Here is a 143,800-nt window from a genome sequence, read left to right on the forward strand (position 1 = left end):
TGCGCCCTAACGTCAGCCTCGTCTTTATTCCACAGATCTACTATATAACTATATTGTAGCGTTAACAAAGTACAAGGATAGACGTGGGTTTGGTAAACGGTTCTTTATTAAACAAAACAAACTTCCAAGCCTGTGGCGGCGTGGACTTCCAGACAGACCGGGCGTGCGTAATGGCCATGTCCGAGCCCCGCGCACCGTTCGCGGACAGCCACTCGGCCGAGCGCCAGCCCCCGACTCAGTAGAGTAGGACCGGGCGTGCGTAAAAGCCATAATAGTTTTTCAAACCTTCTATGTCACTCCAAATCCTTAATTCCTTCAAACTCTTTGTCCTCCATGTCACTTAGAAATGATCACCGCTAATGATGCCGGTAGTCCTTATGTGGGCACGTTTGTATGTAAATAACCGCCGCGCCGCGCTACTGACGTCACTTGAAATAGTAATTCATTGGTACATCACGATTCTCCAAACTTTCTTTCCACTGCTCGATTACTGTTTTCAGCTGCATATTGTACAACTTGAAGTTTGTAACCTGCAAAATATGAGTTTCTTTTTGGTGCCATTTTTCTTAAGCCCACCCAGTTGATGAGTCACGGCCAGCGGTGAAATTTAGAGCGCCCTCATCCAGTTTCGTCTGAAAATATATTTTTTTTGGGTTGTTTTATCAAAGTCAAAGTCTGCTTTATCGTCGATTTTTTTTCATATACTAAGACACACAAAGAGATTGAAATTACGTTCCCACTATCCCTTGGTGAGATAGTACACATATGCATACAAGCAAAACAAAAAAAACCAAGAAGGCACAAACAATGAATAAATAAGAGTGTTGAATAAATGATAAATAAACAAATAATAATAAATAATAATAATCAATATAAGAGGAGCAAAAATGGAGCAAGTGTACATACAGCAGACAGTGGACTTGGATATGGTGCTTTAAAGTGTTAATTGCTTTATTTGATGTTTTCTCTATTTTTTATGTTTTTAATATATTCAAGATAAAGATATGAAAGCATGTGAAGTGATCAACTATACTAAAAATAACATGGGAAGTGGTCAATTATACTTATAAGTGATGTCTTAATGATCAAGTAAAAATTTGTGAAAAAAAAAACATATATAAGCCGCTCCTGAGTATAAGTCGCCCCCCCACCCAAACTATGAAAAAAAACGCAACTTATAGTCCGGAAATTATGGTAAATTTGCAGATGCGTGGGGACTATGGCAGAAAGACTCACTGCAAAAATTCCAGAAATAATGTCCAAAAGGTGTATAAATTTGAACGGAAGGATGGCTATTGTTTACAAAAAAGTCCCTCTTGCATCGTGGCTGAAATATCTGCACAATAACCAGAATATAATTAACATTTTACTGAACTTCCAGGCACACGTTCGCACAGCACACTTTCGGTATTGCTTGTTGCTTTCTCTACTTTTACACAAAGCGTGCAGCCGAAAACAACATAAAACACAGGCATCAGCACTAAGCGCATTCCTCTGGAAATTATCCATCCATCCATCCATCCATCCATCCATCCATCCATCCATCCATCCATCCATCCATCCATCCATCCATCCATCCATCCATTTCCTATACCGCTTGTCAGTAGGCCAAGCCAATCCCAGGGCACACAGAGACAAAGAACCATCCGCACTTGCGCTCACTCACTCACTCACTCACTCACTCACTCACTCACTCACTCACTCACTCACTCACTCACTCACTCACTCACTCACTCACTCACTCACATCTAGGGTCAATTTGGAGTAGGCGGGGGACACCCTGAACTGTTTACTGTTTGCCAGCCAATCGCAGGGTACACAGAGACGAACAACCATTGGCACTCACACCTGGGGACAATTTGGAGTGCTCAATCAACCCAGCAAGCATGTTTTTGAGATGTAGAAGGAAACCGGATTGCCCGCAAAAAACCCACGCGGGCATGGAGAGAACATGCAAGCCCCACACAGAGAGGGCCGGAGGTGGAAACAAACCCACACCTCCTAGCTGTGAGCCGAACGAGCTAGCCAGTGCATCACCAAGCCGCCTCTGGAAATTGTATACTGCATCTGAAACATTAATATAAGATGCAAGTATACCTCATCTCCTCCACCTTCAAGCGAACAACCTGACACTCCAGATAACATGTAACAAATTAAGATGCACTGTCTCAAATTACCATATTTTCAGGACTATAAGCCTCTACTTTGTGCACAAGCTTCGGACCCTTTGGCCTGTAGTCCAGTGCGGCATATCTATGGATTGTTCGTGATTTGTATGATATCTAACAAACTCATACACTTGTTTGTAAAAAGGTTGTGGACCGCTGTTGTGCGACATCGCTTTGCTTGGCGGAAGTACTAGACACAGGGTCACTGGGGAGAACACTGATGTGCTGATCCCATGTTTGTCCGCTAGGCAAATAGTGCCGCACAATTGACACGAAGAAGAGACAGAATGAGATCAAAACGGACATTACTGGGGAAAGGAAGCTACACAAATGCTAATTATGAGAGACAAAAGAAATCCATATGATGCCGCTTTACGTTAAAGGCAGTCGTTTTGGCTCTTGACAAAATGAAAATGGAAATGGAGCTGCTGCATTTACTGTAGAGGTTTCCTCCGGCCACTAGAGGACACTGGGCTATTGCTGATGACATCTTGTTACGGCACCCTTTTCAATACTTTTTTTCTGGGTCATGTCTCCTCCGGAGCTTTACGTGTAGCTCGTATCACATTGCCAACTTCACCCCTGTAAGTGGTCCCATTTTATTTATTATTGTGTGTTGCTAGTGTTCTCAGCACATTAAGTTTATAACGGTCATCACTGAGATTTATGCATGTTTGTGTGTTTGTAGAACTCCTCCATCTCTGTCAATAAACGCTATGTCAATAAAAGATATGTATCCCCAAAGAAACATCTCTTTCTTGAAAATCCTCTTTGAGTATATTTTCTTACAAATTACAATTAAACATAAAACACCTGTGGCGTATACGTATATGCACAAAACAAGATTTCTCCCTAATTTTAGCTGGTGCGGCTCATAGTCCCGAAAGTATGGTAAGTACACATTACTGTCAACCTGAAATCGTTGTACAAAGTCCTTAAGGTGAACCAGTGGACATCTCTCCCAGGTTGAACGTCTCTTTTCTGGCTCATGAGGCAAGTCTTTGACACTCGGACTGTTTAGAGAGGGTGGTGGTAACGCCGCAACCTCTTCTGGGTCGTTGGGCTCTGGTGCTGAAACATCAACATCAGGGGCCTTGTCTGAAAACAATGTAAAGCTTGGTTCTTTCTTTCAGTCTTCACCCATGAGTATTTGTTGGTAAGCGTGACTCATGTCCAATATGGAGAACTGTTTTCTACTGGTAAGTGCTGAAAATAGGTGATCTACTCGAGGTATTGAATATTTTAAGGAGGACACTTTCTTAAGGTCAGTTCCCTATGCCATAAGAGATAAAAAGCCTTTATTGTCATTCTGTGATGAGATACAATAAAGTTGGGGAATTTATTATCTTATCTCTCATGGCATAAGGAACTGACCCAGAATGAAAGAAATATGGCTTGGCATTTTCCTTCCAAGCCAAGTGGATGAGGAAATTGACAGATTAATAAAAGAGGAAATCATCACACCTGTGAAATATTTTTAATGGGCTGGTCCGGTTGTACCGATCCTGAAACCAACCAGTCTGTCTGTCTGTCTGTCTGTCTGTCTGTCTGTGATTTTAACCAGGCATCTTGGTGGCGAACTTGTTAGAACGTCTGCCTCACAGTTGGGAGGGTGTGGGTTTGCTTCCACCTCCGGCACTTCCTGTATGGAGTTTGCATGTTCTCCCCGTGCCCGCGTGGGTCTTCCCTGGGCACTCAGGTTCCCTCCCATCACTTCATATAGGCCGATTGAGCACTCCAAATTGTACCCTGTGTGCGAGTGCAGATGGTTGTTCATCTTTGTGTACCCTGTGATTGGCTGTCAACCAGTTCAGGGTGTCCCCCGCCTCCTGCCCAATGACGGCTGGGATTGGCTCCAGCACGCTCGCGACCTCCGGGACAAGCGGTTCAGATGATGGATGGCTGGACGGACGGACGGACGGATGGATGGATGGACATAGGCACAGAACATTCAGGAGATAATAGAACAGATGTTTTACTTAGAACAGAGGTCTCCAAACTTTTTGCAAAGCAGGCCAGATTTGGTTGGATGAAAATGTATAGGGGCCGATCATTCGCACCGACATTCCTCGTACCATTGTACCATTGTAAATGAATTTGTAAATATGTAACTATCGTCTTTGCTGTCTGCAGATAGATTGATATTGCATATGAGAATCTGTTGTTAATTGCACTACTGGAAAAGTTGTTTGATTGATTGATTGATTGATTGATTGATTGATTGATTGATTGGTTGATTGGTTGGTTGACTGATTGATTGATTGATTGATTGATTGATTGATTGATTGATTGATTGGTTGATCGATTGCTTGATTGATTGATTGATTGATTGATTGATTGATTGATTGATTGATTGATTGATTGATTGATTGAAACTTTATTGATCCGGGGGAGAGGAAATTTAAAGATTAAAATAAAATAAACTAAATACAAATGAACAATTTTATGAAAGTTGAATGTTTTTTTATTAGATGTATTAAGTTTGTTTTATTATTGTTAATGTTGTATTAATAAGAAGGGTGATATTGGTGACTGTGACTGCAGTAAATATGACAGGTTGTATCATGAGATTTTTAATCCAAATTAAATCATTCTCCATTTTATCTTTTTGATTTAAACTTCATACGCAACAAATTACTTCATAATCACAAAATATTAATCCATAGTCTTTTTGTTGTTTGCGATCATTGTGAGTCGGCGGCGTGGACGCGTAGAAACGTGTGTTTAGTTTCTCACCAGTTGTCTGTTTTTTTTTTGGTTTTTTTTTTGCAGCGTCAATTACAAGGTCTCTGTTTTTAGCGTCGCCGTAGTCCTTGGTGTGTGGACACTTGAATGAGGAAGAGTCTGTGTCACTGATTATCTTGCAAACGGACAATTGTGTGCGTGTGAACTGGGAAGGGATGGAGGAGACACACTCGCAACCGATCATGAGTGCTGGCTCATGTGTGCGTTCCCATTAGGATGAGTTTCATTTCTATGGCTCGCTCAGATATGGTTTTCCTAAAACAAACAGACATGATCTAAGACAAGCCCCTTGTCAAAACACCTTCTGTTAGGGTAGTGCACCTCGCTGGACCTGTAACACGTGCATACGCCCTCTAGGGGTAAACTCCGAAAAGGACATAAAACACAGGCCTCAGCACTGAGCACATTCCTCTGGAAATCATAGACATCGGAAACATTTACATAAGATGCGAGTATACCATCCATCCATCCATCCATCCATCCATCCATCCATCCATCCATCCATCCATCCATCCATCCATTCATCCAGCCATCCAGCCATCCATTCATCCATCTTCTTCCGCTTATACGGGGTTGGGCCGCGAGGGCAGCAGCTTTAGGAGAGACTCCCAGACTTCCCTCTCCCGAGCCACTTCATCCAGCTCATCCCAGGGGATCCCAAGATGTTCCCAGGCCAGCTGAGAGACATAGTCTCTCCAGTACGTCCTGGGTCGTCTACGGGGTCTCCTACCGATGGGACATGCCCGGAACACCTCCCCAGGGATGAAATGCCCGAGCCACATCATCTGGCTCCTCTCAACGTGGAAGAACAGGGGCTCTACTCCGAATCTCTCCCGGATGACTGAGCTTCTCACCTTATCGCTGAGGGAGAGCCCGGACACCCTGCGGAGGAAACTCATTTCGGCCGCTTGTATCTTGGATCTCATTCTTTCGGTGACGACCCATAGCTCGTGACCATAGGTGAGGATAGGAGCATAGATAAATTGAGAGCTTTGCCTTTTGGCTCAGCTCTCTCTTCATCACGACAGACCGGTACAGAGTCAGCATTACTGCCGACACTGCACCGATTCGCCTGTCAATCTCACGCTCCATCCTGCCTTCACTCGTGAACAAGACCCCAAGATACTTGAACTCCACTTGGGGCAGGATCTCATCCCTGATCCGGAAAGGGCATTCCACCCTTTTCCGACCGAGGACCGTGGACTCAGATTTCGAGGTGCTGACCCTCATCCCAACCGCTTCACACTCGGCTGCAAACCGCTCCAATGAGAGCTGGAGATCACGGCTTGAAGAAGCCAACAGCACCACGTCGTCTGCAAAAAGCAGAGACGCAATGCTAAGGTCCCCAAACCGGACACCCTCAACGCCTCGGCTGAAATTCTGTCCATAAATGTTCTGAACAGAATCGGTGACAAAGAGTGGCCTTGGCGGAGTCCAACCCTCACTGGGAACGAATCCGACTTACTGCCGGAAATGCGGACCAAACTCTGACATCGGTGATACAGGGACTGAACTGCACTTATCAGTTGGCTCGGCACCCCATACTCCCGAAGCACCCTCCACAGAACTTTCCGAGGGACACGGTCGAACGCCTTCTCCAAGTCCACAAAACACATGTGGACTGGTTGAGTGAACTCCCTTGCCCCCTCGAGGATCATGCCGAGGGTGTAGAGCTGTTCCACTTTCAGGACGAAAGCCACACTGCTCCTCCTGAATCCGAGGTTCGCCCTCCCGACAAACCCTCCCCTCCAGCACCCCTGAATAGACATTACCAGGGAGGCTGAGGTGTGTGATTCCTCTGTCGTTGGAACACACCCTCCCGTCCCTTTTCTTAAAGAGGGACACCACCACCCCAGTCTGCCAATCCAGACACACCGTCCCCGATGTCCACGCAATGTTGTAGAGGCGTGTCAGCCATGACAGCCCCACAACATCCAGAGCCTTTAAGAACTCCGGGCGGATCTCATCCACCCCCGGGGCCTTGCCACCGAGGAGTTTTTTAACTACCTCAGTGACTTCGACCCCAGAGATTGGAGAATCCGCCTCAGAGTCTCCAGGCCCTGCTTCCTCAATGGAAGGCGTGTAGATGGAATTGAGGAGGTCTTCGAAGTATTCTCCCCACTGACTCACGACGTCCCGAGTTGAGGTCAGCAGCACGCCATCCCCACTGTAAACAGTGTTGACGTTGCACTGAGATGCCGGATGGTGGACCAGAATGGCACTGACGCACATCATCATGAAGTGCTTTGAGCGGCTTGTCATGGAGCACATCAAATGCCTTCTCCCCCCCCACCACTGACCCTTTCCAGTTTGCGTACCGTGCCGAACGGTCCTCTGAGGATGCCATCTGCTCTGCCCTCCACTCGGCCCTCACCCACCTGGAGAGAAAGGACTCGTATGTGAGATTGCTGTTTGTGGACTTCAGCTCTGCCTTCAACACCATTGTGCCGCAGCGACTCATCTGCAAACTCGACGAGCTGGGCCTCAGTACCTCCCTCTGCAACTGGCTACTGGACTTCCTCTGGCAGAGGCCTCAGGTGGTGCGTGTTGGCGACAAAATCTCCGCCAACATCACGCTGAGCACGGGGGCCCCCCAGGGCTACGTGCTCAGTCCATTGCGCTTCACCCTGCTGACGCATAACTGCACTGCGACCTACAGCGACAACCGCATAGTGAAGTTTGCTGACGACACGACTCTGGTGGGTCTCATCACGAAGGGCGACGAGACTCGGTACAGGTCGGAAGTTGACCTTCTGACCACGTGGTGCATGGACAACAACCTCCTGCTGAACGTAAACAAGACCAAGGAAATCGTTGTTGACTTCCGGAAGGGTCACACAAACCACCTACCGCTGATCATCGACGGTGCTGTGGTGGAGAGGGTGAGCTGCACCAAGTTCCTGGGGGTGCACATCAGTGAGGACCTCTCCTGGTCCGCAAACACCGCGTCACTGGCAAAGAAAGCTCAGGCGTGCACGTGCTCCTCAGGCAGTCCTGTCTACATTCTACCGTGGCACAATTGAGGGGGTCCTCACCAGTTGCATCGCTGTCTGGGGTGGTAGCTGCACTGAACAGAACTTGAAGGCCCTGCAGCGCATAGTGAATACGGCTGGTAAGGTTATTGGTGCTTCGCTCCCCTCCCTGAAGGACATTTACACCTCCAATCTCGCCCGCAAGGCAACCACAATTGCGAGTGATGTGAGTCACCCAGCTCACTCTTTGTTTGACCTTCTGCCCTCTGGGAAGAGGTACAGGAGCCTGCGCTCCCGCACCACCAGACTCGCCAACAGCTTCTTTCTACAGGCTGTTAGGACCCTGAACTCGCTACCCCCTTCTGCGTAGCGTGCGGCACTGTTGCGCTATTTTCTGGAATGTCTGCTGTACGCTCACTTGCTCCTTTTTGCTCCTCTTATTTATTTGTTGTGTTATTTATTCATTATTTATTCAGCACGCTGTTGTTTACTTGTTTACTTGATTGTCTATTGTGGGCCATGTCTTGTCACCGTGGGATAGCGGGGAACGAAATTTCGGTTTCTTTGTGTGTCTTTGGCATGTGGAGAAATTGACAATAAAGCTGACTTTGACTTTGACAAAGCCGATCATCGAACTGTGGCCTAGGGTGTCCTTCTGCCAATTGCACACATGGACACCCTAATGTTTGAACATGGTGTTCATTATTGACAATCCGTGTCGAGCACAGAAGTCCAATAATAAAACACCACTCGGGTTCAGATCGGGGGGGCTGTTCCTCCCAATCAGGTCTCACTGTCATTGCCCACGTGAGCATTGAAGTCACCCAGTAGAACGATAGGGTCCCCAGAAGGAGCGCTCTCCAGCACTTCTTCTAAGGACCCCAAAACGGGTGGGTACTCTGAGTTGCTGTTCGGTGCATAGGCACAAACAACAGTCAGGACCCGTCCCCACATTCGAAGGCGGATGGAGGCTACCCTCTCGTTCACCGGGGTGAACCCCAATGTGCAGGCGCCCAGCCGGGGGGCAATAAGTTTGCCCACACCTGCTCGACGCCTCTCACTGTGGGCAACTCACTTGTTGGCAGTCAGTCATGGAATAAAGACTTGTTCCTCACTTCTGTCACAGTAGTACATGGGGTAAGAATGTAAATTGCCTGCAGTAATTGGCTTTGAAGAAAAACTCCTTCCCATGTCAATAACTATATGATTTTGTTAACTAAAACAAAATATTTCCTCCATAAAAAAAGAACTAATATATATTTTTTGCGATGGTCTTCCTGCGACTCCTTTCCTATGTAATTATTAATTAAAATGTAAACAAATAAACAATATTATTATAGAAAATATGAAAATAGTAATATAAAAAGGAATAAATATCAATGTAATAAAAAATGTAATTTGTACATGCAACAATGTTCTTTTTTTAATGTTATGGTCAATGCTTACATTGTAAGGCAAAGCAGTGCTCAATACAAGTCTGTGGATGGCGGTAATGTACAAAATCACTATGCAAACAGCTGTTTAGCAAAGAAGAAGAAGAACTTCCGACGAGGTTTTACTTCCGTACCCATCTCAACACGTACCCTCCGCTAAATATTTTTTATTCTAGTTCTTAACTGACGGAATCCTCTACGCTGCACTTCTGTACGTATAAAAACAACTAAAACATCATTTATTAATATTGTCGTTCGGAACCTCAGCCAAGCTTGTTTTAGCAGAGTTATAAAAGAGACATCAAAGAGACCCTAAACAACGATCGAAAGTGAACGTATTAGGATTTTCGCCTAGAAATGTGTGCAAGAACGACAGCAATATATATAGGGAAACGTCCAGGGCCAAAAGAGGAGAACGAGCGACAAAGTTATCAACTCCACGACATTGTTTGGAAGCAGCTTCGAGTTGTGTTATGCAGAGCAGGTTTGTACTATTACAGGAGCGTCCTGACACGTGCCAGTTTGAAACATGAAGCTTCACATAAATTGAATTTGACGTGTGCGTATACATTTTCTTTAGTGTGGCATTCCATTTGTGCTTAAAATATGTCCTCTGAGTTTTGTCACATCTGTGACAGGTCTCTCTCGCGCGTGACACTAGACATGACAGTTGAACGTGTCTTCCTTCATACGTGTGTCCGCGTGTTCCACCTTTAGGTTGAGCTTTGAACGTTTCAAGAGACCAAATGTATTGCAACTCCTGTTGTTAAAATTAACTTACGATGAATAACATTTAATATTTGCTGGCATATACTCGCAGCAACTGCATCAAGCTATTCACTTCTTTTGAGTTGGTTTGGCATTTTCTATATGATCTGTTCATTCAGGAAAAATAATGCAATAAGTAATGCCTTCAGAAACCCCCACTTTTAATGAGCAATAGGGCCAAGCCCCCTCCATTCTCTTCACATCTTGGTGGGAGTCACTTGAGGGAACAAGCACAGTTTATCCATTGGAAATTATTGTACAGACATAGCTTGTGATGTCAAAATAACAGGGCTTAACCAGCGTCAAAATGTATGTGGACTTTCTTAGGCTAGCTTTAACCTCTGAAAACCTCAAAGATTCGCTTTTCCCTGGCTGACTTATAAAAAGGAATTAATGAGCAGCTAAAGTGCAGTTTCTGTCCCTCTGCTTATTTTTGCTCATAAGTGACCAAGCTACAAAAACAAGGCGTCCTGAGAGGCTTTTTGAAAGTTCAGTTGTTTATAACTGATTATATAGTCAATTGGAACTGGTAAGGGTTCATTTGACTTGCATTTTCCCTGCAGTAAACTTATGGGGTACCACAAAGAAGGTGCTTTAAACAACCACACTCAGTTGAATTGTCGGCCTCCTCGCTTGAAGTCTGGTGGTCCCAATATTTCCAACAAAACGACCACCCGGAGTTGTCGAAGTTATCCGAAAATTGTATGTAAGTCTCCTCGCTGTGTGGCCGGCTTTCGATACCAAATGATGGCTGGGATAAGAAGCTGAAACATGAAGCCCCTGCGCCTCTCTGCCGACGGTGTGAGGAGGGCGCTTGCCGCTATTGACACCCGTAAGGCGGCGGGGCCTGACAACATCCCGGGTCGAGCGCTGAAGGACTGCGCTGGGGAGCTGTCGGGTGTCTTCACGGACATCTTTAACGTTTCCCTGCAGCAGGCCATCGTCCCCTCGTGTTTCAAGGCTGCCACCATCGTTCCTGTGCCGAAGAAACCTGCACCGTCCTGCTTCAATGACTACAGCCCCGTGGCACTGACGCCCATCATCATGAAGTGCTTTGAGCGGCTTGTTATGGAGCACATCAAATCCGTTCTCCCCCCCACCATTGACCCTTTCCAGTTTGTGTACCGTGCCAAGCGGTCCTCTGAGGATGCCATCTGCTCTGCCCTCCACTCGGCCCTCACCCACCTGGAGAGTAAGGACTCATGTGAGGTTGCTGTTTGTGGACTTCAGCTCTGCCTTCAACACCATTGTGCCGCAGCGACTCATCTGCAAACTCGACGAGCTGGGCCTCAGTACCTCCCTCTGCAACTGGCTACTGGACTTCCTCTGTCAGAGGCCTCAGGTGGTGCGTGTTGGCGACAAAATCTCCGCCAGCATCACGCTGAGCACGGGGGCCCCCAGGGCTGCGTGCTCAGTCCATTGCTCTTCACCCTGCTGACGCATGACTGCACTGGGACCTACAGCGACAACCGCATAGTGAAGTTTGCAGACGACACGACTGGTGGGTCTCATCACGAAGGGCGACAAGACTCGGTACAGGTCGGAAGTTAACCTTCTGACCACGTGGTGCAGGGAAAACAACCTGCTGAACGTCAACAAGACCAAGGAAATCGTTGTTGACTTCCGGAAGGGTCACACAAAACACCTGCCGCTGATCATCGACGGTGCTGTGGTGGAGAGGGTGAGCTGCACCAAGTTCCTGGGGGTGCACATCAGTGAGGACCTCTCCTGGTCCGCGAACACCTTGTCACTGGCAAAGAAAGCTCAGCGCCGCCTGTACTTCCTGCGGAAGCTCAGGCGTGCATGTGCTCCTCAGGCAGTCCTGTCTACATTCTACCGTGGCACCATTGAGAGCGTCCTCACCAGTTGCATCGCTGTCGGGGATGGTAACTGCACTGAACAGAACTTGAAGGCCCTTCAGCGCATAGTGAATACGGCTGGTAAGATTATTGGTGCTTCGCTCCCCTCCCTGAAGTACATTTACACCTCCCATCTCGTCCGCAAGGCAACCTCGATTGCGAGTGATGTGAGTCACCCGGCTCACTCTTTGTTTGACCTTCTGCCCTCTGGGAAGAGGTACAGGAGCCTGCGCTCCCGCACCACCAGACTCGCCAACAGCTTCTTTCTACAGGCTGTTAGGACCCTGAACTCGCTACCCCCTTCTGCGTAGCGTGCGGCACTGTTGCGCTATTTTCTGGAATATCTGCTGTACGCTCACTTGCTCCTTTTTGCTCCTCTTATTTATTTGTTGTGGTATTTATTCATTATTTATTCAGCACACTGTTGTTATACTTGTTTACTTGTTTGTCTGTTGTGGGCCGTGTCTTGTCACCGTGGGATAGGGGGGAACGAAATGTCCGCTTCTTTGTGTGTCTTTGGCATGTGGAGAAATTGACAATAAAGCTGACTTTGACTTTGAAATCGAGCTGCGCTTAGATAAACTGAGAAATAAGAAAAATAGAAGATGCAAGCTCCATAAATAGATGGACCAGTTTGACACAAATCTCATCCCCAATAAAGCCATTAAATCATTACGGATTCTTTAACAGTGATGAATTTTAGATCTGACATTTTTATATATAGACCTATCATACCTATCAATGTTCAGACTGCTTTAATGTCCCTTCCCCTAACCAAATTGTTTGTCGTATGTCCTGCAGACGTAAGTGAAAAATATCTTCGTCATGAACAACGGGAGCCAGAGTACCCTCACATTAAAAAGGAGAATGAAGAGCCACCCCGGATCAAAGAGGAAGAAGACAGTGATACTGCCAATTTGTCCTCGGAGTTTGTGTCTTTCAAGAGCGAAGAAGACAAAGTTCAAACTGAGGAGAGCCAAAAGGTGCAGCCTCCAAGCAGCGGCTCAAGTCATCACATGACAACAGAAGGTGATGGAGTCGAGTCCACTGTGGAAGATCACCAGCAGATAGAGACACGATGATGTCACGCTGTCCTGATTATGATGATCTTATGACATTTCCCAATGAGAGTAAAGTCTTGCTATGTTCTGAGTGTGGAAAGACGTTTTTTAAACGGGCATTTGATCAGATAATGGATGCATGAACGCATTTATAATTTCAGTGACAAACTTGGTCATGCAGCAAATTAAAGTCAGAGTACCACTATGCGAATGATGCACATCAAAGTCACAGTATGAAAAATGTTAACCTTACGAAATAATTTTGTCTTCTGTCCTGCAGATGTCAGTAAAAAAAAATCTTAGTCTTGAGCAACAGGAGCCAAAGTGCCCTCTCATTAAAAAGGAGTATGAAGAGCCGCTCTGCATCAAAGACGAAGAAATGTTCTCCAATGAAGAAGACAATGTTCAAAGTGAGCAGAGGGACAGTGCGTCCAAGCAGCGGGACAAGTCCACACGTGACATCAGAATGGGATCGAGACAACTTTGGAAGGTCACCAACAGATTGTGACATCACGTCACACTTAGATAATGATCTTATGACGTTTCCCAATGACAGTAAATTCTGGGGTTGTTCTGATTGCGGTAAGAAATTTAGTTCAAAGGGCCAATTGAACGTTCACTTCCGAATACATACTGAAGAGAAATCTATTACCTGTTTGGTTTGTGGTAAATGTTTCTCTAAAAAGTCAAGTTTAACAAAGCACAGAAGAAAACACGCTGGAGAGAAACTTTTTGCCTGCTCAGTTACACACACTGGGGTGAAATGTTTTGAGGATGATGAAGATGACTGAAGAATCACAAGTTGATAGTGACAGTAGTTTGTCACATTTCCCAGAGGAAGAGGAGGAGCTGGAAGAAGAGGGTGAAGAGTTGGAGGAGAAACCCTCCAAAGATATGGGAGGTCACCCAGGCTACAAATGCTGGAAATGTTCTCAGTGTGGGAATACGTTTGCTTCAAAGAGGAATTTAAAAGTTGACACAAGAACACATACTTGTGTAAAACGGGTCGCCTACTCAGTTTGTGGTGAAGGAGTCTCTCAAAATATGTTTGAAAAGGCACACTGAAGAAGAACCTGATGCCTACTCAATCTGCGGTGAAATATTCTCTCAAAAGCCCGATGTAAGAGCACACAAAAGAAACCACTCGATGGACAAAGATTTTGTCTGCTGTATTTGTGGAAAAATAGTATCTTCAAAGGCATGTTTAATAAGACATACATTATTACACGCTGGAGAAAAGCTTCATGCCTGCTCAGTTTGTGGTAAAAGATTTTCTCGAAAGTTGCATGTGATGAGACACGAAATAATTCACACTGGAGAGAAATTGTTTGCCTGCTCAGAGTGTGGTCGAAAATTTTTGATGAAGTCCCATTTAAAAGAACACCATAAAACCCACCCTGGGGAGCAACCTTTTGCCTGCTTAATTGGTGGAAGAAGATTCGCCGCAAAAGGCAATTTGACAGTACACATGAGAACACACACTGGAGAGACACCATTTGAATGCTCACTTTGTGGGCTGAGATTCGGTGAAAAGAAGCAATTATCTACACACGTTAGAAAACATGGTCAAAAACCTTTTGCATGCTCAGTTTGTGGTGCAAAATTCCATTTAAAGGAAAATTTAATACGGCGCGCAAGAACACACACAGGTGGGAAACCATTCAGTTGCAGTGTTTGCTGTAAAAGCTTCACATTTCAGCACCAGATTAAGAGCCACAAGTGTGTAGGTAATGAAGCTTCAGCATAAACAGAAACAAACTGAGACTGGCTTGGAATCATTGACTTATTCCCTGCTTCAAATACCAGGAAATTGGATCGCATCACACGTGTCCTCAAATCATTACACTGGCTTCCAGTAAGTCAAACATTAGATTTTAAAAATCTTGCTGCTGGTTGGTAAATCTCTAAACCAGTGGTTCTTAACCTGTGTTTGATCAAACCCAAGGGGTTCGGTGAGTCAGTCTCAGGGGTTCGGCAGAATCTCCACTGCGGAGGGCCGAACACCTGAATGTCGTGCAAATTCGTGGTAACGCATATCTGAACTGGTCTCGTAAAGGCACCAGCAGAAGTCACACTGATTTGCTGGTATGTTATTTGTTGAGTTCATGTATAGTGTTGGTTTTATTCTTTATACAAGGTGATGTTCATGCACTGCGCATTTTGTGCACCAGGAAAAAACATCAATGTCTTGAATTTGAAAAAAATAAGTGTATTTTTCACTAGCGAGGGGTACGGTGAATGCGCATATGAAACTGGTGGGGTTCGGTACCTCCAACAAGGTTAAGAACCACTGCTCTAAACCCTCCTGTACCAACATAAATGCAGAATTTCCTAGTAGCCCACCCTATGAAGCATTCAGACCTCTGGTTGTCTAGGACAGGTCCATTATGTGTCCCCAGAAGCAAACAAAGTGAAGCAACATTTAGTTGTTGCTCAAACCGTCAGTTAATCGAAAAGTGTTATTTACTGAGACATTCTTGTGAGTAATTCCTTTAGTCTTCATGTCTCGTTTCCCTGTTTTTTATCTAGTTCTATAATCACACTGTTATTTTACATGAATTTTCTGTCTTCGAATTTTGTTTCTCTTTCTGTAATGCTTCAAATGTTTTATGTTAAGCACTTTGAATGTCTTGTACATGAATTGTGTTATAAGAATAAACTTGCCTTGTCCTTCCCTAAGTGAAGACATTGGTTTTAGTGAACTGATTTTGGTCTCCCTTATGTTTATCAACAGCGGTGTTACATGTGTTTTGTTTGTTTCCCATCGCACACGCAGCATCTAAAGCTTTCACAACTGGCCCTACGTTATATTAAAACAATTAATTAGCTTTTCTTTAACTAGTTTTTTGTATTTAAATACGGATGGCAACTTCTAGTACAGTCGTCGGCAGTCCCATTGTTTTTTTTTTTAACGAAAAACTAAACTTGAACAATATCTCAATTTCCACCTCATCCATTTGCACTGGTGCAGCTCAGTGGTTACGTCGACAAGTTACAATTCTACTATAAAATTAAATAAATACCATAAAATTCGTCTCTTCTCAGACCCTGCTCGTGTTCGAACAACGGGTGATGTGCAATATAATTTGAACTTTATTTTTTGTTTCATTAGTTTAATTTTTTGGGGGCAGGGTAGCGTTGTAACGAAGAACTAGACATGAATAACAAGCGACTTTCAGGGCACGTCCCTCGCACTGGTTTAGCTCAGTGGTTACTTCGATAAGCGACCGATCTCTGACAGAATCCTCTTCTCCAGCCCTACACGGGTTCGAACCACGGGCGATGTCCAGTGCATTTTGAAGGCTATTTTTCCCCCCTCCTCTAGGCAAACATTTAGGTATGCTTCATAACAATATTCTTGATTTTATGAGTGAGTTGATTTGAGAGACATGTTAGTGCTCTGCCCCTAGGTGATATGATTGCTAGTGTTGTCAATATGTTATAAAAGTTCTTCGGTCGTCCCGTTGTGAGCAGTCACCCCTCCTGTTTTTTTTTCCATTTTGGGTGGCGACTTCTTGTGTTGCCGATAAATGCCAAACCTTTGAACGCACCATCATATTTCAGTCTTTTTTTTTTTCATTATCATACCGATGCCATTATGATTACCTTATCAATTAATTGTTAGACTATAAAAGTTGGCTAATAATATTATGCTTTTCTAGCATTTCTGACAGAAAGAAGTGCGAGGCATGTAAATTAAATTCTGCTGGGACTATCTATAGTTATACTGTAGATAGAATGTTCTGCTTTCAGTTGTATTTAAAAATGTACCGTCGATACAGAGTGCATGTAGTACACATTAATAATCATTATACGATAGCTACACGACGAATTTACGGGACTAAAATAATACCAAGACCATTCACTTAAAGGACTCAACAGCGACTCTTATTGGTTGTTCTAATAGTGTATCTATGTCGACTTTCACTTTTTCTGTGGCAAACAGACTAAAGTCAAAATGATCTCCCTACAATAAAAATGCAAAACATAAATTTATTTCTTCTATATTATTATTATTATTACTATTTAATATTGTGTTTTCTTTCTGTCCTTTTCCTTTTTTCCCTTATGGGATAAATAAAGTATATTTAATTGAATTTGCAATTCATCTACAGTACGTATTGGTGTGTCTTGTATACCTGCATGAACCCACATTGTACAATACAACTCACAACGTACATTGATGGCTTGCATTGAATGGCATCAGCCAAGGCAGCGTAGTCCGGACAGTAGGATAGTGCAGGAAATGGGGTCAAAATACAAAAAGTCCTGCCTAGCTACAAAAACAGATATGCTCAAACCTCATTGAATAAAGTACATAAGTTGTTGTTTTCATAACTAAAAAACCGTTGCAGCACAAACGAAAATTTTCACGGCACAAACCAGCACAAACGAAGCACAAACGAAACAAACTATTTTCCTTAAATTTTGCGTGGGGTGGAGGGCCAGTTTCACGCAGGTGCAATGCTCCCGAGCGTTCGACCTCCACTCGTCACCGGTAAAGGCTAATCCAGTAATCGGCAAACTACGGCCCACGGGCCACATCCGGCCCACGGGGCCGTATAATCCGGCCTGCCAAACCTGAATAAATTGTAGTATTGAAAATGTTTTGGATCATTTTTGCTGCAATGACTGCATTACTCCAGTAGATGGGGAAACGGCCGCCCGCGCATTTAATCCCGGAAGCCGTGTCAGAAAGCTCGGAGCACGCTCACAAGTGCATGTACGTTCACATGTATGAACATGTACGTTCAAGTGTGTATATTCTATATAAAAGTCCCACATCTAATTAAAACAATTATTAGTATTCCACTAACTCTGCGTGGCATTGTACAACAATTAGATGAGGAGTCAATATGTTGGAGTGTTCTCGTAATGCAGGGGTGTCAAACTCATTTTTTTTGCGGGCCGCATTTGAGTCATAGCTTCTTTCGGAGGGCCATTATGACTGTCAACCCAAATAAATGTATGAGCACCTCATATTATATACAGTAAAAGCTACAAAACAAACTGACAAATAACTCATTTTCAAATCAGACAAGTAAAAACTGGTCAAATATTTTAAAAATATATATGATTAAAAGTGCAGACAATTTGCAATTCTAGTAATGACACACGAATTTGATTCACAATTTGTCTTCGCGGACCACACAAAATGATGTGTCAGGCCCCCATGCCATGAGTTTGACACCTGTGATTTAAACCCATGTTTGAAACCCTAACTCGAGCTTTAAACCCTACTTTGAAACACTAACTCTAGTACAAAACCCTTCTTTGAAACCCTAACCCTAGCTTTAAACCAGGTATGGGCAAACTACGGCCCGCGGGCCACATCCGGCCAACGGGACCGTTTAATCCGGCCCGCCAACCCTGAATAAATTTTATTATTAAACATTTTTTTGGGTCGTTTTGCCTGCAATGTCTGCGTTTCCCCAGTGCTTTCCCCGTTTCCCTCCCGCTTTACAGTGGAGAGCACACGGAACATTCGCACACACAGCACAGAGCAGGCGATAAAAAGTGCAGTGGGACACCATGGAAAAATATTGAACAGGGGTGAAAAGAACGGCGGAGAGAGATGGAGATAAGAGAATTGAGAGTCACACGAAAGCTAAGGCAAGGAAATAAGACGAAGCGTACGTAGCGCTCCACTTCAGTGTGACTACGATGGGAGACGAGGAAAGACCAGTGTGTTTACTGTGCCTTACGATGTTGGCAGCGGACAGTAAGAAGCCAAATAAATCAAGGCGGCACTAATGAAGTCATTGCACCCCAATCACGCTGATAAGATGCTTGAGGTTTTTCAGCGAAAACGGGCTGAATATTGACAACAATCATCCCACTTTGTGAATGCTACTTCAGTCAATCAGCAAGCACTGTAAGCATCATATAAAGCAGCGTACCATATTGCTCAGTGCAAAAAAAAAAAAAAAACACCATTGCAGAAGAGCTGATACTACCTGCAGCCGTGGAATGCTGCCTCATTTTGATTAAAAAACAGCACAAATTGTTTTATTTATTTTTGTTTTGTAGGTTAAATTTTTGTATATATTGTGCTCCTGAGTTAATGTTGCTTTGTGGAGCCTCACCAGAGTGGGCGTTGAGACGAACTTAGCGCAGGCATACATCACAACAGGACGTTCTCGTTGGGTCAAGCACTGGAGCTGGAGGTGATTATGGTTCCTCGGTAGGGCAGAAATGACAAAAAATCAGCCTCGTGCACACACCGTGCAGAGCTCCCCGCTAGTTGCAGCCGATGAAAAGCTCCCCTTCCAACTTGGAAAATGCACAAAGTCCGACCGATGAAGCCGAAAAAAGTCAAGCCAAATGCGTGGAGGTGCGGTCGGGCGTTGCGCTCCGGTTCCCCGGTCGGGCAGAAAAGACGGAAAATCAGTCTCGTGCATACGGAGTTCCACTCAAATTTTGAAATATTTTCTTAGTGTCTGTGACGGCGCTGTCACAATAATGCGTTCGGCGCGCTGTGGTTGCGCGGTGGGATGGAAATGACGAAAAATCGGCCTCTCCAGCCTGGAGATCAACTCAAATTTTGGAATTATTTCTACAAGTGTCTGCGACGGCGCTATGACAATGAGTCCGGCGCGCTACAGTTGCGTGGTCGGATCGGAACGGCCGCACGCAACGACCGCGCGCAATGGCCGATGCAACGGCCGCACGCAATGGCCGATCGTAACGGCCGCTCCAAAGCCGCACAGTTCCTCTCGGTTCAAATTGCACAAAGTGCGAAGGCCCATTCATTTACTTTTGAGCTTTGGCCGGAGGGTGATATTCCCACAACCGCGTGCAATGGCCGATCGGAACGGCCGCGCGCAATGGCCGATCGGAACGGCCGATATGGTACCCCGGTCGGGCAGAAAAGACGAGAAATTAGCCTCGTGCACACTCCGTGCACAGCTCCCCGCTTGCTGCTGCCGCTGAAAACCTCCCCTTCCCTCCTCTTTGAAAATGCACAAAGTCCGACTGCCGAAAAAAGTCAAGCCGAACGCGTGGGGGTGCACTCGGGCGTCGCGCTGTGGTTCCCCGGTCGGGCAGAATTGACGTTAGATTGGCTACCCTTTATGCCAATCAAATGGCAAATGCCATAGTGACGATGGATTCCCTATTTTCACCTATTGTCATGCGATCGACCCACACTTCCTTCGAGATCGACCAGTTGATCGCGATTGACCAGTAGATCGCGATCAACGTATTGGGTTTGTGTACACTGTACAAAAGTGTCTTTTAGCATTCAGACGATTCCCGTTTTTATTGATTGTTTTGACGTAGCCGTCAACTGAAAATTCACATTTTCAAAACAGTGTCAGGAATGAGTTGAGGCAGGGCGACCAAATGCAGCTTGGACCAGGATTTATTGAAGGGAAAGGGAGTTGGAAAGGAGGCAGGTGGGGAAGCGACGACACAGACGGGAGAGAGACTCATGGCCAGCAAACAGACAAACTGACATAAAGTCCACTTGGACAGGGTTAAAATTCTGACCGTGAGCCTCCAAACCAGGGGTCTCAAAGTCCAGTCCTCGGGCGCCGCATTCCTAAATGTTTTCCAAGTTTCCCTCGTTAAACACACCTGATTCAATTATCAGGCTGCTGCAGAACGTGAGGATGAACTGATCATTTGAATCAGGTGTGTTTAACAAGGGAAACTTGCAAAACATGTAGGAATGCGGCCCCCGAGGACTGGACTTTGAGACCCCTGCTCCAGACAGACCGAGTGAAAAACCAGACGACAAGAACAGGAACACTGGGCACAAACAGGAATGGACACAACAGTAGACACCGAAAGGGAGAAACACACGGGTAGGGCTTAAATACACAGTGAAACAAGAGGAAGCAGGTGACAGACATCACGGTAAAGAAAGGGGTGTGGCAGAGGGAAGTGCAGGCCGAGCGTGCTCTGGCACGGGCGTGACAGTACCCCCCCCCCCCCCCCCCCCCACAGGGACGGCTCCCGACATCCCAAAAAAGAAAAAAATCCAAGACTGTCCAATAAGGGACGGGAGGGAATGGGGAGGCAGCCGCACGTCATACACTGCCGAAGGCCGACTGGGTGACGGCTGCTGGATCCGCGCCATCGGAACTGGGTCAGGGGGCGGCCGTACGTCTTGCGCCGCTGAAAGCCGACTGGGTGACGGCCGCTGGATCCACGTCACCGGAACTGGTGGCGGCTGCAGCATCCGCGCCGTTGGAACCGGGTCAGGTGGCGGCCACACGTCACACGCTGTCGAAGACCAACTGGGTGACGGCCGCTGGATCCACGCCGCCGGAACTGGTGGTGGCCGCAACATCCACGCCGTCGGGACTGGGTCTGGGGGCAGCTGTGTGTCATGCGCCGTTGAAGGCCCACAGTGACGGACGCTGGATCCGCGCCGCCGGAACTGGTGGTGGCCGCAGCATCCGCGCCGTTGGATCTGAGTTGGGGGGGCAACCGTGCATCTTGCGTCGCTGGAACTCAGCTCCTTGGCGACCATGCAGCAGTTGCGGGAGCCGGCAACGGTTTGTCCAAGCGCTGGTCGCTGTGATGGTCGGCTCGTTCTGTCAGGGAGTGGGATGGAGCAGGGCGACCAGATGCACCTTGGACCAGGGTTTATTTAGGGAAAAGGGAATTGGAATAGAGCACGAAGGGAAACAGACAGGAACAGGCAAAATTTATAACATGACTGACTGACCGACAGGTATGGCAAACAGAAAACAACCGAGGGGAAAACAGAAAGACGTGAAGACATTAAACGTGACAACATCAAGACAGTATGACAACAATGATCCGACGGGGAGTGAGGGGCTGACAGGACTTAAGTACATGACAGGTAACAAGAGGTAGGTGACTGATTACATTGATTGTGAGGTAACACAGGAGAGGAGGGGCGAGCACACAGGCACACGGACAGAAACTATGACAATATGCACATAAAACAACCGGGGACGAGACGTGACAAACAGTTAACACAGAGGCCCAAACAGTGCCGCAGTGGGCAAAATGACACATTATGTTTGCAAAAAGCTTGACCTGTGCCAAAATATTTCAAACATGGAGCAAAAGCAAATTTTGCCTTCAAACAGCTCACCTTTGACACAAGTGTGAGCACCTCCAATCAATGGGCAACAAAATACAGCACCCGTGTCAATCAGTGCACCATTGCTTGTCGTTGCAGCTTATGATTGTACGTAGTTTACATGCCAGTGCCGTTTGTCGTCAAATTTGCCCACTTGCAAAAAATGCAACTGTGGTTTGATCTAAATTTTATTAATTACATTCTTTTTTCCAGACTTTGGCTGACAAATGAAATATTCCAACAGAGAATACAAGGGACTGAAAATAAAATCCATTGCCGTGTGATAAATAAGGAAAATTAAAAAAAACAGTCCTTTACAGTGAAGAACAAAAATCTATAGTTGGCCTATACTCAAAGACACAAGTGTCAAACTCAAGGCCCGGGGGCCAGATACGGCCCGCCACATCATTTTATGTGGCCCGCGAAGACAAATTGTGCATCAAATTCGTGTGTCATTACTAGAATTGCAAATTGTCTTCACTTTTAATAATATATATATATGTTTAATATTTGACCACTTTTTACTCATCTGATTTGAAATTGAGTTATTTGTCAGTTTGTTTTGTAGCTTTTACTGTATATGCAGTGCTCATACATTTATTCGGGTTGACAGTCATAATGGCCCTCCGAAAGAAGCTATGACTACAATGCAGCCCGAGAAAAAAGAGTTTGACACCCCTGCTCTGAGAGTATAAGAGCTAGCCACAAGTGATACTCTTCTGTCTTTTCTTCTGAGCCCTTCCAGCTATACCGCCCCAGACTCCTCTTCCTCTGACACCTCTACCTCTTACTCTCACTATACCTCTCATCTGACTTAGACCTCCTCAATCCATGCTTGCAAAGAACAACACAGGTCTGAAGACTGATTGCAAATTTAACTATTTTGTGAAGAGGTGTCAGACAGGTGCTTTTCGTGATTGCATGCTGATCAGGGTGTTTCTGAGCTCGGAGCATATGGTTTTGTTTCTGTAAGCACAGCTAAAACAATAGAGTTTGGACTTCTTGAATGACATCTCTGTTAACTGTTTTGCAAAATGGCGGGAAAATTGTGAATCCTATGAGAATGGGTTAACACATTAGCATGAGGTGTCTTCTGCTCTGTTGAGATGGTTTCTTCAAACAGGTCAAAGCAATCAATAAACACTCAAAATATGGGTGGCGAGCTCTAGTGTTGTTAGAAGTGGCAGACCTCTTACGTATGTATGAGTGGTCATATCTCGTAGTCGCTGAGTACACTAATCGGCAGTCCCGTTGTTGTTGTTTCTTTATTTTATGGGGGGGGGGGGGTAAATGGCATGCAACAACAAACTGAACTTAAATAATACCCCATTTCCATCAAATGCATTTGCACTGGTGTAGCTCAGTTGTTACTTCATCAAATTATAATTCTAACGCAGAATTTGTCTCATCTCAAACCCTACCCTGGATCGAACCGTGGGCAATGTCCAGTATGTTTAACTGTATGGGAATGCACCAAAGCAATAACCCATTTCCACTTTATGCATTTGCACTGGTGTAGCTCAGTGGTGACTTCATCAAGTTATAATTTTACTGTAAAACTGGTCTCTTCTCAAACCCTACCTGGGATCGAACCATGGGCAAAGTCCAGTGTGTTATTTTTACTTTTTGGTTGGGGGGGGTGGGGATATGCTCCAAATAACTAAATTTGAATAATAACCCGTTTTCATGTGCTGCTTTGCCATTGATGTAGCTCAGTGGTTACTTCGTCAAATTACAATTCTGCTGCAGGATTTGTCTCTTCGCAAACCCTATCTGGGATCGTACTACGAGCGATGTCTAGTGTGTTTTTTAACTTTATTTTTTCAGCATGCAACAAAAAACTAAACTTGAATAATAACCTATTTCCACTTGATTGTTTTGCGCTGGTGTAGCTCAGAGTTTACGTCATCAAGTTGCAATTCTACTGCAAAATTCGTCTCTTCTCAAACCCTACCCGGTCTTGAACCACGGGTGATGTCCAGTGTGTTTTTAACTTTATTTTTAGCATGCAACAAAGAATTAAACTTTAATAATACCCAACTTCCTCTTTATGCATTTGCACTGGTGTATTGATTTTATTTGGGGAGCTAAATGCTAAACAATTCTGCTGCAGAATTCGTCTCTTCTCAAATCCTATCTGGGATTGAACTACGAGCAATGTCTAGTGTGTTTTTTAACAGGTTTTTCATGCAACAAAGAACTAAACTTGAATAATAACCCATTTCCACTTGATTTGTTTGCACTGGTGTAGCTCAGTGTAAACTCCATCCAGCTACAATTCTACTGCAGAGTTCGTCTCTTCTCAAACCCTACCCAGGCTCGTACCATGGGTGATGGTTTTTAACTTAATTTTCAGCGTGCAACAGAGAATTAAACATTAATAATACCCAATTTCCTCTTTATGCATTTGCACTGGTGTATAATTATTTTTTTGGGGGGAAGGGGGGGGGGGCTAAATGGCTTGCAACAAAGAATCAAACTTGAATAAAAACCCACTATACACTCAGCGCAGTGGTTGCCTCGTCAAATTACAATTCCACTGCAGAATCCGTCTCTTCTCAAACCCTCCCTGGCTTCAAACCACGGGCGATGTCCATCGTGTTCTTTTAACTTTATGTTTTCCCCTCATTGAGGTAAACATATGTATGGGTGGCGACCTCTAGTGTTGGCTATAAGAGCCAGCCCTCCGTTGTGTGTATGAGTCGTCAAATCTCGTAGTCGCCGAGTACATTAATCGGCAGTCCCATTGTTGACGTTTCTTTATTTTATTTGGGAAGCTGAAATCCAACCAAGAATCAGACGAATAAAAACCAATTTTCCTCATTCAAAGTTTCCGCTGGTTCAGCTCAGTGGTTACTTCGTCAAGTTACAATTCTACTGCAGATTTCGTCTCTTCTCAAACCCTCCCCGGGTTCAAACCACCGGCGATGTCCAGTGCGTTTTATTTTTTAAACGTCATGGTTTCCCCTCATTGAGGTAAACTTATATGTATGCTTTAATACAGTAGTTTTGGGCGCTAAATGGCATGCAACGAAGAATTTGACGAATAAAAACCCATTTTCCACATTGTGCATCTGCATTGGTGTAGCTCAGCGGTTACTTCGTCAAGTTACAATTCTTCTGCAGTATTCGTCTCTTCTCACCCCCCCTGGGTTCAAACCAGGGGCGGTGTCCAGTGTGTTCTTTTAACTTCATGTTTTCCCCTCATTAAGGTAAACATATGTATGGGTGGCGACCTCTAGTGTTGGCTATAAGAGCCATCCCTCCGTTGTGTGTATGAGTCGTCAAATCTCGTAGTCGCCGAGTACATTAATCGGCACTCCCATTGTTGACGTTTCTTTATTTTATTTGGGAAGCTAACATGCAGCCAAGAATCAGACGAATAAAAACCAATTTTCCTCATACAGCATTTGCGCTGGTTTAGCTCAGTGGTTACTTCGTCAAGTTACAATTCTACTGCAGAATTCGTCTCTTCTCAAACCCTCCCCGGGTTCAAACCATGGGCGATGTCCAGTGCGTTTTACTTTTTAAACGTCATGGTTTCCCCTCATTGAGGTAAACGTATATGTATGCTTTAATACAGTAGTTTGGGACGCTAAATGGCATGCAACGAAGAATTTGACGAATAAAAACCCATTTTCCACATGTTTTCCCCTCATTGAAGTAATCGTACGTATATGTATGCTTTAATACAATAGTTTTGATTTTTTTCTGTCACCGTGAGCTAATTTGAGAGCCTTACATGTTAATGCTAGGTGTTGTGTTGACAGTTAGTTCCAGAACGCAAGTATCGAGTTCATTCAGTCGTCAAGTCGTGAGCGCTCCCCCCCCCCTTTTTTTTTAAATTTTGGGTGGCGATTTGTGTTACCTTTGAACGCACCGTCATATTACAGTGGTTACTTACAGAAATTTGCCGTAATCAGATATCCCCCTGCTCACTCCCAACCCAAAATCCAAACTCGATTGCTGTCCAACGTTGTCTTTTCTTATGTTTTTCATTATGATACTGAAATATAGTCAATTATTAGACTATAATTGTTGGTACCTGTTGTTTAGCTCTCGCTTCTATTCTCGATATTTACGGCAATTGAAATTTGAATAATGTACTATATCCAGATATTTTGTCAAAATGTCACACTAGTGTAGCTCAGTGGTTAGTTGTTCTCATAAAAGACAGGCTTTTGATGAGCCTGGCATACAATGGACGAGCCGTCGACGTCCGTTCTTCTACTGAAAGTGCCAAAACAAATGAATAAATACACCAAGAAATATTTTATTAAAAATGTCATGTAATGTCATTTATTAATAAATATGGAATTAAATAAATCAAAAATAAATGCACCATTCCGAAAATAAATGCACCACTAAGTAGATGTATTATTACTTAAATGTTTCATGTATTAATTAAATAATGGTCAGTAAATGGTGTGTTTCTTTGTTCAATTTTGCACTTACTGTCCTCCATCGAATTTACTTCACCATTTAAAGGAAATGATAAAGGAAACTCAAATTCAATATATTAGTTATAAGGTGTCTATTACACCTAATAATTTTATGCTTTTCTTGCATTTCTGAAAGAAAGAGGTGCGAGAAATGCAAATCAATTTCAGCTTGGACTATCTATACACATACTGTAGATAGAATGTTCTGTTTTCAGTTGTATTTAAAAATGTACCGTTGTCAGAGTGCATGTAGTATACATTAATAATGATTACATAATAACTCCACGACTAATTTACTGGAGTAAAATAAGATCAAGACCGTTCACATAAGTGACTCAACAGCGACTCTTATTGGTTGTTCTAATAGTGTATCTACGTAAACTTTCACTTTTTGTGTGGAGTGGCCAGACTGGACACATTCTTAGGCTACCGTACATTACTTACGAAACGTTACAATTTTAATTTGCACGTAAAGTTAATTCGTCACCATTTCTTCTTCCAATGTTATATAAAGGTGTTCTTTGAAACCACTCGTACTTTTTTTTTTTTACATAAGCATTTGCCAAATAAGGATAAGAGCTGCATAAAATGGATGGATCAAGATTATATCCTGTACATTCATGTGATACGCGGGCAAAAAAAGGTAAACAGTGACGACTAATGACGGAATTTCCTGTTGCGCATGCGCGAAGTCGACATAAATGCTGTTGACAAATGTTGTGGGAGGGTCTAAACCTCGGCGTAAGTAGATCTTTGTTCGTCACAGTCAAATATACTTACCAAATTGTAGCTCCCTGAGCATAGCGTATTGTTTTAGAGCTAACTTTAGGTTGTTGGTATTAATCACTGGAACATGCATCTATTTAATGTCCATTAGATAAAGCGCTTTTTTAAACATCTGCAAAGAACCGCTGGGGCCGAACATTGTAGACAACAGGAAGGATATCGTCCAGCTAGCTAAAAGCGCAACTTCAGGTTGGGATCCAATAAAGTATTTACATTATTTGACCTAACCGTTGAAATTATTCAAATAAAATCCGAAATGTACAAAATAATACCATTACCATACCATAAATACCATTGCTAAATTGTCTTATATTTTACTGCGACTGTATTTTTTGTTAAATTACCTGCTGTAATTTTGAGCGCAGAAACTATCCGCTACCGACAATCGTAAAATTGTTCAGCTGAAAATACAGTGTAGCTGTGGAAGCTACCAAAGTCGCTTTAGAACACATTTCACACGCGCACACACGTACTCTCGCATTGGTTCTCAATCTTTTTTAAGCAATGTATTCCCTGCCATTTATTTCCCAGTCATGTACCCTAACTCATGTAGTATAAGTATTTTTTTTTGCATAGGGGGGAACAGTGCTCTGTTATCAGTGTCTGATTTATTAAAGTTGGGAACTTCATTTGTTTTGGTCTCTGGAACTCTTTGGAGATAAACGGGTGTATCTGAAAAAATAATAAACTTCATTGTAAATAAATGTTTATGGACATCACAATAATTGTCAAAATAAAGTGTTTGCCTTTGGGATCATAGAATACAACTATTCTCATATTAATAAAAAGAAAAGCATCCATCCATCTATTATCTGAACCGCTTATCACGAGGGTCGCGGATGCAATATAGCCTATCCCAGTTCAATTTGGGCACTAGCCAGGGGACACCCTGAACAGCAGAAGCTGCAAAAAATAAAAATCGTGAACAAATACAGACTGACATTACTGAGTGTCAACACTGAATATTGCATCGTTGCACTGAACTGAGTGTTAGTGCTGTGTGGCAGCGAGGCAGCAGATGTGATTGAGCTCTTTTTTTTTTTTTTTTGCATGGATGCTACTTTTAAAATGCATTGTATTTTAAAATCTCACATACCCCCATTTGAGATCCACTGTCGTAACACATGCACTGCCAGCTTGTTTCTTGAAGTTGTATTAGAAGTCAGCTCTGGCATTTCTGTCAAACTCATGAATGCGCTCTCCACAGTGTGGCTGTTGGAGCAAGTGAAGGCAGTCTCCTTGTCCAGGACTGTCGCCAGAAATGAAGAGGTGAGTGAGACCAAAAACAACAATAAAAAAAAAAAAAAAAAGACTGTTGTGTGTGTTTAATTCAGTTAAAGGCAAGTATATGCATTCTTTTCCAGCCAACAAAAAAGCCCTGATACAGATGGGAGTACTACTGTTAACGAAGAAGGTGAGGCGGACACATTTTGAAGTATAAATACCTAAATTTTAATGATTATAGAGCTGGCTAATAGCTGGCTAATTCTTGTCATATCTTGGAATGTGTCAATTGCCGATTCAGTCATTCATCTTCCAAACCGGGGGTTGCAGGCAGGCTGTAACCAATCCCATCAGTTGTTGGGCGGTCGCCAGTCATTCGCAGGGCATCAATTGTCCATATTGTTTTTAAACTCATTTGCTGCCAGCACAGTTAAAATGGATATATGACGTCTATAGCCATCAATGGCAGTAAATGAGTTCATTAGACCCTACCACAATATAAGATTATTTGGGTATGGGGCATTGTGTGTTTAAATAATGTTCTGATTTTCATTTACAAAACTTGTGTATAATAACAGTTGTGCTTGTGGTTATGTGCTCCCGCAGGCTCAGTGGCCACTGCAGAAGATCCAGCTGCTATTGCAGCCATTCAGTCTGCCTCCACATTCACGGATCAACCCATCAAATACTTATTCAAGACAGAAGGAGGTGTTGGACAAGTAAGAAGGAGTCTTGACTTAAACTTTCTTGGCAACCCGTCAGAATCAATGTTTGTTGTAATGTCTTGCAGTCTTGTTTTATATGTAAAGGTTAAGGTCCGCACATCTGCCTCACAGTTTTCTGGTTCAAGGTTTGAAGCACAGCTCTGGCCTTCCCGAGTAGAATTTGAATGTCTTGCCTGTGTGTGTGTGTTTTTTTTAAAAAAAAAATTATTGGATCGTTCAGCTTTCTCCCACATTAAAAAAGTGTGTTCAGTAAATTAGTTTAAATTGCCTCTTGGTGTGAATAGGAGTGTACTCGGGGAGGCATGATGCAACCCTGCCATGACCCTTGATTGGATCAATTTTTGTAAATGTGGCAGTAAGATTTTTGGTCATTTTAGCCCTGAGAAGAAGAAAATATTTTGAAAACCTTGTGCTATAGTTGGCATATTCCAGTACTGCTGTAAACGCATACTGTACCTATGTTGCTGCTGACGTCGCAATGATTACGTGGCACATAACAAAAATCCCTCAAAATGTCTCACAAGCCTGGACTTGTCATGTTAAGCCTTTTTAAGTCTGTAGAATTCTGCTATTAAGTTATTTAAAAAAAAAAAAAGTCAACGCCCTTACGCGCAACGATAAATGCACGACTTTGGGTAGATATAGTGACTGACTGCCACCGTGGTTTTGTCGTCTTTTCGCTGATGTGTTTGTGAACTAGACATCTTATATCTTTGTTTCAAAATATTTAGTGTACTTACCAGTCTAATAGAAACATGTTTAAATGGAATCTCTTTTTTTGTGCTTTGCAATCAAATAGGTTCCTTGCAAACGTAATCAAAAGTGATGAATACTTAATATTGGAATCAACTTCTACCAAACTGTTAAAATCCGAGTTACAAAGTTTAGTAGGTATCTTCTGAGGAAGCATTCCCTACTGTATTGAGACACGTGTAAACATTTTTAAAAATATTTATTCGCAGTGTTTGCACTGTCAACAAGGGGATTCTCTATACCAGTTGTCCCCAACCTTTTTTGCGCCATGGACTGGTTACTTGTCAGAAATATTTTCGCGGACCGGCCTTTATATGAATAAATAATACAGTTATATAAATAAATAATAAATTTATAATAAATATATAAATACGATGAAATAAAATGACACGACTGGCATAAAAACAAGTATAAATGACATAAAAATAAAACTCACCATTACGTTGAATTAGTTTAATTAATTTTATTAATTTTCTCAGAAATGAGCTGGTCTCATCTAGGCGTAATTGGAGACAATGACACCCGAAGTGGTTAAGGTTTGTCTTTTAATGCAGGATCAAGGCTTCATTGCCTCGTTAGCTAGCCTGTCGCCACATATTATGCAGAGTGGGCTTGGCGCGTCAGAGTCACCTGTGGCAATAAATCCATATTTTATAAGTAGGACTCCAGAAATTTTCTTTTAAATGCAGCTTTCCTTTTCTTAGAAGTCGTAGCCTCTTCTTCTTTCGTCTCCTCATTGGGCTTTTTTCCTTTTCCAAAGAAGCTTTCCAAACATCTTTGTTTCTTGCTTCTCGGGCTCGACTGAGGTGACATGTCACGTGATCGAGACGAGCGTCTTGACCTGAACCGACGGAATTAATTGAGAGAGAATCGCCAATTTTTTTAAAAATATTTTTCAAAATAAACTCTTACTCATTTTTGCTAGCTTTGCGGGCTCGACTGGGGAAACATGTCACGTGACCGGGACGAGCGTCTTGATCTGAATTAATTGATCGTCGATAAAAAAAAATACATATATTTTTTTCTGTGCGGCTTGGCCGCCTGGTACCAAGTGAGCCACGGACTGGTACCGGTCCGCGGACCGGTGGTTGGGGCCCCCTGCTCTATACAGTTTACATGCTTTTTCACTTTACGGTACTTCATTGTCATACTTTAGACTGGTCTTAGTGTAGCTTAGACCCACTTACTGATAACTAAATATCAGAGATGCATTGTCTATGCGCCTCTTGTTTCCGTGTGTTGTTTGTTTAGGGTTAATGCCACACTTGCCAATAATGTTTTTTCTAGGTGACCTACAGAGTGATCCAGGTGTCCGACGGCCAGTTAGAGGGTCAAACAGATGGAGGGGCAGCAGTGAGTCTCGTCACCGGTTTCCCTGCAACCACACAGGCAGTCACACAGGTGAGCAAGCTCCATCCTATTCTTTGAAAAACATGCTTGACTAATATTGCTTGTGGCAGTGAACAGGTGGAATCCAGTTGACGAATATAAACGTCCACAGCAATGAATGAATTGATTTGCATTACTTAATTTTTTTCCTTTTTTAAATTATTACCTTTTGAAACCGCAATGGTTAGCTTTGGTGGCTTCACTTTCTTTTCACAGATTAATTAGAAGCAGATCATGTTACATCAAACCACTGAGTACAGTCACTTTGTTTGTTCTGGAATTCAGTTCAATGCAGGTGATTTGACAGTTAGTGGGACAATTTCTTTGTGTTGTAATCAGTATTTCTTGGACACCAGGCTGTGTTCTCCCAGTCTGAAGGCCTTGAGGGAGATAGCACCACTGAGACACAGTACACGTATTACCCTGCCACCATTGCTGACGCCACAGCAGGGACCATGGTGACAACAGTGCAAGCATCTGACACTCTTCTCAGCCAGACTACACCTACAGGTAACAAAATGCTGTGTCAAAATGAATTAACAGTTTCCATGTGTTACAAAATATAAAAGATTTGCAAAATGCAAAAATCAACCTGGTCGGTTGTTCTTTGATTCTTATGATTTTTGTTACAGGGCAGCTCTATGTGATGATGTCACCCCAGGAGGTTTTGACAGGATCCAGTCAAAGGACAATCGCACCTCGCACCCAACCATACATAGCGTACTTACATTATTATTTAGTACAATTTAAGTATAATTACCCATTATCTTACCATATAGCATGTTTTCTAGAAAACAAGAAGCTCCACGGGGTTCCAGGGATGAAAAACGGCGTGCACAGCACAACGAAGGTTATTAGAGGTTTTAACTGACAATTCATACAAAAAAAGAAATCAGAGACAACACGCTTGCATCTCTCACCACAGTTGAGCGCAGACGTCGGGACAAAATCAATAACTGGATTGTGCAGCTGTCGAAGACGATACCAGACTGCAACATTGACTATACCAAGACGGGACAGGTGAACTGGGCTTTGTTACATTCAGATATTTTAGCACTCTACTTTCAGTTTAGGTATCATGATTTCATGTTAAATCGTCATTCCTCCCATTTTGTTTAGAGCAAAGGGGGAATTTTGTCCAAAGCCTGTGATTACATCAAGGAACTCCGACAGAGCAATCTGAAGTTGGGGGAAGATCTCAGCGCACTTGATCGACTTAGGATTGACAATCAGCTTCTCCGACAAGAGGTATGTTGGTGTGAAAGCAAGACAGTCGAACACTTTAAAATCTAAACTTTTTCTGGAAAAATAGGACTCGAAACTTGAAGGCACCATGTGAAAAGGCACGCCAGCATTTCTAGTGTGATGTGAGTCTGCTATATATTAGAGATGCACCGATCCGGCTTTTTCAGTTTTGATACCGATGCCGTGGCTTTGCGTATCGGTCGATACCCGATACCGATCCGATATTATGGTTGATTTAACAAGCTACATACCTCTACATGTGGAAAAATAAAATATAGCATCGGGACAAGAGAATAAACAAGTGACTTGGTCAAATACAATAATCAAGGAATGTAAACATGTGTTCGCACACTTTCTCATACATTTCTGACAGTGCGGTCTCAGAAAAATACCGTATTTGCCGGTGTATTGGTCGACCTCTTTCGATCCAAAATCGACCGAAAAAAATCGACCTCGACTTATACACCGAGTCATAAAATTTAACTTCGTATTCATCGCTTCAAATGTGATGGTAACCAAGGCCGTTTCTCATGCATCTCATTGTGCGTTGCACTTAGAAAATTTGAACCGGGCGGCGTGCGCGAGTGCGCGGCCCGCTGGAAGTCGAATGAGGCTCCACGATCTCCTCCGCGGTGCTTATAAACAGCCGATCCGCTCGGCGGGGGCTATTTTCGGCCACTTGGCGCGTGCGCACGGCCTCCCGGATGTGCCGGGCGGGTGCGCGAGCTCGCCGGCAGCTGGAAGTCGAATGAGGCTCCGCGATCTCCTCCGCGGTGCTTATAAACAGCCGATCCGCTCGGCAGGGGCTATTTTCGGCCACTTGGCGCGTGCGCACGGCCTCCCGGATGTGCCGGGCGGGTGCGCGAGCTCGCCGGCCGCTGGAAGTCGAATGAGGCTCCGCGATCTCCTCCGCGGTGCTTATAAACAGCCAATCCGCTCGGCGGGGGCTATTTTCGGCCACTTGGTGCGTGCGCACGGCCTCCCGGATGTGCCGGGCGGGTGCGCGAGCTCGCCGGCCGCTGGAAGTCGAATGAGGCTCCGCGATCTCCTCCGCGGTGCTTATAAAGTGCCGATCCGCTCGGCTTGGAGCTATTTCCGGCCTCCCGTTGGTGCCGGGCGGCGTGCGCGAGCTCGCCGGCCGCTGGAAGTCGAATGAGGCTCCGCGATCTCCTCCGCGGTGCTTATAAACAGCCGCATGCGCACGGCCTCCCGGAATTTGAACACATTTCGTCAATAAATTTCGCATATTGAATTTTGAAGTTTAATATAATGCAACAATTGAGCTCGACTTATACACTTAAGGATATATCATAAAATCGTACATTTCCGTCAAATTTAAGGGGTCGACTTATACACCGAGTCGACCTATACACCGGCAAATACGGTACTTGCGCGATGGCAAATTGTGCCGTGGCTCCAGGTGCTCAAGTAAACGTCGGAAGCCCTCGTTTTCAACAACACTCATCGGTTGTCCATCCAAAACCATGAATTCCAGCACTTTCTCAGTAATTCTCATAGCTTTTGCGCTATTGCCTGGGAATTTCTCCCGTCTTTGCAGTGCATCTGCTAACGTTAACTGCCGTGTAGGTCCACCTCCCGCTCCCTTAGATCTGCTCAACTGCTGGAACTTCTGGTGCTCCGTTGCATGGTGTTTCAAAGTCAAAGTCAGCTTTATTGTCAATTTCTCCACATGCCAAAGACACAAAGAAACCGAAATTTCGTTCCCCCCTATCCCACGGTGACAAGACATGGCTCACAACAGACAAACAAGTAAACAAGTATAACAAAAGCGTGCTGAATAAATAATGAATAAATAACACAACAAGTAAATAAATAAATAAGAGGAGCAAAAAAAAAAAAAAAAAAAAAAAAAGGAGCAAGTGCGCGTACAGCAGACATTCCCGAAAATAGCGCAACAGTGCCGCACGCTACGCAGAAGGGGGTAGCGAGTTCAGGGCCTTAACAGCCTGGAGAAAGAAGCTGTTTGCGAGTCTGGTGGTGCGGGAGCGCAGGCTCCTGTACCTCTTCCCAGAGGGCAGAAGGTCAAACAAAGAGTGAGCCGGGTGACTCACATCTCTGGCAATCGAGGTTGCCTTGCGGGCGAGATGGGAGGTGTAAATGTCCTTCAGGGAGGGGAGCGAAGCACCAATAATCTTACCAGCCGTATTCACTATGCGCTGCAGGGCCTTCAAGTTCTGTTCAGTGCAGTTACCACCCCAGACAGCGATGCAACTGGTGAGGACGCTCTCAATGGGGCCAGTGACGAGGTGTTTGCGGACCAAACAATGCATCTGGAGATGCTTACCGTATTTTCCGGACTATAAGTCGCTCCGGAGTATAAGTCGCACCAGCCATAAAATGCCCCAAAAAGTGAAAAAAAACATATAAGTCGCTCCGGAGTATAAGTCGCATTTTGGGGGCAATTTATTCGACAAAATCCCACACCAAAAATAGTCATGAACGAGCAACAACAGGCTAAACGATAGCAACAACAGGCTAAACGATAGGTATGCTAACGTGACAAACACAAAGAGCTGAGAACGGGCCTGACGTAACATATAGAGTGATTAAGGACAACTATTACATGAATAACATGTTTATAAACATGTTTATAAACTCCACTCCAATTCATTAAATAGCAACAACAGGCTAAACGATAGGTATGCTAACGTGACATACACAAACAAAGAGCTGAGAACAGGCCTGACATAACATATAGAGTGATTAAGGACAACTATTACATGAATAACGTTTCTAAAACCATCGGTGTCACTCCAATTCATTAAATAGCAACAACAGGCTAAACGATAGGTATGCTAACATGACAAACACAAACAAAGAGCTGAGAACGGGCCTGACGTAACATATAGAGTGATTAAGGACAACTATTACATGAATAACATGTTTATAAAACCATCGGTGTCACTCCAATTCATTAAATAGCAACAACAGGCTCAACGATAGGTATGCTAACGTGACAAACACAAACAAAGAGCTGAGAACGGGCCTGACGTAACATATAGAGTGATTAAGGACAACTATTACATGAATAACATGTTTATAAAACCATCGGTCTCACTCCAATTCATTAAATCCATCGATCGTTCTTTGTCAACAATGGGTGCGCGCGGCTGAGGGCGCTTGCACTTCAAAATATTCCACAGGCTCATATAACGATAGATAAACTATATTTCAAATAACTATAATATAAGCCAATAATATTATCAAACCATCCGTGCACTTTGAATCCATCGATCAAATTCCTCGTCCTTTGTCAACATCGCCGCGCGTGCGCCCTGACGTCAGCCTCGTCTTTATTCCACAGATCTAGTATATAACTATATTGTAGCGTTAAAGTACAAGGATAGACGTGGGTTTGGTAAACGGCTCTTTATTAAACAAAACAAACTTCCAAGCGTGTGGCGGCGTGGACTTCCAGACACGAGAGCTCCATGGCATAGGACCGGGCGTGTGTAATGGCCATGTCCGAGCCCCATGCACCGTTCGCGGACAGCCACTCGGCCGAGCGCCGGCCCCTGACTCAGTAGAGTAGGACCGGGCGTGCGTAAAAGCCATAATAGTTTTTCAAACCTTCTATGTCACTCCAAATCCTTAATTCGTGCAAACTCTTTGTCCTCCGTGTCACTTAGAAATGATCACCGCTAATGATGCCGGTAGTCCTTACGTGGCTACGTTTGTCCATTATGTAAACAACCGCCGCGCCGCGCCGTGCTACTGACGTCACTTGAAATAGTAATCCATTGGTACATCACGGTTCTCCAAACTTTCTTTCTGCTGCTCGATTACTGTTTTCAGCTGCATATTTTACAACTTGAAGTTTGTAACCTGCAAAATATGAGTTTCTTTTCTTTTCTTCCATTTTTCTTAAGCCCACCCAGTTGATGAGTCACGGCCAACGGTGAAATTTAGAGCGCCCTCATCCAGTTTCGTCTGAAAATATAATTTTTTTTCAGATGTAGTTTTTTGTTTTGTTTATTTGGTTGTTTTATCAAAGTCTGCTTTGTCGTCGATTTTTTTTCATATACCAAGACACACAAAGAGATTGAAATTACGTTCCCACTATCCCTCGGTGAGATAGTACACATATGCATACAAGCAACACAAAAAACCCAAGAAGGCACAAACAATGAATAAATAAGAGTGTTGAATAAATGATAAACAAATAATAATAAATAATAATAATAAATACAAGAGGAGCAAAAATGGAGCAAGTGTACATACAGCAGACGGTGGACTTGGATATGGTGCTTTAAAGTGTTAATTGCTTTATTTGATGTTTTCTCTATTTTTTATGTTTTGAATATGTTCAAGATAAAGATATAAAAGCATGTGAAGTTATCAAGTATACTAAAAATAACATGGGAAGTGGTCAACTATACTTGTAAGTAAGTGATGTCTTAATGATCAAGTAAAAATTTGTGAAAAAAAACATATATAAGTCGCTCCTGAGTATAAGTCGCCCCCCCACCCAAACTATGAAAAAACCCGCGACTTATAGTCCAGAAATTACGGTAATTAAATTGGTAGTACTATAACTGGCAGTACTACCACCACCCCTGGCAACTTTAGCTTTGCAGACATTACAAACTGCCGTCGAACTAGTTGGCGTGTTCAGTTTAAAGTACCTCCACACAGCTGACTCTTTCGTTCGCTCCATGTTTGCGTTTGTTTAGAAAACTCTCGTGGCATGCGGCACACGTGCTGCTGACATATGACGTAGCCCACGTCCCAATAGATTAAGGAAAGGATCGGCTCACAGATCGGCTGCATTTTCCGATACCCGATCCATCTATTTTGATGATATCGGGGCCGATATCCGATCCAGATATCGGATCGGTGCATCTCTACTATATATGTAACACAGCTCATGTTAAAAAATGGCACCACATTAAAGTCTTGAGTGTGCCCTATTAATCCAAACATTTTTCTTCTGTTCAATTCATATAAAGAGACAAATCCGCCAAGTGGAGCCTGGTTTGCTATTGACATGCTATTTTTTTCTCAGGTAGAAGACTGGAAATCCAAGAATCAGATCCTAAGGAATGTGCTACGTCAGCATGGCATTGTGGGATCATCCAGTGCGGACCCGCAATAAAAAGCCTTTGAGGAGCAGCTTTTGAAGACAACTCGCACACGGGCCAAAACAGTACTTGAAATGCTTTGACTGAGACATGTGAGGCTTGTCAAGTGTGCATGATACATAAGGAAATAATTGAATATTGTCCTAAATATTCAACCCGCTGTCCGAAAATGACACATTTAATGATTTTAAGGTTTTAAAAGTACTTATTTTATTCATCATCATATTTCAATTATCAGGCTCCTGCAGAACGTGAGGATGAACTAATCATTTGAATCAGGTGTGTTTAACGAGGGAAACTTGGAAAACATGTAGGAATGCGGCCCCGAGGACTGGAGTTTGAGACCCCTGTTTTATGCCAAACGCATAGCATTTAAAAGAGATGAACTAGTCATTGAATACTTTCCTCTTATAGCTATTAGCTCCAGTCACTGTAGAACGATCCAGGTGATGACCAGTTTAAGGCTTTTTCACACTGCACCTGGCAACACGGTGTCGAAAAACGTATTTATTGTGACTGAATGTCGCATCGCACAAGGTGGGTGGGTGCCTGCTGATGTAACCCCAATGCCATTCTGAAATTGAAAAATCAAAAGCCTGGCATAGTGATATCCATGTGGTAACAGCAGTACATCAGCAGGAAAAGCCTCACTGTTTTTTTCTAGTACGGTACACAAGCACTTACAAACACGGACAAGCGTGCGGTAGTTCTTGCGCACTACCCCATTGTGAAGAAGAAACCAAGTGCAGCGTGAAAAGGCCAAAATGCGACATTTACATTATGTTCCCGTAGCGACAGTGACGGTTTATATGGCAATATGGAAGGTTGCAATTTGTTTGATACGCCACATGGCAGGGGAGTTGAATTTCAATCAGCCTTGTTCACAAATATTCTCCAAAGTTTTCTGTAGAAAACCTGAGCAGAATGTAAAAGATGTGAGACCTTCGTCAGAATGTGAAAACCATGAGGATAGGGGATATCCGGGACTGTCATCTGCGTTAGACAGCGGGCTGAACTGCTGTGCGGCTTTTGGACTCTTGGACTTGGCAACTTCTTCTACCGATGGCCCGTCGTGGTTGCTGTGCTCAGCTGCGAGAAAACTTGATGGAGGAATAAATGGACACAATTCCATGCTCTCCTGTGTTTCAGGCAAATCCAGCTGCACTTGATGCTGAGAACATAGTGTAAACGTAGTATAACTTTTTATTGCTCCTGTTTTCTTAATTTGCATTGTTTACTGTCTCCAACTATTGTACATTTGTATTTTATCCATAGTTTATATTCCCTTTTGCTTTGTATTAATATTTGTATTAATCTTTTCCCATGCCATTTTATTTAGCCTCACCTTGGATTTTAAGTACATTGTAACAATGTAACAGAAAACATATATCTGAGGGCAGTTAAATCTTGATCATGTAGGTGGACAACAAATAATGTGTACTGTTATGTTACTTTAACTTTTGTGCATTAAAGTTGCTTTCTAAATCAATTCCACATCCAGTACTATATTTAGAATATTTCTTTTGTAGATGTGGTGGCAGAAGGTAAAGAACTTTACTCGTAGACTTGTATTAGAGGTGTGAGATAGGGTGAGATATCGTTAAAAATCTTTGTACCCTGTTTGGAATCTTAGTTTCATTAAAGTTACAATTTCCAACCCAAAGAAGTGGAATTGTTGGAGCAGGGCTGCATAAAAGGCCTCAGATCAAGCCAATACATGACTTGGGGATGGCTTTAGTCACTCCCTCAAACATTTTACAATGATTAACTATGTAACTTATATTTGCATAAGAAGCATTATAACAGGGGTGCTCGAACTTTTTCAGCTTACGAGCTACTTTTAAAATGACCAAGTCACAAAGATCTACCTACTACAATTAAATAAATAATATAGTGCGTGTATTTTTGTAACGCACTTAGAAAATGACATTGTGAGAGAAAAAGTCCAAGTCCCACCCCGTATAAAAGTGATACGTTTTTGGCTTCTTACTTGGTCCAGCGGGTCGGTCGCGGTCGACGGGTCGGTCGCGGTCGACGTATTGAGCACCCCTGCATTATAAGATAGGAAAGATCCCTAGCTGGTAACGAAGTGCAGCACTGACCAAATCCCCTTTTCCAACCAAGCCTTGTCAAACAGTGATTTGTATTTCACGGTAATGTATCTGTTGTTCCAAATTGGCTTATTATGTGGGGTGACGTTATGATTGTACAAGTCTCCAAAATAAAATGGCCTGTCGGTGAAACTGTGATAAGTTTAAACATTTGAACATTGAAATCACACAGCGTGACGGCTTTGGGATAGAAAGAGAGCTTTTGAGACTTTTTGATGCAAGTCGGGAGAGAAATGGCTCCAAACAATTAGAAATTGTCATCGTCGTGTAAACTGGGCGGTCGTGCATTATAGTCCTGTGGTGGTTTAGCTACATTGACATATTGCTGTTCTGTCACTTAATGAGCACAGGTGCGCCACAGTTTGAGAAGTTTCACTGGGAAAATGCAAATGAGCTGGCGTCAGCAATTTCCTTTTTATTTGTTTTCTGGCTTTCAGCCCAAATATTCAACAGCAGAGTTGCTCGCCGATTGCAGTCACATTTTTTTTCATCTCGAAGCACAATGTTGGAAACTGTGCAGATATGGCGGCGCTGGAACCTATCGCAGCCGTCATCGGGCAGTAGGCGGGGGACACCCTGAACCGGTTGCCAGCCAATCGCAAGGCCCACCGAGATGAACACCCATCCGCACTCGCACGCACACCTAGGGGCAATTTGGAGTGCTCAATCGGCTTACCAAGCATGGTTTTGAGGAAATCGGAGTGCCCGGAAAAAGCCCACGCAGGCAGAGGGAGAACATGCAAATGCCACACTGGAGGTGGAATCAAACCCGCACCCTCCGAACTGTGAGGCGGACGTGCTAACCAGTGCACTACCGAGCCGCCTCATCCATTCATCATCCTGACAATTTGTCATTTTATACGGAATTATGTGAACTTTTAGGTGTGACAATAACGCTTAGTCGGGACGTGAAGTTGTGATCATGCTGCATTTAGCAATTTCATACTTTATTATTATGCATTTGTTTATTCTTTTCACATTCCATTCACTCTTTAGCACTCCCCTAGTGCATTTTTTTAAAATGTATAAAAATGGAAAAAGATGAGGGAAAATATATTTTCTATTTTAGGGTGTATTCAGACCAGAAAAGTGCTTTAGTTAGTTATAATCTAATCCTGGTACATTTGAAGAGGACCAAACAAAGTGAAAATGACATGAAAAACTAATTGGTTAGAATCTAACCATATCTTTTCATTGTCAGGCAAAACATTTCCCTCTGTCCAGAACATTCACCAATGTTCCAAGGCTGGCATCTAGCGTAAGGCACATATGGCATCACAGCAAACCTAGACAAAACATAAGATATAATCAAGCATTCAGCGTTCTTAGGCGCCCTTGGCAGTGTCCGTAATCTAGAAAAACATCAGGCATGCATTGAACAGTTGATTAAGGATCATTCAGGAAATATACCCAAAAATATTTGTTATTTCAAAGTGCACAAAAAAATACATATCAGATTATGAAGTTATTATAAAAACATTTCTCATTACCACTTAGTCCATCACATATAAAAAAAATGTCTAGTTATGTCTTCTTTATTGATTTAGTGTGCAGGTGTAATTATATGCTTAAAATGTTTCTTTTATTGATTTAATGTGTGAATGTAGTAATTGTATGCTCATGTACTTTATTCAGTGAGGTGTGAGCATATTTGTTTTTGTAGCTAGACGGGACGTTTTGGAACACATTTTCTTCAACATACAAGTGTCGCTGGTCATTTCAGATGAGCGAGCGCCCTGGAAGATGTTTGGAACCTACCTGACTGTCTTCAGACTGCAGCAAGGATCCATTTGGACCTCCATCAAGGCCTGCTTTCCTTTCTTTCCATAATCATTGTTATTCAGGTCCAGCTCTTGGAGGTGGAAGGGGTTGGACCGGAGAGCCTTGGCCAGTGAGACGCATCCTCGTGTGGTGATCATGCAGGACTTGAGCCTGCCGCAAAGGGTAACACGGGTGGGCGAAGCCCAAGGTTCTTGGGTCGGCTGGCCTTCTGGAACTTGACGGGATGGAGGAGAGACTTACCCGAGGACTTGCAAGGTACACTGCGGTTTTGCTAGTCCGCCGGCGAGGGCCTCCAGCCCGTCGTTGTACAAGAGGTTGTAGCTGAGATCCAGATCCCTAAGGTTGCAGGGCGAGCTTAGAACGGAGGCCAGTACCTCGCAGCTTTTCTTGCTCAGGTTGCAGCGCGAGAGCCTGAGAAGACAAGAGGACGACCTGCTGAGGAAGGACGGCCTTCACCCTAACCGTGAAGGCGCCTTCACTCTTTCTAGGAATATAGATTACTGTTTGAGCCACTCATGACAGGTCACTTTAGAGCAGGCCAGGGCACAGGTGATTAGACCACCTGTGAGGATGGGTTTGGAGTCTGTTAAGTTAAAGTTAACTAGCGCTAGGCTAGACTTTCAGCACACACATAGCTCCTCGTGTAGACTAGAGCGCGGCAGTTTAAATAGTGCTGCAGTACACATAAACACACTTTCTACTGGGGTAGTAGACAAATCCAATCACTCCGTCCCGACCGGTCTTGCTGATGAAACGGTGCTTGTTTTAGATAACTTCACACGTGTAACAAATATTCATCATCAAATTCCCACGGTCGTTTCATCCCACCGCGCTAATAAACTTTTGAGAGGTGATGTTAGGCACAATTTTACTCGCATCCCGTTTAAAAATCCTTCGATAGATACGCACCCTGATCGACCGATTACACTTAAACTCGGTTTTATGAATATTAGATCGCTTCATACGAAAGCAGTTCTCGTTAATGACTTTATCACGGAACATAATCTAAACGTTTTTTGGTCTTTGCGAGACCTGGTTAAAACCTAATGAACTGCTGCCGCTTAACGAGGCCTCGCCTCCAAATTTTGTGAGCTCGCATGTGGCACGTCCTCGAAAAAAGGGTGGGGGTGTCGCCCTCATCTCAAATTCTGAGCTTAGATTTAGGCCTCGCTCAATTCACGTATTTAAAACATTTGAAGTTCTCATTGTGCGATCCACTGCTTTACCGTCATTCCATCGTCATCACGTCATCTGATGGCGCCGCGGATGGCTGCCACGGTGAGTCGCTCTCTGTTTCTTTGTCTTATTTTGTGTGTTTTCTGTGTCTTCTGCTGTCCATCCCGGATCACTTTTACTAGAGAAGCACTGTTAAACATCGGTCAGTCTTCTTCTGGTATTTTCTCTCCTGTTCTCTCTGATTCAGACTGTTTGTCGGAGATTTTAGCCGGAGCGGCGGTGCTATACAAGCTAGCGCGACGGCGGCGATGCGGAAAACGAGCCGGAGCCCTCGTTAAGCTGAGGCAGAGAGGGTTCCGTTCTGCCCTACCGTCAATTCATCTGGCGAATGTCCGCTCCCTGGCGAACAAGATGGACGAACTGTTGCTCCTCACTTCAAGGAACATGGACTTCAGCAGATCCGCCGCGCTGTGTTTTGTTGAAACGTGGCTTAGCGAACGAACCCCCCACCACGCCATGGAGTTAGCTGGGTTTCGGCTAACGCGTGCAGATCGCAGCGCGGAGCTCTCCGGAAAATCAAAGGGAGGTGGTCTCTGTTTCTACATTAATGAACGTTGGTGTACCGATGTCATGGTGTTGAAAGAGTTTTGCAGCCCTCTCCTAGAAACACTTTTCATAAACTGCCGGCCGTTCTATTCACCACGGGAGTTCTCTTCGATCGTCATGGCGGCTGTTTACATCCCACCACACGCACGTGCGAGTGAAGCCACGCAGATGCTGGCTGACCAGGTGACAGACATGGAGAAACCACTACCAAATTCACTAATCATTGTTCTGGGTGATCTTAACAGGGCGAACCTCGCACACAAACTCCCCAGATACAGACAGCACATAACGTGTCCCACCAGAGGGGCACAGACACTGGACCACTGCTACACCGTAATTAAGGATGCATACCACTCTGTGGCTCGTGCAGCTTTAGGACTCTCGGACCACTGTCTAGTTCATCTGATCCCTGCCTACAGACAGAAACTAAAAACTTCTAAGCCTGTGGTGAGGACTGTCAGGAAGTGGACAGTGGAGTCAAGGCAGAACCTCCAAGCCTGCTTTGACTGCACCGATTGGAGAGTTTTTGAAGCTGCAAATTCAGACTTGCATGAACTCACTGACACTGTCACATCATACATCAGTTTTTGTGAGGATCTGTGTGTGCAGACTAAGACCTTCTGCACGTACAACAACGACAAACCTTGGTTTACACCGAACCTTAGGAGGCTGCGCAAAGTCAAGGAGGAGGCCTACAGGAGCGGCGACCGGGACCTGTTCAAGCAGACCAGAAACACACTGAACCGAGAGGTCAGCAAAGCCAGGAGGTGTTACGGGGAGAGCCTGGAGAGACACCTCTCTGCCAATCCTGATCCCTCAACAGTGTGGAAAGGCCTGCAGAGCATCACGGGCTTCAAGAAACGAACCCCCCGTCCTGTGGAGAGCCCAAGGCTCGCTAACCAGCTAAACAGGTTCGACTGCAGGTTTGATCGGTCCTCCCACACAACGGGACCTCCTGCAGCACAATCCACATACTCACCTCCCCCCACAGCTGCTCTGTCCACACCTCCATCACCATAGTCACCGACTCTCTCTCTTGCAGAGGCCGCGCCCGCACTCCAGATTCGCGAGGAGGAAGTGCGCCAGATGTTCCGGAGACAAAAGATCAGGAAGGCACCGGGCCTAGACGGCGTGTCACCTTCCTGCTTGAAAGTCTGCGCTGAGCAGCTGGCGCCCACCTTTGCAAGGATCTTCAATCGTTCCCTGGAGCTGTGTGAGGTGCCCGCGTGCTTCAAGAGCTCCACCATCGTTCCAGTGGCCAAGAAGCCCGCCATCACAGGTCTGAATGACTATAGACCTGTTGCGCTGAAATCTTTCGAGAGGTTAGTGCTGAACCACCTGAAGGATGTCACGGGCCCCCTGCTGGACCCCCTCCAGTTTGCCTACCGGGCAAACAGGTCGGTGGATGATGCGGTCAACATGGGACTGCACTACATCCTGCAACACCTGGACACCCCAGGAAAGTACGCCAGGATCCTGTTTGTGGACTTCAGCTCGGCGTTCAACACCATCGCTCCTGACATCCTCCAACAGAAGCTCATCCAGCTCGCGGTGCCTGCCTCCACCTGTCAGTGGATCACCAGCTTCCTGACCAACAGTAGACAGTGTGTGAGGCTGGGGAGCATCACATCTGACACCCTGACCACCAACACTGGAGCCCCTCAGGGGTGCGTCCTCTCCCCACTGCTCTTCTCCCTCTACACCAACGATTTCTCCGCAAGTGACTCTTCTGTGAAGCTCCTGAAGTATGCAGACGACACCACTCTCATCGGACTGATCCAGAACGGTGATGAGACTGCGTACAGACAGGAGGTGGAGCGGCTGGTCCACTGGTGCAGCCAAAACCACCTGGACCTGAACCCGCTCAAGACCGTGTAGATGACAGTGGACTTCAGGCGAGGCCCTTCACCACTTTCACCCCTCACTATCTGCAGTAATACTATTCTCTCATCAGACACCTTCAAGTTCCTGGGAACCACAATCTCTCGGGACCTGAAATGGACCGGCCACATAGACTCTGTCCGGAAGAAGGCCCAGCAGAGGCTGTACTTCCTGAGACAGCTCAAGAAGTTCAACCTGCCGCGGGAGCTGCTGAAGACCTTCTACACTGCCATCATCCAGTCTGTCCTCTGCACCTCCATCACTGTCTGGTTTGGATCGGCCTCCAAACAAGACAAGCACAGACTGCAATGGACAATAAGGACTGCAGAAAAGATAATTGGAATCAACCTCCCATCTATCCAAGACTTGTACCTGTCCAGGACCAGGAAACGTGCAAGTAACATCTCAACAGACCCTTCGCACCCAGGTTGCGGCCTGTTTGAACTACTCCTCTCCGGACGCCGTTATAGAGCTCTGTACACTAAAACCAGCAGACACAGAGACAGCTTCTTCCCCCAGGCTGTCGCTCTGATGAACTCACACCACTCTTAGAGTCTCAGAGTCATTACTGTGCAATAAAATCCTGCTTTCCACACCTTTTTTGTCTACACTGTTTGTACTATGTGTCCTTTCTGCATCCATTGCAGCCTGGTCTCCTAGAAGAGGGACCCTCCCATCTGTGGTCTTTTCTCAAGGTTTCTCATTTCCCCTAGCTGGAGTTTTAAGTTTTTCCTTGCCCTCTTGGGAGTTTAAGATCAGGGGATGTTTGAGAATATCTTTCGTTCTTCACATGTCCTGAGTGTTGTTGTTAGTCACCTAAATGTTGAACAGAGGCTGTGATTTACCGAAGTCAAATTCCTTGTTTGGCACGCTCAAACATGGCGAATAAAAAACTCTTGAATCTTGAATCTTGCTGTTATTTATTGTCCACCCGGGGCTTACTCTGGCTTCCTGGATGAATTTTCAGAATTTGTGGCTGATCTAGTGACAAATGCAGATAATATAGTTATCATGGGTGATTTCAACATCCACATGAATTCACCGTCAGAACCACTGACTTCGGCATTTCAGACTTTAATCGATACGTTTGGTTTCACGCAAGCCGTACAGGCAGCAACGCATAAGAATGGAAATACCTTAGATCTGGTATTATCCCGGGGACTAGCAACCTCAAATATAGCATTACTGCCATACACTACTGTTCTGTCTGATCATTTCTTAATAAAATTTGAAATTTTGTCAAAGACAAGAGAGCAATCAGAATTATAGCAGCCGTAATTTTAACTCCATGACTGCAACTGCGCTATCTGAGTTACTGTCGCCGGCAACCGCCATGTTTCCTGCAAACAGCGGCTCTATTGATAATCTTACAAATGAATTCAATGCGACATTATTAAAAGCCATTGACTCTGTGGCGCCGCTACGTCTGAAAACTCGCCGTAGATGGCCAACTCCGTGGTTCACAGATGAAACACGTACGCTTAAACAGTTATGTAGAAAGCATGAGCGCAGATGGCGTTTAACCAAACTTGAGGTTTTCCATCAGGCATGGAAGGACAGCCTCCTGAAATATAAAGATGCGCTTATCTTAGCAAAAACTCGTTATTTTTCGCAAGTCATTAATCTCAATAAAAACAATCCTAAATACCTATTTGATACAGTGGCAAAGCTAACTCTGCGCCGGCCGACCCCCGATAGCTCCTTCCACTCAGCTGACGAGTTTATGAAATTTTTTGCTGAAAAGATTGAGTCCATTAGGGACGAGATCAAGAATACCATTCCAATCGCTCCGCCGGTTACTAGCGCTGGGGATCATGCAATAACCCTCTCAAATTTTAAAAGCGTGTCCCTTGAAATGCTTACAAAATTGGTTAGTGCGGCTAAACAAACAACATGTTTACTCGACCCGCTTCCAGCCAAACTACTTAAAGAATTATTTCCAATTTTAGGACCGTCCGTCTTAAATATAATCAATCTGTCTGTTTCCTCTGGGATAGTGCCAACAGCCTTTAAAACCGCCATTATTAAACCGTTACCTAAGCGAGCAAATCTTGACCCGGACTGTCTCAGTAATTAAAGGCCAGTTTCAAACCTCACATTCATAGCAAAACTTCTTGAAAAAGTAGTAGCGCAGCAGCTTATTGATTACATGATCGCTAATAATCGATATGACGCTTTTCAGTCTGGTTTTAGAGCTAATCATTCCACAGAGACAGCACTTGCTAAAGTGACTAATGATCTCCTCATAGCCATGGATTCAAATACGTCGTCTGTATTGTTACTACTCGATCTTAGTGCTGCCTTTGACACTGTAGACTTCGATATTTTATTAGAGCGTCTTAAAAGTTGTGTTGGTATCTCAGGGTCAGACTCAGCTGGTTCAATTCCTATCTATCAGACAGGACGCACCGTGTGGTCCATGGCAATACGTCCTCTAAGCTCTATAATGTTACGTGTGGTGTCCCACAGGGATCGGTACTCGGACCGATTTTATTTAATATTTATATGATTCCGCTTGGGGACATAATACGTAAATATAATATTAGTTTTCAATGCTACGCGGACGACACCCAGTTATATATGCCATTATCGATGACAGATCCGCGGGACTGTTGTAATCTCGAGGCGTGCCTTGCGGAGATCAAGCAATGGATGTCTCTCAACTTCCTTCGTCTTAACCCAGATAAAACTGAGATGTTGATAATTGGTCCTACTCGTTATCAACACTTATTTAAGGAAACCACTATAACTATAGATAACCGTACTATCACTCAGAGTGATACTGTAACTAATCTCGGGGTAATATTTGACCAAACGCTCTCCTTTCAAAAACACATTAAGAATATAACCAGGATTGCGTTTTTTTCACCTTCGTAATATTGCTAAGATTCGTCCGATCCTCTCGACCGGGGATGCGGAAACTATTATACATGCGTTCGTCACGTCGCGCCTGGACTACTGTAATATATTATTCTCTGGTCTTCCTAAGTCCAGTATCAAAAGTCTACAGTTAGTGCAAAATGCCGCTGCGAGGCTGCTCTCACGGTCAAGAAAATTTGATCACATTACCCCAATATTAGCCAAATTACAATGGCTCCCGGTCCATTTGAGATGTGACTTCAAGGTTCTTCTACTAACCTATAAATCACTGCATGGCTTAGCGCCTTCATATCTCGTCGACCTAGTCGTTCCTTATGTTCCGTCTCGTAACCTTTGTTCGCAAAACTCTAGTCTTTTAGTTACACCGAGGGCCAAGAAAATGTCTGCAGGTTCTAGAGCATTCTCTATTCGGGCTCCAGAGCTTTGGAATGCCCTACCAATGGATATTAGAACTACTACCTCAGTAGAAACATTTAAGACACGTTTAAAGACACATTTCTATGAGATGGCCTTTAACTAACTTGGAGTGGCCGATTTGGCCGGAGTTTGTGTTGTTCTCTCTGCCCACCCCCTCTCTGGCTGGGGAGGGGGTTAGGTGGCGCAAAAGCTGATAGCGGCTAGCTGGATTCGCGGGGACCAATTCAAGATGAAGAAACTGCAGCTCAACCTCCTTGAAGACACTGCCAGGACAATCGAGGGCATCTCCGACATCCATTTTTTCATTGATTTTCATATTATGTATTGCTTGTTCCCTCTCTGCATCCATTACAACCTGGTGATCTTGAAAAGTCCCCAGTCCCAATGATCATCGTCACACACACATCTGGGTGTGGTGAAATTTGTCCTCTGCATTTAACCCATCCCCATGTGATTTTGATCCATCCCCTGGGGGAGAGGGGAGCAGTGAGCAGCAGCGGTGCCGCGCTCGGGAATCATTTGGTGATCTAACCCCCCAATTCCAACCCTTAATGCTGAGTGCCAAGCAGGGAGGCAATGGGTCCCATTTTTATAGTCTTTGGTATGACCCGGCCGGGGTTTGAACCCACAACCTTCCAGCCTCAGGGCGGACACTCTACTATTAGGCCACTGAGCTGGTTAAAGGGGGATCCTTCCATCTGTGGTCCCTTCTCAAGGTTTCTCATTTTCCCCTGGCAGGGGTTTTTTGAGTTTTTCCTTGCCCTTTTGGGAGCTTATGATCAGGGGATGCTTTGAGAATAATTGTCAGTTTTTGGCTATGTGAAGCCCTTTGAGACTCTTTGTGATTTAGGGCTATACAAATAAACTTGACTTGACTTGACTTGACGGCTGACACGAGCGGGCCAAGCCCAAGGTTCTTCAGCCAGCTGGCCGGCTGGCCTTCTGGCACACGACAGGGGTGGTGGAGAGCCTTACCCGAGGACTTGCAAGGGACACTGCGGCTTTGCCAGTCCGGCGGCGAGTGCCTCCAGCCCATCGTCGTACAAGTCGTTGTAGCTGAGATCCAGATGCCTCAGGTTGCGAGGCAAGCCTAGAACGGAGGCCAGCATCTCGCAGCTTTTCTTGCTCAGTTTGCAGCCGTCGAGCCTGAGTAGACAAGAGGGCGGCTGACACAGGCAGGCCAAGCCCAAGGTTCTTGGGCCGGCTGGCCTTCTGGTGCTCCACAGGGGTGGAGGAGAGCCTTACCTGAGGACTTGCAAGGTACACTGCGGCTTTGCCAGTCCAACGGCGAGCGTCTCCACCCCTTCGTTGTACAAGTCGTTGTCGCTGAGATACAGTTCCCTCAGGTTGCAGAGCGAGCTTAGAACATCGGCCAGCACCTTGCAGCTTTTCTTGCTCAGGTTGCAGTGCGAGAGCCTGAGAAGACAAGAAGGCGGTTGACACGGGCGGGCAAAGCCCAAGGTTCTTAGGCCGGCTAGCCGCCTGGCCTTCTGGCACTCGACAGGGGTGGAGGAGAGCTTTACCTGAGGACTTGCAAGGTACACTGCGGCTTTGCCAGTCCAGCAGCAAGCGCATAGAGCCCGTTGTCATACAATTTGTTGTCGCCAAGATCCAGATCCCTCAAGCTGCAGGACGAGCTTAGAATGGAGGCCAGCACCTCACAGCTTCTCTTGCTCAGGTTGCAGTTGTTGAGCCTGAGAAGACAAGAGGGCGGCTGATGCGGGCGGGCCAAGCCCAAGGTTCTTGGGCTTTCTGGCGCTCGACGGGGTTGGAGGAGAGCCTTACCCGAGGACTTGCAGGGTACACTGCGGTTTTGCCAGTCCAGTGGCGAGCGCCTCCAGCTTGTCGTCACATAAGTCGTTGTTGCTGAGCTCCAGATGCCTCAGGTTGCAGGGTGAGCTTAGAACGGAGGCCAGCATCAAACAGCTTTTCCTGCTCAGTTTGTAGCCCGAGACCCTGAGAAGATAGATAGATAGATAGATAGATAGATAGATAGATAGATAGATAGATAGATAGATAGACAGACAGACAGACAGACAGACAGACAGACAGACAGACAGACAGACAGACAGACAGACAGACAGACAGACAGACAGACAGACAATATAGCTTAATATTAATAAAATAACAAATTGATCAAATAAATAAATCGATCAAATAAATAAATAAGTAAAGGGCGGCTGACATGGGCGCAGACAGTTCAACGTGCTGGCTCGAGGGCACCTACACTGATTTTTGAGAAGCCTTGACCACCGGCAGCAGCATCAGGAGCCCCCTCTCGGATGCACAGTAATGCTTCAGGTCAAAGCACCTCATGGCTTCGTTGGAAGCCCGTAAGACGAAGACCAGGGCCGACCACATGGCCGGAGATAGGTCCTCCGTGGACAAGTACCCCGAGCTTAGGTATTGTTGGATCTCCTCCAGCAGGGACTCGTCCTTTAGCTCGCTCAGGCAGTAGAACAAATTGATGTTCTCCTCGGGAGAGTTCTGCTCTATCTGTTGCTTGATCAAGCGGACCGTTCCTGCGTTGCTGTGTCTGGAGTTCTTTGGCGCCTTCAGCAGCTCACCCAGAAGGTCCTGGTTGCACTGCAAGGAGAGGCCCAACAGGAAGCGGAGGAACATGTCCAGGTTTCCGTCACTCTCTGAAGCTTTGTGGATGGCCGCCTCATGGACCCGAGTGAGCGGCGTCTTTCTAAAAAGCATCCAGTGGTTTCCCAGCACGTTCTTGTTGTCCTGGAACAGGCTCATCATCACATACAGAGCGGCCAGATATTCCTGGATGGTCAGGTGGATGAACTGAAACGTCGTGCGGCCTTGGTATTTCTTGAGCGGGGGTACCTCCTTGAAGACCTCGGTGAAGATTCCTGAGTATTTTGCGGCCGGCAGGTAATCCAAGCCGCTTTCCCGCAACTCCCTCTCAGCGAAGATCTGTTGCTTTTTAATCAGGTGCTGAAAAGCAAGCTTTGCCATCGCTTTGACGTACTCGATGTGCTTCTGGCTCTCTCGCTCCTTGGACTTGTCCAGGTGATAGAGCAGGAACTCTGTGTACATCTCAGTCAGGGTTTTGGGTAGCCACCCCCCCTTACCGGTGTCCCGATAATCTTGGAGAACAGTGGCGGTGAGCCAGCAGAAGATGGGCATGTGGCACATGATGAAAATTGTGCGGGATTTCTGGATGTGCTTGATGATGTACTGCTCGTCAGGGAACCTCTTCCTGAAGTAGTCCAGCCTCTGAGAGTCACTGAAGCCTTTCACCTCGGTTCTGCTGTCCACCAGGTGCGGTGGGATGTTGCTGGCCGCCTGGGGCCGCGTGGTGATCCAAACCCGTGCGCAGGGAAGCAGGTTACGCTTGATGAGATGCGCTAGGAGCACCTCAACAGGGTAGGCTTGGGTCACGTCCACGTGCACCTTGCGCCTGTTGCTCAGGTCCAGGTTGAGGCGGCACTCGTCCAGGCCGTCCAGCACAAACAAAATCTTGATGTCGCTGCATTGGTAGTGGCACTTTCCCGAGGTCTGCAGCCTGGCAAATATGTAGTCCAGCATCTTGTCGTCCTTGCTCTCCCAGATGGAGTGGTGGATGAGCTCTGCCAGCGAAAAGCTTTTCTCCTTCTCTAAGTTCAACTTGCGGAAGGTGAAAGGAAAGATGAAGTGCACGTCTCTGTTGGTTCTCCCGCTGGCCCAGTCCAGGACAAACTTGCGCACCAGGAAGCTTTTCCCGATGCCCGCGAAGCCCACGGTGACCATAGTGCGGATGGGCCTCTCGCTTTCGAAGATGTCGCACTCTTCAATGGACTCCTTGTCCTTATCGCACATTTCCATCTGAAGGACCTCATGCTGCTTGTTGGGAAGACCGTCGACGCCGCGGGTAATGTAGAGCTCGGTGTAGATGTCCTCCAGAAGCTTCTGCTGGCTGAGTTCCGTGTTGCCCTCAGGAGCATTGAAGTAGCCCACCCGCAGGTTGTCTTGCAGCTCCATCTTGAATTCGCTGACCAGGTCGTCCACTGAGAAGACATGTGAGGGAGTAGAAGGAGATCCAGTGTTATAAATGTGTCTTTAGGCCTGGCCGCAAGTGTGCCGCACCAATGCTGCCACTTCCACTCAAGGAGGCAAGTGACGGAAGCAAGAGCTGTTGAGTGGCTCAGAGTTTCTTTCAGCCGTCCTCCTATTCGTTTGCATCATCTCAGAGTTATCAGGTAAGCTGCTTTCTGTAAGGCCCCCACCAGAAGCCAACATTGGCGTGCGGCGGCTTCACCTTACCTTTGATTTGCTCCATGTCGCTGCGCAACTTATGGGCCAGATTGTAGTTGTTGATCATTTTCAGAATCTTGATGGTCTCCTCCACAGCGTTGTTGCCGTGCTTCTTCTCCAGCTGTTCGGCGATGTCCACGTGGTTTGCGTTGTGGTCGACGTCACTGGGGTGCATATGGAACTGGAAGTTTGTGAAGTCGTCCTGCTCCAGCTGCCTCAGCGTTCTCCACAGCAGCTCCTTGCTCTTGGTATCCAGAGCCATCTTTCTCGCATGGAGGATCCGTTCACTCCTCCGTCTGTAAGCAGGTGCCTGGCCGTGCGTGCGTCGCTGGTCTTACGACTTCTTATATGCCCGTACTGCAACTCGGGCTCATAAAGTCATTTGGCTGGCGTGACGCAGGTTTAGTAGGAAGCATCACCGCGTGGGCGGGCTCCGTGTTCTCACCTCCTCAACGGGGTGTTCTCGTCTTTGCGTCCACTTTTGATCAAGAGGAAACCTGAAAGTAAAGGGATAATCTTGATTTTCTCGCATAACAGATGGCGTGACGGCCACAATAGCATTCCACATCCAAACCAGAGAAGGCCGCTCGATTTCCGATAAAATAGATAAAATAAGGCCAAAGTCTGCTCGTTTTACGACTCCTTCCTGCTCCTCAAGGCTGCTTGACAATGACTTGAATGACAATGAATAACCGGCAAGCGGACCGAGTGAACCGTGTGACCAATCGCCAAAGAAGCTGACAAGTCGTTTTGACTAACCGAAAGACTAGCTCGCTCGCTCTCTAACGTGACAACCAGTCCTTTTTAACAGCAACGCTATGCGTCTATGCGTGCATGTCAAACAAAAGAAAGAAATCGCACATCCAGTTCACAATTTCCTTCGCGTCGTCTCGTCTCACCATGTGAGCGAGCGCCTTACGAACATAGTCAGGGCAAAGTCCTCGTCGCCGTGGCAACCAGAGGTCAGATCGACGCCCTGCCTGTACAAGCCCACCCAATTCATAGATAAACAAACAGATACTTTATGGATCCCAGGGAAAATTCACTTGCCAGCGGTATAAATTAAATACATCAGATAATATAAACATCGGACACAGTAAGATACAGTAATCCCTCATTTATCGCGAATAATTGGTTCCAAGACCACCCGCGATATGTGAAAATCCACGAAGAAGTGTCACCCTTTTTTTAACATACATAGTGCATCAATTAGTGTATATTAAACCATATAAGTGCATATGTTATCATTATAGGGCGGCTCGGTGGCGCACTGGGTAGCACGTCCGCCTCACAGTTAGGAGGGTGCGGGTTCGATTCCACCTCCGGCCCTCCCTGTGTGGAGTTTGCATGTTCTCCCCGGGCCCGCGTGGGTTTTCTCCGGGCACTCCGGTTTCCTCCCACATTCCAAAAACATGCTTGGTAGGCCGATTGAAGACTCCAAATTGTCCCTAGGTGTGAGTGTGGGTGCGGATGATTGTCTGTCTCTGTGTGCCCTGCGATTGGCTGGCAACCGGTTCAGGATGTCCCCCGCCTACTGCCCGATGACGGCTGGGATAGGCTCCAGCACGCCCGCGACCCCCGTGGGGACTAAGCGGTTCAGAAAATGGATGGATGGATGGATGTTATCATTATAACATTAGATAATAGTTTCAAACATGTAAATACGTAGTATAAATGACATACACAAAATAATGTATAAATAATATAAATATAAATATGATACGTGTGTGTGTGCGCGTGCGTGAAAATGCATAGGTATACATATACATGTTTATTATTATATATATATTTATTATATATTATATATATTATCATAACTTTTTTATAACAAGGTACAAGTGTACATACTGTAAATATGTTTTTAGAACTCTTATTATTATAACATTTTTTATAACAAGGTACATTACTGTAAATATATTTTTAGAACTCTTAATAATATAACAACTTTTTTTTATAAAAAGGTGTACAAGCTGCAATTGTATGGATACTCCCTGCCTTCTGCTGGCATGTGGGCAACTTTCGTGCCATAATTCCTCAATTCTGCTGGAGGCGGGGCATCAACCAGTCGGAGCGTTGAGCCGAGAATACCACGCCCCCACCCCTCCTCCCGAGCGTGTCGAGCCGCAGCGCAGATGGTTTCGGATTGACAACCTTCCTCCCAAGATCACGTGGACATCGACAAGTAACTGAGACGGCGACGTGACGGCACCGCGCTGTTTCAATGACCTTTTGGACACTGGGTGAAAAACTTGATATTGCTTTTGGTATGCGTTTTATCAATTGGAAAGAGTCTTTGCGGCGAAATCATCCTACGCCAGTTCGTTCACAAAGGAGACAAGAGTTCTTGAGTACTAATGTTTACTGTGAGTTTAGCTTTCTTTTACATCACAGCCACAGCAGTAGAACAGGTAAAACTGGTGAAACAAACGAAATTATTTCGAGTGCGCAATTAATTATGGATTTATTATGAACTCATTATGAAAACATACGAATCAAATACATAAGTAAAACATACATACCACTTTGGCCTGCAAGTGAACAAACGGGGTACTTTACTTGAACTTCGTGGTGACTGAGTTGCATTAATGGGAAAAAGACGACAAACTGAAAACTCCGCCCTTTCCTGTCCCAGTGCTTGGCGTCAGCGGAAGTAGTTGCTGGGCGCATTACAGCGTTGCAGCCAGACGCCAGTCAATCCAGACAAGCTGCAGTAGTGTAGCGATACATCCTGAGCATTATCTAGAAAACGGATCTGGCCCAATGATTTGCATACTGCTGGTTGCCGGTCATGGCACACTTTTACAGACTGAAATAAAGGTGAGCGGGGTTTTCCATTGCAAAAGAATGAAGTTACGAGGGTAAAGTTCGCCGGCGTCGAAGTGGATGCAATACCTCGAGCTGCTTAAACTTTAACTTGAATCACGCGCGGAGGGATTTAATGGGTAACTCTTGTTTAAAATCCTCACTGTAATGTTTTATGCGAAATGTATATTTGAGAATGTAAAATGCTCTACCATAATGCACTTCGATTTAGTAATTGATTAATAATTTAAAAATGTATTGACACCGAACCACCGCAGTGATTTCGGCTGCCAGATATCGGGAAAATATGCGGTGTGGTTGTTGAATGCAGCAATATCTGTATTATTGTAATATTTATAATGTACCACAAGTAAAGAAATAATGTTTTTTTTTATCTAATGAAAATAGTGCATTTTAATGCGGCAAGTTCACATATTCTCACCATATTAATGGTAATTACACCTGATAATCAACTATTGGATGGAGATGATTTAAGTTTGTCTGACTGACTGGTTAAATTATATTAAAGGATACAATCCTACAAGAAACCCATTGCGTTATGGGTATTTATTGTGATATGTTCAATATATTGTGCAGCCCTACACCCTGAAAAATCCTGGGTTAAAACAACACAATTTCGGTTAAAAATTGGGCCAACAAACAACCCATTTTTGCACAATGCAATCCAACAAATTGACCCAACTTTCTGGGTCAGTATAATTTTCAACCCAGCAATTTTAGGGGTGTAGTAGAAGTCTGGACACGTTTGAAATTGTGCACTGCTGTTCTTGGTTACATTTTCATCACATTACCTTACAATGGTTTCCACACCACATGTGCTAACCAGTGCGGCACGGTGGCTTAGCACGTTCACCACACACTTAGGAGGGTGCGGGTTTGATTCCACTTCTGGCACTCCCTGTGTGGAGCAGCGTGCTGGAGCCTATCCCAGCTGACTTTTGCAAAACGACAATTTTAGGCAAGTTTATGTCAGAAATTGAGCCGCTATTCTCAATCTCTGCTCTGAGCTTCCAGAGTAAAGTTAATAGAATGAATTAATGAATTAATCCAATACTTAACTTTTTACTTCCATGTTTATACCAGAAATTTCGATGTAGACTTTAGGATGTCATATTGACATTATTACTATAACAAGACCTAATATTATTTATCTCTCCACGACAAGAATGATGATACTGGCTTGTACAGCCACCTAATTGGGGTGCCAAAGACTTTGCTTCCTGGCACTGGAGGAAGGAAGATTTTGGACTTTTGGTGGAAAACCGTCAACTTGTGAGTCTCAGTGACTTAAAAAGCTTTCACATTGATAGTTTTCTACATTGTCATTGTCATGTTTACTTTACGTCACTTTGCTGATTATGTCTGCTCTGTCTTCAGGCGTCAGTTATTCACAGAGGTGTATCTTGTCACTAATGCAGACAAGTGAGTTCTTTAAACCGACACAACAGAAAACCAAATTGATGATTCCCTTTAACGATGTTTGATGGTCTTCTCTGACCAGATATAAGCATTTTGAACGCTGGGCCACGGCCAATGACTTCCCCGTGGAAAACATAATAAACGATGGCAGCACCACAGAGGAGGACAGTCTTGGTGCTGTGGCTGACCTGGAGCTGGCCATACGCTGTCGCAAGCTGCAAGATGACATCATTGTGGTAATATGTCAAAAATGAAATACTGTACTGATCAGTGACATTTTAATTCCTGCTTTGTGTAAGCAGATAGCAGGTGACATGTTGTGTGCAGACCAGAACTTTGACATCACTCAAGTGATCCGTTTTTTCCGTTCAAAGGTGAGAATTATTTTGTGGTATGGCAATGATGCTTTCAAGGAACTATACTTACGTTATGTGTTCTTTGTAGCCTGGAGAGCTGATCATCTACTATGAGATGGAGGAAAGCGAGAAAAGCACCACCAGGGGTATTGTGGAAGTCTGTCCTGATTCCCATAGGTGACAAGAAATATTAGACCTTTTTTTTTTTTTTTTTTATAGCTTATGAAAATCAAAATCTCGAATCTAGCCTGGGCTTTGAGTTAGGTTGTCCTTGAATGCAGGATAACTCGTTTCTGGGAGAAACCTCAAGAAGGGCTGACATCTTCTCGTCTGGCCAGTGTAGTGTTTTACTGCATCCAGAAAAAGTCTCTGCCCTTCATGTCTGACTTCATAAGTCAGAGGCAAGCCACAGACAGGTCCTTTGGAAGCTTCTGGGTTTGTAAAGGAACATTTCAGAACAGCCAAAACTATTTTTATATTCCTGAGTACAGTGGAGCCTCCGAGGGCAAGCACCATACGTGTGGGAAAGACTTTCCCATAGGAAATATATAGTATAATTAAAAAAGCTCCAGGGGAAATGCATTGCCATCATGGAAAAATGTAACTGCTCTTGAAATGTTAAGTAACAGTCATGCAAGGCTAAGAATCAAATAACAGCAACAAAACAAATACTATAAAATAAAACTACTTACTGACATCCTTTAGGAAAGTGGATCATTATTCAAGTTAATCTCTGCATTGTAAATAAAAAACGTTGACACACCATTAGCTTTGAAGGATGAGGCTTTGACAGTTATTACCTGCACCTGGTGGTGGGTGTCATCCTAAAAAAGACAAAATGACAGACTATGCAAAGGCATACTTAATCCTCTACATTATTGGTTTATTTGTTTCTTGATTTATTGAACATACAAACATTATGTTACATAAAATGTTTAAATTTATGGGAAAGAGGAAAAAAATCTATTATAGATCTAAGTTGCTTACATGTTCAAAGGGAGTGGTTGGAAGTACGTACAAAGAACTTATCTGGCCCGACCCCTAGTCTTATTTCTGTCACTTCCTAAGGCTCAAGCAGATTGAACAGAAACATATTTCACATATTCCTATTTGCACAAGTATAAAAATTACTTATCTATACATATACGGGTATATATATATATATATATATATATATATATATATATATATACATATGTGTGTATATATATCTATATATATGTATATATATACACATATGTATATATATACATATGTATATATATATATATATATATATATATATATATATATATATATATATATATATATATATATATATATATATATATATATATATATACCGTATTTGCCGGTGTATTGGTCGACCTTTTTCGATCCAAAATCGACCGAAAAAAATCGACCTCGACTTATACACCGAGTCATAAAATTTAACTTCGTATTCATCGCTTCAAATGTGATGGTAACCAAGGCCGTTTCTCATGCATCTCATTGTGCGTGGGTGTGCGTCCGTCAGGCTCATCAAACAGCGAGAAACTGAATCATTATAAAGCGTTCGTCGCATTAACACGCATCCTCAGCAACAATTTCAAATATTCTCACCTCAATAACGGACATCGAAAGCCAGGCAGCGACGATGACTGCTAGGGGGAAGTACTGGGTATTGAGCAAATGTGCGAGTCATCGCGGGTCAAGCAACGACAATAACTACCGGTACGTAAACATTCAATCGCCATGTCTAAATGAATGTCGTTGGCACTTAGAAAATATTCGCCAAACTTGGCCAGACTTCCAGGGGAAGAGGCCGAATTTTCACTTGTTCTGGCAGACCGGAGGAACCAGCCGAGGCGGACACTTTACGGCAGTTGAGTCGTTGGCACTTAGAAAATATTCGCCAAACTTGGCCGGACTTCCAGGGGAAGAGGCCGAATTTTCACTTGTGGTGGCCGACACGGGGAACCAGCCGAGGCGGACACTTTACGGCGGTTGAGTCGTTCGCACTTTGAAAATATTTGCCAAACTTGGCCAGACTTCCAGGGGAAGAGGCCGAATTTTCACTTTTGGTGGCCGACATGGGGAACCAGCCGAGGCGGACTCTTTATGGCGCAAGAGCCGTTGGCACTTAGAAAATTTGAACCGGGCGGCGTGCGCAAGCTCGCCGGCTGCTGGAAGTCGAATGAGGCTCCGCGATCTCCTCCGCGGTGCTTATAAACAGCCGATCCGCTCGGAGGGAGCTATTCCCGGCCACTTCGCGCGTGCGCACGGCCTCCCGGATGTGCCGGGCGGCGTGCGCGAGCTCGCCGGCTGCTGGAAGTCGAATGAGGCTCTGCGATCTCCTCCGCGATGCTTATAAAGAGCCGATCCGCTCGGCGGGAGCTATTTCCGGCCACTTGGCGCGTGTGCACGGCCTCCCGGTGGTGCCGGGCGGCGTGCGCGAGTGCGCTGGCCTCTGGAAGTCGAATGAGGCTCCGCGATCTCCTCCGCGGTGCTTATAAAGTGCCGATCCGCTCGGCTTGGCGCTATTTCCGGCCTCCCGGTGGTGCCGGGCGGTTTGCGCGAGCTCGCCGGCCGCTGGAAGTCGAATGAGGCTCCGCGATCTCCTCTGCGGTGCTTATAAACAGCCGATCCGCTCGGCTGGAGCTATTTCCGGCCACTGCGCATGCGCCCGGCCTCCCGGAATTTGAACACATTTCGTCAATAAATTTCGCATATTTCTGATTGAATTTTTAAGTTTAATATAATGCAACAATTGAGCTCGACTTATACAAAGGATATATCATAAAATCGTAAATTTCCGGCGAATTTTAGGGGGTCGACTTATACACCGAGTCGACTTATACACCGGCAAATACGGTATATGTATGTATATATGTATATATATGTATGTATATATATATGTATGTATATATGTATATGTATATATATATGTGTGTGTGTAGATGTAGTTTTTTATAACTGATTTATATATTTTGTAATACAATATATTGAAACATCTTTTTGAACACATGAATTTATTTATCATCACAGTTTTCCCACAAGTTCATACCTTTAACAGAGACACATTTGTTTTACATTGGGTCTCACCATTGAGTTTTTTTTTAAATCACAAGTGCCCCTTAGCTTGAAGCAGTGACGTGGTTCCAAACAGCTTCTAAATATTGTGGCATAATTGATTGTTATAAGCTTTGTAAATTATTTGTGCTGTTTTGGACTCGACTAGGTCATATAAAGTATTATTATTATTATGGATAGTTTATTTTTTTAAGCCATTATTTCATATTGAATGTAATATTTTCCATTTTTCTCGTGTATTACTCCTGTTCCAACAGAGCATGTTAATGGTTTCTCTTGCTGGTTCTTATGATTTTTAGTAACTTTTATATATATATATAAAACATAAACTCTTTCTGAAATTAAGAACTGAAGAAACTGAATGATGCTTGAATTCCAAAGTGTTCAACTTCAGGGAGGCTCCACTGTGCTGACGTAACATTGTACCAAAGTTTCTCATGGTCGAATACGCTGTTGCTGATAAAACCATTTTTTTTCTCAGGAGCAAATGATCAACAATAATCTACTTGATGTGTTTGGAATGAAGCTTCCAATTGGTTTCCAGCTAATCGGACAAGTGGTATGTGCTTTTGTTTTTTACAGTATAATTTCACTCGTTCCTGTTGCGCCATCCATCCATCCATCCATCCATCCATCCATCCATCCATCCATCCATCCATCCATCCATCCATCCATCCATCCATCCATCCATCCATCCATCCATCCATTTTCTATACCGCCTGTCCCCACGGGGGTCACGGGCGTGGTGGAGCCTATCCCGGCAGTAGGATACTGCTGAATCGGTTGCTGGCCAATCGCAGGGCACACAGAGACGAACAACCATCACTCTCACACTCACACCTAGGGGCATTTTGGAGTGCTCAATCGGCCTACCATGAATGTTTTTGGGATGTGGGAGGAAACCGGAGTGCCTGGAGAAAACCCCACGTGAGCACAGGGAGAACATGCAAACTCCACACAGGGAGGGCCGGAGGTGGAATCGAGCCCGTACCCTCTTAACTGTGAGGCGGACTTGCTAACCAGCCGTCCCCTTTTGCGTCATGAGCAATTACGATGCCTCGCATGTATGATTTGCAGTTGGGGATGCCCAAAAGCGTCTCAAATGATTGGCTTACCCTTTAAGAGGGTGCATTTTTTTCTTAACTGGTGGGTTTGTGAATTTATGTAATACCCCCGTGGGAACAAAGCGCTACAGAAAATGGATGGATGGATGGACGTCAAAGGATATGCTGTGCAACATTGTGCATGTACGAAAACCCTGAAGGATTCAAGGACAAATCACAACATAGTATCTCCAGGTGCTCAAGTAAACGTCGGAAGCCCTCGTTTTCAACAACACTCATTGGTTGTCCATCCAAAACCATGAATTCCAGCACTTTCTCAGTAATTCTCATAGCTTTTGCGCTATTGCCTGGGAATTTCTCCTGTCTTTGCAGTGCATCTGCTAACGTTAACTGCCGTGTAGGTCCACCTCCCGCTCCCTTAGATCTGCTCAACTGCTGGAACTCCTGGTGCTCCGTTGCATGGTGTTTCTGGAGATGCTTAATTTAAATTGGTAGTACTATAACTGGCAGTAATACCACCACCCCTGGCAACATTAGCTTTGCAGACATTACAAACTGCCGTCGAACGAGTTGGCGTGTTCAGTTTAAAGTACCTCCACACAGCTGACTCTTTCGTTCGCTCCATGTTTGCGTTTGTTTAGAAAACTCTCGTGGCATGCGGCACACGTGCTGCTAACGTATGACGTAGCCCACGTCCCAATAGATTAAGGAAAGGATCGGCTCACAGATCGGCTGCATTTTCCGATACCCGATCCATCTATTTTGTTGATATTGGGGCCGATATCCGATCCAGATATAGGATCGGTGCATCTCTATATAGAACTAACATCTCCTTTTCATTTGCCCTTCCTTAATGACAATGTGTGTTACTTAACATCTCAGGGTCTATCGGACTACACCAAGTGGCTCACTCGCTTCTCCACCAAGCAACAAAACAACTCTGCCAGACAAATTACGTGCCGGTCTTTTGCCAGGTTTGCATAGTAATAATAATGATAACAATAACTTAGATTTATGTTGATGTTTCATTGAAGTATAATGTTTAGTTATTGTTTTAATCATTATGTTTACCCCCATAAAGAATATGTGATTATTGCAATAAATTGACTGATAATGGCAGGGTTGGCTTAATGGGGAATCCATCAGACTGCTTTAATGGGAAAACCATCGCGATGACTATCATGAACTTCTGGGCCGAGGTCACCCTAGTGAAAAGTCAAACATTGGTACAGCAGTACACACACTTTGGTGCACCCCACATCATCATCACTACCACCAACAAGGACTAAGTTGCTTTGATCTTACAGGTTCTCGTTCCTCATCCTCTCAACGACCCCACAGAGTTTGGAAGCTTACAAGATTTGTTCAGTATCAGTAGAAAAGAAGGGTTTGTATGATCCAATAACAGATTACCTTTGATACGCAACAATATTTTTCAATTTCTCCTGTCATATCTGTTGTATGGTTCATCCACTGCAGGTATTTTGGAGGCCTCAGATTGTTGCAAGCGACATGTAAGAAATTCTACCAGTTCTGCTGCAAACAAGGGTGAGATTTGGTGGAAGCGCTTTGATTGAATATATCCTTTAAAGAAAGAATACTGTACTAGTCATTTTATCTTAAAAAATGTCATCATTCGCCAATCAATTTAATAAGACAGCTCTTCTTAACGGTAACATATTCAAGAGGTTTGCGTACGCTTGAGTCTCTTGAGTGCCTGCCCAGTGGGCAGTGCCCACATAAGTGTGAAATTATCCACACTACCCTAAATATTTTGGGGGTTACCTATCGCCAGAAACATGTCTGAGCAAGCCATTTGAAATTAAAACTTTCACAGCAGGTCTTATTTCCATAATGCTTCTTATTTCAGTCTTCACCGAGCAACATGCCAAATCCAAACGGCAAGTAGGTTAGATAGTAGTGTTCAGTGTTAGCGCTTAATTTCATAATTACATAACTAAGGTTATTACTAATTGTTGGGTCTAAATACGATTAGACATTAAATCACTCGCTGGAATGAAGAGGAGAAGACAACCAGAACAGGTTTACTCGCGAGGAGAACGATAGAGAAAGCAATCTCAGTTACAACCTCCATCAGTTCTGAGTCCTTACTCCACGTGCCCCTCTTTTTAATGTTATGGTTGCCCTGGTTACAGAGGCGTTGCTACACTAAAGGGAGGGGGGATTGTGTCTGTAGCAACGCTGATTAGCAAAAGAATGTAGTGTGGTGTGAATTAGCACTTCGTTGTTGGCTCGTGACCCCCCGCAGAGGCCGTCCCCAGCCGTCTTCCCTCACAGTTGGCTGACTCTTCGTCGACTGTGATCAAATACCTTGAAGCACGTTGATTGCCGCTTTGCTGTGGAACAAATGCAACTAGACCTTTGCTAACTTTATCTACTTGGTAAATTAACACATAATAATAATAAGTAACTTGTCCTAAACACTTCAACACACATTAAGCAAACGTGAGGTAACCGGTATGCAGTTCCTTAAACAAACATTGAGTAAATATGGGATAACTTTTATGCAACTACTTCTAACTGTATGTAACCTTTAACAAAGAAAATCAGGTCTGATAAACTACAATCTATGAACCAAACCTATATCTAAATGAAAAGGAATGAAGTTCCTGTGAATCAAACAAAGCCCATGTCACCTATGCAAATAAGCCCTGCTCATTGTTAGTGAAGGCCTCTTACGGGAACCAAAACACACAGACAACATAAGGACAGGAAGGATACAAATGGCTGACAGGGATCAAAAGACATCCCTATCACTAAAAAGGAAGAACCTAGATAAAAGGAAAGATAAACTCGTAAAGGCGAGGCCTCCAGGTCTGGCAGGCCAAAGCTTCACTTAAAATTATTCCAACACTAATGGAATTTCTCCTTGGGTAAAGTGAAATTATGCATAATTCATTGCACCTGCAGACATATTTAGAAAACCCATTTAGTAATTGACATTGTTTGTTTCTCCACAGCATCGCTTTGACAAAGCAGAACTTCACATTGAAGTATGACACAAATATTCCACGACAAGTGGTGAGGGGCCACTCGTACTAATTGCCTTATGACTAAGCGAGTAAACTAAAAGAGGAACCTAAATGTCCTTTTCTTTCTGTTTTTGTTGTAGGGCCTCGCTGGCAGCAGGTTAATAACTTTCTTGTCATCCATTGCAAAGGACGCACTACATGTTAACTTGCTTTTCAATGCACTTTGCCTTGGTTATTCTATTTGGTTCATACAGTTCATAAGAAATAATATACTGGTCTTGCAATATTGTTTGCAGTGCCATCGTCTCAGCTACCTTGAAGTGTCTCATGAAATTTTACAACCTCACAGATAATGTAAGGAAGTAACGTAATGACGTACTGACACAGCACCACTGACACTCAGACCTGTCTTTGTTACCTCCTCCAAGTGCATTGTGAGAGTCATTCCAAATGTTTCAAATCAAGTGAAAATTGTTTCTTTACAAAATACAGACATTTAAAATCATGCGCAATCAACCCACAATTTGATTGTAAATACTTTGTGTGTTTGTTACCAGTTGACTACATCTAAAAAAAAAAAAAAAAAACAATTACAAGAATAATATTAGAACAAGCACATCCATACACAACCAATATTATATAACTTGGTGGGAGTCACAAAGAAAATGCAAAACAGCGTTCAAATTGAAGTTCTGTATTAGTGATTGACAAACTTTCTTGTACATACCAGGATCTCCCTAAGCCAACCCGAGCCAACTTCATTCTAAATGTGGAAACTGATGAACTCTTCATTACTGCAGGCCTTCAAGACAGGGTTGCGCAGGTAAGTAGCACATGTAAACAGGGATGGACCCGTGACCGGGGGTACAGAGCATTTGCATTTACAAGAAAAACTCTAAAACGGTCTGGTGAACATCTGGCGAGCAATTGGCTACCTTGAGTGAACCCTGGCGAACCCTGACATGAACGTGCATTTGTTAACTTTGCCAAAAATTGCAAATCTTTGCCCCTCGGTGGGAGTGGGTCTTGACCGTTATGTGCACAACCAGTAGCAGGGAATTATGGTTTGTTGTGCAGGTCTACGAAGGTTTAGTCTACATGGACTTCAGCAAGAAGCTCATGGAAGAACAGGGTTATGGTATTCACACTGTATAATACACACACATGAAACAAAAATCAGTTTATAGTTTAAATGTATGGCATGTGTGGTGTTTTACACTTTAAGGGAACTACATTTCCCTTGATATGAGCGGCCTGCCTCCATTCTGGTTGGCCTACTTGAGTGACCCGAGTGACTCTGGGCGCATCCATAACAACGTCCGACAACGCTGGCTCAGCGGTAGGCTAATTTTCTTTTTTTTTTATTATTATTAAATAAAACACTAATTCCTCCTCCATTCGCATTGGTTACACTCCGGACCACCCCCGCAATAAGTAATATACTTTAGGTATGTTTTTACAGCATTTATGGCACTTGAGTTTTCCCAAAGAGTTTTAAACACATTTGGAAAATAATACAAACCCATATGAACACGTAATTGAGAAAGAGCAAGGGTAATGGACAACACAAAAGGAATCATGCCTAAAGATGAAAATTAACCCAGAGCCATTGCTTTCGGTCATACATTTTTGTTTCTACCAATTTTTGTGGTCAACACAAGTGAGTTTGAGTTGCTTGGCTGTTTTTCCCATCAGCCCTAGAAATTTACACTTTCAAACATAAGTGTTCACTCAGTCAATTCTGGAATTACATTCAATATAAAAAAGATAATTGTACCCCCAAAAAAATCTTTGTAATGTCAGGACCAAAATCATGACAGTAAATGGGAGTTTACCGTTTTAAATCTGAAAAGTCATAATACTCAATTCAGTTGTCATAAAATCAGTGATTTTAATTGACCTGAAATTGGCACACAATGTTTTAAGTGGTTTTATAGTCCACATTGTATCATGTAATGATATTTATTTACAGTTGTAGATCACAAAAAGTGGTTGCAAAGAGGTTGTTTATATAGCATGAGTTGTCTTTCTTCAGGGGAGCCTCTTGTGGTCGAAGCCATGGAGACATTTGCTCACCTTACTGATCAAGCCAGGTAGAGCAAGTCATTATGTCTCAAGTATATTTTTTTAGATTGTAAACACTTGTGGTGTATTTTGAGGAAACATTTTTAATACAAGACCTTCATTTCACCTTAGCCGTGGCTGAAAGAAACATCCCATCTGTTTTCTCAGGGTGGCTCTATTGGAAAAAGACTGGAACCGTCTCGCGCAACTAATGGACGAAAACTTTGAGCTAAGGAGGTAAATCATCGTAAAACTATTTGCAATGCACAATATTAGAAATGGAACCATTGCAAATATTCGCTTGAGGATTTTAGAAATACTGTAGTTTGTCTTAGAATTTTAACATAAATAGAGCCATGTCTTATCTTGATGCAACGGACACATTTAAGAGATTCTTTTTGCGCTGTATTTAGAATAATAATGTCAAAGTTTAAACGTGAAAAAGCAGCTGTTTGTACAGCCACACAAGTGTGTTTAGACTAAGCAGCAGATACACTGCCTCCAACAGGTCCGTGTACACAGATGAGTGCCTTGGACCTGGCAACCTCAAGATGGTGGCGTTAGCAAAGGAGGTAGCCATTCAGGGATTTCTGTCTCTACATATAAACTTCATATTTATTTTCAATAGCAATTTGTGTCTTTCTCAAAAGTAAAATGCTGTTTCTCCGAATGCCTTGTGCTTCTTGCAGTTTGACTCAGCAGTGAAGTTACCAGGCAGTGGAGGGGCAGTGGTGGGATTGTGTCGAGACCCAGAAAAACTAGTAAGAATACAACACAGAATATTTCCAGCTGCAGTTGCCTTTATTGATGGCAGTGTTCAAATCTCAAACCGTTTACAAGTATCACCTCCCAAAAAAAATATAGCTCTTCAAGGATCACCACAATGGCCAATATTAAAATAGTCAAAAGGTACAATGATTTTAGTCCTCAAAAGCACATTTACTGTAAAATATGTATAAATACAACTGAAATGTACTTAAACTATATACTTAACACGTACAATATGTACTTAAATACACCTAAATCTCAATTTTACTCTCTTCAATCCTGGGCGACTTTCTGTCTAAAGGGGTTTGGTCATGGACCCCTTTTTTTGTTGTTGTCATAAATACATTTTCAAGTAGTATTTTAAATGGATGATATATGTAAGACCGAACGAAGCTAAATGCCTAACGCGTAAAGCCCGTAAACCTTAGCACTAGTGATTCGATGAATTTCTGTGACCAATTTAAAGGCGTTAAATAATAAGAAGTGGGGCTGTTTGATCTTTATCACTGCTTTATTTACAGTGTTACGGATAGCGTAGATCGTTTTTGAGTCAGAAAGGGGGAAGCCCGCGGAAGCACCTCATCCACACAGTCACTCACAAGTCAAAGAGAATGGATGCTCTATTCTCTCTTCCACCCAAATCACATAGCATCAAAATGACTTACTCAGTCTGCCTGATACTCTCATCTGCGTATTGCTTTTCTTTTAATAAAATGTCAACAGACTTTGATATGTAGGGAGAATTCACAAAGGGACCCCTTCGGCTTCCCAACAGCATCCCTGATGTAAATTAACGTAACAAAGGACCCCTTTGGCTGCCTTAAAACATGCCTTTCAAAAAAATCTTTCTATACAACGCGCTTTTGGGGTTAATGCAATTCCCAAATTCTAGACCACAAAGTCCGCGTAAAATCGAGATTTAGTTGTAGTTAAAAAGAAGCTCAATATTGAATCCCTCCCCCCAAAAAAGTTTAAGATTTATTCTAATGTTTGAATGTATTTCATGATAAAAATGTAAATTTAAACTATTCAATGATTCTCAGTGTTATGCGGGCTCTGGCTAGTGGTATTCAAAAGTATCACTCATTTAGTGGTTTGAGGAAAAAGAATAAATATTTTCTATATCAATCAGTGCCATATGAGTTTTGAACATATTGGGAGTTATGTATGCATACACTGCAAATTTCAACTTGCTGTTGTATGACTGAGCATGGCAAAACCTCAAACTCAGTCATGCGCCACAAAGTCTCGGAAGTGTGTCTGGTATTTCAGTTGAACTTGCTCAAGGGTCACTCCCTTTCCTCATTCTCACATCATCAATATCAGTCATGTCTCGCATTAGTGGTCTGGAACATGTCGTCATAAGCGAGGATTTAGGTTTTACATCTCCTGTACATACTCAGAAGCAACTGATCTCATTACAACATAGTTGCTACACTGTGTAGCTCACAATTTACACGAGTCTTGCTATTCCTATGAATGTCTATGGGTATTTGCAAGTTGTATAACTGTCAGGTTCAAGATCAGCAAAAGGATCAGCAGACAAAACCAGTGAGGCAGAATATTGAGTCTTTTCTCGCGAGGAGTGCATCCAGACTTACAGCAATCCAAATACACTAAAGGTCTGTTACACCCCCCACTCTTTTTATTTAGGAAATGCCTAATGCAATGTGAGACTAGCCCCTGGGGTGGGGGAAAGTGCGGGCTTTGTCTCATGAGAGAAGAAACAAGATTCTATGTGAAAAAAGAAGTTGCAGACAAGACACCATGAGAAAAGAGTGCAAAGACAAAATGCTATGTGAAATAAGAAGTCACAGACATCAACAAAATAGTTTGAGCTATCAACAGCTTTCTTGGATTCCCAGAGATGTAGAAGGTCAGGAAGCTCCAGACAGCATAGTATGACTTGTTGTGGACTGGTGGACGTCTGCAAGGCGAAACAGCAAGCATTCTGTGCAATAATTTTATTAATAAATACTCATTAGGGAACGCATGATAACATATATATACAATTTATCCAACAATAACAGTGATCATCATCAACCTATGGAGGATACCCGCTAGGGTACATTATGGTTGGGAATATGCATTTTTATTTTTGTAAACTCTAATAACATACTAATAATATTAAGTACCAATTATGGTTACTGTTTGACTATTACTGAAAGCAGCAATATCTGGTTGTCTGCAAACAGGAGGAAATGAGACAAGCATTCCAAGAGAGGGGCTATGTCTTCTGTGTCATCACTCCGTACGACCCATCTGCCAGCACAGCCACCACTCAAGCGTGACTGTCTCCCTAGGGCTTCAAGTCAGGCTCCTCAAGGCCAACAAGGGCCAGTGGAATATGAAGAAACATACGTATGTAAATAGATACGTATATGCAATTGGTACTAATAGTGGGTCATATACGTACAGTATCTTAAACAAGTATTCAAACCACTTGAACTTTATTCTTTGCTTTTTTAGTTTAAAATAACTTACTTTAAGAGGTTAAGGTATGTTCGCCAACTACAAAACCCATGATTTTTTTTTCTCCTTCTTTTGCCCCATTTAAAACCCATCCCCATTGTGTTGTACTAGCACCGTCCTGGCTCGCGAGCTCATCTCTCAGGTCCAGCGTTCAAGTTTGCATACTCCCTTTCGTTTGTAGCTATGACATCAAGAGAAGCCAACTACAAAGTAACAACAGAGATGTGGAAACACTTGGGCTGAATATAAAGGCACAGCATTTTCCAGAGTTCTATTCGCTTAAGATGTTAAAAACTGTATGTCATTTTTTTCCCAACTGTGGTACTTTGTTGATTTCTTTCATGAAATCTAAAAATATATACACAAAAAAGGTAAGGTCACAAAATGTGAAAAAGTCCAAGGAGTACGTAAACTTTTTCTAGGCACTGCATGTGAAAAATACCCCACTCTGGAACAATGAGGTTTGTATTTAAATAGTGGAAAAACCAGATTATAAAAATTATTTTGTCTCATAATAGTTTTCATTCTACGCTAGAGCTCAATAATAATTCATGTAAAAATAATTTACCTTTTACTGTTTATAATTGAATTACGGTTCTTGAACGTAAAATTTGTAATGTGCTCATTGTGCAGGTGTGAGTCTGTTCTTTTCTACAGTAATTAAAAACTAATTTTATAAATGTTTTGTGTTTTATTTATATGTTGTTTTTTGGTAGGGTTTCAAAAGGATTGAAAATTTACAGAAAGTCCCTTGGAAATATTCAAAACTGGAGTGGCACAGCGATCGAGTAGTTAGCACGTCCGCCTCACTCACAAGTCAGCGGTTATCACGTGTTCTTCCTGTGCTAGCAGGGTCTTCCTCCCACATTCCAAAACATGTTCATTAGGTTAAATTAAGACTATAATTTGACTAGTTGGTTGTCTGCTCCCTGGTGACCAACCTTTTTACCCCAAAGTGTTTGGGGATGGGCTATAACTAACTGGAAATTTAGAGTAATTTGATGTAAAAGTGTCTCGTTTAATATTAAATATAACATTTTGTGTGTTGTGTAAGTCAAGCAGAAAACAGCTCTTACCCACATCATTACAGTGTGCTCGAGCGTGTGCGCGGCGCGCAAAGTAGTAAGCGAGTCCAAGATTTGGTGCTTCCTCCAGAGGGGGAGCATAAGGTTTACTGGCTGCTCACACAGCGCATCCCAATCTCCGACTTGGTTAAATTTATCATTCACTCTCTGATTTGCAGCTACGGACACACAAACAAGTGCTGTGTCTAGAAGCTTGGGGTTAGGAGGGACCAATGTTCCCTCTAATTTTTCAAGTGTCTGTGCAAACACACAAGCTCCCTGTGCACACTGTGGACAACTGTGTGCAACGTTAGATTAAATAAATAAACTAATAAACAAATAAGTAAGTAAATAAATAAATATTGTCAATGAGAACTTTAACTTGCTCGGTGTCGGATTTTGTTTTGTGACAGCTCGTTCCTTTTCTGACGATCTTTTGCGCTGTCTCGCAATAATGTACCTATCCCCTGTCCCATCTTGAGTCTTTGAACAATTTCAACAGCTTTCAAATAACATTTCTGCTGAATGTAACGCTTGAGGATTGTCCAACTTCCATATTTTTCCCTCAGTAAACTCGCCCGCCACTTTGTCTTCACTGCATGTTTCGCAGGAGGCCTTTCTCATTGGAAAAAGAGAAAATCTCACCCAGTTTCACTGTTTCCTCTTGTAGTTGCACACACTCCGACAGCCATCCAAACTTAAAAGAACTGCCGCATCTCTTATTTATTTTGTCTTGGCGAGTGGATGTGTCGCTGCTCATTCGTTTCGCCATGATTAGCTAATTTAGCATTCGCATCGATTGTCTCCGCCGCACTGTGGTTAGCTAGCTAACCTGCGCGGCACGAATGTGCAAGACTCATATGTGTCATACATAGTATATGTAGCGTAAGTGAACCATATATCATTGGCTGGACACCTGTCAATTACTGATTTACACTACAAAAAGGCACAGAAAGAAAGTCACTCGTCCACTTAATTAGATCAGATTACGTCTATCATTAGATATTCATCAATCAGTTCATGCAGAATTCTATTTTGTGCGCAGCATGGAGTTTCTTGTGCGCAAAGACTGCGCGACCAGTGCGCAATTGCGCAGCTGCGCAGCTTAGAGGGAACATTACTCTACACTAATTCACGTGTTACTTGGTAGCATGTTGACTTCTGTCAAGGACTTTTGCCGTATTCTGTTCGGTGATGACAGAGCCATCTGTGGTTTTTAGCAGGGTTGTGGACTCGGACTCGGTCATTTTTGCCGGACTCGGACTCGGTGCTGATTTTGACCGAGTCCACCGAGTCCGACAATAAAAAAAATACGTTCAATTTTATTTTCATCATGCTGCTGAGAATGCGTCCGGCCTCAAGGCAGCGACTCGGACACTAACAGCAATGCCAATCAGCCAAGTCAGCGTAGAGCGCCTGTTTTCCGGTCTCAAGTTTATCATGTCTGATCAGCGCGGCGCGATGAAGGCTGACTTGGTTGAGGCGATTTTGTTCCTAAGAACAAACTCAAGTCGTTGAATTGAAACTTGAAAGTATCTGTTTATTGTATTCGTTTATATGTTTAATAAAGACAAAGCCATCACAAAACTGTTGTAATCATTTAGATTTTGATCTAAATTAGCCTTGAATAAAGACGAAGCAGTCACATGAATTAACACAAAAAATGGACAGCCGGACTCGGACTCGGTGCAAAAATCCGACCGAGTCCACAGCCCTGGTTTTTAGTGCCTTTGCCAATACAATAATTGGACTGGCTTCAACAGCCTGCATTCTGCAGCTCCTGCTCCCTCCCCATACGTATTCACACGTCCAAAGGTAGTCAAACAGAGAGACCATAAATTAAAGATTTATATTGCTCAGTGATGTGGAGTGAGATTTGCAGCTTTTGAAGCACGCATTATATATGTTAGTTATACAAATCCTGTCTGTGAACCAAAAAGAGCACCTTGTAATTACTGTTTGGCTAAAAAAAAAAGCACTTCACACTTCTACAATGATGAGAAAATGGAGTGAATGCATTTTTTCTGAACTTGCAATTTAGCAATTTGTACTCATTCAGTCGAAATGATACTTCATTAATCATTTTAGTTATTTTGATAATATGAAATAAGTTGTTGCTTGAAAATATTTCATGCAGACAAAAAGACGACAGATTTTCTTTAAATGTGAGTGAGTTTTAAAGTTTGCAATTGGAAGTTTAAAACACCTTTTGGTACGTATTCTTCATGTTGATTGGAAGAAAAATATATATATATATATATATATATATATATATATATATATATATATATACAAACACCTTTTCAAAGTGCCTCATTGAAGAATAGAAGGGACAAGCAAGTGGGGCTCACGCCTGCCCCCCTCACCTTATGCATTTTCATTACAGTTTCATGTCCGGTCTTTTCACTCAATCATTTTCAATCATCAGGGCACCTTGACTTTTTATCCATTCATTCATCAATTTTCTGAAGTGCTTATGCAACATAAATTTTGACTTCTGCATTACTAAACACAGCAATCTCACAACTGATGACACACTGGAGCAGTGAGCAAGTTTTTCCAGCAGCTGTTAGGAAAGTGAGGTGGCTTCCTCTCACAAGCACATAGTTAAGAAGGGCAATGAGACAGACAAGATTCATACAAGCAACAGCCCTCTTTCTTATGATGCTCTTGATTTCTTTTACAATCTGCATATTTTTGTTGTCCCTTCTGTCAGTCATGAAGGAAAAATCAGTCACAGCACATTTAGATCAACATTTTAAGGGCTCAGTTTTCATGAATTGCATAAATCCTGCAAGGATTAAGTGTAACGCTGCACGGAGATAGGTTAGACAGACTGGTTGGCTTCACAGACTAATGCAGGTTGGCAGGTCTGTGAGTCTGCGCCGCTGTGGGAGTGATCAAAAGCGACTTTGATCATGGTCAATCAAAGTGTCTACTCTCGTCCCCTTTAAATTCGGATCCAAAACATCTTCGCTGTGATGTTACTCTCATCTGCCTTCAACCTCCTCTATCCTTGCTCGCAAAGAACAACACGGTTCTGAAGACTGCAAATTGAAATGTTTTGTCAAGAGGTGTCAGTGATTGCATATTGATCAGGCTGTTTCTAAGAGCTCGGAGCATATGGTTTCTGAAACAATTGGACTTCTTGAATGACATCTGTGTATGAACTGTTTTGCAAAAGGGCAGGAAAAGTGTCAATCTAATGAGAATGGGTTAAGACATTTGCATGAGGTGTCTTCTGCTCTGTTGAGATGGTGATGATGAAGACTGAGAGGTTCCCAGTTTCTTCAAACAAGTCAAAGCAATCAATAAAAGCTGTAAATATGGGTGGTGATCTCTAGTGTTGTTATAAGTGGCAGACCTCTGACGTATGAGTGGTCAAATCTCGAAGCAGCTAAGTACACTAATCGGCAGTCCCGTTGTTGTTGTTTCTTTATTTTATTTGGGGGGGTAAATGGCATGCACAAAGAACTAAACTTAAATTATAACCCATTTCCATTAAAAGCATTTGCACTGGTGTAGCTCAGTGGTTACTTCATCAACTTACAATTCTACTACAAAATGTGTCTCTTTTCAAACCCTACCCGAGATCGAACCACGGGTGATGTCCAGTTTGTTTCTTAACTTTATTTTTTGGAATGCACCAAAGAATTAAACTTGAATAAGAACCCATTTCCACTTCATGCATTTGCACTGGTGTAGCTCAGTGGCTAATTTGTCAAGGTACAATTATATTGCAGAAGTCGTCTCTTCTCAAACCCTACCCAGGCTCGTACCACGGGTGATGTCCAGTGTGTTTTTTAACTTTATTGGAATGCACCAAAGAACTAAACTTGAATGATAACCCATCACCACTTCATGTACTATTTGCACTGTTGTAGCTCAGTGGTTACTTCGTCAAGTTGCAATTCTACTGCAGAATTTGTCTCTTCTCAAACCCTACCTGGGCTCAAACCACGGGTAATGTCCAGTGTGTTATTTAACTTTTTTTGGCATGCAACAAAGAACTAAATTCAAATAATAACTCATTTCCATTTCAACACAGAATTATACTTGAATAAAACCCCACTTTCCACGTTAAGCATTTGCTTTAGTGTAGCCCAGTGGTCACTTCGTCAAGTTACAATTCTACTGCAGAATTCGTCTCTTCTCAAACTCTACTCAGGCTCGAACCTCGGGCGATGTCCAGTATTTTATTTAATTTTTTTGGCATGCAACAAAGAACAAAATTTAAATAACTCATTTCCACTTCATGCATTTTCACTGGTGTAGCTCAGCAGTTACTTTGTCAAGTTGCAATTCTACTGCAGAATTCGTCTCTTCTCAATCCCTAACGGGATTGAACCACGGGCGATGTGAAGTGTGTTTTTTAACTATTTTGGCATGCAACAAATGACTAAATTTGGATAATAACCAATTTCCTTTAAATGCATTTGCACTGGTGTAGCTCAGTGGTTACTTCATCAACTTACAATTCTACTGCAAAATTTGTCTCTTTTCAAACCCTACTCGAGCACGGTGGTTACTTTGTCAACGTACAATTCTGCTGCAGAATTCGTCTCTTCTCGAACCACGGGCGATAACCAGTGTTTTTGGCATGCAATAAATAACTAAATTTAAATCATAACACATTTCCTTTTAAGTGCATCTGCAATGGTGTAGCTCAGTTGTTACATCGTCCAGTACCTGTTCTCCTGCAGATTTCGTCTCTTCACAAACCCTACCTGGGATCGAATCACGGGCAATGTCGAGTGTGTTTTTCATCTTTATTTTTTGGAATGCACCAAAGAACTAAATTTGAATAATAACCCATTTCCACTTCATGCATTTACACTAGTGTAGCTTAGTGGTTACATTGTCAAGTTATAATTCTATTGCAGAATTCCTCTCTTCGCAAACCCTACCTGGGCTCGAACCACTGGTGATGTCCAGTGTGTTACTTAACTTTGGCATGCATCAAAGAACTAAATTTAAATAACTTATTTCCACTTCATGCATATAGACTGGTGTAGCTCAGTGGTTACTTCATCAAGTTACAGTTCCACTGCAGAACTCAACTCAAACCCTACTCGGAATCGAACCGCGGGCAATATCCAGTATGTTATAAACTTAATTTTTGGCATGCACCAAAGAACTAAACTTGAATAATAACCCATTTCCACTTCATGCATTTGCACTGGTGCAGCTCAGTGGTTATTTCGGTAAGTTACAATTCTACTGCGAGATTCATCTCTTCTCAACCCCTACCCGGGCTTGAAACACTGGCGATGTCCAGTGTATTTATTTAGGGTTTTTTTACCCTCATTGAGGTAAACATATATGTACGTATGCTTGTAAACAATATTTTTGATTTAAAAATGTTCTGTCATTAATTTGAACTAATTTGAGAGCGTTACATTTTAGTGCTCTTCCACTCAATGATGTGGTGACTTGTGCTGGCTTTAAGTTCTTCTGTAAGTAGCGAGTCAATGCAGTCGTTCAGTCGTGAACAGTCAAAGTCAAAATAAAACTTCTAAATGTCACTACTCCTCCCCAGCCGTTCCACTATGTGTCTGTTGTCATGATTTCTGTCTGTGTGCTCACCCCTCCCCTACTGTGTGCCCATGATTAGTTTGATTATTCTCACCTGCCTCTTGTTACCTGTCGTGAGTGTATAAGTCCTGTCTGCCCCTCACGCCTGGGCGGATCATTGTTGTCATCTTGATGTCTTTTTGGTTCTTGTTGTCGTTTAATGTCTTCACGTCCTTTGTGTCACCTCCCTGTCGGTTAGTCCTCTAGTTATTTTGTTAAGTCATGTCAGTTTGCCGAGTCTGTTTTTGTTTTCTCCTATAAACCCTGGTCCAAGCTGCATTTGGTTGCCCTGCTCCATCTGATCCCTGACACTAAATTGAGGAATTATGGCACAAAACCTGTCCACACGCCAGCAGAAGACAAGGAGTGCCCACACAATTGCAGTGTGTACATGTGTTCGCTGGGGGGAAAAAGATTGGCATTTTTTTCAACAATCATAACCTGAGGTAGTATTCCAATCCATGTTTGCTGTTATACAATACATCACTCTCTTCGTCGCTTTCCGTTTACCAAGCATGAGCATATATTTTCTTAATGTGCAAAAATTACCTGTGATTGCTGATTTAATACATTTTGTACTGAAAATAAAACGTCATAGTTTGTAGAATTCCTCTGACGCAAACTTGAATTATCTGATACATAATTAGTGAGTTTTTTTACTGCCAGCTGTTTTTCATGTATGTGTTTGTTTGATTTGTAAACAGGAAATGTGAGGATGGAAACCATTCTGTGGGATTTCCCACAGTCAATTCAACAGTTCAGCTGCAAGAATATTTCCTTAAGTGGGTGCTGTGTCCATGTGCGTGCATCCGTGTGTTTTTTGTTGGGCCTGTTTTTGTTCTGTTTAGAATCTGCAGTTTTAAAACTGTTTTAATTATTGTAGTTATTATTTGTCTGTTAGCCCACAGCATGTTATTGCTGGTCCACCTAACGCTCAACAAAAAATGTGTAATTTTTCAAAAGGGTACAGTGGAGGGAGTCTTAAACTTTTTCAGCCAAAGACCCTAATGAGAAGTTTTGTTCCTCCTGTGGGAGACACACTATAACTAAACTAATAACTAACACAGGGAATGTCAATTTACTACATGGGTCAAAAACTCTGTGAAAAATGTTTGGTCCTGGTTTACATGACATTGTTACAACTCAAAACAAAATACATTCGACAACATTAAAACTAGCTCAGCTGTATTTCTTTGTATAACATTTTAACAGCAATCAGAGCTTGAACAAAGGATTGTTTTAAGTTGCCACCTTTGCAAAAAGATGTAATTTCATAACCCTAAAATGGCAGTTTTAAATAATTTGGTATCTAAAAATGCTAATTTGATTAAACAGTGACCAACAACAGTCACTCCATCTCCAACCCGAGCGATGAGTTCTTGTCATAGCATGTCTTGTTGTATCTGAAGTAGTACGTTATTGCTGAATCAAGCATTTAAAACTTTTATTTTGACTGCTTACATAGCATTGCCATTTCCCAGCAGATAAAATCCTGCTAATTTGTGACAGGAGAGCTTTTATTCAACACAACCCAAACACCTCAATTATTTAGTGATGAAGAATGTGACTTTTTTCCAATGGCAGAATAATGGAAAGACAACATACTAGCTGCTGAAAATTTTCCATTCATGGGATGCTGTTATGTCAGAACGTGTCTTACATTCATCCAAAACTGCTTACAGCTCCTTGGTATGTGATGATTGCTATGTTAAGCAGTGGGAAAGATGCATGGAGTGATGAATTGCGATTGCTCTCTATCTTGTTCGAGGATATGTTTAGCTCTGGTCATCGAATCCACAATCTTGTGCAGGCCGAATGAAAAAAAAGATTTTAGTTTACACAGAGAAATTCTTTAATTTCAATCCCAATTTCTATCAATGAATCATCATTAAAGAGTCACTTCTGATATGGTTACACTTTACCTAATGATATAGCTCAGGTCCTTGGTACTACTGGACTGTGCAATATAATGATGATGATGATGGAAAGTATAATGGTGAGCCTATTTCTTAACTGATTTGTTTTGTACAAAGAAATATGTCTTTTTTTAGTGACAGATGATGTTAAAGTATCATTAACATTGCACTCTCTTGTATGTTACAGTTTAAAAGCTCTGGCGTCAACTGGAGGCCTGACTGTTCAAGCAGCTTATGGCTGGTGAGTGAAAACCAAGCTTGACTATACAGAACCTGTGGTGAAAAATAGACAAAAACAATGTTACAGTGAAAGCGCTATAGTATACATAAAGATGTATTGTATTATGCGTACCGTGCCAAACGGTCCTCTGAGGATGCCATCTGCTCTGCCCTCCACTCGGCCCTCACCCACCTGAAGAGAAAGGACTCATATGTGAGGTTGCTGTTTGTGGACTTCAGCTCTGCCTTCAACACCATTGTGCCGCAGCGACTCATCTGCAAACTTGACGAGCTGGGCCTCAGTACCTCTCTCTGCAACTGGCTACTGGACTTCCTCTGTCAGAGGCCTCAGGTGGTGCGTGTTGGCGAAAAAATCTCCGCCAGCATCACGCTGAGCACGGGGGCCCCCCAGGGCTGCGTGCTCAGTCCATTGCTCTTCACCCTGCTGACGCATGACTGCACTGCAACCTACAGCGACAATCACATTGTGAAATTTGCTGACGACACAACTCTGGTGGGTCTCATCACCAAGGGCGACGAGACTCGGTACAGGTCGGAAGTTGACCTTCTGACCACGTGGTGCAGGGACAACAACCTCCTGCTGAACGTAAACAAGACCAAGGAAATTGTTGTTGACTTCCGGAAGGGTCACACAAAACACCTGCCGCTGATCATGTGGAAAGGGTGAGCTGCACCAAGTTCCTGGGGGTGCACATCAGTGAGGACCTCTCCTGGTCCGCAAACACCGCGTCACTGGCAAAGAAAGCTCAGCGCCGCCTGTACTTCCTGCGGAAGCTCAGGCGTGCATGTGCTCCTCAGGCAGTCCTGTCTACATTCTACCGTGGTACCATTGAGAGCGTCCTCACCAGTTGCATCGCTGTCTGGGGTGGTAACTGAACTGAACAGAACTTGGAGGCCCTGCAGCGCATAGTGAATACGGCTGGTAAGATTATTGGTGCTTCGCTCCCCCACCCTGAAGGACATTTACACCTCCCATCTCGCCCGCAAGGCAACCTCGATTGCCAGTGATGTGAGTCACCCGGCTCACTCTTTGTTTGACCTTCTGCCCTCTGGGAAGAGGTACAGGAGCCTGCACTCCCGCACCACCAGACTCGCCAACAGCTTCTTTCTCCAGGCTGCTAGGACCCTGAACTCGCTACCCCCTTCTGCGTAGCGTGCGGCACTGTTGCGCTACTATTTTCTGGAATGTCTGCTGTACGCTCACTTGCTCCTTTTTGCTCCTCTTATTTATTTATTTGTTGTGTTATTTATTCATTATTTATTCAGCACGCTGTTGTTTACTTGTTTGCTTGATTGTCTATTGTGGGCCATGTCTAAATTTCGGTTTCTTTGTGTGTCTTTGGCATGTGGAGAAATTGACAATAAAGCTGACTTCGACTTTGACTTTGAAAATGTATTGTATTACGACTCAGTAAGACAGTACACAGTAATGTGTTACACTGCCCTCTTCTGGGCAAAACCCCGTCGGGGCTCTTGTCTGAAATGAGTACATGGAGTTTAGTAAATAATCTATACATCTACCCATCCATCTATTTTCCAAACCGCTTCTTCTCACGAGATTCTTGGGTGTGTTAGAGCCCGCTGACACCCTAAACTGGTTGCCAGACAATTTTAGGGCACACATAATTGACGAACAACCATCCACATTCACATTTAAACCTACGAGCGATTTGGAGCACTCAGCCGGTCTCCCAAACATGTTTTGAGGATGTGGGAGGGTTAGGGTTAGTTTTGGGGATGTGGGATGAAACCGGAGTACCCGGAGGAAACCCCCACAAGCACCAGAAGAATATGCTAGTGGCTGGAGCCAGAATAGAACCCACAACCTCTACACTGTGACGCGGACATGCAACCCAGTGCGCCATCGTGCCACCTAGCAGTAATAAAGGCCTACAAATATTTTTGTAGACAATCATCTGTGCAGGGTTGTGTGTGTGTGTGTGTGTGTGTGTGTGTGTGTGTGTGTGTGTGTGTGTGTGCGCGCGCGCGCGCGTGTGCGTGTGTGTGCGTGTGTGTGCATGTGCGTGTATGCGCGCGCGTGTGTGTGTGTGCGTTCGTACACCATTTTCTGAAAGCAAAGTAGTATAAAATTATAAAGGCACGCATTTGGGGCCACCTCTAACAAGGACAAAAAAAGGATGAAATCCTAATTGAATCAACACTATTTTGTACACCAAAATCGATACCCAACTTATGCTGTCTGTCATTAATTCCATTACTGATAAAGTATAGATATGTTGATTTATATCCTGGTCAAAATGTTATTGTAATTTTCTTGCTGATATTTCAAATGGTGTTGAAAACATAACTTCCTTCCATATTTCCATACTCTGTATCACTTATACCTCAGGCTGTGCTCCCATGTGGATGACCCATTCCTGGATGACCCTCTACCCAGGGAATTTGTACTCTACCTGCGACCCAGTGGACCGCTCCAGAACCAGCTCTCCCATTTCAGGCAACAGAGTCGTGTCAAGTGTGGCAAAAAGTCAAGTCAAGTCAAGTTTATTTGTATAGCCCTAAATCACAAACCGTGTCAAAGGGCTTCACATAGCCAAAATTGACAATTATTCTCAAAGCATCCCCTGATCTTAAGCTCCCAAAAGGGCAAGGAAAAACTCAAAAAAACCCTGCCAGGGGAAAATGAGAAACCTTGAGAAGGGACCACAGATGGAAGGATCCCCCTTTCAGGATCACCAGGTTGTAATGGATGCAGAGAGGGCACAAGTAATACATAATATGAAAATCAATGAAAAAATGGATGTCGGAGGTGCCCTCGATTGTCCTGGCAGTGTCTTCAAGGAGGTTGAGCTGCAGTTTCTTCATCTTGAATTGGTCCCCGAGAATCCAGCTAGCCGCTATCAGCTTTTGCGCCACCTAACCCCCTCCCCAGCCAGGGAGGGGGTGGGCAGAGAGAACAAAGCAAACTCCGGCCAAATCGGCCACTACAAGTTAGTTAAAGGCCATCTCATAGAAATGTGTCTTTAAACGTGTCTTAAATGTTTCTACTGAGGTAGTAGTTCTAATATCCATTGGTAGGGCATTCCAAAGCTCTGGAGCCCAAATAGAGAATGCTCTAGAACCTGCAGACATTTTCTTGGCCCTCGGTGTAACTAAAAGACTAGCGTTTTGCGAACGAAGGTTACGAGATGGAACATAAGGAACGACTAGGTTGACGAGATATGAAGGCGCTAAGCCATGCAGTGATTTATAGGTTAGTAGAAGAACCTTGAAGTCACATCTTAAATGGACCGGGAGCCAATGTAATTTGGCTAATATTGGGGTAATGTGATCAAATTTTCTTGACCGTGAGAGCAGCCTCGCAGCGGCATTTTGCACTAACTGTGGACTTTTGATACTGGACTTAGGAAGACCAGAGAATAATACATTACAGTAGTCCAGGCGCGACGTGACGAACGCATGTATAATAGTTTCCGCATCCCCGGTGTTAGGTTACGGATTTTAGTTATTGATCTGACTCCAAATTGCGATCAAAACTTAACACATAAATTGCTATGTCCTAATCCACACACTGGCGCACCTAACAATTTTGCGAGTTCGTTCTGTCAAAGAGAAGACCAGTAGATCAATTAGACCAAATTTACCAATTATTTATTCCTGACAAAGCGCACTAATACAGGCCTGGGTCCCGGGTCCCTCACACTAAAACTCGTGTGTTTTTGTGACCACCAAAAGACGACACATTCTTCCGGGTTGCCCAGTTTTAAAGAAACACAATATGAATATTAAAGCATGCAAAATATTGTGAGATGATTGGTCGATGGCCATCTCCTCCCCGTCCAGGTGTCGCTGAGGTCAGGCGGTTGGGTTTTCCCCTCGAAGTCCGGTCTCATAGACGTGCTGTTGTTCTCGTTCCTTCACCGACCTTGAGATGGTCTCCTCCGGTACTCCCTATCCGGGCCTATTCCACAACACTTCGAAGAAAACAAGTTCATGCAATTTGCCTGCACATTCCTCGGCCCCCACCAATCCACACGAGCACTCCAATACTAGATATGAATATGATTATAAGTTTAACACAACCTTAAAAAATATGTTTGCAAACTCCCGAAAGCACATTTTCCTTTACCGGTCGAGAGGATCGGACGAATCTTAGCAATATTACGAAGGTGAAAAAAACGCAATCCTGGTTATATTCTTAATGTGTTTTTGAAAGGAGAGCGTTTGGTCAAATATTACCCCGAGATTAGTTACAGTATCACTCTGAGTGATAGTACGGTTATCTATAGTTATAGTGGTTTCCTTAAATAAGTGTTGATAACGAGTAGGACCAATTATCAACATCTCAGTTTTATCTGGGTTAAGACGAAGGAAGTTGAGAGACATCCATTGCTTGATCTCCGCAAGGCACGCCTCGAGATTACAACAGTCCCGCGGATCTGTCATCGATAATGGCATATATAACTGGGTGTCGTCCGCGTAGCATTGAAAACTAATATTATATTTACGTATTATGTCCCCAAGCGGAATCATATAAATATTAAATAAAATCGGTCCGAGTACCGATCCCTGTGGGACACCACACGTAACATTATAGAGCTTAGAGGACGTATTGCCATGGACCACACGGTGCGTCCTGTCTGATAGATAGGAATTGAACCAGCTGAGTCTGACCCTGAGATACCAACACAACTTTTAAGACGCTCTAATAAAATATCGAAGTCTACAGTGTCAAAGGCAGCACTAAGATCGAGTAGTAACAATACAGACGACGTATTTGAATCCATGGCTATGAGGAGATCATTAGTCACTTTAGCAAGTGCTGTCTCTGTGGAATGATTAGCTCTAAAACCAGACTGAAAAGCGTCATATCGATTATTAGCGATCATGTAATCAATAAGCTGCTGCGCTACTACTTTTTCAAGAAGTTTTGCTATGAATGTGAGGTTTGAAACTGGCCTTTAATTACTGAGACAGTCCGGGTCAAGATTTGCTCGCTTAGGTAACGGTTTAATAATGGCGGTTTTAAAGGCTGTTGGCACTATCCCAGAGGAAACAGACAGATTGATTATATTTAAGACGGACGGTCCTAAAATTGGAAATAATTCTTTAAGTAGTTTGGCTGGAAGCGGGTCGAGTAAACATGTTGTTTGTTTAGCCGCACTAACCAATTTTGTAAGCATTTCAAGGGACACGCTTTTAAAATTTGAGAGGGTTATTGCATGATCCCCAGCGCTAGTAACCGGCGGAGCGATTGGAATGGTATTCTTGATCTCGTCCCTAATGGACTCAATCTTTTCAGCAAAAAATTTCATAAACTCGTCAGCTGAGTGGAAGGAGCTATCGGGGGTCGGCCGGCGCAGAGTTAGCTTTGCCACTGTATCAAATAGGTATTTAGGATTGTTTTTATTGAGATTAATGACTTGCGAAAAATAACGAGTTTTTGCTAAGATAAGCGCATCTTTATATTTCAGGAGGCTGTCCTTCCATGCCTGATGGAAAACCTCAAGTTTGGTTAAACGCCATCTGCGCTCATGCTTTCTACATAACTGTTTAAGCGTACGTGTTTCATCTGTGAACCACGGAGTTGGCCATCTACGGCGAGTTTTCAGACGTAGCGGCGCCACAGAGTCAATGGCTTTTAATAATGTCGCATTGAATTCATTTGTAAGATTATCAATAGAGCCGCTGTTTGCAGGAAACATGGCGGTTGCCGGCGACAGTAACTCAGATAGCGCAGTTGCAGTCATGGAGTTAAAATTACGGCTGCTATAATTCTGATTGCTCTCTTGTCTTTGACAAAATTTCAAATTTTATTAAGAAATGATCAGACAGAACAGTAGTGTATGGCAGTAATGCTATATTTGAGGTTGCTAGTCCCCGGGATAATACCAGATCTAAGGTATTTCCATTCTTATGCGTTGCTGCCTGTACGGCTTGCGTGAAACCAAACGTATCGATTAAAGTCTGAAATGCCGAAGTCAGTGGTTCTGACGGTGAATTCATGTGGATGTTGAAATCACCCATGATAACTATATTATCTGCATTTGTCACTAGATCAGCCACAAATTCTGAAAATTCATCCAGGAAGCCAGAGTAAGCCCCGGGTGGACAATAAATAACAGCAAGATTCAAGATTCAAGAGTTTTTTATTCGCCATGTTTGAGCGTGCCAAACAAGGAATTTGACTTCGGTAAATCACAGCCTCTGTTCAACATTTAGGTGACTAACAACAACACTCAGGACATGTGAAGAACGAAAGATATTCTCAAACATCCCCTGATCTTAAACTCCCAAGAGGGCAAGGAAAAACTTAAAACTCCAGCTAGGGGAAATGAGAAACCTTGAGAAAAGACCACAGATGGGAGGGTCCCTCTTCTAGGAGACCAGGCTGCAATGGATGCAGAAAGGACACATAGTACAAACAGTGTAGACAAAAAAGGTGTGGAAAGCAGGATTTTATTGCACAGTAATGACTCTGAGACTCTAAGAGTGGTGTGAGTTCATCAGAGCGACAGCCTGGGGGAAGAAGCTGTCTCTGTGTCTGCTGGTTTTAGTGTACAGAGCTCTATAACGGCGTCCGGAGAGGAGTAGTTCAAACAGGCCGCAACCTGGGTGCGAAGGGTCTGTTGAGATGTTACTTGCACGTTTCCTGGTCCTGGACAGGTACAAGTCTTGGATAGATGGGAGGTTGATTCCAATTATCTTTTCTGCAGTCCTTATTGTCCATTGCAGTCTGTGCTTGTCTTGTTTGGAGGCCGATCCAAACCAGACAGTGATGGAGGTGCAGAGGACAGACTGGATGATGGCAGTGTAGAAGGTCTTCAGCAGCTCCCGCGGCAGGTTGAACTTCTTGAGCTGTCTCAGGAAGTACAGCCTCTGCTGGGCCTTCTTCCGGACAGAGTCTATGTGGCCGGTCCATTTCAGGTCCCGAGAGATTGTGGTTCCCAGGAACTTGAAGGTGTCTGATGAGAGAATAGTATTACTGCAGATAGTGAGGGGTGAAAGTGGTGAAGGGCCTCGCCTGAAGTCCACTGTCATCTACACGGTCTTGAGCGGGTTCAGGTCCAGGTGGTTTTGGCTGCACCAGTGGACCAGCCGCTCCACCTCCTGTCTGTACGCAGTCTCATCACCGTTCTGGATCAGTCCGATGAGAGTGGTGTCGTCTGCATACTTCAGGAGCTTCACAGAAGAGTCACTTGCGGAGAAATCGTTGGTGTAGAGGGAGAAGAGCAGTGGGGAGAGGACGCACCCCTGAGGGGCTCCAGTGTTGGTGGTCAGGGTGTCAGATGTGATGCTCCCCAGCCTCACACACTGTCTACTGTTGGTCAGGAAGCTGGTGATCCACTGACAGGTGGAGGCAGGCACCGCGAGCTGGATGAGCTTCTGTTGGAGGATGTCAGGAGCGATGGTGTTGAACGCCGAGCTGAAGTCCACAAACAGGATCCTGGCGTACTTTCCTGGGGTGTCCAGGTGTTGCAGGATGTAGTGCAGTCCCATGTTGACCGCATCATCCACCGACCTGTTTGCCCGGTAGGCAAACTGGAGGGGGTCCAGCAGGGGGCCCGTGACATCCTTCAGGTGGTTCAGCACTAACCTCTCGAAAGATTTCATGGCCACAGATGTCAGCGCAACAGGTCTATAGTCATTCAGACCTGTGATGGCGGGCTTCTTGGCCACTGGAACGATGGTGGAGCTCTTGAAGCACGCGGGCACCTCACACAGCTCCAGGGAACGATTGAAGATCCTTGCAAAGGTGGGCGCCAGCTGCTCAGCGCAGACTTTCAAGCAGGAAGGTGACACGCCGTCTGGGCCCGGTGCCTTCCTGATCTTTTGTCTCCGGAACATCTGGCGCACTTCCTCCTCGCGAATCTGGAGTGCGGGCGCGGCCTCTGCAAGAGAGAGAGTCGGTGACTATGGTGATGGAGGTGTGGACAGAGCAGCTGTGGGGGGAGGTGAGTATGTGGATTGTGCTGCAGGAGGTCCCGTTGTGTGGGAGGACCGATCAAACCTGCAGTAGAACCTGTTTAGCTGGTTAGCGAGCCTTGGGCTCTCCACAGGACGGGGGGTTCGTTTCTTGAAGCCCGTGATGCTCTGCAGGCCTTTCCACACTGTTGAGGGATCAGGATTGGCAGAGAGGTGTCTCTCCAGGCTCTCCCCGTAACACCTTCTGGCTTTGCTGACCTCTCGGTTCAGTGTGTTTCTGGTCTGCTTGAACAGGTCCCGGTCGCCGCTCCTGTAGGCCTCCTCCTTGACTTTGCGCAGCCTCCTAAGGTTCGGTGTAAACCAAGGTTTGTCGTTGTTGTACGTGCAGAAGGTCTTAGTCTGCACACACAGATCCTCACAAAAACTGATGTATGATGTGACAGTGTCAGTGAGTTCATGCAAGTCTGAATTTGCAGCTTCAAAAACTCTCCAATCGGTGCAGTCAAAGCAGGCTTGGAGGTTCTGCCTTGACTCCACTGTCCACTTCCTGACAGTCCTCACCACAGGCTTAGAAGTTTTTAGTTTCTGTCTGTAGGCAGGGATCAGATGAACTAGACAGTGGTCCGAGAGTCCTAAAGCTGCACGAGCCACAGAGTGGTATGCATCCTTAATTACGGTGTAGCAGTGGTCCAGTGTCTGTGCCCCTCTGGTGGGACACGTTATGTGCTGTCTGTATCTGGGGAGTTCGTGTGCGAGGTTCGCCCTGTTAAGATCACCCAGAACAATGATTAGTGAATTTGGTAGAGGTTTCTCCATGTCTGTCACCTGGTCAGCCAGCATCTGCGTGGCTTCACTCGCACGTGCGTGTGGTGGGATGTAAACAACCGCCATGACGATCGAGGAGAACTCCCGTGGTGAATAGAACGGCCGGCAGTTTATGAAAGGTGTTTCTAGGAGAGGGCTGCAAAACTCTTTCAACACCATGACATCGGTACACCAACGTTCATTAATGTAGAAACAGAGACCACCTCCCTTTGATTTTCCGGAGAGCTCCGCGCTGCGATCTGCACGCGTTAGCCGAAACCCAGCTAACTCCATGGCGTGGTGGGGGGTTCGTTCGCTAAGCCACGTTTCAACAAAACACAGCGCGGCGGATCTGCTGAAGTCCATGTTCCTTGAAGTGAGGAGCAACAGTTCGTCCATCTTGTTCGCCAGGGAGCGGACATTCGCCAGATGAATTGACGGTAGGGCAGAACGGAACCCTCTCTGCCTCAGCTTAACGAGGGCTCCGGCTCGTTTTCCGCATCGCCGCCGTCGCGCTAGCTTGTATAGCACCGCCGCTCCGGCTAAAATCTCCGACAAACAGTCTGAATCAGAGAGAACAGGAGAGAAAATACCAGAAGAAGACTGACCGATGTTTAACAGTGCTTCTCTAGTAAAAGTGATCCGGGATGGACAGCAGAAGACACAGAAAACACACAAAATAAGACAAAGAAACAGAGAGCGACTCACCGTGGCAGCCATCCGCGGCGCCATCAGATGACGTGATGAAGATGGAATGACGGTAAAGCAGTGGATCGCACAATGAGAACTTCAAATGTTTTAAATACGTGAATTGAGCGAGGCCTAAATCTAAGCTCAGAATTTGAGATGAGGGCGACACCCCCACCCTTTTTTCGAGGACGTGCCACATGCGAGCTCACAAAATTTGGAGGCGAGGCCTCATTAAGTGGCAGCAGTTCATTAGGTTTTAACCAGGTCTCGCAAAGACCAAAAACGTTTGGATTATGTTCCGTGATAAGGTCATTAACGAGAACTGCTTTCGTATGAAGCGATCTAATATTCATAAAACCGAGTTTAAGTCCGCCCTGAGACTGGGAGGTTGTGGGTTCAAACCCCGGCTGGGTCATACCAAAGACTATAAAAATGGGACCCATTGCCTCCCTGCTTGGCACTCAGCATTAAGGGTTGGAATTGGGGGGTTAGATCACCAAATGATTCCCGGGCGCGGCACCGCTGCTGCCCACTGCTCCCTTCGGGGATGGGTTAAATGCAGAGACAAATTTCACCGCACCCAGTTGTGTGTGTGACAATCATTGGGACTTTAAGTGTAATCGGTCGATCAGGGTGCGTATCTATCGAAGGATTTTTAAACGGGATGCGAGTAAAATTGTGTTCTCTAGGCCTAACATCACTTCTCAAAAGTTTATTACCGCGGTGGGATGAAACGACCGTGGGAATTTGATGATGAATATTTGTTACACGTGATGTTATCTAAAACAGGCACCGTTTCATCAGCAAGACCGGTCGGGACGGAGTGATTGGATTTGTCTACTACCCCAGTAGAAAGTGTGTTTATGTGTACTGCAGCACTATTTAAACTGTCGCGCTCTAGTCTACACGAGGAGCTATGTGTATGCTGAAAGTCTAGCCTAGCGCTAGTTAGCTTTAACGTAACAGACTCCAAACCCATCCTCACAGGTGGTCTAATCACCTGTGCCCTGGCCTGCTCTAAAGTGACCTGTCATGAGTGGCTCAAACAGTAATCTATATTCCTAGAAAGAGTGAAGGTGCCTTCACGGTTAGGCTGAAGGCCGTCCTTCCTCAGCAGGTCGGGGCGGCCCCAGAAGGAGGACCAGTTATCTATAAAATACAGTCCCTGCTTTTTACAGAACCCAGCCATCCATCGATTAAGGGAGACTAATCTACTAAACCTCTCATCAGTGCTTCTCCCAGGCAGGGGGCCAGAGACAAATACTTGATGCCGACTCATCTTTCTGGCAAGATCACAAGTCCTCGCTATGTTTTACTTTGTGATCTCTGATTGTCTCATCCTAACATCATTGGAGCCGACGTGTATCACTATGTCCGAGTAGCTCCTGTTGGTGGAACTACGCTGTTGACTAGGCCTATTGCGAGTCAGCTCCCTAAGATTAGCTTCTATGTCGGGTGCTCTGCCCCCAGGAATACACATTACCGTGGCTGGATTTTTAAGCGTAATGTTTCGGGTAATGGAGTCGCCTATGACCAAAGTGCGAGGGCCAGTAGACCGAGATGACTTTGGACGGCTATGTGTCTTACCTGGCTCATCGCGATTAGCAAGCCGCTTGGGGCTAATGCTAACCGGGCTAGCGGGCTGACTACAGCCCGCGTCTGTGTCCGCCGCAACTACTGTTATCGCACTATTCTGCTCTAACTGGCGGACACGTCCCTCTAGCAGAGACAACCTCTCTAAGAGAAGGGTGCACTTGGTGCACGAAGCCGTACAAACCTCTTGGTCCACTGCCATACTTTGTGTCCGAAGAGCGACGATCGATCTAGTGGCGTGAGTGCGCCAGCCGCCGGAAGTCAAAAAACAAAGCCCACAACATTTTCCCTCACATCACGCTGTGCCAGTTCTTCACGGTGAGTACAGGAACTCATCAAACTACAAGTCAAAGTGTTTGAACTACTGTATTTTCCGGACTATAAGTCGCAGTTTTTTTCATAGGCCAGAGGTGCGACTTATAATCAGGAACGACTTATACATGTTTTTTTTTCCACGTTATTGTGCATTTTATGGTTAATGTGACCTATATTCCGGAGCGACTTTTAGTCCGAAAAATACGGTATGTATTTTATGGCTGGTGCAACTTGTACTCCGGTACGACTTATAGTCCGGAAAATACGATAAATGTCATCAATCTTAGTATTTCTTTGTGTTTGCTTTTTCATCAGTGTGCAGACCACAAGGTCGAGGCTCTATGTGAGGCCCTCCAAGCTAGCGTACGGCAGTGGCGGGGTCAATTTCCCACCCCAGTGCCCCTCGAACTGTACACATCCTCCAACTTCATTGGTCTTTTCGTAGAGGAGCACGTGGCTGATGCACTCAAGCAGTTTGCGGCCGACTTTGGCTCAGAGGCAGCCAGGAAAGTCGGTATGAACCTTAAGGATAAAGTGAATGCTATACCAGCTTGCTCGCTACATGGTAACCATGTCATCACACCATGACCAATTTTTTTTTCAGCTGTGACAATAACTAATTGTAGGTCCACTTGGGTTATTAAAGCAGTCAGTCAGTATGTCAATGTAATTTTCTTACACGCTAATGGACATGAGGCTAATGAGAAAGAATTGTTTCAGGCATCTTAGTGCCAAATTAGATTTGATACGGGCTAATTGTATTCTAATTATATGCTTTGTAGTTTACAGACAGATTAGGGGCATGTTATCACAGTCATACCTCTCCCATACATCTTATTTATCAGAAAGTGCTGAACAATACCAAACTGTTTCTTTCATCTTAAATACCTAATTTTACGTCATTTCAATAGACATTTTCTAGACTTCCAATTTGTTTGGTTTTACACAAACTGCAGGCAACTTGAAATGAGTGTAATTGTTTGCCCGTATTTACTTACCTTTTGCCTTAATTGTGAATAGTAGAAATAATAGATGTTTAACTGAATAGTTAACTTTGTCATGCATCATGCATCATCTTGGTTGTTTGTGATCAACTGGCAGAGTGTAGTTTGCCTTTTCCTCAAAATTAGCTCCTGTAGGTTTGGCTTCTGTAACTCTGAACAAAGAGTTTGTGTAATGGATACATGGATGAATGCATGCATGGTCTTGGCAATATGGCTTTAAGTTTACTTCATGCTGTACTGTTCAAGTATTACGTGACAAAAGAATATAGGTTATGGGAATGTACATTTTTTCAGATTTTATGGCAAAAGCATAATTTGATATGCATTCTCAAAGCAATACAACTAATGAAGACCATTGCACAATATTGTACACCACGGGTGCTCAAACTTTTTCAGCTGGAGAGCGTCAAGTGGAGAAAATGCGTAGTTGGTCCTTGCGAAAGTGTGCTGCAGCCATCCTTGGCGAATGGCAGGAATTAATCTGTCAGCCTCACTTTGTGGTGGGCTGATATCACGTAGGGGTAGCCAATGTGGCAGAAGTGAGGAACACGTCTTTATTCCATGACTGTCTTCTGCCAACAACTGTGGCATCAAAGCAAAAAAAGTGAACACGAACAAATCACAAGGGACTTTCTCACAGTATATTTAATGTAACAAAAGCCATTTCTCAATATCACAAACATTGAGTGTGGTTTTGGTAAGGCCGGTCTCGAAGAACATATTTCCTACACTAGTCTCTTTGTAATTGAAATGGCTGTGTACTTGTGTACTTCCCCCTTGGATCTGACATATTTTCGTAATTAATCAGTTATGTGGCTGTTATGTTATCACGTGAATAGATTTCTGTAAAGTTATACAAGTAATTACTAATTACATCCAATTTTATGCTACCTGATTTTCCATCCCCCCCGTGCTGCATCAGTTTTGCAACGGTCATAGTACCGTAATGTAAAATATTCCGTTTTGTGTCTGTGAATTTGTTGCAAATTTAAAGTTATGGTTGAATTAAACATGAATCCTCTTCGTCTGTTGGGGTATTTGCCATTTTGATAGTAGCACAAAATACATCTTAGGATTTTGTTTTTCTCAGTCAAGTCTTCACACGTCACGACTGTGACGACATGCAAATACTAGATGTGTCCTTCTTCCCGATTCTTAAAAAAATGCATATTGTCCCACTTGCGGACTCTACGAGTGATGTACCCCTACATGTCGCAGAATGAAGATGAACTGGAGTTGGTGGTGGGGGATTTTGTCTTCATGTCTCCAATGGACCAGAGTAATGCTACGGGCTGGGTGTACGGGACCTCCCTCGCCAGCGGGCTGTCGGGCCTGTTGCCCGAAAACTATGTAGGCTTAGCTGACGAGTCTGACACCTGGGTTGTCCATGGGTGAGCCGAGCGCACAGATTTTATTTCCACTTCCACAATAAAAAATTAAGAAATAACTTGGTTATTAAGATAAGTCTACAAAGGAACAGTCATGGTGTTCTGTTTTGTATTTTCTCCATCACAGCTCCCATTCATTCTTTAGCTGTGGACTCTCTTATAATGCCAGTAGGAAAAGGGGGATGTTTGATAGACTGCTGGACAGCCAACACCCAGATACAAGTCCTGGAGACACGCCAAGCGTCAGTCTTATTTGTCATCCAGTGCAGGTTGGTTTGTGTTTGTGAGAGACAGATGCATTACATGATGGAGTTCTTTGATGAGTGCCTGGCATAAATGAGTTAAATTGCAAAATTAAACTTCTTCAATCTCCTGCATGGACACCAGCAAATGAGTTTCTGGTTCCCCCATCACATCAAGGAACGTGTATCCCTCGCACGTCGATGTGAAAGGAGATGAATGGCGCTTTGATTGGCTGGGAAGCAAGTTCACACCCACAACGGCTCAATGCCTGCTTCCAAACATACCAGGCTACCGAAATACCAAAACTAGACTAGCTCTCCAGTGTACAGCACATCACCCACAAGACGTGGATTGCCACAAATATAGAGACTTAAGTGTCAGGAAAAAAAATCACCAAGCTGATGGCAGTCAGCAACTTTTCCAACATTGCTAATAATTGGTGTTTGTTTTATAGCAGATCCTGTGGATTAGTAATCACACCCAGCAGCCCAGCGGTCTTTTTTTGTTTGTCGACACGGTGAGAGAATGGACGTGGTGTTTGGAAAGCACTGGCTCTCACTCTGCTCAGACCGTAAAGGTTAGCACTACCTTGTATGCTAGTATAGCGTAAGGACCTAGATTTACAAGTTTAATTCAATCCATGTCCAAGCAAGTAACTCCATTTACTCATCAAATCACCAAATTAGCTCAGTGACTTTAGTGCCAACATTAAAGTTATCCAGCCTGGTCCACTAATACATAGTTATAAGGGTATGTAACCTTAAGAGCACCACTTTACGTCTGCTAACTATTTATGAATGATGATATATACAGGCTTCAAGGAAATTCCACCAAAGTCAACCATTCGACATCTCAGGAGGGGGGAAGGAGTGCATCGTTAACACTGTGTACAGTGGAGACAGTGTGCTGCTAACCTTGACTCGGGACGCTGTGAGTCGGTGGGGAGAATACTTCTAAATATTTATAATAATTGAGACCTCATCAATTCCACCGACACGCCTTCCATTGTGGAAGCAGAGCCTGGGAACTCTGAGATGGGCTCTCCCATCTCTGGGGTCAAAGTCACCGAGGTAGTTAAAAAGCTCCTCGAGGGCAGGGCCCCAGGGGTGGATGAGATCCCCTCCCGGAGTCCTCAAAGGCTTTGGCTGATGTGGGGCTGTCCTGGCTGACACGCCTGTACAACATCGCGGACAGTGCCTCTGGATTGGCAAACTGGGTTATTGATCCTCCTTTTTAATTATTTTAATCACGGGAGCATCGTTATAATTCTGAAACCGATTTCAAGATACATTATTGACATTCAGAGAGTTCAACAATTGATTTAAATCAGGGCCCGTGCACTATTTTGTATAATGAACATAGTAACTGAGTATATCCGATGCAATCCCGTTTGTCTCTCAGTATATTTGATGACAACTTTTCAAAGAAGATTCTCATTCTGGAATGCTTTTTGTGCAGGTAGATATTTCCGTTCCAATCTGAATATGCCGCTAACTTTGCCTCTGTGGGGAGGACAAAAGGATTATGACATGGATGCGCCCATCACTGTGTTTGGATCCACACAAGCACAATTAGTTGGTATGTATCTTGAAAAATAATAGTAATAATAATAATAACAATAATAAACAAAAGGTTTTCAAATATGATGTGTTGATATTATAGTAGCTTTCCGTTAAATGTTTTCCAGGCGAGGCCCTTTTAGAAGGGTTGGTTACGATAGATTTTGTGTACTGCTCACCAGCTCTGCGATGTGTTCAGACTGCACAGAGCATTCTGAAAGGTAAGGAAGGATTTAATGTCCGTGTTACAGTTACGCAACACAAGATCATCTTCATTGCACCAAGATAACCAGATGTGTTTCTTTGGAAAAGGTATGCGGCAGAATGGCAAGCTGAAAATTTGCATGGAACCGGGTCTTTTTGAATGGACAAAGTGGGTTTCTGGGACTTCCTTACCTGCATGGATACCGCCTGCTGACCTGGCTGGAATACATTTCAGTGTGGACACGGCATACAGGTAAACGGCTCATGAGGAAGGAAATGTTAGTTAACTTACCTACATTCTGAAAATGTTACTTTGTGGTCCCCTGCAAGGAGATAGTGGGGGCCCTACGATGGGGGTGGGGAGGGGAAAGTATGGAATGGGGACACTGGAGCAGAAGCACCAATAATCTTACCAGCCGTATTCACTATGCGCTGCAGGGCCTTCAAGTTCTGTTCAGTGCAGTTACCACCCCAGACAGCGATGCAACTGGTGAGGACGCTCTCAATGGTGCCACGGTAGAATGTAGACAGGACTGCCTGAGGAGCACATGCACGCCTGAGCTTCCGCAGGAAATACAGGCGGCGCTGAGCTTTCTTTGCCAGTGACGAGGTGTTCGCGGACCAGGAGAGGTCCTCACTGATGTGCACCCCCAGGAACTTGGTGCAGCTCACCCTCTCCACCACAGCACCGTCGATGATCAGCGGCAGGTGTGTTGTGTGACCCTTCCGGAAGTCCACAATGATTTCCTTGGTCTTACTGACGTTCAGCAGGAGGTTGTTGTCCCTGCACCACGTGGTCAGAAGGTCAACTTCCGACCTGTACCGAGTCTCGTCGCCCTTCGTGATGAGACCCACCAGAGTCGTGTCGTCAGCAAACTTCACTATGCGGTTGTCGCTGTAGGTCGCAGTGCAGTCATGCGTCAGCAGGGTGAAGAGCAATGGACTGAGCACGCAGCCCTGGGGGGCCCCCGTCCTCAGCGTGATGCTGGCGGAGATTTTGTCGCCAACACGCACCACCTGAGGCCTCTGACAGAGGAAGTCCAGTATCCAGTTGCAGAGGGAGGTACTGAGGCCCAGCTCGTCGAGTTTGGAGATGAGTCGCTGCGGCACAATGGTGTTGAAGGCAGAGCTGAAGTCCACAAACAGCAACCTCACATATGAGTCCTTTCTCTCCAGGTGGGTGAGGGCCGAGTGGAGGGCAGAGCAGATGGCATCCTCAGAGGACCGCTTGGCACGGTACGCAAACTGGAAAGGGTCAATGGTGGGGGGGAGAACGGACTTGATGTGCTCCAAGACCAGCCGCTCAAAGCACTTCATGATGATGGGCGTCAGTGCCACAGGGCGGTAGTCATTGAAGCAGGACGGTGCAGGTTTCTTCGGCACAGGAACGATGGTGGCAGCCTTGAAACACGAGGGGACGATGGCCTGCTGCAGGGAAACGTTAAAGATGTCTGTGAAGACACCCGACAGCTCCCCAGCGCAGCAGCGCACTACTAAGATCGAGTAGTAACAATACAGACGACGTATTTGAATCCATAGCTATGAGGAGATCATTAGTCACTTTAGCAAGTGCTGTCTCTGTAGAATGATTAGCTCTAAAACCAGACTGAAAGGAGTCATATCGATTATTAGCGACCATGTAATCAATAAGCTGCTGCGCTACTACTTTTTCGAGAAGTTTTGCTATGAATGGGAGGTTTGAAACTGGCCTATAATTACTGAGACAGTCCGGGTCAAGATTTGCTCGCTTAAGTAGTGGTTTAATAATAGCGGTTTTAAAGGCTATTGGCACTATCCCAGAGGAAACAGACAGATTGATTATATTTAAGACGGACGGTCCTAAAATTGGAAATAATTCTTTAAGTAGTTTGGCTGGAAGCGGGTCGAGTAAACATGTTGTTTGTTTAGCCGTACTAACCAATTTTGTAAGCATTTCAAGGGACACGCTTTCAAAATTTGAGAGGGTTATTGCATGATCCCCAGCGCTAGTAACCGGCGGAGCGATTGGCATGGTATTCTTGATCTCGTCCCTAATGGACTCAATCTTTTGAGCAAAAAATTTCATAAACTCGTCAGCTGAGTGGAAGGAGCTATCGGGGGTCAGCTGGCGCAGAGTTAGCTTTGCCACTGTATCAAATAGGTATTTAGGATTGTTTTTATTAAGATTAATGACTTGCGAAAAATAACGAGTTTTTGCTAAAATTAGCGCATCTTTATATTTCAGGAGGCTGTCCTTCCATGCCTGATGGAAAACCTCAAGTTTGGTTAAACGCCATCTGCGCTCATGCTTTCTACATAATTGTTTAAACGTACGTGTTTCATCTGTGAACCACGGAGTTGGCCATCTACGGCGAGTTTTCAGACGTAGCGGTGCCACAGAGTCGATGGCTTTTAATAATGTCGCATTGAATTCATTTGTAAGATTATCGATAGAGCCGCTGTATGCGGGAAACATGGCGGTTGCCGGCGACAGTAACTCAGACAGCGCAGTTGCAGTCATGGAGTTAAGATTACGGCTGCTATAATTCCGATTGCTCTCTTGTCTTTGACAAGGAACTAAAATTTCAAATTTTATTAAGAAATGATCAGACAGAACAGTAGTGTATGGCAGTACTGCTATATTTGAGGTTGCTAGTCCCCGGGATAATACCAGATCTAAGGTATTTCCATTCTTATGCGTTGCTGCTTGTACAGCTTGCGTAAAACCACACGTATCGATTAAAGTTTGAAATGCCGAAGTCAGTGGTTCTGACGGTGAATTCATGTGGATGTTGAAATCACCCATGATAACTATATTATCTGCATTTGTCACTAGATCAGCCACAAATTCTGAAAATTCATCCAGGAAGCCAGAGTAAGCCCCGGGTGGGCGGTAAATAACAACAAGATAGAATGACGGTAACGCAGTGGATCGCACAATGAGAACTTCAAATGTTTTAAATACGTGAATTGAGCGAGGCCTAAATCTAAGCTCAGAATTTGAGATGAGGGCGACACCCCCACCCTTTTTTCGAGGACGTGCCACATGCGAGCTCACAAAATTTGGAGGCGAGGCCTCGTTAAGTGGCAGCAATTCATTAGGTTTTAACCAGGTCTCGCAAAGACCAAAAACGTTTAGATTATGTTCCGTGATAAGGTCATTAACGAGAACTGCTTTCGTATGAAGTGATGTAATATTCATAAAACCGAATTTAAGTGTAATCGGTTGATCAGGGTGCGTATCTATCGAAAGATTTTTAAGCGGGATGCGAGTAAAATTGTGTTCTCTAGGCCTAATATCGCCTCTCAAAAGTTTATTAGGGCGGTGGGATGAAACGACCGTGGGAATTTGATGATGAATATTTGTTACACATGTGAAGTTATCTAAAACAGGCACCGTTTCATCAGCAAGACCGGTCGGGACGGAGTGATTGGATTTGTCTACTACCCCAGTAGAAAGTGTGTTTATGTGTATTGCAGCACTATTTAAACTGTCGCGCTCTAGTCTACACGAGGAGTTATGTGTATGCTGAAAGTCTAGCCTAGCGCTAGTTAACTTTAACTTATCAGACTCCAAACCCATCCTCACAGGTGGTCTAATCACCTGTGCCCTGGCCTGCTCTAGAGTGACCTGTCATGAGAGGCTCAAACAGTAATCTATATTCCTAGAAAGAGTGAAGGCGCCTTCACGGTTAGGGTGAAGGCCGTCCTTCCTCAGCAGGTCCGGGCGGCCCCAGAAGGATGACCAGTTATCTATAAAATACAGTCCCTGCTTTTTACAGAACCCAGCCATCCATCGATTAAGGGAGACTAATCTACTAAACCTCTCATCAGTGCCTCTCCCAGGCAGGGGGCCAGAGACAAATACTCGATGCCGACTCATCTTTCTGGCAAGATCACAAGTCCTCGCTATGTTTTTCTTTGTGATCTCTGATTGTCTCATCCTAACATCATTGGAGCCGACATGTATCACTATGTCCGAGTAGCTAGTGTTGTTGGAACTACGCTGTTGACTAGGCCTATTGCGAGTCAGCTCCCTAAGATTAGCTTCTATGTCGGGTGCTCTGCCCCCAGGAATACACATTACCGTGGCTGGATTTTTAAGCGTAATGTTTCGGGTAATGGAGTCGCCTATGACCAAAGTGCGAGGGCCAGTAGACCGAGATGACTTTGGACGGCTATGCGTCTTACCTGGCTCATCGCGATTAGCAAGCCGCTTGGGGCTAATGCTAACCGGGCTAGCGGGCTGACTACAGCCCGCGTCTGTGTCCGCCGCAACTACTGTTATCGCACTATTCTGCTCTAACTGGCGGACACGTCCCTCTAGCAGAGACAACCTCTCTAAGAGAAGGGTGCAGTTGGTGCACGAAGCCGTACATACCTCTTGGTCCGCTGCCATACTTTGCGTCCGAAGAGCGACGATCTCAATAAGCTAAAAAAAAAAGTAGAGGTGAATGTAATTACCGTATTTGCCGGTGTACAGGTCGACTCGGTGTATAAGTCGACCCCCTAACATTCGACGGAAATTTACGATTTTATGATATATCCTTTGTATAAGTCGAGCTCAATTGTTGCATTATATTAAACTTCAAAATTCAATATGCGAAATTTATTGACGAAATGTGTTCAAATTCCGGGAGGCCGTGCGCATGCGGCTGTTTATAAGCACCGCGGAGGAGATCGCGGCCGGCGAGCTCGCGCACGCCGCCCGGCACCAACGGGAGGCCGGAAATAGCTCCAAGCCGAGCGGATCGGCACTTTATAAGCACCGCGGAGGAGATCGCGGCGCCTCATTGGACTTCCAGCGGCCGGCGAGCTCGCGCACCCACCCGGCACATCCGGGAGGCCGTGCGCACGAGCCAAGTGGCCGAAAATAGCCCCCGCCGAGCGGATCGGCTGTTTATAAGCACCGCGGAGGAGATCGCGGCGCCTCATTGGACTTCCAGCGGCCGGCGAGCTCGCGCACCCGCCCGGCACATCCGGGAGGCCGTGCGCACGAGCCAAGTGGCCGAAAATAGCCCCCGCCGAGCGGATCGGCTGTTTATAAGCACCGCGGAGGTGGTCGCGGCGCCTCATTGGACTTCCAGCGGCCGGCGAGCTCGCGCACCCGCCCGGCACATCCGGGAGGCCGTGCGCACGAGCCAAGTGGCCGAAAATAGCCCCCGCCGAGCGGATCGGCTGTTTATAAGCACCGCGGAGGTGGTTGCGGCGCCTCATTCGACTTCCAGCGGGCCGCGCACTCGCGCACGCCCCCCGGTTCAAATTTTCTAAGTGCAACGCACAATGAGATGCATGAGAAACGGCCTTGGTTACCATCACATTTGAAGCGATGAATACGAAGTTAAATTTTATGACTCGGTGTATAAGTCGAGGCCGATTTTTTTCGGTCGATTTTGGATCGAAAAAGGTCGACCAATACACCGGCAAATACGGTACATCTGACACATATACATAGTGTAGGTGCTAAAGATGGTGATGACTGAACTGCGCCTTTGTCTCTGTGCTATAAAACTACTTTTTTTAAGAATGGCTTTTAAGTGTGGCTGTACAGTGAAACTCTGTTTATCTTTTTTTTATTGTGCACATGTTATGTGTCAAGCTTTTGTCCACTGTTGCGTCCTGTTTCTGCTCTCTATAGGAAATGTGCTGATTGTAGCCCACGCCTCTTCCCTTGAGGTTTGCATGCGCAAGCTGCAGGGTTTCGTCCCAAGGAGCATCAAAGACTTCATCCAAGTAGTTCGAAAGGTTACTGAATTGCTTCATTTACTGCAATCCCAAAAGACTTAACCTGATGATGCAGCCCTTGTATACACCCTCACTTCACTCACTCAATCACATAAAAACGGATTATAAGAAAAAGAAGAAAACAGCATCCAATTAAAAAGTTTACAGATAGCTAAGAAGGTAGGTAGCTCAGTAAGTAGGCGAGCTGATGGATGGCCGGACTGACTGACAGACAGACAAGTAGTGAAGGCAGAATTTAATTTTTAAATGACCAATTGATTAATACATTCTTATACCTCTGTGCGATCCAGACGTGCTTGTTTGGTAGGCATTGTGTTGCGTGTGAAGCTGGTTTGCATGGACACCCAGCAGCATTGCCAAATAAGGAGTTGCCTTATCTCATTGGTGTCATACCCAAGGCCTGGGTGCCAAATGCGGACCGCCACGACATTTTATGTGGCCCGCGAAGGCAAATTTGTGTGATTACTAAAATGATTGTCTTCACTTTTTAAAAATAGAGGTATTGCTAGCAATTTTTATTACCATTCATCTTTTTAAACTATTTGAACAGTTTTTACTAGTCTCTGATTTCAAAACTAGTTATTCATCAGTTTGTTGTGTAGCCTATATTGTATGTTGACAGTCATAATGAGAAAATATGAGTAAATATGAGTTTTTGACACCCCTGTCTTATCTCCATGGGGCCATTCGAGTGAAGATTTCCCTTTCAGTTGTGCAGTCGTATCCTCCCACATCTGCCAGGGTTTCCACCCAAGCACCTACGACCTGCAGTCTCACTCAGTTATTTTTTCAGACATTCTCATAATCCCACTCACCCTGATTAATAAATGAAAATGAAAAGTAATTAGTACAATCAGCACTACAGTTAACTTGTGTCTTCTAAATCAGTGGTCCCCAACCACCGGGCCGCGGACCAGTCCGTGGGTCACTTGGTACCAGGCCGCCAAGCCGCACGGGAAAAAAACAAAAAAACATTTTTTTTTTTTAATCGACGATCAATTAATTCAGGTCAAGATACTCGTCCCGGTCACGTGAAATGTTTCCGCAGTCGAGCCCGCAAAGCTAGCTGTCAAGATTCGTCCCCGGCTGCTTTATTATGTCTGTTACCATGGTTTCTGTTTGCGTCGCCCCTCCCCTCCTGTGTCACCTCAATCAATGTAACCACAGTCACCTGCCTCTTGTTACCTGTTTTGTATTTAAGTCCTGCCTGCCCCTCACTCCCCGTCGGATCATTGTGGTCGTCACGTCTTGATGTCTTCACGTCTGTAGTCTTCTTGTCTCACGTCCCGGTCAGTCAGTCCAGTTATTGTTTTGTTAAGTTGTGTCAGTTTGCAGTTTGAGTTTGCTCAATAAACCCTGGTCCAAGCTGCATTTGGTAGTCCTGCTCCATCCGCTCCATGACACTAGCAAAAATGAGTAAGAATTTATTTTGAAAAATATTAAAAAATTGGCGATTCGCTCCCAATTACATTCGTCGGTGCATCTGTGTCTCTTGACACAGGTTAATTCGGGTCAAGACTCTCGTCGCGGTCACGCGACGTCATCCCAGTCGAGCCCGCGAAGCAAGCAAAAATGAGCAAGAAACAGAAAGGAAAGCTTCTTCGGAAAGGGAAAAAAGCCCAATGAGGAGACGGAAGAAGAAGAGGCAACCATTTCTAAGAAAAGGAAAGCTGCATTTAAAAGAAAATTTCTGGAGTCCTACTTAAAATATGGATTTATCGCCACAGGTGACTCTGACGCGCCAAGCCCACTCGGCACATGTGGCGACAGGCTAGCTAACGAGGCAATGAAGCCTTCAAAACTGCTTCGGCACATGGAGACCAAGCATCCTACATTAAAAGACAAACCTTAACCACTTCGGGTGTCATTGTCAACGATTACGCCAAGATGGGACCGGCTCGTTTGTGAGAAAAGAGCTCAGTGCTCCCACTAATTCAATGTAATGGTGAGTTTTGATTTGATGTGGTTTATACTTGATTTTATGCCAGTCGTATCATTTTATTTCTTCGTATTTATATATTTATTATAAATGTTGTATTTATTTATGTACATTTATTATTAATTTATGTGAAGGCCGGTCCGTGAAAATATTTCTGACACATAACCGGTCCGTGGCGCAAAAAAGGTTGGAGGACCACTGTTCTAAATGTCAACTGCGTGGTAAGCATTCATTATAATAATAATAATAATAATAATAATAATAATAATAATGAAATCCCTTAAATATAAATTTCTACAATAGGTAGGTAGTTGGGTAGGTATAAAAAAATCATTGCATAATAAAAACTAACAAATGAAAAATCCCAAACTATGATCACCCTCATTCTAATGAATAGATTTTTGTTTAAAGGCTTTAGAAATTTATTTGTTTGTTCTTTAGATCCCTTACTTGGGCTTCTGCTCTTGTGAGGAGCAGGGCCACTCTGAACAATGGCAGATGGTCGACCCCCCTGTCCTCGCACTCATGCATGGACCAAACCACAGCTTTGATTGGAAGGAGACACTTTTACACGAATAACATATCAAGCCGACCAAGTGCATCCATCCAGCAGAACACAACAGACGCTTCAAATACTGGTACCGTTTACATGAGTGTTTGTTTCACCAATGGCTCAAGGGAAACTTGTTTTTTTAATTTAGGCAGTGTGGGGGGGAAATGTCACGAAAGTACAGTTGAATCAAACTTCATTTCTGTATGTTCATCATAAATCTCAGGAAATAACAGTGGAATCTCCACAGTTAAACATAAGCCATTAGCCATTTTTTTTTTTTTTTTAACATTAGTCTTATATTTTCCAATTTACATAAACACTTTTTGCAATGTTTGTGGCATAAAGGCTTCTGCTTTTCTAAGAAGTAAGCAAAACATTTGAAACAATAATTAACTAATAAGCCCCTCCGTGAGTCGTCACCTCATCGTGGTGGAGGGGTTTGCGTGCCCCTATGATTCTAGGAGCCATGTTGTCGGGGACCTCATGCCCCTGGTAGGGTCACCCACGGCAAACGGGTCCTAGGTGAGGGGCCAGACAAAGCACAGCTCACACAAGCCCCTTATGACGAATAACATAAATGGATTTCGTTTTCCCTCGCCCGGACGCGGGTCACCGGGGCCCCCCTCTGGAGCCAGGCCTGGAGGCAGGGCTCGAAGGCGAGCGTCTGGTGGCCGGGCCTTCGCCCATGGGGCCCGGCCGGGCACAGCCCGAAAAGGAAACGTGGGTCCCCCTTCCCATGGGCTCACCACCTGTGGGAGGGGCCAAAGGGGTCGGGTGCAGTGGAAGCTGGGGGGCGGCCAAAGGCAAGGGACCGGCTGGTACCTTGACAGGGGTGGTCTGATCCCCGGCTGCAGAAGCTGGCTCTTGGGACATGGAATGTCACCTCTCTGGCTGGGAAGGAGCCCGAGCTGGTGTTCGAGGCAGAAAAGTTCAGACTAGACATTCGGTTCACAGCAGAGTGTGAAGCGGTCGGTATGAGGGTCAGCACCTCCAAATCCGAGTCCATGGTCCTCGATCGGAAAAGGGTGGAATGCTCTCTCCGGATCGGGGATGAGATCCTGCCCCAAGTGGAGGAGTTTAAGTATCTTGGAGTCTTGTTCACGAGTGAGGGGAAGATGGAGCGCGAGATCGACAGGCGGATCGGTGCAGCATCGGCAGTAATGCGGACTCTGTACCGGTCCGTCATGGTAAAGAGAGAGCTGAGCCAAAAGGCAAAGCTCTCAATTTACCGGTCGATTTACGCTCCTACCCTCACCTATGGTCACGAGCTATGGGTCATAACCGAAAGAACGAGATCCCGGATACAAGCGGCCGGAATTAGTTTTCTCCGCAGGATGTCCGGGATCTCCCTTAGAGATAAGGTGAGAAGCTCTGTCATCCGGGAGAGACTCGGAGTAGAGTCGCTACTCCTCCACGTTGAGAGGAGCCAGATGAGGTGGCTCGGGCATCTCATCAGGATGCCTCCTGGACGCCTCCCTGGGGAGGTGTTCCGAGCATGTCCCACCGGTAGGAGACCCCGGAGACGACCCAGGACGCGCTGGAGATACTGTCTCTCAGCTGGCCTGGGAACGCCTTGAGATCCCCTGGGATGAGCTGGATCAAGTGGCTGGGGAGAGGGAAGTCTGGGAGTCCCTCCTGAAGCTGCTGCCCCCGCAACCCGACCCCGAATAAGCGGAAGAAGATGGATGGATGGATGGAATTAACTAATAAGGAAGGCTGTAACAGGGGTAAGTTTCACATGCAATAATTATATCAATACAATGTCTTTCTATCCATTTTTTGGCATCCATCCGCTTTCTTTTATTGTTGTTGTGGGTTTCCAGTGCCCATTATAACGTGTCTATGATGTAAGCATGTAATCATGCGTCTTGCTGGATATATTTATTGTTCATGGATTTGAGACTCTCACTAAAGAGAACACACCCCTCACATTTTTGTGTATATTTGATTCTTTTTATTTTTGCTCAGACAACACTGAAGAACTGTCACTGTGCCACGATGTACAAGTTGTCATTACACAACCTGTATAACAGTGTCACGACTCGTCCCCGGTTGTTTTATTATTTGTATATGTTGGCATAGTTTCAGTTTGCGTCGCTGTGTACTCACCCCTCCTGTCTGTTCACAATCTATGTAATCACCGTCACCTGCCTCTCGTTACCTGTCTTTTATTTAAGTCCTGTCTGCCCCTCACTCCTCTGTCGGATTATTCTCGTCTTTCGTCTGTAGTCTCGTCTGTCGTCTTGTTTCTCGTCGTTTTGTCTCGTCTTTCTGTTTCTCTGCAATTTGGTCTGTCCGTCTTTCGGTTACCTCTGTCACTCTGCCTCCGTTATGTTAGTTTGCCGATTCTGTTGGTTTGTTCCCCTCATTCTCCCTTCCAACTACCTATTCCCTCAATAAATCCTGGTCCAAGCCGTATTTGGTCACCCAGCTCCACTCCAATCCGTGACAAACAGTTTAAATTGTCCTCTCAAAACAACTCAACACACAGCTACTGTATCATTATGTCTAAACTGCTGGCAACAAAAGTGAGTGCACCCAGAGAAAATGGCCAATTTAGTCCCAATTGAATGAAAATAAACAATATATTTAACAAATTTTACAAAAACTTAAGTGTAATGTAGAGTATGTCCCCTTAATTCTGAAAGTTGAGAGTTCAGATTTGGCTATCTCAGTGTTTCCCAACCAGTGGGCCGTGATAGATGTTCAGCTGTGCCGTGGGAAATTGTACAATATTTATTAAGGAGCGCTTTGTAAATAGGATCACCAGAGCGCTGGTCAGTTAGCACAAGGCCTGGTCAGCCACTTGCTAATTGTGCGTGCGTGGCTAATCAGAAAATCTTGAGATTTTATGATTGTCCGTCTAATTGTGCTGTATCGGCTGTTGTGTGCTTTTGATAACAGTGATACCCTGACGACTGTGATGCGTTTGCGGACTGGCATAAATCCCAGCAAATAGTACAACCCGAGAACCTGGTTTGTGCATTTTTCACCAACATAAAGCGTATAGTCATACCTTCACTGTGATAACCATTCAGCTGCTGCCAAAATAGCAGGGCATCTTTAAACATGACTTTGTTCTTATTGTTGAAATATTTATAGCACTGGTCTAAAACAGTAAACACAGATTCTTGTGTATTTTAATTACAATCACTGTTCAAAATTCAATGATTGTTCATTGACGTATGATTATTACACTACACGATAACAAAATTATCAAAAAATATTTGTATTAATATCCAGTGCACTGTTTGCTTATACTGCATTTATAAATTTGCATCGTTTTCTTAATTCATTTTAAATCAACAAATTTTACACAATGTTTGGGTAAAAAAATAACTTACTTATTTATAGTGTTTCAAGTAAATTTATTCATCTTAATATTGAATGGCACCTTTGAATGTTGGCGTGTTAAAACATTTCCTGTACAATTAATTCACTCTGTTTCCTATTTTGAAAATCAAAACAGTACACTATAAAAGCCAACAGGACTCAATGAACTATTCCACTTTGAAAGTTCCACTACATATATACTGTACTTAACAGTACGGGTGATGATAAAGCAGCAAGTTAGTTCAACCGTGCATTTGATTCAAAACTAAAATCCCTTTGGGCGTGAGCCGTCAGCACAAACAAATTCACTCCAAACAAGTTTCAAGATGATTTTCTAATGGTGACAGTTGTTTTGTTTTGGGAATAAACATTACATAGTGTGATTGCCATTGCTGAGCTCTGTATATTGGGAAAGAAGTTTTGCTCAGGTCATTTGTAGTTTAATATTTAATTATATGTGCACTTTATGACGGCTCGGTGGCGCACTGGTTTGCATGTCTGCCTCACAGTTAGGAGGGTGCCGCTTCGATTCTACCTCCAGCCCTCCCTGTGTGGAGTTAGCATGTTCTTCCCGTGCCCACGTGGGTTTTCTCCGGGTACTCCGGTTTCCTCCTACATCCCCAAAACACGCTCGGTAGCCTGAGTGAGCACTCCAAATTGTCCCTAGGTGTGAGTGAGAGTGCGAATGGTTATTCGTCTCTGTGGGCCCTGCGATTGGCTGGAAACCAGTTCAGGGTGTCCCCCGCCTACTGCCCGATGACTGCTGGGATAGGCTCCAGCACCCCTGTGACCCCCGTGGGGACAAGCAGTATAGAAAATGGATGGATGTGCACTTTCTTTTTAAATGTACAGTAGACGCACACGTGCTTGCTGTCATTATCTGCCATTCCGCACACATTTGTTTTCAGTTACAGCACAGATGTGTTTGACCAAGATTTTGTTTCTTCTACTACATGATTTGTATCTTAGCACAGTTGTTTTAATTGTGGATTGTAATTGCAACTCTCACATCTGTATTATATTATGGAACTTTCACCATCTTTTTTCAAGTTTTTGTTCCTTAATTACACGATTCCAGCTACTTGGTTATGGCGCTCCATGTATGCTTTACCTGCCAGCATCTTACACCCTGCAGTTATGTGCTGGATTGTCTCAGGACCTTCTTTGCACAATCTACACCTGGGGTCTTGTCTGGTGTGGTAGATTTGGGCCTCTATTGCTCTGGTGCTCAAGGCCTGTTCTTGTGCAGCCAGGATCAGTGCCTCTGTGCTGTCCTTCAGACCAGCTCTTTCTAGCCATTGGTAGGATTTCTGGATATCAGCTACTTCAGCTATGTTTCGGTGGTACATCCCATGTCCCTCCAGCACCTCATCTTCCTTTGATGCCCATTGTCTGAGACATTCACTGAGCACGTGATCCGTTGGGGCCTTATCCCTGATGTACTTATGGATCTTGGATGTTTCATCTTGGATAGTGGCTCTCACGCTCGCTAGTCCTCGGCCTCCTTCTTTACGGCTAGTGTACAGTCTCAGGGTGCTGGACTTGGGATGGAACCCTCCATGCATGGTTAGGAGCTTCCGTGTCTTGATATCTGTGGTCTGTATATCTTCCTTTGGCCACCGTATGATTCCTGCAGGGTATCTGATTAGTGGTAGGGCGTAGCTGTTAATGGCTAGGGAGTTGTTCTTGCCATTGAGCTGACTTCTTAGGACTTGCCTTACTCGATGGAGGTATTTGGCTGTGGCTGCTTTCCTTGTTTCCTCGTCAAGGTTTCCATTTGCCTGTGGAATTCCAAGGTATTTGTAGCTGTCCTCAATGTCTGCTATTGTTCCTTCTGGGAGTGAGACCCCCTCTGTGTGGATTACCTTTCCTCTTTTAGTCACCATGCGGCCACATTTCTCAAGTCCGAATGACATTCCGATGTCAGAGCTGTAGATCCTGGTAGTGTGGATCAGGGAGTCAATGTCCCGCTCGTTCTTAGCGTACAGCTTTATGTCATCCATGTAGAGGAGGTGGCTGATGGTGGCCCCATTCCTGAGTTGGTATCCATAGCCCGTCTTGTTGATTATTTGGCTGAGGGGGTTCAGTCCTATACACACTATCTCTATATATGTATATATATATATAGATATATATATATATATATATATATATATATATATATATATATATATATCTATATATCTATATCTCTCTCTCTCTCTCTCTCTCTCTCTCTCTCTCTCTATATATATATATATATATGTATATGTATATATGTATGTATGTATATGTATATATATGTATATGTATATATATGTATATTATGTATATTATATATATATATATATATATATATATATATATATATATATATATATATATATATATATAATATATATATATATATATATATATGTATATATATATGTATATATATGTATATGTATATATATATGTATATATATATATATATATATACTATACTGTAAGGGAATACAAATATCTAAATGTAAGATTCCAATTACTGTTAAAGGTTCATTTGCTACTCTTAAATAAAACTTAAGCGTGGCCTTTTTGTTGTGTGCGTGTGTGTGTGCGTGTGTGCATATGTGTGAAGTACATACTATGCCACATCCACACACCAACATGAGTTGTTTTTCTGAATTGGAACAGTCTGATTTCAAATTCAGTTCTACAGGGTGTCCAGTGACCATTCTTACTTTACCAGCTATCAATATTTTCAACTGTTATACATAAAGACCTGTGATGCACTACCTTCAGTTTTGTCAGTGGCGTAATCAGTTGAATTTAGATTCATAAGAAAACATTTAACACAAAAAATGTCACACAACTTAATTTCAATGATTTAAATAGTAGATGTCACATTCATATATGGGTAAACCAAACAAAAGGACACTTGGGGAAAATAACAGCTTCTTATTAATGTAAAAATGAATACTGTGAAACTGCACAAATAAAAAGTTAACATCTAAAGGTGAAACAAGATTAACATTGAACTCAAGGGGTAAACGCAAACTATAATAAAGACTGTAAAATAAAATATGTATCTTCAAACTGACTGGATCTTTTTATTCATTAGCACATTCGTTTAAAAAAAATCTAGAACTGAGAATAAGGCCAGATAACAGACTTTGAGCAGATGAAAAGTGGAATAGTCAAGCAAAATTATTACATATCAAAACTTTTTTCCCACCACATAAAATTAGCTCCTGCGACCAGAAGGTGTGGAACAGTTTAGCAATGTAGTGAAACGGATGTTGTATGAGTTAGCCATCATTGGCTGGAAAGGGATTTGTGATGATGTTTTGGGAAATGTTTCTTCGATTCAGAATTTATAAATATATATAGATAAAAGTTGAAGTATTTTATGGGTGAGATGAGTATCAAGTGCTCAACAACAAAATAAAGCTAAACTAAAAATAGCTCAAACCTACAAAATGTTGTCTTTGCCAGCCTAAACCTTAAAATATTGATGAATTTAAGACAGACATTTAGTGACTGCTCTTTGTGAGGTGTTTCAAGGCATTACAATTGTAAAACACTATGGAAACTCTGAACAACCTAACCGGATTGCTCTGATGATAGCGCAAATGAAGCAGCCATTATCTAGCATCATTGAGCTGTCGGGCCACTGTCAGGATCTCCTTGGCGCCTCTGCTTAGGAGCAAGTTGGCCAAGTCTATTCCCAGATGCTCAGCATTGTTCTGTGAGCCGCTGCAGATCTTGATAGCTGTCACCCCCACATGCTGGACCTGCTCATCCACTTCTTCCTGACACTGAAACACCAACGTGTTACAATGTGCTCAATCTAGTAGCTATGATCGCTGGCAAATTCTCAACTCTGATTAATAAGATTGTTGTGTTTGAGTGGCTGCCATGTAAGACAAATCAGTCTGACTAGTGTACTACTTAATAGTGTGGCAAAACGTGCTCTTATGCCATGAAATTACGGTAAACCCTCAATTATCGCAAGTTCTGTAATAACTTGTTTTTTAATGTAATTCCACTTCAAGCCACTGGGGGAGCACACTATTGGCCAACACTGTAAATTTGGAAGAAAGGCAAGATTAGCCTCCTACTTGCCAGTTTGAACGAGACTACTCAATGTCTCAGTCCTCTTCTAGCCGCCAATTTCAGGTATGAACGGCGGCTCACGTAATCGGACCATTTTCAGCTGATTGGAATAAAGGGGGGAGCGGCGAACATAAACAAAGCCAGTGCGGAAAACCATCTGGTAGTTGTCGCGTGAAGCTAACATAAAGCATCATGTAATGAGGAAGGAAATACTTTCAGTTGGAAACCGGAAACAGTGCAACATTGACTTGAAACGTGTGCAAAATAAGCAAGTGAGCAAAGGCTAGAGCTTTGAATGTGTCCAAAAACAACAAAAAACGGTAAATGGTCAACTGTCCATCTATAATACAACTTCTGCTGCTGCAGCTACTACTACAACTAAAACATTGGTCAGACACGGACTCTGTAATACATGATACCTGAAGTGTAGAAGCAATGTTAGTCTGCATGGTGTCCTTCAGAAAGTCTGAACCGTCCAAGCTGTACACGGCACCAGTCAAGTAAAGCTATGGGCACATGACACCAAAAGAATAACATTGCATTTTAAATTGGTGGTGGTTATTGTAATCAGATTTCTATATATGAAATGTCACATTTAGGAAAATTCAAATGTTCATGACCGGGATGCAACATGAATAACAAATTTAAAGAACGTAGAAAAGTTTATTTACGGTACGGTATGGTACTCCTACTACATTCTGGTCAGCAGTACTCAAATTTTACAATAAAACAAAATATTACTTCGCACTAAGGCCACTTTGTACAAGATTACTTGTCTCTTTGGTAAAAGTCTTTTTTTTTTTTTTTACATGCAGATATTTTTTCTCTATGAGCTGTAAAAAAACAATCATCCCAATTAAAAGAATAAAATAAAGAAATATTTCACTCTATGTTACAATAATAAAAACTTTTCCATTGTATTCAAATTTATTTTTATGCACCTGGAAGGAATCCATTAGAAAATGATTCCTACCTAGTTATTAAAATTTTGTTTTTGTAGCTATTAAAAGGTATATATTTATGTTTTTTTAAAAATAATTCAGTCTAAAGGTATTTATAAAATTTGTTAACAGAGATGTTCACTGTTTTCTTGATTAGAATGTTCTAGACCAGTGGTTCTTAACCTTGTTGGAGGTACCAAACCCCACCAGTTTCATATGCGCATTCACCGAACCCCTCAATAGCCAAAAATGTGATTATTTTTTTCAAATTCAAGATATAAATGTATTTTACTGGCGCACAAAATGAGCCGTGCATGATCAAGAACAAAACCAACAGAATGCATGAACTCACAACAAATTACATACCTGCAAATCATTGTGACTTCTGCTGTTGCCTTTGTGAGACCAGTTCAGATATGCGTCATCACAAATTTACATGATGAATCAAGTGTGTTCGGACCACCGCAGTGGAGGCTCAGCCGAACCCCTGAGACCGACTCACTGAACCCGTAAGGTTCGATCGAACCCAGGTTAAGAACCACAGTTTGAGACAATGCTAAAAACAGCAAGTTGCAAAATAACTTACAGTCACATTATTAGCGGTTGTAGTGTAGGCCGGTACCCTCAAAATTTCATCAGAATCCAATTATTACACTCCACCATTACAAAATTGGCATAATTGTATAAAAAATAAAATAATCTTGAGTTGTTTCGAGTCATTGTTATTGAAATGTTTCAACCGTTCTAAGGGAATATTTACGTTGGTGTACAGCTAGTAAACCCCAATGCACTGTTTTTATGCAAGGAAACCATACTTGAATTTACACATTTGCAACTTTTATTATTTAAAAAAATAATCCAATTCATACTTTCTTTGGTCCAAAAGGAACTTACATAACTATAGTGTTTAAAGTGTTTTCATTCTTAATATTTCTGAGTTTTTTTTCCACCCACAAATATGATTGTTTGAATAATTGTGATTTCAATTATTTGCAAAATAATTGTAATTGATATTTTTTTTCTCCATAATTGAGCAGCCTTGTTTTATAGTTTTGGGATTGGTTGGTGGCCACAGTCCAGAGTGTACCATGCCTCTCACAAAATTGCAGCTGGGATCGGATTCATCTCACACGTGACCCCAATGAGGAAAACCCGGAGAGAAAAAGAAAAAAGTACCTGTGAGTCTTTCACTTCTGTGTGCACAGCCACCGGAACACTGCAACCTCCCTCCTATAAATGACACTTAGATGAGCATACTGTACAAAGATGTCATTGTCAAGGGGATTTTGTATTTCAATGGGTGCATTAGTTAATGAAGTTATAATTACATTAATCCTCTTAACATCTTTGATTGTTTTACAAGTAATTTAATGCGTCATGTTTAACACATTTATACTTGTTTTATGTTACTCGAATTACATTATTTTATTTTTTACTTTTTTTTCTAAAACAAACTGACTGTCTTGTGTAAAATAGTGACACTCAGGTCAATTCCTTGTACAACTTGTGTGGCTCACCTAAGAATTGATTGTAAAAATTAGAATTTTTGTTTTTAATGACAGATGTGCAGAAAATGACCTTAAGAAATGTTGTTGGATATATACAAGGAAACGATATTATGGTTTAGGTTTATGTGTAATAATGAATGAAACAAATGCTACAACTGCTGTAAAAGTTTAGAGTATATAAAGGTAAAAGCAATCCGTAAACATCTGCCATTTGGCTGATATTTGAAGAACCATAATCGGGTGATTTAATCAGCTACATAGTCGGGCCCTATCAAAAACAAATCCACCTGTTGCTGAACCTAATCTTTACATTCATAAATGTTAATAAACATAAAACTATATGGTGGCACGGTATAAACTGGTTAGCACGGCCGCCCGCCCCACAGTTCAGAAGTGCAGAGTTTGATTCCAGCTCCGGCCTCCCTGTGTGGAGCTTCCGCGTTCTCCCCGTGTGCCTGCGTGGATTTCCCCGGGTTCTCCGATCTTTCTCCCACATTCCAAAGACATGAATGGTAGGCCAACTGACGACTCCACATTGTCTGTATGTATGATTCTGGGGGTGAATGCTTGTTTTTCTATGTGTGCCCTGCAATTGACTGGTGACCAGTTCACCCTGCCTAATGCCCAAAGTCAGCTGGGATTGGTTTCAGCACGGCCATGAGCCACATAACGAAAAGTGGTTCAGAAAATGGATGAATGGATTTTTTTATTGTTTTGCATTCTGTTAACTGTTATTTATTTTGATTTGATTTAGTTTAATCCGGCAAGTACAACACACTTCTAACTTTATTTCACATTTTGTTTTGCATGACTTGTCGAAAAAGGAAGCGGCTTAAAGCAATTCTGCATATCTAGTCCCGTCCCAATTGCAACCAAAGGTTTCACTGCCAGACACACAATCTATATTACTACAGTACTATTTACAATACTACCATAATCATGAAAACTGAGAAACAAAAGAAAACAGAAATTTTGAAAGGTGTTATACAAATAAAAATGTCTTGCCTTGCCTTTGCTATACTTCTACTTAATTTTACTACATAGGGGTTCACTTCTTTGACCATCATGAGTATTAAAATTTTGGTTAAACCAATGCTGGTCCAGCAATCGTTGATGTTTTGGGAAATCTATGTTAATGGTTGAAAAACTCATTCATTGCCAAAGCTGTAACAGAAGCGCTTTGACGCCATCTGCTGGCGTATAGGGTGCCAAGGAGACTACTTGAAGCCAGTCGAGGCCATGATACTAATGGTTCTCCCACTGTTTGAACTAAGTACCACCTACAAAAATACTTGTGCCAAATAACACTGTCAATCTGCCATGATATAAACTAAACGCCCAAGGACTCATCAAACGGGTACGTCACTTGCTCATAGAAAATCGTTTTAATAGTAAAAGAATTTGAAAATCAACTCGCTGCACAGAACAGAAGTTCCACTGTAAACTGGCAGTAGTGCGTGCGTGTGGTCGTGGTTGTGTTCATGCGTACCAGGTGCCTGAGAAATGCTCTCTCGGCAATGCAGCGCAGCACAGTGTCGGTGTCATTTAGGACAGACAGCATCTCTAGGATGTCTGTGTCTTTGGCTCGAGCCTCCACAGCAAGTGCGCCCTGACGAAAAAAAAAAAAAAAGCACTGGAATCACAACCAGTGATTTAACACAAAATTTATAAAGAAAGCAATAATTGTTCCTACCTGTCCAACAGCATACATGCAATCGTCGGGCTCCAGAATCTAGCAGACGGCGGACAATACTATGTTATATATGACGGCTTACTAGACCAGAGAGTTTCCAAACTTTTATGGAGCCAATTTTCAATTAATGTGGCCCGGCGCACCCATTTTCTTAGAACTATATTAGTGATGACTAGATATTATTTTTAAAAAAGTAACCTGGCTGATACGATTTTCCCAACCCATCCTCCTTAGACCAGCAGCAGCAAGGATAATGGCAGCAAAATCCTCCTTTTCATCCAGTTTTTTCAGCCTTGTGTTCAAGTTTCCACGCTGGAGAGGAACGCTCAGGAAAGTCAGCACCAAAATATCAATATGGCATTAGGCACTGTCAGCTAAATTCTAGTCTAATTATGTGTACACAATTGAAGAGTCATGTCTTTCGTCTATTACATATAATGATGTGCTGATGAGCAATTGAAATAAATCTTCAATGAGGATACAATATCTTTGAACTCCAAATGGGGGAATCTCCTCTTTAACTGAGCAGTACGACGCAGTGAACTTGTGCCTATCACGCTGCAAAAAAAAAAAAAGCACAGCATGTTTTGTTTTTTTCATGTGACCACACCACATGAGTGGGTTTACCAAGTGCGGTGTACCTTTTTTCTGGAAGAGTCTCCAACGTTTTCCCGACATGTTTTGGATGTAGTACCACAGCATCATGGGGGTTCTCTCTCCTGAAATAAACCAAAAGCAAACAAGCTTAAGTAGAGTGCAATCGCTAAACCTGAATTTTATACAGGCTCCCATATTCCACAAAACATGCATGTACTGTCTGGGTATTTCAAGCCTCTAAAGCAGGGGTGCCCAAATTCGTTCTTCGAGAGCCTCTATCCAGCTTGTTTTGGATATATCCTAACTGCAACACAACTGATTCAAATGATCAAGATCGTTATCAGGCCTTCGCAAACCTTGCTGATGCGCTGATCATTTGAATCAGTTGTGTTGAATGACGGCTGTGTGTAGTAAGTCTATGTTGACACCACAGCTCAATTCTGAAGTTAAAATGATGACCTACATTTTTTGCTTCCCTGAACTTGAGCACCCCTGCTTCAAAGGACTCCGAGACAGTGCGAGAGGTGTCACTCACTTGAGCACAGCTGCGATAGTGAATCCTGGAGGCAGTGTGGTGGGAAGGTCCTTCAGTGAATGGACCACCAGATCCACCCTACGGGAGACACAGAGGGGCACAGTCATGTAATCATGCTCCATCTCCTCGCGGAATAATACAACCATTCACACAAGTGTTAGCATGCTTTGAAGACTTCTGCTTAATTTTGACATGTGGGTAAAATGAAAGGGTTTACAGCTTCAGTGGTTCTCATTCATCCACATGCTGCTTTCAAAGTTGATTCATACAGTATCTGGATTAGTAGCAGCTCCATTGGATATCCACTGCATATTAACAGGGTTGAGCAGGCAGTATTACTCACATATTCTTCTCCAGAGCAGTCTCCAACTCTTTGGTGAACAAACTCTTTTCTCCAATCTGGACAAAAAATGGTTTCTGATTTATCAAGATTTTCGGTCATGGTTACCGATAAAGAATATTACTTTTATCTACTTTCATTTACGAACAGTGTTTGCACATGCAACACGGTGGCGTAAATCTCTGCACCTCCTGTATTGCTAATGCTTATTTTTACACTAAACCGCAAGAGGGCGCTCTAGGCCAGTGGAATAATTGGAACTGCAACTGACGATGAGTCTGACGTAAGCCACGTAGAAGAGGAAGCGCTGCATCTTCTACCTCTAGAGTTAGCGGAGTTATTCATAAGTGACACAGAGGATAAAGATTTCATTGGATTCAGTGATTTGGAGTGACACGGATGGTTTAGTAAATTTGTTAGCATGTTATTTATGCTATAGTTATTTGAATAACTCAATATTAACTTAATATGTTCCATTAGGCACGTTCTCAGTTCGTTGTTTATGTATCATGTAACGTTAGCATACCATACAATTATTCAGCCTGTTGTTTCTTCTATTCTATTTCTATTTTAAAATGCTTTTCAAGATGACATGTCTGTTCTTAGTGTTGGATTCAATCAAATAAATTTCCCCCAAAAATGTGACTTATACATACCGTAATCTTTGGACTAAAAGTCGCTCCGAAATATAGGTCACAGCCATAAAAAATGCACAATAACGTGAAAAAAAACATATATAAGTCGCTCCGGCGCATAAGTCGCATTTTGGGGGGAAATTTATTCGACAAAATCCAACACCAAGAACAGACATGAACGAGCAACAACAGGCTAAATGATAGGTATGCTAACGTGACATAAACACAAACGAAGAGTTGAGAACGGGCCTGACGTAACATTCAGAGTTATTAAAAAAAACTTTTACATAAATAACACGTTTATAAAACCATCAGTGTCACTCCAATTCATTAAATCCATCGATCGTCCTTTGTCAACAATGGGTGCGCGCCGCTGACGGCACTTGCACTTCAAAATATTCCACAGACCCATATAACTATATATAAACTAGATATCAAATAACTATTATATAAGCAATAATATTATCAAACCATCTGTGCACTCTAAATCCTTAAATCCATCGATCAAATTCCTAGTCCTTTGTCAACAACGCCGCGAGTGCGCCCTGACGTCAGCCTCGTCGTTATTCCACAGATCTAGTATACAACTATATTGTAGCGTTAACAAAGTACAAGGAAAGCCGTGGGTTTGGTAAACGGCTCTTTATTTAACAAAACAAACTTCCAGGCGTGTGGCGACGTGGACTTCCAGCCACGGAGGTGGAAGAGAGATCCATAGAATAGGACCGGGCGTGCATATAAGCCATGACCGAGCCCCATCCACCGTCCCCAGACAGCCACCCGGCCGAGCGCCGGCCCCCGACTTCTATCCACGGAGCCATAATAGTTTTTCAAACCTTCTGTGTCACTCCAAATCCTTAAATCCTTCAAACTCTTCATCCTCCGTGACACTTACAAACAAAGCCGCGTATGATGCCGGTAGTACGTGGGGCCCTTCGTCATCCCGTGATCAATCTTTGTCCTTTTTGTAAACAACCGCGGCGCCACGCCGCGTCGCGCTGCTGACGTCACTTGAAATTCAAATTACAGTAATCCCTTGCTACATCGCGGTTCGTTTATCACGGTTTCACTTTTTTTTTTTTTTTAAACTTTTTGAAAAAAAACCCCACATAAGTAGCTCCTTATTATAAGTCGCCCCCCCACCCAAACTATGAACAAAAAAAAAACGTGACTTATAGTCCGAAAATTACGGTATGTTTTTTTTCCTTTATCATGCATTTTATGGCTAGTGCGACTTGCACTCCGGAGCGACTTGTAGTCCGGAAAATACGGTAATTTCATCTTGATTAAACAGGAGAACTTCCATACCAGTTGCTTATACTGACTAGTTAACATGTCACTTGCCTTACATGCAGCGCACCCTCAAGTTTTTTAATTTGTAAACAGATAACAATGGGCGACTTTTTAATGTGCACACTGATAACAAGTCTTACCTTCGATAAAGCTGTGTCAAGAATTTTGTCCCCAATTGTTGACATGGCCACTGAAAGAGAGAAGAAAGTACAAGTGGAGAAATAACTCGCTGGTGAAAAGCACTGACGTGTGGCAATTCATTTGTCCATCCAATCATTTTTTAATCAGTACTGTTTTGTCCCCAGTATGGTTACAGGTGAGCTGGAGCTATTAAGAATCGGCGAGAGGTGGGATAAACCCTGGACTGGTCGCCAGTCCATAATATTTGTGTCTCCTGCTACTCTATCAAAGTCTTACCGAAGTAGTTCACTGTGACAGTTTGCTATCATTTTGTCCACTTATGTGCCATTATGTTATAATTCAGTGAAGATTCTTACCAATTTCCAAAAGGATGTCAGGGTGCAGTTCTTTCAGTTTTTCTGCAACACTGTCTGTCTGAATCCGAGCCAACTATAAAAACACACAAATAAGTTTTTAATGGACTGTACATTTTAGACTCGCATGAAATGAAAACAGTGCACAGTGTGAATTTCATGACAGTCAGTGGGAATGAAAACACAAATATTAATTATTGTGAAAGAGTAATCCATCCATCCATTTTCTGAAGTGCTTGTTTGTCCTCATGGGAGTCGCTGGAGAGCTGGGGCCTATCCCAGCGGACTCCCGAGCATTAGGCGGGGAACACCCTGGATAGAAGCGGTTCAAAACCTGCAGATTTATCTATCTGCTGACAATACCTTTTAAGGTTCAAAATAACTGCTTCTGGGTTGCAATTTGCAAGCCAAAATTTGCATTTTGCCCATCACTAAAACACACTGAAGAGAAAAACTGAGACTCACATATTTTGAGGTTTCTGATCAGTGGATACTTTGATACGTATCACTATTGTTTTTCACAATACAGTCCTGAGTTTTGATTATGACTTTTGATATGCACAATAAATTTTCTCAAAACTACAGTAGATCCAGTAGATCTACAACCCATTCAGAAATACTGTACTAAGTTTGAACAGAAAAATCCTTGATTAGAAAAGTTCAAAATCAGATGGTCATAAGTTACAACTGTAGTATTTATGCAGCAGCTTGCCTGTTTAGTCGGGGGACCATTAGCAATATTAAAATGCTACTTTAAATAGTTTTATAACAGTTGTTACAACTGTTGCTGTTGTAAAGTGCCCTATATTTTACTGTATCGTACAACACTTGCATGTTATGTGTAAGCCAAAATTAGTAAAGTGTATATAAAGGATCTCAAATTAAATCCATGTGTCAAATGGCTTAAAATTGTTTAAAAATTCATTCAGTAACCTTGATCAATTTGCTACGAATGCATGAAACATCTACTCGTCAGGCATAGAAGTTTTACTGGTGCACCTGCAAAGTATAATTGCATATTAGGCGGCCGAAAGTGGCACTAGTATTGGAAAAATCTGACACACTCAAACTACTAATGTGCCATTGTCATTCTACTTGGAGTACATAGAATTGTATTACCAGTAAGGACAAGGTAAGTACGACATGAACCATAAACTGGATAGTGGGTTTTAAGGATATGGAATAAATACTCAAACTTTCTGTAGTTAAATGTATACTGTACCTGACTCTTGCGGGTTCCAATCCGGATGATACGGCTGACTTTTCCATCCCCATTCTAAAACAATAAGAAAGAACGTCACATACCTTCTCCAATCTTGCATCAATAAATCATAATCTGACTTTACATTATACTTGAACAGTCCTTCCTCCATGACTTGACTTGTCAACCAAGAAAACTATTGTGTCTGCCAGCTGTGTCGTAGTATGGACCTATGCTGAAGTCATACAGCCTCAAGATACTGAACAGTGGTCTTTTTAAGAAGACAAGCCCTCATTCACAGAACCTCCACCCAACTTCATCCCTGCTATCCAGAGATAAGGAGCGGTCTATTGAGTCCGTTATACGAACCAGGGAGGGGCAGCTGAATGTAAAAGGTGCGGTCCGAAGCTTTTTAATATATAAACATCAGTTATTGTATTTCTGAATGTTTAACAAGAAAACAAGAATGTTTTTTTTAAAAAAAAATAATATTAAGCAGCTGGTTCAAAAGTGACAACCTTCAAAAAAAATAAAGCGCTTTACTCGGGTGCAATAGTCCCTATACCTCATTTAACTTTACAATAAACCAAACATGAATACGACAGTTTCGATGTACATCATGATAGCTGAACTATATGTGCATAAATTACATACAACTGTATTTTTTTATATTACGACCCCCGTGGGGACTAAGCGGTTCAGATAAAGGATGGATGAAGGTATCCGCATATATTATAGTTGTCCGTTTTTGTTTTTTTACTTTAGGTGTTCTTTGAGCCAAGTAAACGTTTTAGTCCGTTTCAAACTCCTCACAATCTACTTGTCGTTGGTCAAGCCACGGCTCTCTATTTCATGGTCCAATGCAAAGCTTGTATACGATGACAGACGTCAACAGTGACCAATTAGAATGCCGCTTGAATCCTCATGCGGAAATGCCTTCGTTTAGCAATGAATGTGCTTCAACGTGGTTCAACATTTACCGTTCATTGTTTATTGGTCACGTGCACAGAAAAAAACCCCAGTGGGAACACAAGGTAATCAAATTCTCGGTTAGCGAATTTCGCTTCATTTTAACAAAAGTATTTGGGCTCGGTGATTCTGTTCAAACTTACCGCAGGATTTGCCTCCTCCGTCATGGTGCTGGCCCGGTTATTTACGATAATTTTCTCAAAACAGCGGAGCGTTTAGCTCTCCGCACAGTCAATTATGACGGAAAATCCTTGAAAAGTCCGGCTCCCATTTTACATAGGTGTCTTCTTGACCAAGAATGTGACGTCATTGAAGCGTCTCGGTGTCATTTCCGTGTTCCGCGTTCCCTTTTCGGTTTTGCTGTCGATAGTCATAGGTGACTGGGTGTCACAACCCTGTAACACGGTTTACACAAGGGAACCTTTTCGCGATATTTTAGTTTTATGAGACAATACATATAGGGAATTTACCCTCAAAATGTAATCGTTTAAATTAAAACCAAAGAAAATATTTCATAGAAAGCAAAGCCACTTTTCAAGTTGAACTCATGAAATAAATTGTTTTCCACAATATTGTAATTTATTGCAACATATATTTATATTTTTTAACTATTTTGGATGTTGGCCATGAACACGTTACAATAGTGACTTTGAAAGAGTTACTTAGAAGTAACTCCTATAGGTTCATAACTTCGTCATTTGTATGTTTATGTTCATGTTTATGAAAGCGTTAGTTAGGTTTATTTAACTGCCAAATTATATTATTTGTCATTTAATTTGTTTGATTTTCCTTATTGGCAAAGCCAAAATTGATTTTTCTGATCATTTTTATGTATATTTCATGTTCAAAACGTATTTTACCAATTGTTATTGATTGTACATGAGACAGTACTAATTATACTTTTTGTTGTACTGGGGACTCGTTTGGGTGTGGCACTTCTTGTTCAGCGATGTACAATGTGCATCCTGTCACCGTGTTGCTGCAGACCTCAAGTACAGCTGACATTGCCAAGATAGCAAAACAATCTAGCCTATTTCAGTAACTTGTTATCAACATAATCTAAGTTAAATAGTTCAGAAAAGTTTATTGGTCATTTGAGGAAGATAACGTTGTATACGTTGCAGAAGTGTCTGTGAAGATTTGGACTCATTCCCTTTGGTATTGTGCATTCTTCGAGGTAAGGCATTGTTGCTAGCCATACTCTTAGTAGTAAAGGGGGGTGACCATGCAGATTTGGGTTTCTGAAAAAGAGGACACCTTTTTTGGGAAGGGGGGGGGGGTCATTAGTTTCATGGTATGACATAAATGACATGGTGTCTGTATAACAATTGCATTTATTGGCCCGAATAACTCAAAACAACATATATGTATTGTTAGGTTACGGATTTTAGTTATTGATCTGACTCCAAATTACGATCAACACTTAACACATAAATTGCTATGTCCTAATCCACACACTGGCGCACCTAACAATTTTGCGAGTTCGTTCTGTCAAAGAGAAGACCAGTAGATCAATCAGACCGAATTTACCAATTGTTTATTCCTGACAAAGCGAACTAATACAGGCCTGGGTCCCGGGTCCCTCACACTAAAACTCGTGCGTTTTTGTGACCACCAAAAGACGACACATTCTTCCGGGTTGCCCAGTTTTGAAGAAACACAATATGAATATTAAAGCATGCAAAATATTGTGAGATGATTGGTCGATGGTCATCTCCTCCCCGTCCAGGTGTTGCTGAGGTCAGGCGGTTGGGTTTTCCCCGCGAAGCCCGGCCACATAGACGTGCTGTTGTTCTCGTTTCTCACCGACCTTGAGGTGTTCTCGTCCGGTACTCCCTATCTGGGCCTATTCCACAACACTTCGAAGAAAACAAGTTCATGCAGTTTGCCTGCACATTCTTCGCCACCCACCAATCCACACGAGCACTCCAATACTAGATATTAATATGATTATAAGTTTAACACAACCTTAAAAAATATGTTTGCAAACTCCCGAAAGCACATTTCCCTTTATTATACAATAACAAAAACATATTTACACTAACAAAAACATGTGTACACTGACATTTTTTTAGTTTTATAGTGGTACACTAAGTAAAAAAAGACAAAAGAAATATGGCCATCGGTGCAGCATTTGAAGGAAATAAAAGGGCTCCTCTTCAGTCCTCTTGCGGGGTGCGTTGGGAACTTTTTTTGCCACAGACATGTAAGTGCCTGCCTTGCATGTTAAACACTCAGTTTCATAAGGATCACGGCCCTGGCGAAAGCGCGGGAATTTTTTTATTCAACTCTTCCGTGAACATGCATATTCGTTTCGGCATTGCTTGTAAACACTCAGTGTAGACTGGCCAGCCCACCCTACTTCGTAGCAAAGTGACTAGATTTGAGAAGACGGGCCAGTGTGACAACACCATAGACACCACCGGTAACATCAAATTCACCCATGAAGAAGAAACAGATCGATCCATAGCCTTTCTAGACATCAACATACACAACACAGACAACGGAGAGATAAATATAAAAGTACACAGAAAACACACACACACCGACCAATACCTCCTCTGGACATCAGAACATCCCACTATACATAAACTGTCAGTAGTCAGAGCACTATACGAACGCACAACAATAATCACGGATCCGGAGGACATAACACAGGAAGAACAATACATACAACACGCACTCAAAAAATGTCAGTATCCACAATGGACAATAACCAAAGGTGCAGAACAGGTAAAAAACAAAAAATACAAAACACAGGGGGAAAGAAAGAAACAAACACGGAAACAAAAACCCAGCGGAATGGTGACGTTGCCGTATGTGAGAGGAATTACGGAACGCATCAAAAGAGCCATGAAAAAATATAACATAAACACACCTATCAAACCACATACAACACTCCGTCAAATACTGGTCCACCCAAAAGACAAAGTCAACCCGGAAAATAAATGCAATTCTATATACGAGATTCCATGCAAATCATGCAATAAATCGTACATCGGGGAGACAGGGAGGAACTTCATCACAAGAAAAATAGAACACAAGAAGGAGTGTGAGAAGGACAGGTGAGCCACGCCTTCATCCATCAGCTGATAAAGACGCGTCACAACCACATCGGTGACACTCTGATGAAGGCAGAAGAAACCGCCGAAACATGTCAGGTAATGCACCTAAAATAATTTGTTTGACATAAAAGAAACCAGTAAAGTGGCCAGTGTGACTTATTTGCAAACGATACAGAAAAACCTGGAATTGAGTGAAATGGAACGGAGTGGCAAAAATGTACTGTACATGTATTATGTTTGAGGCAGTCAAACAAAATCCCGGACGATTTTTTAAATTCCCCCCGGACGTTTTTTTAGGGCTCAAAAGTAGGACATGTCTGGGAAAAACGACATCCGGTCACCCTAACTAAAGTTTGTGCCGATGTATTGTACATTTCCTTTATTACCTTTTGTAAATGTTATCCTGGAAATATGTGTTTTTTATGTGATTCTTATTTCCTTTTGTGAATGTTATCCTGTAAATATGTGTTTTATGTGTGTTGATAGTTTGACAAAGGCGAATGAATAATAAACGTCTACTTTATGACGAACTATGGTGTGGTCTATCCAGAGGGAGTAATAGTTTATAACATCGTAATTTCTATGTTTAGTGAAAGTGAATAACATGTGAGCAATGTACTATTATCAGCCAAAGAACATGATCTTTAAATACGGCTTTAAACACCTCAAAATATGAAGCGAGATTGATAAATAAAACATTCATCTACCCAACTAACTAAAAATATTTCATTAAAATGGAATGGAGAAAAAAATGTTTTGTGTTTTGAAGTTTATCCATCCATCCATTTTCAATACCGCTTGTCCTCATGGGGATCATGGGCGTGCTTGTGCCTATCTCAGCAGTCATCGGGCAGTGGGCGGGGCACATTCTGAACCGGTTGCAAGCCAATCACAGGGCACACAGAGACGAACAACAATCTGCATTCACACTCAGACCTAGGGGCAATTTGGAGTGCACAGTCGGCCTACCAAGCCTGTTTTTGGGATGTGGGAGGCAACTGGAGTGCCCGGAGAAGACCCACGCGGGAATGTGGAGAACTTGCAAGCACCACACAGGGAGGCCCGGAGGTGGAATCTAACCCGCAACTGTGAGACGGACGAGCGAACCAGCGCGCACCATGCCGCCATTGTTTGAAGTTTAAATAAGCAATATTGTTGATGGAATAGTTACTATATAAGAATTTTTCCTGGAGTATATTTGCAAGTAAAAAATTTTTTTTTGAAGGAGCACAGAGGTTTTGTTTTTTAGATGTTTTCATAACTATTCTCATGAAACATTGACTTTCAACTATATGTAATATATACGTAATTACAAAGACATGATGAATCTCATCGAAATAAATGACTTACAACTAGTAGAATAGTACCGTTGTGATAGTCTAACGGTCTAATTTTTACTGGCACAAAAAAACTTTGAGGAAGGTGGTAAGAACCCTGCCACACAAAAAACTACAAATGTGCTGACATGCTTTAAAGCGGGGTAGGCCAACCAGTCAGAGACGAAGAGCCACATTTTCTACTGTGTTACCGCAAAAAGTACATCATACATATGGGCACACACAAGAATGGACCGGGAGATTTTTTTCAGGCCTGGAGTCAGTTACGTAACCAGGCCACCCTGGCCTTGCCCACACGTGCATGTTCACACCCACACTTAAATGCATGGGCTCAAAGTCAAAGTCTGCTTTATTGTCAATTTCTTCACATGCCAAGACACACAAAGAAATCGAAATTACGTTCCCACTATCCCACGGTGACAAGACATAGTACACAATATACATACAAGTAAACAACACACAAAAAAAAATAAAAACAAGAAGGCACAAACAATGATTAAATAATAAATAAACAAATAACAATAAATAGGAGCAAAAATGGAGCAAGTGTGCAAACAGCAGACAGTCAGAATATGGCTCAAAAATACAGGACGCTACGCAGAAGGGGGGAGAGAGTTCAGGATCCTAACAGCCTGGAGTACGAAGCTGTTGGTGAGTCTGGTGGTGCGGGAGCGCAGGCTCCTGTATCTCTTCCCAGAGGGCAGAAGATCAAACAAAGAGTGAGCGGGGTGACTCACATCACTCACAATCGTGGTTGCCTTGCGGGTGAGATGGGAGGTGTAAATGTCCTTCAGGGAGGGGAGTGAAGCACCAATAATCTTACCAGCCGTGTTCACTATGCGCTGCAGGGCCTTCATGTTGTATTCAGTGCAGCTACCACCCCAAACAGCAATACAACTGGAGAGGACGCTCTCAATGGTGCCACGGTAGAATGTAGTCATGACGGCCGGAGGAGGACTTGCTCGCCTGAGTTTCTGCAGGAAGTACAGGCGGCGCTGAGCTTTCTTTGCCAGTGACGCGGTGTTGGCGGACCAGGAGAGGTCCTCACTGATGTGCACCCCCAGGAATCTGGTGCTGCTCACTCTCTCCACCACAGCACCGTCGATGGTCAGCGGTAGGTGTTAGGTGTGACCCTTCCGGAAGTCAACAACAATCTCCTTGGTTTTGTTGACGTTCAGCAGGAGGTTGTTGTCCCTGCACCACGCGGTCAGAAGGTCAACCTCCAACCAGTACTGAGTCTCGTCGCCCTTGGTGATGAGACCCACCAGAGTTGTGTCGTCAGCAAATTTCACAATGTGGTTGTCGCTGTAGGTTGCAGTGCAGTCATGCGTCAGCCGGGTGAAGAGCAGCGGACTGAGCACGCAGCCTTGGGGGGCCCCCGTGCTCAGCATGATGCTAGCGGGGATTTTGTCGCCAACACGTACCACCTGAGGCCTCTGACAGAGGAAGTCCAGTAGACAGTTGCAGAAGGAGGTACTGAGGCCCAGCTCGTCGAGTTTGCAGATGAGTCGCTGCGGCACAATGGTGTTGAAGGCAGAGCTAAAGTCCACAAACAGCAACCTCACATATGAGTCCTTTCTCTCCAGGTGGGTGAGGGCCGAGTGGAGGGCAGAGCAGATGGCATCCTCAGAGGACCGCTTGGCACGGTACGCAAACTGGAAGGGGTCTATGGTGGGGGGGAGAATGGATCTGATGTGCTCCATGACAAGCCGCTTAAAGCACTTCATGATGATGGGCGTCAGTGCCACGGGGCGGTAGTCATTGAAGCAGGACGGAGCAGGTTTCTTCGGCACAGGTACGATGGTGGCAGCCTCGAAACACGAAGGGACGATGGCCTGCTGCAGGGAAATGTTAAAGAGGTCCGTGAAGACACCCGTCAGCTCCCCAGCGCAGTCCTTCAGCGCTCGACCTGGGATGATTCAAAACAGATATGCACTCCAATATAAGCATAATAGTCACAACAACACTCACCCTGGATATTTCTAGTCAGGATGTCAGGATAATTAGTTTTGTAGAAGCGCTGGCCGGCCTGAACCGGAGGTCTCATACCTTCGCTCAAGGCCAACACATCTGCCAGGCTTTAGGGAGTTCTTATCCTCCCTTCCTTGTCTTAACTGTGAGAGGCCCTCACTAGTTATGAACAGAACACCTTTGTTCTTTGTCTAGCAAAAGAGAAGTTCTTTCTCTATTATACCTTGTAGTTTCTATTTAGGAATTGTTGTTGACCGAGACAGTTTTTAAGTTATCCCATATTTACTCAATGTTTTAAGTAGACTTCATGCAAGTTATCTCACATTTACTTAACGTTTGTTGGAGTGTATGCACAAGAGATATCTGATTAGTTACTCATCATTATTATTGTGTGAAACGTAGCAAGAAAGTCTAGATCATTGTTTTACAGGGACACGGCATCCAGGTTTGGAGATCGTAGCCGAGAACGAGGCTGCCACCCACCTAAGAACAGACTCTGCATTCCTCTGCATTCAACTTACAAAATCAACTAGAACTAAATCTAACAATAAATCAACAGAGGGACAGCCTTATTACATGGCAGCGGCACATATGCACACAACACATGCAAAATGGCATTCATACACGCGTGGGCACACACACAGTTTTGTGTGTGTGTGTGTGTGTGTGTGTGTGTGTGTGTGTGTGTGCGCGCGCGTGTGAATAAATCCGTAACTTTTCTGCATTTGGCAGCGTCCTCCTCCAGCGCCTTTCTTTTTTTGTCCCTCTCCGCACCGCCTTTCTCCTTCTTTTTACCACGTTCGAAGTCCATTATCCTCACTTGCACCGCTCGCTAGCTACACACACCACAGCAACAGGTGTTGTGCTCGATTTGGTTCCCCGTGAGGATTTGTTCCCCATGCCTCGGGAGTGCGCGCGCCTTTTTTGGGGCCGCCGTGAGGATGTGTTCCACCCTGTAATTTGGCCTAGGAATGAGGGAACCTGTTCAAATCTGCCAGACGACCTGAACAGACCCCCAGGAAGACAACAAAAAAACAGTTGGAGTCCAGCACTCACCGTTTTCAAAATAAGGGTGGGGGGGGGACATATCCTCACGGGGCCGCCGTGAAGATGTGTTCCCCCTCCGTACTTTGGCCTAGAAATGAGGCAACCTGTTCAAATTTGCCACACTACCTGAACAGACCCCCAGGAAGACAGAAAAAAAAAAACAGTTGGAGTCCAGCACTCACCGTTCTCAAAATGAGGAGGGGGGGGGGACATTTCCTCACGGGGCCGCCGTGAGGATGTGTTCCCCCCCTGTAATTTGGCCTAGTAATGAGGGAACCTGTTCAAATTTGCCACACTACCTGAACAGACCCCCAGGAAGACAGAAAAAGAGCCAGTTGGAGTCTAGGACTCACCGTTCTCAAAATGAGGGGGGGAACATATCCTCACGGGGCCGCTGTGAGGATGTGTTCCCACCCTGTAATTTGGCCTAGGATCAAGGGAATCTGTTCAAATTTGCCACATTACCTGAACAGACCCCCAGGAAGACAGAAAAAAAAAAACAGTTGGAGTGCAGCACTCACCGTTCTCAAAATGGGAGGGGGGCACAAATTCTCACGGGTTGACATTTTTTATAGAGTTCCTGTTACATTTTTTATCCCCCCCTCCCCACCACCTGTCACTTTGCTTGGGACAACAGGAGCCTTCAGAACTGAAATGTCTTCTCAATTATTCATTCAAATCAATTCACTCAAATCATTCTCGTTATTAAAGATTTGATCACAAAATGTGCGTGGCTTTTTCTTAAATGAACACGTCTGACATTGCTATAGTGTTTGCTTTTAATTATATTGCGCTGTCATTTTAAAGCAAATCAATAAATGCAACAATATTAATTTGCTTTGAAAATACCTGAGTAATAAAATTGATGGATGAATGATGATCACAATTAAGTATAAAGTCTCCTTTATAATATATACTCCTTGTAGTATGTAATACCCAAAAAGAGGAATTTCTTTGCATCGAGGTTTATGCAAAGAGCTCATGTAATTATAACGTTGCTTTTTGGTGAAGTGATTGAGTGTTCCATCTGTACGACTGGTCTTTGAATGCATCCCGCTTCAACGGCAGAACGCGGATGAACTTAAAGACATCAAATGAGAATAATCCTTTCTAAAAATTAAAATTGGCTGACGCAAACGTGAGTTCTTCATGTTTTTATTGAAAACAACATAGTGCTGACGCCGTACGACGCCGTACGGCATCGGTTTTTCGCTTTCCAAACAAGGCGTGCGCACTCCCGCGGCAGGGGGCACAAAATCTCACGGGGGAACCAAATCGATCACAACATCGGAACCTGACATAAGTAACACACCCCTTCCTCCACACGCGCTCTGTGTGGTTGATACGTATTGTGGGGGCAGATATTATATTGATATAAACCAATCGTCTTTCCCTCCTCACATGCTCCTGGCCTGAGTGGCCTAAGTGGCCTGGCCTCTCTCTGATAGGCACGCCGCCCCACCGGCAGATTTAAAAAAAAAACAAAAAAACAGACGCAGGCCAGCAGGCCAATCCTCGGCCGGCGCTTCGGGAATACTCCCGGTTGTCCCTATGGTCAGTCCGGGCGTGGGCACACATGAACATCACCCCATCTGTCAGGTATTTTCTCTGACTGAATATCTGTATAAAAGAAGAGGATCAGCAGACAAAACAAGTGAGGCAGAATATTGAGTTTTTTCTCGCAAGGAGTGCATCCAGATTTACAGCAATCTGACTACACTAAAAATCTGTTTGCACTCTTCGCTCTTTTTATTTGGAATGCCCTACCCACAATGTGAGACTAGCCCCTAAGGAGGTGGGGAGAAGGCGTGGACTTTGTCTCATTAGAGAAGAAACGAGATTCTATGTGAAACAAGATGTCGCAGACAAGATGTCATGAGAGCAAGGACAAAATGCTATGTGAAACAAGAAGTCGAAGATAAGACGGCATGAGAGACTAAAAAGAGTGCAAGGACAAAATGCCATGTGCAGACATCAACAAAATAAAGTGAGCTATCAACAACTTTCTTGGATTCCCAGAGGTGTAGAAGGTCAGGAAGCTCCAGACAGCATCGTTTGACTTGTTGTTGACTGGTGGACGTCTGCAAGTCGAAACAGCAAGCATTCTGTGCAATAATCTTATTAATAAGTACTCATTAGGAACGCATGATAACATATATATACAATTTATCTAACACCATCTCTTCCTTTTACACACACACCTTTGCTCAGCCAAATTTATTGTGTGACATTATCGTGTCACACACCAACATTATAATGACAGAAATTGACTCCTACAGTACTAAGACCACAGGCCAATAATTCTCAACAATGAACATTGTGTGCACTGTCTCAAACACAAACGTTCAGTTCAGCAAAGTCCACAAACGAAAACATAATAATTTACAATAGCGTTTTTTCACTTACTACGCATGTAACTCAGTGCGACGTCTGGCATTCCTGTTAATGTCCGATATCCTGTGTTCAACAGTGTGGCGGGACAGTTGGATGTGTGATACCATTCGTTTTAGTTTCCCGTTTTCAGGAGACACGATTTCAAAAACGTCACTGAGGCATTTTTTAACGAACTCCCCTTCATTGTATGGCTTTTTAGCCTGTGCAATGTGCCATGCAAGTTGACAGGATCCAAGTGTAACAGTCTCGGAGTGCTTCATAATTTTTTTGAAAAACTGTACCTGTTTTTCTGCCTGACTTTTCAAAGTGTCCAACCTGTGCTTGCGAAATTCAGTCCCTTTTGGAAAGTCCTTATCGATGTTAGCATGGAGTGAACTGAAGTGGCGCTGAAGAGTTGAAGTGTTGAAATGCGCTAATGAGGTCTGACATATCAGGCAGAATGGCTTGCCATTATGTTCTGTCAGGATCGGATGGAAATGGAGCAGGACGACAAAGTGCAGCTTGGACCAGGGTTTATTGAAGAACGCAAACTAACAGACTCGGCAACTGACATGACTTAACAAAACCTAACAACGAGACTGACCAAAATGACGTGAAACAAAAAGACAGGGTGACATTACCAATGACAGGAACCAAAAAGACATCATGACATGAACACAACAACAATGATGCAACCGGAAGTGACACACAGACAGGACTTAAATACGAGACAGGTAATGAGAGGCAGGTGAGAATGATCACACTGATCATGGGCACACAGGAGGGGAGGGGCGAGCACACAGATAAAACTATGACAATATGGACATGATCGGGGACGAGTCGTGACAGAACAGCCCCCACAAGGGACGGGTCCCGACGTCCCAAAAATCAAACCCCCATGGAGCACGCGGGGGGCGGGGGGGAAGTGCACCAGTCCAGATGACCCCCACTTGTCTATTACAAAGTTTGAACCGCGCTCGGCTGCGACTGGGGAAACAACCGCACTCGGGCGGGTACTTGGGGAACCTGAACCGCACTCGGGCGGGTACTTGGGGAACCTGAACTGCACTCGGGCAGGTACTTGGGGAACCTGAACCGCACTCGGGCGGGTACTTGGGGAACCTGAACCGCACTCGGGCGGGTACTTGGGGAACCTGAACCGCACTCGGGCGGGTACTTGGGGAACCTGAACCCCACTCGGGCGGGTACTTGCGGAACCTGAACCCCACTCGGTCGGGTACTTGGGGAACCTGAACCGCACTCGGGCGGGTACTTGGGGGACCTGAACCGCACTCGGGCGTCAACCCGAACATGAACCGCACTCGGGCGGCAACCTGAACATGAACCGCACTCGGGCGGCAACCCTAACATGAACCGCACTCGGGTGGCAACCCTAACATGAACCGCACTCGGGCGGCAACCCTAACATGCACCGCAATCGGCGGCAACTCTAACATAAACGCAATCGGCGGCAACTCTAACATGAACCGCAATCTGCGGCAACTCTGGAGGTCTGTACCGCAATCGGCAGCAACTCTGGAAGTTCGTACCCCAATCGTCAGCATTCCGAAGGCGGGGCTGTGCGCAGCGGCAAGAGCCATCACGCGCCGCAGCAGTGGGAGTGGAGCCAGGGACGATCGCAGGTCCGGCGCAGCTGGCTTGGATGTCTGCTGACGTCCGCAGGTCCTGCGACGCTGGGGTTGAGCCCGATGGCGGCCGTGAGTCTGATTATGCCGGGAGGCACTCCAATGGCGGCCGCGGGTCCGGCGTCGCGGCAGCAGAGTCCGATCGCGGCCGCAACGCCGCTGGCGCCAGAAGCACTCCGATGGCGGCCGCGGGTCCGGCGTCGCTGGAACAAAGTCCGATGGTGGCCACGGGTCCGGCATTGCGGCAGCGGAGTCCCAACGCTGCCGCAAAGCCCATGGGGCTGGAACATGCACGGATTGGCGGTCGTGGATTGAGTATCGCAGCAGGATCTGATGGAGGAGGGGGGTCCAAGCGCTGGTCGTTGTAGTGGTCGGATCATTCTGTCAGGGATCGGATGGAAATGGAGCAGGACGACCAAGTACAGCTTGGACCAGGGTTTATTGAAAAATGCAAACTAACAGACTCGCCAACTGACATGACTTAACAAAACCTAACAACGAGACTGACCAAAAAGATGGGAAACAAAAAGACAGGGTGACATTACCAATGACAGGAACAGGAACCAAAAAGACATCATGACATGAACACAACAACAATGATCCGACTGGGAGTGACACACAGACAGGACTTAAATACGAGACAGGTAATGAGAGGCAGGTGAGAATGATCACACTGATCATGGGCAAACAGGAGGGGAGGGGCGAGCACACAGACAAAACTATGACAATATGGACATGATCGGGGACGAGTCGTGACAATGTTCAACAAAAAAATATAAACTCTCCCACTGATAAAAACGTCCTGTGTTCATCTTTATAGCGTAATTTCCGGTGTATAAGCCGCGACTTTTTTCCAAAATTTTGAACCCTGCGGCTTATAGTCAGGTGCGGCTTATATAAGATTTTGTTTCGTGATTTTTGTGATGACCTAATCACTTTTACTCTTAACACTATTATATACAGTAAAAGCTACAAAACAAACTGACAAATAACTCGTTTTCAAATCAGACGAGTAAAAACTGGTCAAATATTTTTAAAAAATATATTATTAAAAGTGAAGACAATTTGCAATTCTAGTAATGACACATGAACTTGATGCACAATTTGTCTTTGCGGGCCACATAGAAAGATGTGGCGGGCCGTATCTGGCCTCCGGGCCTTGAGTTTGCCGCTTTTAAGCTAAAGGCAGTCGATGTTGATGACATTGTGTTGCGGCACCCTTTTCTTTATTTCGTGGTCCCGTCTACTCTGGAGCTATTCGTGTCGCTCGCTAGTTTAATGTAATTTAGCGCTTCGTGTATGAATAAGATTAGCATGAACAGACCCTCATCATGGAAAATGCTAGAAGAAATGGATAAAAACGACGACGAAAGAGATCCTGAGAAAGTGTGTGGCGAAGGATATCTAACGCTATTCCAATCGGAAATTGAGGAGGAAGACTTCGATAGTTTCAGTGCACAGGAGGAAGATGAAGACGATGAAACTCTTTTTTTTACTTTTACTTTAACCAGCCCTGTTAGTGCTGTGCTACCGTGTTGCTGCTGTGTTACCGCCGCGTCTCAGTGACTTTTACCGGTATGTTTTATTTAATCAAACCCTATTAGTGCTGTGGTACTTCCGTGTTGCTGCGGTATTACTGCCGCGTCACAGGCAGTGTTTGGAAAGAAATGTTAAGGTATGTTATTAAAACTTTAAAAAAGCTTTCTGTGTCCAGTATTTCTTTTTTAATAACTCGCGTGCACACTTCCGTGTTGCTGCGGTACTACTGCTGCGTCACAGGCAATGTTTAGAAAGACATGTTAAAGCATGTTATTCAAACTTCAAAAAGGCTTTCTGTGTACTGTCTTTTTTTGTAAAAAACTCGTGTCCATGTGCGGCTTATAGTCCGGTGCGGTTTATGTAAGAAAAAAAATGAAATAACCCTGAATTTTAGCTGGTGCGGCTTATAAAAAAAGGCCTAGGCCTTTTCAAGATGGCGGGGCGTGCACACGCAGCGGCCACTCTCTGTCCCGTCAGTACGGTGATTTGTTCGTCTAATGAGTGTTCGTCCGACAGTCTTGTGTGTTCGTCTCGTCCGTGCTACAAGTACAGCAGGCAGGTTCTGCTTGAAATCGGCAGAAGTGGGTTTTGCGGCGTTCTGGACTTTGAAGCGTCGACATTAAAGGCGCTCGGACTGCTACGTCCTTAAACGTCGCCGACCTCACCCGCTATTCCTCCCCCGGTTGGGAGCCGTCGGAAACGGTGTGCGAGGAAGCAGAAGAGGGGCAAGCGCGGAGGCGTCCGGGCCAGGCTGGCGGCCAACCCAGCGCGACCGGCGGTGCCCTCCATTCTTCTGGCGAATGTTCGATCGCTGGAAAACAAAATGGATTACGTTCGCCTGCTGAGGTCTACGAACCGGACGGTGCGGAACTGCTGTGTGCTCGTGTTCACCGAGACCTGGTTGAGTGACAACATTCCGGACTCTGCAGTGCATCTGGAGCGGCTAGCGAGCTATCGGGCGGACCGTGCCATTGTACGAGGGGGAAAGTCGCGGGGAGGTGGAATATGCGTCTACATCCGAGAAGAATGGTGCCGGGACTCTGTGGTGGTATGTAAGCACTGCTCGCCGCTTGTGGAGTTTGTGATCATTAAGTGCCGTCCTTTTTATCTGCCGAGGGAATTTACCGCGATTCTGCTAGTCGCGGTATACATCCCGCCTTCCAACATCGAAGGAGACAGGATCGCGGCGCTTGGTGAACTGTACCAGGCTGTCAGTGAACAGCAAACAGCGCACCCTGACGGTTTCACCATCTTCGCTGGAGACTTCAATCATGCCAACCTGAAGTCTGTTTTCCCGAGGCTTCACCAGCATGTTCCTTTTCCGACACGTGGAGACAGCTTCCTGGACCTAGTCTACTCGGCGCAAAAGGGAGCTTTCAAAGCCACCCCCCTCCCCCATCTGGGGCTTTCTGACCATCTCACCGTTTTGCTTTTGCCCGCATACAGACAATTGGTAAAGGCATCCAGGCCGGTTCGGAGGCAGGTTCGAGTGTGGCCTGAGGGTGCCTACGATGCACTTCGTGACTGCTTCGACATCACTGACTGGGACTTGTTTAAGCAGGCAGCCACCTACAACGATTGGACGGACATAGAGGAGTATACTGACTCTGTTACCTCTTACATCACGAAGTGCATCGATGATGTGACTTGCTCGAAATCCGTCGTCACTCGCGCGAACTGGAAGCCGTGGCTGACGGGGGCTGTCCTCAGACTGTTGAGGGCCAGGGACAAGGCTTTCAGAGCGGGGGATGAGGCTGGCTTGAGGACAGCGAGGGCCGACCTGTCCCGAGGCATCAAAGAAGCGAAGAAGGCGTTCTCGTGCAAGGTCTCCACCCACTTCAAGGACAGCAAGGACGCACGTAGCCTTTGGCGGGGCATTCAGACCATTACGGACTACAAGCCCGCGCCGAGGAGCTGTGAGGGCGACGTCCGTCTGCTGAACGATCTGAACCTCTTCTTTGCTTGCTTCGACGCCCAGAACAGCACTTGCCCGCTGAAGACCACTCCCCCCCCACACGAGCAGCCCCTGCGCCTCTCTGCCGTCGGTGTGAGGCGGGCGCTTGCCGCTATTGACACCCGTAAGGCGGCGGGCCCTGACAACATCCCGGGTCGAGCGCTGAAGGACTGCGCTGGGGAGCTGTCGGGTGTCTTTACGGACATCTTTAACGTTTCCCTGCAGCAGGCCATCGTCCCCTCGTGTTTCAAGGCTGCCACCATCGTTCCGGTGCCGAAGAAACCTGCACCGTCCTGCTTCAATGACTACCGCCCTGTGGCACTGACGCCCATCATCATGAAGTGCTTTGAGCAGCTGGTCTTGGAGCACATCAAGTCCGTTCTCCCCCCCACCATTGACCCTTTCCAGTTTGCGTACCGTGCCAAGCGGTCCTCTGAGGATGCCATCTGCTCTGCCCTCCACTCGGCCCTCACCCACCTGGAGAGAAAGGACTCATATGTGAGGTTGCTGTTTGTGGACTTCAGCTCTGCCTTCAACACCATTGTGCCGCAGCGACTCATCTGCAAACTCGACGAGCTGGGCCTCAGTACCTCCCTCTGCAACTGGATACTGGACTTCCTCTGTCAGAGGCCTCAGGTGGTGCGTGTTGGCGACAAAATCTCCGCCAGCATCACGCTGAGCACGGGGGCCCCCCAGGGCTGCGTGCTCAGTCCATTGCTCTTCACCCTGCTGACGCATGACTGCACTGCGACCTACAGCGACAACCGCATAGTGAAGTTTGCTGACGACACGACTCTGGTGGGTCTCATCACGAAGGGCGACGAGACTCGGTACAGGTCGGAAGTTGACCTTCTGACCACGTGGTGCAGGGACAACAACCTCCTGCTGAACGTCAATAAGACCAAGGAAATCATTGTTGACTTCCGGAAGGGTCACACAAAACACCTGCCGCTGATCATCGACGGTGCTGTGGTGGAGAGGGTGAGCTGCACCAAGTTCCTGGGGGTGCACATCAGTGAGGACCTCTCCTGGTCCGCAAACACCTTGTCACTGGCAAAGAAAGCTCAGCGCCGCCTGTACTTCCTGCGGAAGCTCAGGCGTGCATGTGCTCCTCAGGCAGTCCTGTCTACATTCTACCGTGGCACCATTGAGAGCGTCCTCACCAGTTGCATCGCTGTCTGGGGTGGTAACTGCACTGAACAGAACTTGAAGGCCCTGCAGCGCATAGTGAATACGGCTGGTAAGATTATTGGTGCTTCGCTCCCCTCCCTGAAGGACATTTACACCTCCCATCTCGCCCGCAAGGCAACCTCGATTGCCAGAGATGTGAGTCACCCGGCTCACTCTTTGTATGACCTTCTGCCCTCTGGGAAGAGGTACAGGAGCCTGCGCTCCCGCACCACCAGACTCGCCAACAGCTTCTTTCTCCAGGCTGTTAGGGCCCTGAACTCGCTACCCCCTTCTGCGTAGCGTGCGGCACTGTTGCGCTATTTTCGGGACTGTCTGCTGTACGCGCACTTGCTCCTTTTTTTTCTGCTCCTCTTATTTATTTATTTATTTATTGTTGTGTTACTTATTCATTTTTTATTCAGCACGCTTTTGTTATACTTGTTTACTTGTTTGTCTGTTGTGAGCCATGTCTTGTCACCGTGGGATAGGGGGGAACGAAATTTCGGTTTCTTTGTGTGTCTTTGGCATGTGGAGAAATTGACAATAAAGCTGACTTTGACTTTGACTTTGACTTATAATCCGGTGCGGTTTATAGTCCGGCAATTACGGTACTCTTGTTTAGCTGTGCATTTTTCCCTGACATTTTGAAATTGACACTAATTGTTCACTCGAATGGGTTTGCCCCTCCTGCTTTGTGGAATTTCACCTCATGTGCATGCGTGTTTGACGAAAATACCATATTGAACTCAAGCGAAGCGAAAACGCACAAAAAAAAAACCCACAAACACAAATGAACGTAAAAGAGACGCATGAAACCAGGCAAAGAGCCGCATGCAAAACATCCATCCATCTTCTACCATTTATCCGGGGTCGGGTCACAGGGGCAGCAGCTTTTATGAAGAACGCCTAGACTTCCTTCTCCCCAGCGACTTCGTCCAGTTCATTCCGGGGGATCACAAGGCATTCCCAAGCCAGCCGACAAAGTCTGTCCAGTGCGTCCTGGGTCATCCCCAGGGTCACCTGCCGGTGGGACATGCCCGAAACACCTCCCTGATGAGGCGTCCAGGAGGCATCCTAATGAGATGTCCAAGCCACCTCATCTGACCCCTTTCAACGTGGAGGAGCAGCAGCTCGACTCACAGGTGACCAAGCTTTTCATCCTATCTCTAAGGGAGAGGCAGGACACCCTGAGGACAAAACTCATTTCTTGATCTTATTCTTTTGGTCATGACCCATAGCGTGTGACCATAGGTAAGCGTAGGAGCGTAGATTAACCGGTAAACCGAGAGCTTCACCTTTCGGCCCAGCCCTATCTTCACCACGATGGACCAGTACAGCGTCCGCATCACAGCAGGTGCTCAACCGACTCACCTGTCGAGCTCATACTCCATCCTGCTCTCGCTTGTGAACAAGACCCCAAGATACTTGAACTCCTCCAGTTGGGGCAGGATCTCATGCCCGGACAGAGCATTCCATCTTTTTCAGACTGAGGACCATGGTCTCAGATTTGTAGATGCTGACTTTGATCTGGACCGCTTTACAGTCGGCTGCAAATCGCTCCAGTGAGAGCTGGAGATCACGGCTTAAAGTAGCTAACCTCACCACTTTGTCTGTAAAAGCAGAGATGCAATGCTGAGGTCACCAAACCGAACACCCTCAATGCCTCTGCTGTGCCTAGACATTCTGTCCATGAACAGTCCATGAAAGTTATGAACAGAATCTGTGACAAAGGGCAGCCTTAGGGGACTCCAACTCTCACTGGAAACGAATCTTACTTACTGCCAGAAATATGGACAAAACTTGCATCGGTGATACAGGGACCGAACTGCACTTATCAGTACACCCCCGACAGAACTCCCCGAGGAACACGGTCGAACGCCTTCTCTAGGTCCACATGTGGACTGATTGAGCGAATTCCTATGGACCCTCGAGGATCCTGCCGAGGGTAGAGATGGTCCACAGTTCCACGGCCAGAACGAAAACCACACTGCTCATTCTGAATCTGAGATTCAACCTCCCGACGGACCCTCCTGTCAAGCACCCCTGAATAGACCTTACCAGGGAGGCTGAGGACTGTGATTCCTTTGTACTTGGAACACACCCTGCGGTCCACCTTCTTAAAAAGGGGGACCATCACCCCATCTGCCAATCCAGAGGCATGTCCCCGATGTCCACGCAATGTTGAAGAGCCAGGACAGCCCCACAACATCCAGAGCCTTTGAAAACGGCAGATCTCCCCCTGGGGCCTTGCCTCCGAGAAGCTTTTTAACTTCCTCGATGACTTCGACCCCAGAGATCCGTGAGTCCACCTGAGAGTCTCCAGGCCCTGCGTACACAATGGAAGGGGTGTCGGTGGAATTGAGGGGTTAGTTGAGTATTCTCCCCACTAACTCATGTCCCGAGTCCAGGTCAACAGCACACTCCACTTTACAGAGTGTTAACGGTGCACTGCTTCCCCCTTCTGAGACACCGGATGGTGGAGCAGAATTTCCTCGAAGAAAAAAGTCAACACGTGACGCAATTCCCTACAGCAGGGGTCGGGAACCTTTTTGGCGGACAGAGCCATAAATGCCCATTTTTTAAAAATAATTTCCCATGAGAGCCATACCATTTAAAAGAAACAATGGGCTAAATACAATTAAATGCATGTATTTTAATCAAGACCAACAATTTTTGGAGTATACTAATGTATTCTTTTTAATAACATTTTCATATTGAAGCCTAGAAAAAAAAACAACTCACCATTAATGAGAGTTCTGGGGCTGCATCGTTTTTCTGATGGCTTTGTAGTCCGGTTGATACGCGGAGAGGTTTAGCTTCATGCAGGCGTTGAGGCTCTCATCAGTCATAATGGCCCGATCGTGAACTGTTCTTGCTGACAGAGGCATGTCTTTTATCCGTTTGAGTATCTTTTCTTTATCAGTGAAGTCGTCAAAAAGTTCATTAGCCACATCAAGCATAAATGTTGAAATACTCGCTATGAGTGAATGGCTTTCCGTTCCTCACAATTGCTAATGCACCGGCCAAACTAGCTGAATTAAAGTCACCTCGTCTGGTCCATACACAGAGTTGCTGTTGACTAGCTTGGACCTTCCTCTGGAGCTCTTCACGCGCTTTCTTTCTGCTGTCCCCAGCTGGGTATTTGGTTGCAAATGTAGCATGTCATGTCAAAGTGGCGCTTGATATTGGATCGGTTCATTGATGCAATTTTGTCATTGCATACCTCAGCATGTAGCAGAGCCTCCTCTCTCCACAAATGCGAATTCTTCAGTCCACACACTCTGAAATGTTTGGTAATCGTCATCTTTTTTTCTCTTCGCCATCTTTCTTGCTTTTCTGGCACACACCAGCTTGCAAGCTGAAATTTTAAATAAAGCAGATGGAATTTGACCTCTCACGACCCCGCAGGCACCGTATTGTCCAATAAAAATCACGCTTTTTTTCGACCGACCTGGCATCACGCTTCTGTACACCGAAGGGTAGCTGGGATTGGCTGATATGACGCAACCGTGGATTTCAGTGGTGGAAAACAGATGGGATGGATTGCAAACGTTATCATATTTTATATTTTGAAAGCTAATTTAACATTCTGATTTCAGTAGGTCTATTTTTCACTTTGATAATATAACAAAATTATTTATTACTTCAATTGTGTAAACAAATGTCAGATTAGTCCGCGAGCCAGACGCAGTCACCAAAAGAGCCACATATGGCTCACGAGCCATAGGTTCCCGACCCCTGCCCTCCAGCAAGGTTACATAACATTGAAAGCAGTTTTGCATTTTGATTTTACCTTTTTAAATCGTTACAGTCCTGCATATAGATTATTGCTTTGAATGTGGCATTTTCTATGACTTTAGCGTGAGATGCTTAATGTATTTGTATTTTCTAAAAATAGTCAATATAAGAAGATAAATGCACTCTTCAACGACAGATCGTGTTTATTGACAGAGATGAAGGAGCTCTGCAAACATACAAACATATATGTCTCAGTGGTGACCATAATCAATTGAACGTGAAGGGAGCAACAGAGACACACAACTAATAATAAATCAAATGGGACCACTCACAGTGGTAAATTTGTCAATGCAATACGAGCTACACGTTAAACGCTGTGAACCGGTCCATATTACACGTTGTAATTTGCGGCGGTGACGTCACCAAGCACCCCATTCTCAGCCCCCATCTACTCCACATTACAGTTAGCCTGGGCTTTGTCGCTTTTTTCTGTCAAACGGCACAAAGCAACCCAAGTACACAAAATTTTGCATGGGTTGGGAAGCCAGGCTCACGCAGATGTGTCAAAGAGTTACAGTTCAATAGGTTGGTCAGTCGGTCTGTGTTTTTTGAGGGAACAAGCGGTCCAAAAAAATGATGACGGCGTCTTTACATACTAAAGGGAAATGTGCTTTCGGCAGTTTGCAAACATATTTTTTAAGGTTGTGTTAAACTTATAATCATATTAATATAATATCTAGTATTGGAGTGCTCGTGTGGATTGGTGGGTGGCGAAGAATGTGCAGGGAAACTGCATGAACTTGTTTTCTTCAAAGTGTTGTGGAACAGGCCCAGACAGGGAGTACCGGACGAGAACACCTCAAGGTCGGTGAGAAACGAGAACAACATCACGTCCAGGTGGTTGGGCTTCGCGGGGAAAACCCAACCGCCTGACCTCAGCAATAACACCTAGACAGGGAAGAGATGGCCATCGACCAATCATCACACAATGTTTTGCATTTTTTAATATTCATATTGTGTTTCTTTAAAACTGGGCAACCCGGAAGAATGTGTCGTCTTTTGGTGGTCACAAAAACGCACGAGTTTTAGTGTGAGGGACCTGGGACCCAGGCCTGTATTAGTTCGCTTTGTCAGGAATAAACAATTGGTAAATTTGGTCTGATTGATCTACTGGTCTTCTCTTTGACAGGACGAACTCGCAAAACTGTTAGGTGCGCCAGTGTGTGGATTGGGACATAGCAACTCATGTGTTAAAGGCCTAGAGACATCCCTTTTTTTTTTCAATTAGAACGGAATTTGATAGAATGTATAAAGTGCCGCATTGGAAATTAAAAATGGACACCGATTACTAAGAATAAAGCTAAAATGAAATGCCAGTTTATCGATCGGGTCCCGCACGAAGCCAAACCGGCGGCGCCATTACTGTGACGTCACAAGTTGTACATCTGGATGTCAACAAACCCAAACAACATGGCAGTTGATAGCGACAGCTCCGTTTCTAGCGGCAATATTAGCATCATTTTATCCGATTCAGAAACCTCTTTTGACGCAGAATATGATGAATCTAGCAGTTCACTTGGGCTGAGCTGAGCACATTTTCTGAATTGTGCCCCTCCCGTCACTCTGGTTAGGTTGGCATAGTAAAAGGTGCTCTTGGGGGCTTTAGAGTGCCGAGTTGATCTCGGCACATGAAGACATGACCACCTGCAACGTTTGGTTTAGGTTTTATAAGCATTTTTAATTTTATTGCTTAAATCGCATTTTCTCGACGAGCTGAGCACGTTTTCTGAATTGTGCCTCTCCCGTCACTGTGGTTAGGTTGGCATAGTAAAAAGAGTAGAGTGCCGAGTTGAACACTGCGCATGGAGAAAGGAACATCTGCAGCGTTTGGTTTAGGTTTTAGGCGCATTTTTAATTGTATTGCTTAAATCGCATTTTTTCGACGAACTGAGCACGCTTTCTGAATTGTGCCCCTCCCGTCACGCTTCGACATACTTTTCAAAGTCAAAGTCTCCTTTATTGTCAATTCCTCCGCATGTCAAGACACACAAAGAGATCGAAATTACGTTTCTCACTATCCCAGGGTGACAAGACAGAGTTCACAACGCACATACAAGTAAACAACACAGGAAAATTAAAACAAGAAGATGAACAATAAGAGTGATAGCACGCTAGCCGCTCCCGATGCACAGCAGAGTCCGGAAAGGTGACAGTCTGGTTTTTCGCTTTCCAAACAAGGCGTGCGCGCTCCCGCGGCAGGGGGAACAAAATCTCACGGGGGAACCAAATCGAGCACAACACCTGTTAGATGACAGTCAACCAGGCCACTGTGAACACCAGCACACAGCAGGCACGCACTGTCCGGTTCGTGGATCCTATCAGGCGAACGCAACCCATCTTGTCGTCCTGCGAACGAACGTACGCCAGGATAATGGAAGGCACGGCTAGGCGAGCTGGGTTGGCCGCAAACCTGGCCCGACGTCTCCGCGCTGGCCCCTCTTCCCTTTTTGTTTACATTCACAGAAGCTAAACGCGTACAACTTGAGACGTCACTTCCGGCTGGCGGCTCGGTGCAGTCAAACTCGTCTGTGCGGCAAATTTAAATTATATTTTTTCTGAGCAACAGCTTCCTTTTCGTTGTTCCGAGCGTCAATTTATATTTATAAGCCCATAAGCTAACTAAAACCGATTTATACATATACCGGTGTCTCTGGGCCTTTAAGTGTTGATCGCAATTTTGAGTCAGATCAATAACTAAAATCCGTAGCCTAACAATACAAATGAAAAAAACAATAATTCCTGAAAAGCAGTAAGAAGAACAAAATCGTAATGAATCCCCACCCCAAGATTGTTCCAATAACATATTTGTTGTTTCTTGCAGGATTTGTTGTGCATTGCTTACACCAGGGGTCACCAACACGTTGCCCGCGGGCACCAGGTCGCCCGGAGGACTGTTCTAAAATTCGCTCAAATAGCGGCACTTGTCAATGAGCTGCATCTATTTATTTTACAGTCAAACCTCGGTTTTCGAACGTCCTGGTTCTCGAACAAATCGGAATTCTAACAAAAAATTCGAGATTTTTTGCTTCGGTTGTCGAACAAAATTTGGAGGTCGAACTTCGCGAGATGAGCCGGGAGGACCCGAGAAAACCCGACCGCGCGGCCCGGATGCCGACTGACTCCGTTGTTATTGTATTTTCGTTACTTTGAGGATTGTATTAACCCCTAATCATGCCTCCAAAGAAAGCAAGTGGGAGCAGTAAAGCCATCCTAAAACACAAAGACACTCTTAAAGCAACGAGACAGTGAGCGCCCAGCCGTTTTTGTTTATATCACGCACGCACTCGACATAAAGTTCCCAAATGCAGCCAATGAACGAGCAACAATTGCTCAAAGCGCGACTGACGAAGGCAATTGAATGATTTAAATTATGCTCACGCCAATTCCTCGTGTTCATTCGGCTCGTTCAGTTCGCGCGCATCTCTACACTCAATTGTCCCGTCCCCTTTAACTGAGAACAAGTGTCGCTTTGTGGGATCAACTGTGGACCGAACATGTTGGTAACCATCGCGCACACGGTTTTAGGTGAATAAATGGTCTTAGGTGACGCTTTTCAGTCTCGTGTGTGTGCTTTGCTTTTTATCCACGACATCAGTCTTCACTGTGCAGAATAGGTTCCGGGTTTTTTTTGGTTTTGTTTTTACAAATGACAAAGCGCATCACATTTTGCATTTACAATCATCAAAATTATAACTATGTTACCTTGGTTTCAAAGAATGCCT

At 44.1% G+C, this 143,800-nt stretch overlaps 5 protein-coding genes and 3 long non-coding RNA genes across 15 annotated transcripts; 3 read left to right on the forward strand and 5 right to left on the reverse strand.

Annotated features, from left to right (window-relative positions):
• The first annotated feature begins 9,382 nt into the window (after positions 1–9,382).
• On the forward strand, positions 9,383–13,654 carry LOC148394856 (uncharacterized). Of its 2 annotated transcripts, XR_015859608.1 has the most exons (3): positions 9,404–9,802; positions 12,747–12,974; positions 13,287–13,654. It is a non-coding gene; the product is annotated as an uncharacterized LOC148394856 (long non-coding RNA). The 2 variants fall into 2 exon arrangements; XR_015859607.1 differs by lacking the exon at positions 13,287–13,654 and having other exon boundaries at positions 9,383–9,802; positions 12,747–13,098.
• A 13,547-nt stretch (positions 13,655–27,201) lies between these two features.
• On the forward strand, positions 27,202–39,222 carry usf1 (upstream transcription factor 1). 2 transcript variants are annotated; one of them, XM_088381925.1, is made up of 11 exons: positions 27,202–27,250; positions 28,503–28,564; positions 28,660–28,709; positions 29,126–29,238; positions 31,285–31,398; positions 31,743–31,896; positions 32,019–32,106; positions 32,178–32,236; positions 32,312–32,406; positions 32,506–32,634; positions 37,658–39,222. In XM_088381925.1, the coding sequence occupies exons 2-11, from the start codon at positions 28,557–28,559 to the stop codon at positions 37,745–37,747; spliced, it is 900 nt and encodes a 299-aa protein (XP_088238051.1). In that variant the 5' UTR covers positions 27,202–27,250; positions 28,503–28,556; the 3' UTR covers positions 37,748–39,222. The 2 variants fall into 2 exon arrangements, with proteins under 2 accessions (XP_088238051.1, XP_088238050.1); XM_088381924.1 differs by lacking the exon at positions 27,202–27,250 and adding an exon at positions 27,257–27,484.
• Positions 39,223–40,753: 1,531 nt separating this feature from the next.
• On the reverse strand, positions 40,754–55,451 carry LOC148394858 (NACHT, LRR and PYD domains-containing protein 3-like). 2 transcript variants are annotated; one of them, XM_088381917.1, is made up of 10 exons: positions 55,354–55,451; positions 52,844–53,331; positions 50,814–52,587; positions 50,372–50,542; positions 50,110–50,280; positions 49,832–50,002; positions 49,562–49,732; positions 41,867–42,037; positions 41,603–41,776; positions 40,754–41,130 (listed from the first exon to the last, which is right to left on the reverse strand). In XM_088381917.1, the coding sequence occupies exons 2-10, from the start codon at positions 53,094–53,096 to the stop codon at positions 41,022–41,024; spliced, it is 3,165 nt and encodes a 1,054-aa protein (XP_088238043.1). In that variant the 5' UTR covers positions 53,097–53,331; positions 55,354–55,451; the 3' UTR covers positions 40,754–41,021. The 2 variants fall into 2 exon arrangements, with proteins under 2 accessions (XP_088238043.1, XP_088238044.1); XM_088381918.1 differs by lacking the exon at positions 49,562–49,732.
• On the forward strand, positions 55,061–70,545 carry gkup (glucuronokinase with putative uridyl pyrophosphorylase). Of its 5 annotated transcripts, XR_015859641.1 has the most exons (24): positions 55,467–55,651; positions 56,823–56,929; positions 57,035–57,079; positions 57,159–57,312; positions 57,379–57,450; positions 57,521–57,609; positions 57,714–57,867; positions 60,986–61,063; positions 62,451–62,542; positions 62,689–62,794; positions 62,876–62,955; positions 63,048–63,116; positions 64,550–64,610; positions 64,702–64,718; positions 64,858–64,915; positions 65,292–65,384; positions 65,639–65,699; positions 65,787–65,900; positions 66,597–66,654; positions 66,794–66,862; positions 67,134–67,197; positions 67,315–67,386; positions 69,589–69,754; positions 69,977–70,545. XR_015859641.1 is itself a non-coding variant. In XM_088381923.1 (23 exons), the coding sequence occupies exons 1-23, from the start codon at positions 55,189–55,191 to the stop codon at positions 69,682–69,684; spliced, it is 1,818 nt and encodes a 605-aa protein (XP_088238049.1). In that variant the 5' UTR covers positions 55,061–55,188; the 3' UTR covers positions 69,685–70,545. The 5 variants fall into 5 exon arrangements, 4 of the variants coding, with proteins under 4 accessions (XP_088238049.1, XP_088238047.1, XP_088238045.1 ...); XM_088381923.1 differs by lacking the exon at positions 55,467–55,651 and adding an exon at positions 55,061–55,197 and having other exon boundaries at positions 69,589–70,545; XM_088381921.1 differs by lacking the exon at positions 55,467–55,651 and adding an exon at positions 55,189–55,242 and having other exon boundaries at positions 69,589–70,545.
• Positions 68,958–71,702, reverse strand: LOC148394860 (uncharacterized). The gene is made up of 2 exons (XR_015859642.1): positions 71,575–71,702; positions 68,958–69,344 (listed from the first exon to the last, which is right to left on the reverse strand). It is a non-coding gene; the product is annotated as an uncharacterized LOC148394860 (long non-coding RNA).
• Positions 71,703–78,076: 6,374 nt separating this feature from the next.
• On the reverse strand, positions 78,077–79,087 carry LOC148394861 (uncharacterized). Its single transcript, XR_015859427.1, has 3 exons — positions 78,945–79,087; positions 78,772–78,831; positions 78,077–78,692 (listed from the first exon to the last, which is right to left on the reverse strand). It is a non-coding gene; the product is annotated as an uncharacterized LOC148394861 (long non-coding RNA).
• A 2,243-nt stretch (positions 79,088–81,330) lies between these two features.
• Positions 81,331–89,108, reverse strand: LOC148394862 (uncharacterized). The gene is made up of 2 exons (XM_088380763.1): positions 88,059–89,108; positions 81,331–87,913 (listed from the first exon to the last, which is right to left on the reverse strand). The coding sequence occupies exons 1-2, from the start codon at positions 88,237–88,239 to the stop codon at positions 86,535–86,537; spliced, it is 1,560 nt and encodes a 519-aa protein (XP_088236889.1). The 5' UTR covers positions 88,240–89,108; the 3' UTR covers positions 81,331–86,534.
• Positions 89,109–108,729: 19,621 nt separating this feature from the next.
• Positions 108,730–120,525, reverse strand: LOC148394863 (porphobilinogen deaminase-like). The gene is made up of 14 exons (XM_088381593.1): positions 120,322–120,525; positions 119,231–119,284; positions 118,012–118,084; positions 117,655–117,704; positions 115,590–115,645; positions 115,247–115,324; positions 114,756–114,833; positions 114,597–114,672; positions 114,313–114,426; positions 114,115–114,153; positions 113,911–114,030; positions 112,090–112,143; positions 110,392–110,478; positions 108,730–109,674 (listed from the first exon to the last, which is right to left on the reverse strand). The coding sequence occupies exons 1-14, from the start codon at positions 120,343–120,345 to the stop codon at positions 109,501–109,503; spliced, it is 1,077 nt and encodes a 358-aa protein (XP_088237719.1). The 5' UTR covers positions 120,346–120,525; the 3' UTR covers positions 108,730–109,500.
• Positions 120,526–143,800: the final 23,275 nt, after the last annotated feature.

This window comes from Syngnathus floridae, chromosome 7 (genome assembly GCF_059516105.1).
Source record: "Syngnathus floridae isolate MCC-2025c chromosome 7, RoL_Sflo_1.0, whole genome shotgun sequence".
Taxonomy (NCBI): Eukaryota; Metazoa; Chordata; class Actinopteri; order Syngnathiformes; family Syngnathidae; genus Syngnathus; species Syngnathus floridae.

Bases quoted from the DNA above. Each gene is read 5' to 3' on its own strand.
- usf1 (XM_088381925.1), top strand. The intron at 31,399-31,742 runs GTGAGCAAGCTC...CTTGGACACCAG, and splicing joins CCACACAGGCAGTCACACAG to GCTGTGTTCTCCCAGTCTGA. The intron at 32,407-32,505 runs GTGAACTGGGCT...CATTTTGTTTAG, and splicing joins ACTATACCAAGACGGGACAG to AGCAAAGGGGGAATTTTGTC.
- LOC148394858 (XM_088381917.1), bottom strand. From the start codon at position 53,096: ATGGCTCTGGATACCAAGAGCAAGGAGCTGCTGTGGAGAACGCTGAGG. The intron at 42,038-49,561 runs GTAAGGCTCTCC...TTGTCTTCTCAG, and splicing joins TGTCCCTTGCAAGTCCTCGG to GCTCTCGCGCTGCAACCTGA. The intron at 41,131-41,602 runs GTAGGTTCCAAA...TGTTTTGTCTAG, and splicing joins TGCAGTCTGAAGACAGTCAG to GTTTGCTGTGATGCCATATG.
- gkup (XM_088381919.1), top strand. From the start codon at position 55,595: ATGATTTGCATACTGCTGGTTGCCGGTCATGGCACACTTTTACAGACT. The intron at 63,117-64,549 runs GTGAGATTTGGT...GTTTCTCCACAG, and splicing joins CAGTTCTGCTGCAAACAAGG to CATCGCTTTGACAAAGCAGA. The intron at 64,916-65,291 runs GTAAGGAAGTAA...TGTACATACCAG, and splicing joins TTTACAACCTCACAGATAAT to GATCTCCCTAAGCCAACCCG.
- LOC148394862 (XM_088380763.1), bottom strand. From the start codon at position 88,239: ATGTGGCACGTCCTCGAAAAAAGGGTGGGGGTGTCGCCCTCATCTCAA. The intron at 87,914-88,058 runs GTGAGTCGCTCT...TCTCTGATTCAG, and splicing joins CGCCGCGGATGGCTGCCACG to ACTGTTTGTCGGAGATTTTA.
- LOC148394863 (XM_088381593.1), bottom strand. From the start codon at position 120,345: ATGACGGAGGAGGCAAATCCTGCG. The intron at 114,427-114,596 runs GTATCCTCATTG...GTTCCTCTCCAG, and splicing joins ATTTGGAGTTCAAAGATATT to CGTGGAAACTTGAACACAAG. The intron at 114,031-114,114 runs GTAGGAACAATT...TTTTTTCGTCAG, and splicing joins GCATGTATGCTGTTGGACAG to GGCGCACTTGCTGTGGAGGC.